The sequence below is a fragment of the Neopsephotus bourkii genome, unplaced genomic scaffold (assembly GCF_033783945.1).
Source record: "Neopsephotus bourkii isolate Nb327-2 ecotype Australia unplaced genomic scaffold, CSIRO-AGI_Nbou_v1 NB_1373, whole genome shotgun sequence".
NCBI classification, from domain to species: Eukaryota; Metazoa; Chordata; class Aves; order Psittaciformes; family Psittacidae; genus Neopsephotus; species Neopsephotus bourkii.
Genome location: NW_026901852.1, coordinates 4839309 through 4951999, shown reverse-complemented (window position 1 = coordinate 4951999; position 112691 = coordinate 4839309). Strand labels below are relative to the sequence as shown.

Here is a 112691-nt window from a genome sequence, read left to right as displayed (position 1 = left end):
GCCTGACCCTCACAGCTGTGGGTTCTGGTTAGATTTTGGGAGGAAGCATTGGTGCAAGGGACCAACACTCAGGCTTCAAAGCGTGATGCTACTTGCTGTGGTATTTCTCTACTCGTGTTGGTATGGACATCTTAAAGAGCTGTATCAGTAAGATTCTGAGAAGGAAATGAGGAAACCAGGGGCCATTGTGGATGCTCCAGACTATGAGGCTGCAATGAGTCTATTAAAAGAAGTCAGATCACATCCTTTCTCAGGATGTGCACACACCCTTGAATGCAAAGCAATCCTCTGGGGAATCATCTGGGCAATCTCTTCATTCATATGGCAATTCATTTTCCTGATGGACGGCAACGATCCATTCATTCTGAGAGGACGAGGGGACACTGAGGAAACGGGGATTGGAAGAAGGTGAGCAGAGGCTGGAAAGTGAGCAGGCTGCTACCTCCCACATTGGCTTGCTTTCATCTTTCAATGTTTATTTCCCAGGCATGCTGCCAGCTCCTGTGTTTGCTGCCAACAATGCAGCGCAGCACTGTTGGGCATGCCGTGCACAGGGCCCTCAGCCTGCCACTCTGGGGTGACACTGCCCGCTTGCTGTGCTATCAGCCACCGTGGTTGCTTCACCAGCCCTGAGCTGCCACACTAACTGCTTTTCCCAGCCCAGCTCTGCTGGATCATCGCTTGTCAGTATGTCCTTGACTGATCCCGGTTCTGCATGAAATACTGCCTGACCCTGGCAAGCTCTGCAGCTCTGACTTTATCCCACTTCCTTCTTCAGGGTTTATCCTCTCTGTAGCCTAGAGTAATTCCAAGAAAGCAAATGCAGGCATAGACCTTAAATAAAACCTCTTAACTCCAAATGGGACTCACAGAGTTTGACCAAGTTAGTCAAGGCATACCTTCTCCCCTCACTCCTAGCAGCAGTATCAGCCACATACCACACCTCAGTGTGTCAGAGCTGTAAAATCAAGTTGTAGTTCAGCAAAGCAAAATAGGGTCCTTTCAACTGTGGCTAGCAAAGCAAGCAGCCTTCTCTGCAGCCCCAGCATCCCTGCCCTGTGCCCACAAGTCTCTGTGAGAACCATGGTACAGCTGTAGTGGTAGGACTTCCCTGTGCTAGGGTGCTTCTTCCAGGCCATAGTGACACACAGTCAGAAGACTGCCCATTAAAGTCAGAGCAGTGTAATCATTTGATGCTATCTCCTTACTTCCAGGCTTTTTCCCTTCAGACTGGAACTAGATGAACACTCCTCTGTCCTTCAGCCAGGCAGAAGAGAAGCATTAGTGATGGAAAATCTAAGATAAAAGCAGGGCAAGAGAGCTGGAGTAAAACAATAACTGCTTTCATTATCCTGCTGATGAAATCTTGGTGTCTGTGGATAAATCCTGTCCACAAAGAACACCTTGGAGCAAAATGATGTTCAGCATGTACTAAATAAACCACAAGACTTGGGAAGACTGACTTACAATAGGGACAAAGTCCTCTGCAAAGCAAAAGTGTACAATCGTGGGGAAGGCAGAGCAAGCTCACACAAGTGGGGTCTTGCCTTGTGTCTAAGTCAACAGAAATAATCCCAACTCAGGCCAGATTTAGGATTAAGAACCCCATCAGCAGGCCAGCCAATTCCATGCAGCTGAGCACCTTGAGTTACCAAGTGCTACCTCGCTTTACCCTTACTGACCTCTGACAGTTTCACTTGCATGTAAGATCAGGCGCAGCATGGTGATTTGGATGTTTGCAAGCATACTCACTGTTGATTTTACAGGACAAAATGTTTCATGCTGCCCAAATGAACAGAAGGCAAATCTGCACTCCAAGATGTGAGAACCTCTGGTATCAGAAGAGAATGTATTTCTGAAATGCTGACCTGGATATCCAGCACATTTGCCCTGGCCAGGGACTTCTCTTTGAAGAAAGACAAGGTTGCAGTAACTGAAACCAAGCCAGGGAGACAAAGGTCCAAAGGTTTTTAATCTGGGCTAACTGAACATTACTACACGTAGAGGGGCATGAAATAAAGATACCCTGTGGTAGTCACTGTGGCAAAGGGAGAGCTCGGACTCAGTTAATTGCTTTCTCCTTTGCCCTCTACCTGCTCCAGTGCAGCTGAGCTGGGAGGAAAACCTAGAAGCCTTTCTGGATTTTTCTGATGCTGAGTCATTTGGGTGGATGAAATAAGGACATCTATGATGCTCCTTTCTCCATCACTGCACACCTTGAATGAGCATTGACAACAAGGCTGAAACATCAGCTTTCTGATTCACTTGCAGGTTCCCCACTTCACATAAGTGTTAATAGTGATTCCTCCTGCCAGGCAAAGGACAGCCAGGCTCCAGGACAGCTTCAGGCAGGCGCAGTGCATACAGTGACACTCAAAAGTACTCTGACATGTCCAAGCACCACCCAAGACTCTAGGATCTTGGTCTTGATCTTTCTTTTACTGAGTAATACAAAACAACTGCTAGAACCAGTCCCGAGCCTACCCTCTTTTGCTTACATGCTTGTTCATTAAGTAGCTTCCAATCATCTCGAGAGTCCAGAAGTCTTGCAGGTGGAAGGCTGGTAACATTTGAAAATGTTTTCCTTTGAAATGGATTTATTTGTGCTCCATTCTGGCGCTCCATTGCTGATTTGTGAATTGACATGCTTTTGTTACCAGTAAACAGCATCTAACGTGACCTTAAAATGACAGGACCTGAAGGGTTTAAGAGCAAGGCAGACGTTTTGCAGAAAGTCAATGCTTAGCATTTGCTGAAAACGAGGTCCCTCTTTAAGGTACTTCAAACTGAACACATAAAAGCAAAGAAACCCCATATCATGACTTACTTCTGAAAATTTTAGCCAGGGAACACTGTTTTAGTGCTGGTTGTGGAGTCATTAATTACCATTGCATAGAATGTAATAACAAACCAGAGCTCCCCAATGAGCAAACCACTTCTAGCTTTTCTTCTGTTTTCTTACAGCAATAATAAACCGTATTATTATTCACTTCCAACCATGAATGTTCTCCAGAGCAGCTTGATGCTAAAACCCAAATCATCTGACTGGATGGGTTTTTACAGATTGTTACAGCAGGGCAAGCCAGGAATGTTATTACAGTGGCCTGAGGCACAGTGTTACTCCATGGAAACTGAAAAACAGTTAAAAATTTAGTGTTCCAAAATTCATTTTCTCAAAGGGGATTTGTGGCACTGCTGAGATTAGAGCCATTCCTATTCAAGCAGCTATATTCTCGATGAGACCTTCATTTGTGCCTATTTTCTCTGAAGACCTGGTTTATTTCACCGTGGCAGAATACTAATGTGAGCTGGCGTTTCTGTTGTCTGGACTTGTTTCGCTTTACCTCCTTTCTTTAGCAGCAATGCATTTGCATAGTTTTTCAGGCTACAGCAACAGTAGGAAAAGATGAGGTTGAAACCCAGTTAAAGCCACCCAAATACATTCCAGGCTTGTATTTTTCAGTGCTCAGACCCTGTGACTGCGCTCTGTACTGCAAGATTGGCAGGCTGTACCTTTTGCAATGGAAGACAAGTTTTCAGCACTGGTAACAGCACTTTACATCTGCACAAGTCACAGTCAGTCAGAAAGGGACAAAGCAAAGTGATGTGCAACTCAGATGCCCAACACCAGCATGAACAGGGTTGTGCTATTTCGTCTTCCTGAGTTTTACGGTGAGATTTAGGTGCAAGCCTGTAAGGAATCAATGCAAGAGACACAGGCCAAGGTTTCTGAATACAGGTGTGAGCAACCTACAAAGTTGCTTTAAAATCTCTCTTTGTTCCCCAGGTCACTTGATTGTCAGGATAATGTGGGTATAAATTGAAGCAGCTGAACAGTTCCCAGCAATATCTATGCAGGCTGTATTCTACTGTGGGAGTGCCAACCAGGAGGTGGTTTGGGAGACATTTTAGTTGGTGGCATCACTCTGCTTGGAGATTCCCACACTTGCAACAAAGGTGTTTTGAACTTGCTCTGTGTTTTCAGAGCACTGTGGTGAGGCTCAGTGATGCAGGACTGAGGATTTAGATCTCCTGCTTTCATAAAAATCTGTTTATAATCAGTCTTAGTGGCTTATAATGTTCAGTCTTAGTGGCTACTAATGTGGTTTCTGAAGGCTGACAGCTCAACTTAAAGAATAGCAGAAGGCGTTGAAGGAGTTCATACCATGTCAAAATACCTCCAGGATTTACCTTAAATGATCTTATGTCTGAGCATGTGCATGTGTGTATACATAAATATGTATTAGTAACCAATAGCAAGGTAGTGAAGAAAGAGAGAACCTATCTCAGGTTTTCTTAACTCTTCATCAAGAAACATAGAAAATACACAGTGGTTTATTTAATTGTTTTGGATTTTGGGGGGGTTGTAGGTTTCTTGGTTGGTTGGTTTTGGGTTGCGTTGGGTTGGGGTTTTTTTCTGTTGTTGAGGGAGAATGCAAACTGGAAGATACAACTAAAGCCATAATTGAAGAGAGATGCACAAATAAATCTTACAGGCAAATGAGAGCGAAAGGGATAGAATACTAATAAGCATAGAATTCATGTGAATCCGGTGTCATCTACATAAGGGTAAACCAGGTTTATGTTAAGTTAGTGCTTATTTCCTATATCAGAGCTATATGGATTTACTATAGATTGTACATTAAAAGATGTTTTCCTTACAGTATCAAGACCTGAAGCTTTCTTTCCTTGAAGCAAATTCATAGAATCAAAGTGTCACGCAGTGGCTGGGGTTGCTTAAGCAGGGTCAGCTAGCACAGGTTGACCAGGCCTGCGTCCAGCTGCGTTTTGAGTATCTCCAAGGATGGAGACTCCACAACCTCTCTGGCTAACCTGTGCCAGTGTTCGATCACTCCTACAGTAAAAAAAGCATGTTCTTTTGTTCAGATGGAATTTCATGTGTTTCAGTTTGTGCCTACTGCCTCTTTTCCTGTCTCTGGGCACTACTGAGAAGAGCCAGCTTCCCTTTTCCTTATTCCCTCCCATCAGGTATTTGTACACATGGGTAAGATCACCCTGCACCTCCTTTTCTCTAGGGTGAACAGTCCCAGCTCTCCTGTACTAGAGAGTCCAGAACTGGACACAGCACTTCAGGTGTGGCCTCTCCAGGGCTGAGCAGAGGGGAAGGATCGCTTCCCTTGCCCAATGCTCCTCCTGATCCAGCCCAGGATGCTGTTGGCATGCTGTTTTCTGGGCGCAGTGCTGCATGCCTGCATTCCCATCTGCCTGGGAGGCCTGAGTCCACCAGATCACTTGAGCCCAGGAGCTGAGGCTATGCCAAGCAGGTGGCAACACTAAAGCCAGCATCAGTATGGTGATGCTGTTATATGTTTATATGTTTGTATGTTCAGCCAACTAAATAGTAGCTATTAATTTTCAAAACTAGTTTTCTAAGCTTTATCTCCTAGGTCAGAACAGGATGTAACACCTTACCACCCTGCCATTGACACAAGGGAGCAGAGGTGACTCGTTTAGATGGGATACCTCGTGCTCAGGTAATAGAGCTAGGTAAGAGTAAGACAACTCCCTGACCTCCTACCATACACACCCACACACACACAGACACAGTGGTTTGGCAATGTAATTAGCACTGAACCAAGCACATTTGTCAGACCCATACCTCTTCCCAAGCCTGCAGAGCTGGGCAGCGACACACTACTGCTGTGGCTGTACTTGCTCAAGGTAAGGCTAGGCACTGCTGCATTGACTTCGGTGTCAGCCTGTATGGTTGGGGTGACAGTGACAACAGTGACCTTTTGGACACTGTTGTTTCCCACGGGCATACCACACCGTTCAGGAAACTTTTGCAGCTGCTCTTCTGGGCTTCAAGTGGGTCAAGTCACTCAGGTTGCAAAATGGGCTGCCCAGCAAACTGCATGCCTCATCACACCTTCACCAGGGAGTATTTCCGTGAGCGCCATTCATTGCCAACTACACAGACCACTTTAGCATTTAGGATGGAGTCTGCTTTTAGGACATGTCTATCAAGGCCAACATCAACTCCAGGAATGTAGACACAGACATGTCTGAGAAAGCAAGCAGCAAGTTATGGTTGTTTTCAAGCCTCTTCTGAGGCAAGAGGAGGCCTCAGGGGCACGTCTCAAAGTGTAAAACAGTGACCAGATTAAAGGAGATTTAAAGCACAGATTAAAGGAGCCCTTATTAGAGTACACATTAGAAGAAGTAGGACAACTAGAACATTTTCTCAGGATGCGTTCAGAACCACACAGGAATCATTTCAAAGAGCAGTGGCTTATGACTAAAAGAGACAGTTTAAAGTGTTTTTGGACATCGTATGTCTCTCATCTTTACCACAGGTTTAGCCTTGCATGGGCAAACAGTCCAATTCCAGCACAAGGGGGATTTAATTTCTGATTAAACAATGCTATTTGAATGCTGGCAGTTTGAAGCAATGGCACAATGCTAGATTTTTATGCTCTGACTCTTTTTACCCCTCTTATCCACCCATTTTGTGTTGAAAGCCCACTGGGGCTAACCTGCTCATACTGGCTGGGTGGGAGCATGACATATGGTCAAATAATACTACTGGTTCCAGTGCTTATTTTTCTAAGCAATCCTGTTGTCTCCAGTTGGGCTATTTCCATTGATAAAGACCATTCTTGTAGTGCAGGAATGTACTATTAGACTTTTTTATGTGTAACTGACAAGTAGGTAGCCTTTTAGCTAGCGATATCCCTAAAGGGTTATGTAGCTGTATGACTAGGATAAGATTTACGTGAAGAAACTGACACATTCATGCTGATTTCGCCTTTAAACTTAAATGTCAGAGTTCCCTGTCTCTGAAATACCTAACTCCCACTGATTCCAGTGAAATAGATACTAATTACCCTTTGAGGATCTAAACCTGGAGCGTAACAGAAGGCAAAATATAACTCACCGAAACGCATAATAGAAAAATAATTATGGTATTATAAAAATAACCTGTAGTGCTGCTGTAGTGAATAATCTGCACTTAGATGTTTCCTTTAGAAGGATTTGCAAGATTTATAAATCTGGTTCTACAACGTTTTAGACTTCAAATCTGACATAGACCGTGTCCTTTAAATTGCAACAGCCACTCGAGTTTCGTTTAAATCGGTTCAACTTGCAGGAATAGGTATGATTTTTTCAAGAGGCTCTATTTTCTCCCCTATGTATTTGATAATGTAAGCTACAGAATCACGCAGTTGTTCCTATAAGGCTATCCTTCTGCAAAGTTCTAAACCCAGGCTCTCAAATCAGCTTCCTGCAATGTCTGTTCGAGACAACAGGCTACATGGTCTGTCACCAGGAGCAAGATACGTATCAAGCCTTGAAGTTAGCTACCATCTGTGGGAAACATCAAGAATAATTCACAATAGTCAGCATTTAACTCTATGACAGGAAATGCCAGCTATGAGGCTACTCCCAAAATCCAGCTGGGTTTGGCCCACTAAGTCAGATTGTCATTTGTAGGTACAAACAGCCAGTTTACACCTGCAGGCAGACATTGAACTATCCAATCACCTACATGACACATAACATCTTTTGTGTGCTTTTGAGTGAGATGCTTTTAGATGTACTGAACCCAGGTATCCTTACCTTGGGTTCAGTGGAGCGTAACAGGTTTTCAGGTGCCTTGTGGTCTCACTTTGTGAAATGAAAGCATTCAGGTAGCTTTCCACAGTGTTCATCACACATTTTGTATCACTTATCAACTTGCTCAAGGCTATATATTATAATCCGTGGAAAGATTGCTATGTCTCATATTCCTCAGAATCTCCTCAGGCCACCCAGGTAAAATTCAGATGGTAAATGGAGATTGGTCAGAGTCCCTATCTTCCTAGGTTTGGCCTACGCTTTAGGAGTGAAAATTACTACAGTGCCATCTAGTGCTACTCCGTGTCCCCTGTACAGCATTTCCAATGACATTGTTCTGGATTCATTACTTCCAGCTCTAAAATCTAAAATCTAAAACTCTGAAATCTTAAAAATGCAACTAATTTCCTTGGGAACATTTTTTTCCAGGCAAGTCATAGTATAGATTATATACACTTCTGTAACAGACTTCCCAGCAATGCAGTAACATTGGCTCCGAGCAGTGTGACTGTGAACTGGAGATTATCTTTCAAAGAGCATGTGTTGCCCTATCTTTAAAATGTGCAATAGGAATGCAGAAGTTGCCTAGAGAAGGCGCCTGATGCCTTCCAGTGTGGCCAGTCTGGGTGTGGGGCTAGAGAGCACCAGCAAGGCAGGGGAGGTATCCTTGCCTGCAAAGATGATTCTGAAGCATCAAGGCAAACGGTGAATAAACTTTTCCCCTGTATATACGGGGTGCTATCTCTGTTGAAAAATCCACAGGGATTAGCACACTCCAGGACATGGAAAAGACTTCCTATGCAATTCTGTTACTAAAATGTACCTGGTTCATGTAGCAATTGTCCCTGGGCTCCTGCGTTCCCAGACTAGGGGCTCTAGAGGATTTTGGTACAGACATGGGCCAGCTGCCCTAAAAGTAACTGTAGTTGAAAACCGGTTACCTAAGCAGCAGTGCATGTCTTTCTGCAGCCTGAAGCAAGGCAGTGTGCCTTGAGACACCTAATGTATTGAAGTACTTTTAAAGTATTACTACAAAGACAGTCCCAGTGAGAATCCAGTGGGAAACAGGCACTTGGGGGCTTGTGAAAAACCTGCTGGGTTCCTGCCTACATCTGCAGAAGCTTTTAAATCTGACCTCACCACCTTGTGGTCAAGTAAAGGTGCTTTGCTAAATGTGACACTGATGTTCTGTGCTGTCCTGCAATGTAATGTGTGATTACAAGGAGCTGCTGCGGCCAGGTGTTCCATGTGTCTCTCTAGGTGGCTTATGTGGAGTGCTGGCAGCACAACCAGTCCAGAACCCAGTGGGCCTAACAGCTATATGTTTTCTTGGAGAGCTATAATGGAGAAGCATTTACCTGAAGCAGTTTGAGGCCATGCCCATGATAACAACTTGGGGGTGAAAAAATTCAGGTATATAGCAGGTTCCACTTAGACCAGTGAACTCCATTCTATGATTTCTTTCATCTCACAATCATTGTAATTCAAGAACTATACTGGGCTTGCTCTTGAAAAGCCCTACTGACGGTCCCAGCGTTCCCATTTTCATCTCACCTTCAATGCTGATCTAAAATGACACTCTGTTCCTGAAACAAACACATTAATTTCAATACACAAGGCTGCAAATTCAACAATAAATTCTTCCCTTATATACTTAGTGTTGAATTAGCTTGAGGTAAGATAGGAAGATTTACTTTTTGACACAAACTTTCACACACTTGATATAAATGTCTAGACCTTATCTTGCTTGAGTGAATTCATGTCTGTTTAATATGCACAATGCTGCCAACAGCTTTATAGAAAGCCCCACATGTTTTTTTCCTCTGGAGTGTCTCCAAGCAAGTCACACTCTTAAAACAAAATATTTTTGGCCCTCATCCTGCATCATTCATACACAAAACTTGTGGATGTGTCAAGTTTCAGATGCTGTGAAGAGCCTCATTGAGTTACATGGAGCTGCTCACAGAATAAAACGTTAAGTATCTGTACAAGCTTCACCAGGTTTAGGACTTCCATTTGAAATCTGTTTACGTGTTATTAACCTTCACTTTGAAAGGACCCCTGCCCACTGCTCAGTCTGAGTGTGTCTAACACTTTCTGTAGCTGTTCCAGGATTACCCCAGCCTGAATTTGCTGGAACATCTTACGGGATCCTGCAAACTGTGCAGGAGGAAACTGCAGGTAGGACACCCCCCATATGTATCTTCTGCAGGTCAAGAGGGCAATACATGATCCTTTGGGCAGTATTAATAGTGACAGAAGAATTTGATCCAATAAGGTGCCTAAAATGCACTCAGCAGGAGTAAGGGTGTCCCCTGGGAGTGCCAATAACTTTAATTAGTTAAAGAGTTTCTAGGTGCTGCTCCAGACAAAACCAATCAATGCGGTTTGTGAGTGACAGAAGGGTGCCATCATCCTGAGCCTGCACAAGACCCTTCCAGAGTCTCCTCTGCTGCCCAACACCTTCTCAAATTGCAAAGGAGTGAAAAACCCTGATGTGAAAAGGCAATTTTCAGAACCTAATGTCTTCCTGAAGTCCTTGAGGTGACTGCCTAAGCTATTTCAGAGGTGTTCACTGCCTATCTTGGATAGTGCTCAAGCCAGAGAACTGAAAGCAATGATTTATAATTACCATCTGACTGCCACCCGTTTGGAACATATCACAGGAACTGTGGGAAAGGCTGATAGAGTTTAATTTAGGGATATTCTGACTGAGTTTTACTTTCCACTCTATGGTGGCTCTGATAAAGAGTCTCAATTTTAGAACTGTGCTAAATGTGTCTTAGCGGTAACATTTACCAAATGTGCAAGTGAACTGTCTGGATTTCACTCTCTTTCAGAGGTCAGGGTTACATTCCCATTGTATCTCAGAAACATTTAATGCATTTGTGAGTACAGTGTGTTAAATACGAGCTGATCGACAGTGTCGCAGCTACAGACAGTACACAACTGTCTCATTCTTCTGCATGTCAAATAGATGTTCTGCTCTGGTGCACTTCTACCTGGTTATGAGATTTAACAGGCATAGATCAGTTTTTCACTCTCAGGCAATGAATGTAACTTAAGAAACAATATAGAAATGGAAGGCTTTAAATATAAATATCTATGTAAGAGTTGCACAGAGGGTGTCAACACGTGACTTCTGAAGATTCAGTGACATTTGGCTTCACATTTTTACCACATGTGATGTGATATTTGGCATATAAAGTTCTCCTCTGTGATACTGTGCCTACTGCTAAACCTTTGACCTGGCCTGATGAGACTCTGGAGCAGTAGAATCTGGATGGATGGTGCTTACATATGGTATCAAGCAACAGAGTAGGGAACCAATCACTGCTCCAATGCAAGCCCTTTCCAAAGAACAGGTACCAGTGTGAATAAATCATATCTCTCCACTCAACCGGATGAATGAAGGTAACTAACCATTGACCTCTGTATTAACCATGTATTTCTGTAAGTAAGAGTCACATAATGGGGGTGTGTGCATGTGCATGAAGGGAGAGGTCAGAACATACTGTTACAGAAGATACTGGTGTTGGATGTCAGAAAGCGATGCGGGGAAGCCCTGAGGTTTAAGAAGGTGAAGAAAAGAAGGAGCAAGTGTGTAAGAAGGAGGCTGCAAAGAGGAGGGCAAGAGTGAAAATCAAGATGGGCAGGGAGAGTAAAGAGTGAGTGAAGAAACTGAAGGAGAAGCAGCAAACAGCAGCAATGGACCAGATAAGTGGAGGCTGAAATGTCCCCTGGACCACAGATTTTGAAGTTCAGAGCATGGCTGCATCCAGCAGGAGCAGGTACTTCCCAGCTGCTGCTCTGCAACGCTTTAGACAATGGGAGAAAGGAAGGTGTTTGAAGGCTATGGCTTTTACTCCCTTAAATTAGCCTTGAATGGCTGCTTTGAGGAAGAATGAGATTTTCAGCTGCAGAGAGAGAGAGAAAGGAACAACACAGGAGATAGGAGTGGAGCCTCAATGTCACTTGTGATTTTATTTCAGGCTGCCTGCCAACACCTATTGTATTTATTTTTCTGGTTACTGTTGGATAATATTAAGATATGTGTCAAGCTGTGACCTGTTAAAAGTGTTCAGACAGCTTTCAGTCCTAGGCAGAGAGAAGACTTTGCCACTCCCCAGTTTAAATACTCGATATGGCCACAGGCTGGCTGTGAGTGCAGTGGAGCATCTAGCTGGAGCAGAGTGGGGTGGAAATGGTCTCTCGTAAACACAGGTGAGAGCAAACTGAGCTGTGCAGAAGGCTGTAAGTGTGAATGTCATCTGCACATTGAAAGAAAATACATGTATAATGAACCCCTCCAGCCTTAAGACTTCAAACTCTCACCCCGGATGATTCTTCATCCCTTATCCCATCACCTGTAAGAGGTGAATGCTCACAGGATACTGTCACTAAGCTTCAGAGACTGCAAAGGTGCTGCAGCACCCATCTCCCTGAGGCATGGGGTCCTCTATCAGCTTTCACTACTACAGCAGCAGGGTCCCAGAGTCTGTGCTCTAAAGCAGCTCAGCTGGCCAGCCTGTGGGGCAAGGGAAGGATGGAGTGAGTTATTTTACCCATTCATTCTCTGCTCCCTGCTGTCAAGCAATAGTGCATGGGCAAGTTGGCTTTCATAACTGAATACAGATGATCAGATAGTTAATAAGAGTTTGCTTTGAAAAGAACTGACATGATTGCCAGCTCTGGAACCAGTCTCGTGAAGAGTATCCCATTTCTAACACACCCATCCCTCAGTGGCACCATTTCCTTTCCCCTCTATTTAATAGATTCATTTTCGTTCTTTATTACCGTTCCTTTAGCTTTACACAGTTCACTGCTGTAACTCCAAATAATCTCCATCTGGAATATCACTTTGTCTCTCTTTTTTTCATATTACTGGGAACTCATTTAGTTTTGTCAGAGTTTCAGTTTAACTCTGCCTTCAGGGTTTTATTTATTAAAAAAAAATAGATTTTGGTGGTTACTGGAAGGTTTCTGATTGCATTAGCTTCTCATTCTGATTTAAAGGTACCACATGCTAAAAGTTAGCAGGTCTGTGTTGTGTCACAGCAGATTTCACAGCCTTTTCAACAACCACCTTATAATATGCTTATAAGGAACTTTTCTGTCCTCCTAATGCTTGCAGAACACTTGTGATGGATACTATCAAGATTGTGAATTTAGATATGAACCTTCACAGCTGTTCAGTTGTGTTCCCAAACCTTTACCTTTACTTGTCTGTATTTTGGTTTCATTCTATTTTTTCCCTTTTAGCCCTACAAACATAAGAAGTGGATTAGAACAGACCTGCCTCTTCATGCGCAGCCAGCAGTGCCGTTCTCTCATTGTCAGGAAGATGCTCATTCCTATTAGTGTTTGAACTATGCTTTCAGAATGTATACAAAGACGGTCACATCTTTCTTCAGTATGCTCTGCACTTACATTGCTGATTAAGGGGGTTTACAAAGTACTGCAGGAATTCATTCCACTATGAATGAAGACAACTTCAATTTCCCTTCAAACTGAATGCGCTTGAAATCTCTGACTTTCTCAGCCATCCTTTCACACAGGATAGAGTTATGTTGCTATTGCAGCAGGTTAATACCTCCTGGTGCAGCAATATAGCTCTCTCTGATCTGAGGGATTATATGTAGATCTCTCTTAACATTTTTCACCTTCCTTGGGCCTAAAATTTGGCAGATTCATACTCTGCTCAGAGTGGTTTCTGTAATATGACCGAGATAGGTTTTATGATGAAGTGAGCCAAGAAAAGGCCTTAGAAATTATTCTTTTCTATCCACTTAGCACTGCTGCATGATTTGAGCTTGTCTCGCAGAAAAATAAATGCTTGGTTTGCTGACGTGCCTTCTGTGATCTGCAGTAAGCATTGTTAAAATGGAGATGTTTCAAGAGAAGTTTTCACTCTCCTCAGTTTTCAATGGTCTCCCCTTATCCAGCACTGGAGATCTCATTGTGGGCTTCTCCGTGTAACTTAAGGAAATTCTGCCCAAATACATGGAGCTTTCCTTCAGCAAGAGGGACTCCAAGGGAAACCTTCCTACTTTCATATGCTTCTGCAAGTCACTCACTTCACACAAGGAAGTTCCCTTCTTTTGGGAGGCAAGAGCTCTTGGACTTACCATAAGGGCTGCAAGGAAATTGGAGGGAGCTGGCTTGCAGACCTGTAGGCATTTGCAATTTCAAAACCCAGAATGGGTTTCTTTCTACTGGTAGTGGTGGGCTTGATTTGTGAAACCCACCTGCCTCTGCTATGTTAAGAGTAAGACAAGATGATCTGCGTTGACTCTTTCTGGCTGCAGGGCTTATAAATAAATGAAGAGATGAAGAGGCAGAGGGAAAGAGCCCACGTTCTTGGGGAGCTCTCTCACACATAACGAACAATAAATACATCGATGTACACAAGAACTTAGAGAGGCCTAAAAGACCTTCAAATTACCATTTCCCCAAATCCGTGAACTTTGCGTTCTACTCTTCTTTAAAGTAAAGGTGTTCCATGGAATTCACTGCAGTTTGAGCACATCTGACACCTCTGTTGCTACAGGTAGGAGATCTGGAAAGATCTAGTACTTTTGTGTAGTAATTGCCTTCTGCTCCTGACAGAGCAGTACTGACGCAGCACTGTATCAGCACTGACACTGTGGATGAGGGATTCCCATGTGTCATTCACTCTGTTGCAACACATTGTCCTACCTCTGAAATGCTCTTCAACTCTTGTTGACTGATCTCATCAATATGCTACCATAAAGAGACACTGAAAACCAGCTGCAGCTTCTGGTATGATACGTGGGCTTGCTAGAAACATTTACTCTGTGTGTGAGATATTTACTAATTAAAGTTGGTTTAGAAAACATGCGAGTTGTATTATTTCTGTTTAAAATTGCAATGATTTCAAGAAAGCATCCTTTTATAGCTTCTAGGCTCTTAAGGAACATAAGTTTTCCATAAAATAAGGCTTTATTTTCCAGAAAGAGTCGGTTTTCTTCCACATGCCAAAAGCTAAGACATTTGAGAATGAGAAAATCTTTCTGTATTTTCATTGGCAAAGAATTCCCATTTCTTATGATATATGGCTTTGCAGCTTTGTAAGGTGATCTGAGCCGCTATTATTGCTAACATTTATTTTGCTTCAGAGGAAAAATCAGCAGGGAAGAATACGGGGCTTTGCAAGAGACCAGAGAGCATTATAAGTACATTAATTATTCTGGCACTTTTCATATTCCTTCAGATAAATTTGCCTTAACTGTTACAGCTCCATTACAGTTAAATGCCAGTCAGCTTTCCAGTGTCCTAACATGATTTTTCAGGCTTTAGAATGGCATCATATGAAATTGTCTCTCAGCACACCGTATATTGTTGCAATAAAGCTCATTGTTAGAGCTTACCTGCTCTTAATCATTTCCCTTTCATTAAAAAAGACAAAAATCCAAACCATTATTTGATGCCTGTTTAACTGACATATACATTTAATAGTTCTTTTTAGATGTACAGACTCTTGAGAATGACTTGTTGCAATGTTTCAAGTGCACTGTTGTTGAATATGCCTGAAGCTCGCCTCCCATGTATTGTTCAATCCATTTCTGCAATGTGCTGATTCTGTGTGTGCTCCATCCCTCCTCTCCTTGCCTGTCCGCACAATAAACTGGAGGCTCTTGGCCATGCAGTAATAGGGGCACTGGGACAGTTTTTGCATACAGCCACATGAGCATCTGGCCTTTATGGTCATATAGAGCATATTCCACCTTGGACAGCTTAGGATCTAGGGCAAAGCTATGAATAAAATAGGAAGGTTCCATAAAAGAAATGAGCCTAGAGCCCAGCTCTCACCTCTTCCACATTTATTCTGTAGCTACCAGCAAAGTCAGTCTTTCATACCGATTCAAGAGGGGCCAAACCAAAGATCTGAGTCTGCAGAAGACTCCATATTCCTGAAGTAAACAATTCTGACTGTCTTCGGTTCTCTTCCCTGCTGTCCTGCCCTGCACAACCTGTTATCCCCCTACCCCTCCTGCTCCCACTCTGTTCTTTCAGTAGGTCCTGCAATTCTGCATAGGTCCTTCTCTCTCTAGGTTCTTCTCTTTTCCTGAAGGAGAGAAGGAGCTTTCTGTGACAAAAAGTGGATGCATGTGTTAAAAAAAGACAAGCCTGGTCATAAAGAAGCCATTCAATATCTTATGTGCATTCAATGTACAGAAATATATATGTATATGCAGTGTATTTCATTGCAAATTCAGAATCCAGTTAGTTTCAGTTAGAGGAGAACCCCACTAGCTGGATGTAACGCATGTGACTTGAGGCACAAGTAAACAAACCTGAGACTTGCTACTTCTGTCTTTGTTCCTTTATATATTGCTGTGTGAATCAGGGAATAAGGATGTGAAAGTCAGCTAAGTGACTTGCAGAGTGAGTTTCCAGAGGAATGAAGGATGCAGAATTAGCTGTTCCTGGATACATCCATGGCTTTGAAGCTTGATCTTAAACCCACTTTCAAGGTCAAAGTTGCTGTTTGCCCACAAGATGACCAGGCGCCACTACACACTCAGACTGACTTGCTTTGCACTACAAAATGCAGTTTTATCCACAATTCAAGGAACTGCATACTAGAAGTGTGTATGCCATATGCATCAATCTAGCAAAACCCTCAGCCTTCCCTGATACTGCTATTCCAGGCATGTCCACCCAGTGCAACCATACTTCTATCTGAGCACATCTAATGCCTCTTCTGGAAGGTAGAAAGAGAGCCTGGTTCCTCTGCTCTTGTTTCATCAGAGGGCACAGCCCATAACAGTGTTCCATCAGAGTGATTCTAAACACTGCATAGCAGTACATCTGTCCTTTCACTTCCATCCTGAAGGTCAGTTCTGGGTAAGATTTTTCAGCTCCTACATATGAAAAAGCCAGATATATTTTTTTTCTCAAGAGTTACATCCTCTTCTAGGACACGGCTTGTCACAGTGTGTACCATAGTTCAAAGAACATTTGAGACATCACAAGGCATGCAGTCTTGCTTAATTAATTCTTGGCTTTTTATTCCCCTAAGGCCAGCTGAGGTGGAAGGTTCTCAGTCTACAGAGGAAGAAAATCAGGCCAGATTGGGACCCCAGGGGGAAGGTGCTATAGCAAGTACCAGGTGTACCCAAATTAGGTATTCCCAAGACAGCATTTGTCAAATGTGACAATTCCCACCAAGCACAGAGGATGCTGTGTTACGCAGGACATGAGGCTCAATGGAAAGCACAGAAAAGGTTGTGAAAGAACTGACCAAACCTTTGGGTAATGGATGCTTCCTTGTGTCCATTTTTTCTAATCCATACAGCAGAGAACCAAGAACCAACTCCTGAACTTCGAATAGATCCCTTTTGGACCTAACTAATTTTTGCCAGCTATAATCATGTTGAGGGAACAACTTGTAATAAAGTATAGAAAAGATAACATGCAGCTACAATCTACCCTCTATAATACTTCTGTATTTATTATTTTCACTCAAGAACATTCAGATTGCGCACACCATCCACAATGCTATCCTAAATTCACTGAACACAAACACTTCCCAAGCAATCTGTGGGGTGATTGGGAATGCTACAGACCTCTGTGGTTATGGTAACAGGAGTTAAGGACGTTGCTCTGACCTCAGTTTCCTGATGACAGGAGTGGAAAACAATTACCATTTGTCCCAACTGAATTCTGAGTTTATTGTCTTGGGAACATTCCTTGCAGATGACAGAAAGGGAAGAGAGTATCCTACCAGATGTACTTTCAGCTCCTCCACTACTTCTCTCTCCTGCCAATTTGGAAGCCTGTTTATTTGGTTTATTCAATATTACAGCTTACTATTGAAAATACCATACAGCAGGACTGGAAGAGCTACACACTTCACTACTGTGTTCAGCTCTTATCCGACACAGTCATCATTTAAAGAGCATAGGCACATACAGCTTTCAAGACACAATATGGCAATAAACTTCTCTTTTTAGTATTGGCTGTAAAATCTGCAGGCTGACTGACAATTATAAACACCTTAGGAAGTGAGGTATGAGATCCCTTTTAATAATGGATTCTGATATCTATATTCTGTGTTGGAGGCATGGCCTCTCTAGCAGGGGATGTGTAAGCAAATAAATGGAACTATATGAAATGTTTCGTTCTTAAGGCTCCGTTGCATCTTCCTCTTACAAAAAGAACGCTCACCATTAGTAACACAAACACACACTTCTGTTTCTGCATCAGACAGAAAAAGATTGCTATTGTCTTTCAGATATCTGCTATTGTCTTTCAGATATCTGCTATTGTCTTTCAGATATGTGGGCAGCTGGAGAACTTTGTAAGCACTTTACAATAAAGTGTAAATCCTTCCCTGCGCTCCCTCCATGGCACAATTCAGTGAGGAATGTCCCACAGGACCTGACATTCTGTATTGGTCTGCACTTTAAAAATACATGTGATACAAACATTTAAATAGGTTCACTGCATTTAGTTTTTACTGGCTCTTCACTGACACCAGGGCACTACCTTGATTAACCCCCGTGTCACGCCATTATCTGTGTGTGATACGATACAGAGTACAGGTGCATGCTTCCAGATCAGCTCGGATTACCTTTGTTCTAATGGGAATGAGTGCAGCGATCCAGGATGGAAGTGAGAAATGCATGGAGGAAGGCAGCACAGTCCTCGTCCAAGACAAGTCCCAGGTTGGTAGTCAGCCACAATGGGGTTCCTGCCTCTACTGCAATTTGCACATCCAGAGGCAGCCAAGGAATGCAAGCTCTGGCGGGAGGGGGAAAGTAGGCATATCATTAAATTGATGGGAGAGGTCATATATATCTGTCACTGTGCCTGAGGCTTTCCTGAATTTTGATAGCATTAAGGGGACTTTAGAGATCTATAGCTGGAAGGGATTTCCTGCTATCATTCACACCATTCCCCAGCACCAGTACAGAATGGCGTATATCAAGCTATTCCTGACAGATGCTTGGTTTTTCACAGCTCCCAGTGAAGGTGATTCCACAATGACCGTGACCAGCATCCCGTCGTGCAACTGCACTGTCCTTCCTAATGAGGAATGTTTTTCTAATTGCTAATCCAAATCTCTCTTGATACAAATTAAGGTATCAGTTCTTAACTTTGTGCCTGCACTGGACATAGCCAACACTTGAATCAACTTCATGACAACCACAGACACACTGAGCAGACTGCTGTATTTCCCCTTCCCTCGGTTCCCTCTTTTTTGTTCAGCCTAACCTCCTCCTGTCCTTTCGCAGAGCTCAGGATTTCAGATCTGTCTCTCATCTTTATTGCTTTCCTCTCAGCTCTCTCAAATTTGGGGCCATGCAGACCCCCAAAATTACCCTCTTTGGCTTTACACATCCTTGTTACTAACACTTCCTAGAAAACCATTTGTGTTTTGCAGTTCTGCCACATAACTGACTCATGCTCAGCTTGTGACCCATGTAACCCTGATTTCTTCTCTGCAGCAAGGACTATGGTGAGCCCTGGGTAGGGGTCTTGAGCTGGTCGTGTTCTGACAGCTGTGAAGAAGGAGAGCCTCAGGGCCTGTATCCACCAGGCACAACCAGACAAGACACAGCTCAAGTAAAGCGCTGTCAATTAGTTTGCACAGAGCCCTTGGTGCAATACATCCCAAAGAAAGGTTTGACTCTGCCCCTGGCTTTGTGGTCTTTGCATTCATCAGATCATTTAAATCAATACAAATGGACTGAAACAAATGTAAATGGAGGCCACAGGCAGAGGGCAGTGGGGAGCAGATGCCAAGCCCATCTAGGTCAGTTTACATACATACAGAGCATGGGTCTCCAGACTGTCATGCCTATTACCTTTACCCTCAGTATGCGGAAGAAAGAACAGAGAAGGGAGTTCAAGCCACTAATGATGTGCTTTTTGTCAGATGTCTTCTTCTCACATTGCTTCTACCTCCAACTTAGTAGAGGATCATCTCACCTAACTGATCTAAAACTGGTGGTGTGTCTGAGCCCCTTTTGGTCCCCTCTGTAGTCTGGGAAAGGAAGAACTACCTTCTCAGCTCTGGATTCACCCCATTCCAACATAAATGCCAGAGAAACAAGGCATAAATAACCTCTGGAACATGCTGCCTCTCTCCCATGGCCAGCAAGGGACTGACCAGGGCAGCCTTAGATCAGGTGTCCAGGTCTTCAACATCCATGGAAAGGCAATCACAATTACTTCCTTAATGATGGGTCAGGATTTCTAGTCCTGCTGATTACTTTTCCAGGAAAGCACTCATAATCTGTCCCACACATAATCCAACTCAGTCTGTGTATGAGAATCCATAAGTTTAGTTTAAACACTGAATATCCCCTCTGTTGTCTGTCTTCCACACATCCCCTGCCTCTAGCTCTAGTTATCTACAGCAGATTGTCTTTTCCCAGCTACTGCTGGCAATATCTCAATAACAACCAGCTGGGTCACATTCACGGCATCACAAGAACAAGACAAAGCTATCAGGTCAAATGCTATCTCCTCTCCCTGCCTTTCATTCGGCCTGGCATAAACTGACAAAGGGACGTCATATTTTTTGCCTGACCACATTTCTCCTAGCATGTGGAAGGAAGCGTAATTTGCTATCACAGCGGTTTTTCCCTTTCACACTTGGCTAACCGCACTGCACATTTCACACAGATCTCTGCACTCAGCTGCTGCAAGAGGCGATCCCGAGGCACCACAAACTTTGCTGTCTCAGCTCTGTTAGAAGCCATAAAATCCTCTGCTAAAGCTATACGTGCTTTACTGATCGCATTAAAACAAACGCTGCGGTGGCAAACGCATGAAATGCAAACTGTTGACAGAAAAGCTTTGCTGGTGGGTTTCTGCGGAGTAGCACATGTAATTATACAGTACATGTAGCTGTAATTGTGGTTCTGCTTCTGCAGAACTTCATGCAAGAGCTGGAAGGCCAATATCTTGGCTAATCAGCAAGATAAAGAGGGCTAATCAGCAGCTAAATGTGGGAGGGCTGCTGGTATGGTTGGGTCAGAAGCTGGCACTAACCCAGAGCAGGAGCTGAAACTGATTTTCTCCATCCAAGCTGTGCTTGGATTTGTCTAACACCACACTTATTTCCATGAAAAGTACCGTACATTTGCCAGTAGTGAACGCACAGATGTCCACTTCCGACACTGAACCGATCTATTCATTCCAGTGTAGCATCATGGGAGAGACAAGGGAAAGGAAATCATGGGCATGGAACGTATTTCCATGTCCTGGTCTAGTTGTAGTTTGTACCTGGAAAAATGTAATTGTGTGAAATTAATTAGCTGATGGTCCAGAGCACCACTTTTATTATGGCTGAAACCTTCTGTAGTGATGTTTCATTCTCAGTGGTCTACATTTTCAGACACTAGATGGTGCCAAGGATCCACACATAAAGAAAAGCGGATCATAAACCAGTTTAATGGCCAGTACTGGCGTAGTCTGGTCTCTGTGTAGTTCTGTGAATGAATCCAAAATCTGCTCTTAAAGTATCTCATTACCCAGAAATCGACAGGAAAATAGTCTGTAGAAGCCAGCTGGAACCCAAGTGAAATAGCAGGGAATTTAGTGCTGGAGTCTACAGAGAGGACAGCAATTCAGAAATGAATGACGTTTCAGTACTGTGGCAAGCACATCGTCATTTGAGTCCTAGCCTCAGTTTTGGCCTGAGTACCCAAAACTTGAAGGTTGGCTTAAGCTGTAGCATATGAAGGGAAACTTTGCAGAAAGGCATTTCAAATAGAAACACTGGTTCTTCTTACTAGATATAAAAGAACAAACTGACCTGGTTTATAACTTAGGTATGGACACTGACTGCAAGGTTAAACAATGCAAATGGCTGCAAACTGTACCTACATAATAACAATGGTGATAAAAATCTTTAGCTTCCAGATTTAGTGCTTCCTTATTTCCTCATCTGATACTGGTCTCAGTATATGATCAGACTCGAGGGAATGAGACAAAATTACCTTAACTTTAAAGCAGAAATGCATGACATCCAATGTGCAGTGCTTTGCTTACGAAACAAACTCCATAACCTCCTGTGCAGTTCCCCTGCAGATTAGCAGAGTGCACTGTAGTTAGTTAGAGTCCATGAGTAGATCTGGTTCCTAGGATGGGGTCATTTTCAACCTTATTTTGACACAGTTGCACTTTGGAAGAGTTAGTTTAAATATTCTTAAAGAGAGGGCCAGTGACAGGAGGTGAATCTATTACCCAGTCATTAGGGACTTTGGTTAAAAACCCTGCTCTGAGAATCAGCCACCTCAAGGTTCAAGTCATGTCTGTCTGGGCAGCTAATTGCTGTGGCACCACTCCTGGGAATCCAAGGAAGTTAAGGGTAGGTAGGCAAGCACTGCTGACACTTGACTGCAGTGCATGTGATCTAGGGATGAGCACAAACTGAAGAGTAGTACCATGTCTGGGGGCCAAATGCAGCCTGGTTGCCCAGACGCTGAGCAGTCCTGCCTTAAGCATTCCTTAACAGGCAGAGTCTCACTTCCTAACATTGTAATTGTAGATCATCTGCTGAAGTCTAATTAGCTTTGAAAGGCTAACTTCAATTTCTTGGTGTCCTTACAAAACCACCTGTGCAGCACCGACTCAAGCCCAAAGCCAGGTATCTGCAAACTAAATGATACTGCTCCAATGCTCAGTAAGCAAATCTTCCCCACGAGCAGGCAAGACATCAGATAAATGGTTTTAATTTAACCCTTTTTGACTGGAGACAAGAGAAAAGGAAAAATGCCTGAATAGTACATAATGCACAAGTCAAACACATCACTCCCAGTATGAGGTTGGGAATAGACCCATCATAATTCTCCTCCAAAAGCTATCATGAACAGCTGAAATGAACAGCTACTTCTCACAGTTCGATGTTCAGGTGCGAAAGGGATGAACTGGTGGATGCACCAGCCTGTAAAAAGGATGCTTATTCTCTAAACTTGGCAAGCAGCTTGCAAAAATACAGCCATTTTGTGATACAGACCACACCAGTATTTTCAACCTACAATACAGAACTATTATAGAGCATTAAAATGGCCATGGGTGTCAGAACTTTCCTAACTTGCTTTCCCAACTTAAAACGAAACTTGTTATGGGATACAGATCATGCCAGAATTTTCACCACCAGACTAAGAACAGAACAAAGTGCGGGCTAAGGAATGATGAGATATTGAATCAGACCACAGCTCATCCACCAGTTTATAACCATTAACAAAGTTCATAAGTTAACCATATCTGATTTTTTTCATTGAAAAAAACCCAGCAAATCTTAGCATTTGCATGCTCCAAGAGTAAGTTACAAGGTTATCTATTATGAAATTATAAGGTCTAATCTCTTAAACTGCAAAGAGTGAGACGCCAGCCAGAAGATGTTAAGAACAAATAAGATTTATCTGAAAGTACAGCAAATGATCTGAACAAAAAACAGATTTGGGTAAATTAGTATGAGGAAAATATACACTGTTTCACTCTATTAAGATGAATGGCATTTTGCCTGGAGTATGAGTCATGGGGAACATTATATTCTGAGTGTAAGACACGGCTAGGCAAGAAGGAAAGGAGAACAGTAATCTGGAGGATAAACTGCAGGAAGAAATAAGTAAGAATACAGTGAATTGATAGCAACACTGCATGATGAACTACTTTAAGACTAAAAGCTGAATTGTATCTTATCACCTTGTAAGCCATTCAAGTTAAATGGCTCAAGGATTGTGCTAAGGGAATGAATCAGATCTCAAAGCCCAGCATACAGCGCATTTGAGTGTAGAACAAAGCATTCTCAATCTGAGAGACCTGGCTCTGGAAAGAATATTCAGTAGAGGTTAGATGAATCACAGTCTGAGCTCTCATGAGTCACTGCAAAACCTTCATTAACACCTGTAGACCCAAATAAACATTTACAACCCCAACTGAAACTCCCAGCTCTCCCACAGAGCAATGAGGGATTAGCAGAAACAGCCTGGTCCAAAACAAAGCTTTGAAGAAAGGGATATGTGAGAACAGCCAGAGACTCAAAATTGAAACGTTAATCACTGCTTCTATAAAGAATCCCCAGAATTAGTGATGCCATTTCCATTTCTGTGGTCACACGTAGACATTTTATTGGTACTTAAGGCATTCTGGCAATGTGACAGTAGCAGTGCTAGCATCCATCCCCACACAGAGCAGTTATCTCACTCAGCTTGTGGTGGCAGCAGTTCCCATTTGCTCTTTTTTTGGTGGACTAGGGTCACTCAGACCTCATCTGCCCTGGACCCATACAGTATTACTGTAATCACCACCAATAACTGTTCCAAAGTAAGGACACCAGAAACACAAAAGCATGTCAGGACTGAAATGGGGGAAGCTGCGGGCATATCTGAGTGACAGCAGGACAATGCAGACAAGCTGCCAGGGCACAATGACATTTTCTCTGTATTGTTTGACAAATGCAGTCCTATGCAGTGTCATTAAGGGAATCCAGCCTTAATAAATGTCATTTGTGTAGAGCATTTGCAGGCCCTGATTTGACACATCTCTTACTGACATTACCTAAGTCCTGCTTTCAGTCATTTTCTACTGGATGCGCTGATGCAGACTGCAGCCAGAGCTGCAGATACTACGTCCACAGGACTCTAGGAAAAATATTTCTTGCAGCAATAACCTGGTCAAAAGATGCACCTAGTATTTTTTTACACATTATATAGGCTTGATAATTTGAGTTTGATTTGCTGCTACATTTAAATCTACTCATTTATGCTTACAGCAACAACGCAATTCCCCCACACGCTCATTTCTATATGCTTTGCCTAGATTTTTGCATTGCTGTATCGCTGTGCACATGCCCTCTGAATTTTGGCTTAGCAAATGTATGAAGTTTATCACCTAGGAGCTCTATTGAGGCTATCAGTTTTATTCAGATTCCATTCAGATTTGACACTTACTGATTTATCCCTGGCAGCGTTCAAGGCCAGGCTGGATGGGGCTTGGAGCAACCTGTTCTAGTGGAAGGTGTCCCTAGCCATAGAACTGGATGAGCTTTAAGATCCCTTCCAACCCAGACTTTTCTATGATTCTATCTGGCTTGATGCAATGCCCAGTGAAGTCAACGGAAAGTTCCTATTGACCTAAAAGGAGGTTGATTGAGGCCCTTTTGTGTGCACGGTTATCTGACATTAAAGTCCTTTTCTTCCATTAGGTTTCCCATATTTAAAGTGGGTTAGGGACTGACACAAGGTACTGAACTGTTTCCTGAGTATTTGCCCCAGCTCCCATTGAAACCAGCAGAAGCCGTTTCATTTACTGTGGTGGAAGCTGAGCTAGAGCTGAACATCAGAACTGTATTTATTCCAGGATTTATTCCAGAAAGTGAAAATCTAATGTTAAAACCATATGGTTTTGCCCTTTCTGGGTCTTTATTGAGTTGGAGACAGGGTAATATACCAGTGCTGTTCACAACTGCATGAACTTCATGAAATGCAGTCATTGATTTAAGTTTCCAGAGTTCTGTGAAACTCTCAGCTTGCATCTTAAGAACAAAAAGAAAGAAGTTAAATGCTCTTAAGACTACAGAGAAAAGTGAAAAACCATAAATCTTAAGAGCTCAATAATAGGAAGGCCAAGTCCTTCCTCCCAGAATGATCTGTGGTAAAACGCTATGATTTTTAAATCAGCTTCATAGTTTGGAATCCTGATTCACTTTGAAATGCTTGGTATCGTTAATGTCCCTGTCTCACTGTGATGGATAATTACTCCCTGTGCCGTGACATTTCCCAAAGACTCTCAACAGTCAGCACTCCATCATGCCAGAGGCTGTCCAAAAAGCCAGAATTTAAAAAGGGGAAAAGTCATGTAGCGTGTCAGCAAAAGTAATTTTACCATAAGCTAACAGGCAAATGGATTAAAACATGATGTTCAAACTAGAACACCACAGTCTGCCACGATCCTTGTATAAAAACAAACTGGAGGGGATTTAGAAGACCTGCAAAAATATCTAATGCATCAGGTTATTTTTTTACTAGAGGGAAACCGGTGTCATATACAGAATACAATATATCTCCCAAACATTTATCTATGCAAACGCTTATACATGTATGAACAGCTATATGGAATTCCAAGGCTCTGTTACTGGTACAAAAATGATTACTGACAGCACCACCTAATTCTGTCTACTATCTGCTGCTCACCCACTGTAGTCGAATTTCTTCAAGACAGAAACTACTGCAAAAGCAACTACATAATATACTGCTCATAAAATGTCTTAAGTGCTTTACTGGCTCTGCATACCTAGTTATGCTATTCTGCTGTTCATAAACACACTGCTTGCTGCCTTAACAGGAATGAATTTGTGTTATCACCCGTGAATTTCCCATGCATCCTGATCCATAAGGGGCATGCAGACTCTCCCACCGAATCAGCGGAATACAGATGAAATTTCAAGAACCTTCTTGTGTGTTACTTATTATTCTGTATCTGTCTGATTAACACCCAGTCTACAAGTTATAATACAGTACTTTAGGTTCATCTTTGCTGGAAAACCTTGATACAGCACTAGTAGGAACATGAACTTTCATTTATGGCATGTAGCCTGTTTTGTGATAAGGGGATTTTCATTAGTATTTTCAGCTCAGAAGTTCAGAAGAAGTAACAGTCAACATGTTAGAAATCCACTCCAGCTGGTTTCACTGGCTGACAGGATGATACATGGACAAAGTATGGCTGTACTATCTAAATATCCATCCATCACTTACTTTCATTTTCTGCACATCTCTCCCTACCACCTAGACTCTAAAAGTCATCTGGTTTTATTTCTCAAGCTAAGCAGGGAATGAGAAGGGAACGTGAGCTAAATTCACAGAGAGCATATAAAAGTTCAGTTTGAATGTTCCACTGAAACCCCAAGAACAGCTAGCCATGAGTCACGACGGATTGCTCTTCCCCTTGTGGGTTGGTAGGTCCTCCCCATCTGTCTTTCAAACTGCTCTGCTCTAAGCACTTTCTTATGTTCTTCTTCGTAAGGTGAAGCAGGAAGCTGTTTGGGTGTTGGGAAGGGGTCCTCCCGTAGGACTGAGTGTGCTTATGGTTACTTGGTTAGGGTTTTGGGGTTGCTTTTTATGGAGCTGGTGGAACTTCCCCACTGTGGAGTAGTAACACTATTGTTTTGTAAGTTTTAAGAGACAGGAAAATTCTTTGTACTTAGCTTTAATCCTGTGTGGGTGGATCCAGGGTTGGAGGGGAACTTTGGGAGAATGAGAACAGTTTTGTTTTCCAGAGTATGCCAACCAGTTAGAACAAGAGCTTTGTGAAACCACTGTTAAAAGGATTATATGGAGTAAATGATAAAGCATCATGTGCCAAAGAATAAGAAGGCATCCAGATTAAGGTATAACACAGCAAAGAGCATATCTACATAAATTCATACAAGAAAACATATACAAATAAACCTAACTACAACTCTTACTGAGATAACAATCCTAGGTATGTTTACCGTCTTTTCCAGTGTATTACTTGTCATGACATCAATGATCTGCAGCACTGATTTTTTGACTACTCTCTAGACAATGATGCAGACAGATACACTACATAGGACATCGTTATTTCAGACACTGCACAAACACAACGGTGACATACCCTACCTCAAAGAGTTTTCTGTCTAAAAGATGTACTAGAATTACTGGAACGTAAGACTTCAGGAGCCAGAAAGGACTTCAGGACATACTATCATGCAATGCCATGCATTAAAGCCAGCTGAAGTCTGTGCAGATAAAAACCACAAAGGTACTGGTCTATTTTCTTGAAAAGCTGCAGTGAAGGCAGTGAAGCAACCCTATACTATTTATTTTAGCACTCCATACAACCTAATGCTGAGAACAAATGAGCCTAATTTGCTGCAAGGAATATATATGCTTAACGTATGAAATATGTTACTGTTGTAAAGATGAAGAACAGCTGAGCACTACATAACATCCATCCATGCATTGGAAAACTGCTAAAATCTCTGCCTATTGCTAAAATCTTTCTTTTTTCCATAAGAACAAATTCCCTAAGCTTTGCTTTAAATTGTGCTTTCTGAAATCCACCATCAGGATAAAGTTTTCCAACTAAGTCTTTGAAAGGATCAAGTAGATATAATTACTTCCCTTGTTTAAAATACGAGTCCTATTTATTAATCCCTGAATGATGCTGTTTAGTTGACTCATCTGTACTTTGTAAAATGCTTCTGTTCCAACATGCTTTTCTGCTGTACTGCTACATAGGTGCTTATTTTCTTTATATACATCTACAGTGTCTCCATTCCTTGCTAGGATAGTTGTCCTCTTAAAGAAGAAAACCACACTTGTTCATCTAATGACAGATTGGGTGGGTGGACATTTATCTGTGCCTTATCTCAGCTCTTACATACTCATTCTTTGGTGTTTTATGCCAAAACTCTCCAGGCTGATAAGCCTGTAATTTCTGACTTCACGTCGGAGCTGCATGCAGACCACTTCTATTTTCTGGACTTTGTAGATATGTACAAGATGATTGCCAATGGTTCAGGGATTCGTTTCAGCTAATTGCTCAAGTAAAAGGAAAATCAATAATGCCACATTTCAGATGGATGTCACTATCAGACAGCAACTGCCAATTAGGTACTGCTTGATCCAGATCAGCCCCTGCTACACCTAAAAAAGTTGACTCAAGTTAATAGATAGGAACAGATTGTATCTTGTTCTGACTTGGCCTGTACACAGATGTGGAACCCTCTTCCCTGCACACCAAGCCAGGAAGCCTGCCTTGTGCTTACTGCTGTGCGCACAGCTCATGCTGCTGCTGGCAGCACAAGACTGATTTTGTAATAGCACGGGTTAAAGTGCAAATTGTCATTAGGGAGGTGACAATCTGGATGGTTGGAGTGGCGAGACACATGAATAAAGACTTGGGAGAAATAGGCTTTTTAGGATTGCTCAAAGGCAGCCTCAGGTGAGTGTGGGATGCAGGGAGGACTGGACCAGGGAAGCATGGGGCCTGTGGGTGCCAGGCAATGTGCACCAAGGCAAGAGGCAGGCTGCTGTGCCATGCCACACTGAGCTGAGCTGTGCTGGGCCACAACGCCCCAGCTCATGCCAGACTGGACTGTGCCATGTGATGCTGTGCTGGCATGTCCTGTACCATGATAGGCCATACCCAGCTGTGACAGATCATGGCATGCTGGCTCCTTCTATGCTATATGGGGTTGACAGCTGGGGGGTGACTGGAAGAGGCAGGGATATCCCAGTAATGTCATGCAAAGGCATCTATGGGGTAGCATCACCCTTCCTCAGCAGCTGGCGAGCCTGTCCAGCTGGCACCATGTGTTCTCACCTCCACTGCTTTTTGCTCTCCCATTGGTGACTGAGCATTCCTCCTCTAGAGTTCCCTCTTCCTAATTTCTCCATCCTAGACAGTACTAGAAGAAAGTGCTACCTGTAATGGGAAATAAGTTGCTGACATCAAGAGTGTTTGGATTCTCCTGTCTGAAAGTGCTGCAGATAAATAGAGCCAGGTTTCACTCAGTCAGGTCTGTACCACCTAATGAAAAGTTTTGAGAGAGCTCCCTTGCTAGTCAAACTGCTGTAAACAGAGGTCTTTTTCCCTGTGAGAAGGTCCTAAACATTAAGGACATCCTGTTCTAGCAGGGCTGCAGAGAAGGTTTCTCTCATGAGTTGTTTTTACTGTCAGATGCAAATTGGACTGATACATCTGGGGCTGCTGCTGCCATCATCTTGGCAATGCTCTAGGGCTCAGCAGGACATTCAGACCAGCTATAGCCCCATCATGCAATGGAGTAGGAAGGCCCCTGAGCAGTCACTGTCATCTCCTAGCTATCAACCTCTTCAGGACCTGCCTCCCACAGCACATGAAATGTGCCCTACAGGTCTGAGCTGCAAGATCTTAGCACATGCCTCCCAAGGCCAGGAAAACCAGCCATTCCTGACACCAAGGATGCAGCCAGAGGCTGGCTGGTTTCCTCTTTCCCGAACAGCACTGTATTCCTACTTCTTGGGAAACCGTTTTTACTTAATGAGATATCCTCTTGCTACAAAGGCCTGTTTGAACTCATGGGTCTGGCATGTCAGATGCATAAAGAATGTTTCTGATGGGAAAAAAAAGATGCTTCTTTTTCTAACTGCCTGAAGGTTTTTTCCCTTCCTCCTTTGTTAATAACATGGATGATAAACAATCTGAACTTTACTCCCACGGATTACATTTTGATGCTTTAAAAATGTTTATTTTCCTTTGGAAATCCACTGCAAACGAGTTCTACTGTTGCTATTGTTATTTTAAGTTCTGGATATTCACATAGCAGTAGGTTAGAAAGTCCTAGCATTTCTTTTGTTGAAGGTATGTCAAGGATAAGCCCTTTAGTAGGGACCTTTCACGAGTCAGTGTTTAAAGACCTATTAAAACAGCTACCTTCATGCAAAGAGAAAAATCAGCAGGTAGGTACAAAGGTATTTGTCATAAATGAAATGAAAATAACAAACACCAACATACACAATTTTATCTTCCCTTCTGAGAACCTATTCCAGACCAACCTTTTAATACACCTCCCCTGCAATTAAGCATGGTAAGTTGATACTAAACCCAAAGGCCAGACCTTGAGAGCGTTTACATACATGTATTATCTCTGCTCACATGGAACCTGCCTGGTCTGACATGATTAAAATGATGCTGATGCCAAGGTGTTCACTGAACAGGGGGATGCCTGAAGGAGTCTGGGACCCCATAGGAAGCCTGTGCTTGAGAGGGTTTGCTGGCAGAAGCTGAGACCCCACGGGGGACCCACACTGGAGCAGTCTGTGAAGATCTGCAGTCTATGCAAAGGACCTACATTGGAGATGTTCATGGAGGATTGTCTCCTGTGGGAGGGACCCCACAACGGAGCAGGGGAAGAGTGTGAGGAGTCCTCCCCTGAGGAGGAAGAAGCAGCAGAGGCAACACTGACCACAACCCCCATTCCCCATGCCCCTGTGCTGCTAAAGGGGAGGAAACTGGAAGTAAAGTGGAGTCCAGGAAGAAGACAAGGGTGAAGGGAAGGTGTTCTTTAGATTTGGTTTGATTTCTCACTACCCTACTCTCATTGGTAATAAATTAAACTCCCCAAGTTGAGTCTGTTTTGCCCGTGATGGCAACTGCTGAGTTATCCCTTCCCGTCCTTGTCTTGTCCCCTGAGCTTTTGCATTACATTCCCTGTGCAGCTGAGGAGGGGCAGTGATAGAGCAGCTTTGGTGTCCAGTGAGCAGCTGGTCAACCCACCACAGCAATCAGTCAAGCAAACAGTTAAACAAACCTAGCTAAATCCTAGAAATACATCCCGCTGACTGGGACTGAAATTGGTCAGAACTCAAAACTCAGGGAAATCTCAGCAACATTCAGACCCAGGCAAACAGTTCAAAACAGGAAATACACCTGAGTCATGGATACGAACCTGGAGCAGAATCATAGAATAGTTAGGGTTGGAAAGGACCTTAACTTCATCAAGTTCCAACCCCCCTGCCATGGGCAGGGACACCCCCACTAAACCATGTCACCCAAGGCTCTGTTCAACCTAGCCTTGAACACCGCCAGGGATGGAGCATTCACAACCTCCCTGGGCAACCTATTCCACCTCACCACCCTAACAGGAAAGAATTTCCTCCTTATATCCAATCTAATCCTCACTTTCTTGAATGGATGGAAAAAGTAAAAGGCAGGTCTGGATGCAAACCCCCACTTCCCCTTAGAACTACTTTAGAGTAACCCCACAGGTTAATACAGCTTACTTCATTAAAGCCATTTTTCAAGGGTTGGAGTGTAAATCTGCATTTCCCATTTGGCAAACTTCTCTTTGGCTCTTTGGGCTGTACGGCTCATTTGTTGCATTACAACCATAAAGCCCTTTAGGGCAGTTTTCTGCTGTAAAGTCAGGTATTTCCAGTAAAAACTCATCTCTGTTTTTTTAAGCACACTCAGTGATGCTGTCTTGATGAGTCATGATGAGATAATGACCATCAAGGATATTGATACGTTCTCCCTTTATAAGCACCACTTATTACTTTTCTAAGCTAGCGATTCTCCAGCTGTTTCATGGAAAAGACCTGCTTTTCAGTCTTGGGTGTTGTGTTGAAAAAGATGAAATAAAACAGGAGACTATAGTAAGGAGAAATAAAGGAGGAAAAAATGCTGTGAGTTCTTAATGCCCACTAAGGTAAACCAGAATAGCAAATACTCATTCTTAAAGGGGTATGTAAACCAGTAGCTTTTTAAGAAGGTAGCTTGAGAAGCATGCAATGTGAAAGTAGTTGTATACGTGGCATAAAACAGTCCAGAGCTGGTCATTCTAGATACTCACCAAAAGTGACAGTTACATTTACTTCTGTAGCTAGCTGATAGCCTAGTAAAGGGTAAAGCTGCTGCTTAACTTTAGGGATTCCTCATTCCCACTGAAGTAACTGTAGCAGGAGTATTGCTCATGGGAAACTATGGAAGCTACACCAAGGAAGTATTTGTATGCAAAGTCAGACAATCTTAATCCAAATTTTACATGCACTGTCTTTATCTTGGGATCCTTCCACAACTGCATGTATTTACTACAATGACATTTAAACAAACCAGATGATTTTTAGTTCTCTCCAGTAGAACTTCCTTTTCTTTCCCTCAGCCGTACACTTTGTCATACGCTTAGCTAATAAACATGCTGCTTAGCTAAGGCTGTTTCTGTTTCCGGCCCCAGTACTTACTCCATGTGAATTCTTGCAGCCTGAATCACTTGGAATGTGCAAAACCATACCTGCCTCTTTTCCTCTTTACCAAAAAGTCCTGCTTGTGATCCAGACATGCATAAACTGTGCCTCAAAGACCAGGGATTAATAACCTGAATCACTACTGGTTTAATCATGATTTAATTTGGCAAATGGATATTCCTGACTTGAACAGCTTATCATTTTCCATTCCAGTGTTTTTGTCACTTCCCAAAAAAGTCGGATTCTCATTGATTAGTAATCTAGTGCTCATTTGCAACAGAATGTACCCTCTACATTAAATTGCTGCTTCTTTTTCCTAATCAGTGAGACACGTTCTCTGTGTACACAAGTGCTTATTTAATGACATATATTTATTCAGATTTCTAATGTTTATATTTTATGATGCTAGAAAAAGATAGCTGATATTACTTAAGAGTTGATTTCTTTCTGATTCCTGATTAGTGTTAAGCTATGTTTAGGTGCAAATTGAAGTTCAAATATAATATAAACATTCAGAACATTAGTGTTTTACTAGCTGAATAAAATCAGGTTAATTCCTAGCTAGAGGAATGAAAAGGCTTTTCAAAACAAAATTTCCATTTAAATTGTCATGAACTGAATGGTTATTCCTGGGCATTCTATCCTGCACGATGTTAAAGGTAATTTTATTCTGAAACTGGTGGAAACTGGGTTTCTCAGGTGTAAAGCACCTGTAGAGATTCATTGTTTACCTCTGCAACTACCATGCATTGTGTGTCTGACTTACTGATGACCTTTTCAGACTTGCAGATACAGTACTGAATTTCCTATTGGCATTAATGGGAAGACATGCAGGCTTGAAGACCACAGCTCAAAAGCTCAGTGCTTATGATTTCCTATTTGCATTTATACTGCTGTGACCATGGGCAGTCCCATAGACTTGGCACAGAAATCCGCTTCAGTCCTTACTTTTAGACTTCATCTTTCCTTCTAGGATCACTCCTACAAGTCATTCAGTACTTGCACCCTTTCTGTTTGCAAGTATGCACAAGTACTTAGGAAGAAAGTGGTTACACCACACAGCTTTGCAAGGTAACTGGATGTATACAGCAACCAAACTGTGGAATACTATAGTTAGTTAAGGTGCAAGAGGCAAGTCTTGCTTTCAGAACTGACACTGTGTGGTTGTGAACCATTCAAAGAGCCAGATTCACAGCTAAGACAGAAGCGTTGATACTGTGGTTGTGTCTTCTTTGAACCATGGAAAAACTGGCAGATGGCTCTGCAGTGTCTCCCAACCTGAAGAAGTGGAAAGACCGCAAGGGAGTAGCTGCAGGGTACACAGGTGAAACTCCATCTCCATCCCATGTTCTGGGAATACCTTACCTTCATGTTGGAGTTAAGAGTCTTCTACAGACAACAGGAACAGTGCCAATGACAGATTGGCTGTGGTTTGTTTATGCCAGTAACAAAGATTATGACAGTGATCTCAAAATAATACTTTTTTTGGTAGGAAATCAGGGTTTACATAATATGATTTTATTATAGTTTATATATATTATACATACAGTTGCAGCTATTATAGTTTATATATAGCCATTTTATAGTTCTGCTTTTCCATGGCAGGACTGTTTCATGCCACAAAAATGCTATGTTTCTGACAGCATTTCCCAATCACACTTCTTGAAAGCTTGCACACTAAACATATGCCATCATGTACAAGCAGAAAGAGACTGGCAAGAGTGTGCTCTCTGTGAGAGGTACTTAGTCGAGGAGTTGGCACCTCACCCTGAACTGAAATAGCCTCATGGGCATGCTGCAAGTATTTTCCTATTGCCCAGACTTCTCAGTGGGGAGGGAGGGACTTGGCAAGGCACTAAGGTCTGTCTGTATGAAGGGTAGATTCTGCTGTTTAGTTAAGATCCAACCACTAAGCATACGCATTTCACTGTCAGCTGCTGACAGTCCTGCTGGTCATCTGCTAGGTTTGCCAGATTAGTTGTGTAAGGAAAACAGGGATACCTGTAACTTTCAGACTGGTGCCTCTTTCTGGATAGAAAAACAGGTTTCTCACAAGAGAGGAGCTCTCGTTCCTGTTGAAAGGGCTGAGGCTATCAAACAATAGGCATACTCCTACACTCGAGAAAATGGTCCACATACCAAAGAGCCAAAAATAGTACGAATACTTGCCAGTGACCCTTCTATATTCCTACTGTACTTTGAACTGCAATGAATGGACTGTGATATTGCAAGATACTTTCTAATTGTGATAGCAAGGCTAATAATGCACTGGGAATAGATCACTGGTAAAATACAATCTCTTTGTCTTGGCTGACAGACATCTCACAGAAAAAGCAGAGGTTTTCTTACACTGACCTTAGCAGGTTCTAACTACATTTATAAACAACATGGATTAAAATAAGTGGGTGCTGGTGTTACTCTGTCCTGACAAAGACTGGGCTGGAGGGGGGGAACAAATGGGTTCACCATCAACAAATGGCTGAACCACAGAATGTGAGGCATGTGCTCCACTGGCTCATGCTAGTATGACTGGGAGACCTCAGTGCCTTCTCTGAATGCCCCCCGGAACTGCCATAACAGCCACATAATTTGCACTGCAGTAGCAGAGAGAATTCGACACAGATAATACTGTAATGGTAACTAGTATTAAGATACTATATGTAGGCCTGGATGTCTGTCTAATATTTTAATCAGATTACATGTGGTGGTGTACAATAATTTATATTCACTAATAGTCAGGATAAAAGCTTTTTAAATACTCAGTTTTAATGCTGCCAGCCCAGTACTCCTCATTAGCACTACACATACTGGCTTTCCAAAGCATTCAAGAACACCTTTAGCACAAGAGCTCACTTAATTACTGGGTGTTAGAATTCAATGGCTGTACCTAGAGCACAGTAGGACTATCTCAATGTTACTTCACAAGTACTGGCAGTAACAGCAGGGTTTGCAAGATCCTACTTTTCCTTCTCTAGCTTAAGAGCAGTTTACAGAACAGATTGCTCTTCAGTCGCTGAAGGTCTGAAACTTGCTGAGGTGCCCACAGTTCAAGAAGGAAAAGAATTCCTCGTGTTTAATCATAGTGCCGCCTATTAAAAACTCAGGAACATCTACACAGTCCCCATTTATCACTGTCATCCCCTTCTGAGAGATTTTAGGGGAGGCTTTGAACAGCTCCCAAAGCTGATTTTGTAACGACCCAGATGCCACGACCTTGGTAAAGTCATTTGTAGCTAGCTCAAAAGGGACATCAATCTTCATTGTCAGGCCAACTCACATGCAATGGGATCCTCAGCCTTGAGACGGGCACTGCAGCTTTCCTGCACAAAAGCCTGTGTGTTGTTGGGAGCTGAAAGATAAGGCCCTTAAAATGGAGCAATCTCAGTGAGAAGCTACTCAAGCTGTGTTAAGGTCTTAACGCTTAAAGGTTGCTAGGTATCAGATTCCCAAGATGAAAAAGGACATGTCTTTGTCAGCCTTTCACCATGAGCTCCATTTTGGAGATAAAAGACTTACCATTCTTACAGGAAAGAGGAATACACAGTGGGCGATATATGGGTTTTCTGATTAACTCGAGCATTTTTGAATACTGATTACTGATAAACAGCAGTTCACAAGGGGTAACAGGTTAAAACTTAAACAGGGGAAGTTTAGATTGGATGTAAGGAAGAAGTTCTTTCCTGTTAGGGTGGTGAGGCACTGGAATGGGATGCCCAGGGAAGTTGTGAATGCTCCATCCCAGGCAGTGTTCAAGGCCACATTGAACAGAGGCTTGGGTGAGATGGTTTAGTGTGAGATGTCCCTGCCCACGGCAGGGGGGTTGGAACTGGATGATTTTAAGGTCCTTTCCAACCCTAACTATTCTATGATTCTAAGTTATTAATGATACTCACGTGAACTTTTATCCAGACTTAAAATATTTCAGAATATTAAACCAAGTTTGAACATTTAACAGTTCACTTTGTGGACACATAATGAGCATGGTACTGATCGGTGTTGACAAACAGCAGGAAAGTCACCAGCATCATTCCTGCAGTCTTGCAAGAAGATCCAAAATCCAAGGAAGAACTTTCTCATGCTGATCAAGAATGAAATGGAAACAGATCCCAAATCACAATTTGCCAGCACTAAGAGCAAAAACAATCACCAGACGCTGATTACCATATGTGGTATGTTTGTGTTATGCTTCCAGAATCTGTACAAGAGAAACAGCTATTTCACAGCTTCGTTCTCACTTCTCATTAGCACCATGCAGTCGCTTAAAATTCTTGCTTAAGGATAATGGTATTTAATTCATAGCTACCCAACAAAAAACAGACAAGATGTTCTCTCACTGCAGCAATAATGGCACTGTAACATAGAACCACAGAATCATAGAATAGTTAGGGTTGGAAAGGACCTTAAGATCATAAAGTTCCAACCCCCCTGCCATGGGCAGGGACACCTCACACTAAACCAAGGCTTTGTCCAGCCTGGCCTTGAACACCACCAGGGATGGAGCATTCAGAGCTTCCCTGGGCTGGAATCTAAAATGAACTACTCATCCCCACACAAGAAACCCAAACCAAACCAATTTGATCCAACTATCAACAAAGCTTAGACAAGACAAACTTAACTACATATTTCTAAAGGCACTCAAGCATTACTCACATCTCAGTAAGAGCAGAATGGACACCCTTGAGGATCCAGGCCCCTAATCCTTGATGCTGAGGATTCTGTCCCATTTCAAAGGATTCTGTGGGTTATTTTCCAAAAGATGCTTTCATCATGACACCCAAAAAAGAAAACCCCAACAAACAATCCCACCAGAAAAACATGTCTCCCCAGCCAGCACTGCCCCTATGAACAGCCAGAAGATCCAAGATTGGTGTAATCCAATACACTGTCCTCTATCCTTTCTGTCTGTCAGAATTAGGGTATAAGCTAAAATTCCTAGCTGGCATGCAAGACAAGCATGCCACAGTGCTTTAGAAACCGTTGTCCAGTAAGCTGCCCTTTGGAATTCATAGCCCACTGGAAACAGCAATGCAATTATGTGCCCATTCCTAAAAGTCACTAGCAGAAAGTGGTTAAGTGGACTACAGTGAAATATGGATATGTGGCTGCAGAGAGCCATTCTCTTCCAGAAATGCCCTTTCCCTCTGCACGGATGCTTCTACATCATGAAATCAAGATTCTTAAATACACAGAAATGTTAAAGGGCCTTCTGCAGGATTCAAAGAAGACAAAGCTGTAGCTGTAGCCCTCAAAAAGTATTTTTAATCCTTTTCCTTAACCTCAAGCAATTTCCTATGACAGACTGGAAAAGGGCTCAGTGATACACAGTATCATGCAATGATAAACTGTGCCATGTATATATATAACAGCAAGTCAGTATTGCACTATGAACCTGTTTCAATATATGGAAAATGATCAATTGTCCGTTAACCCATTCCTCCTGTGAAGGCAATTTATTTATCACTGGTTTGAAATCTCAGCTCAGAAGCCCTGATTGCTGTTTTTTGAATACAGAACTAACAAGGTAACACAGAACAACAAGGTTTCTTAAGCTCTGTGGGGTCAAACAATCTGCCCAGACTCCCAATATGCACAGGGAAAAGACCAGCTGCTATTGTATCGCTATTTACCTGCTAGTGGCAAGCTGAATTTTTATTAAAGCTTTATTGGAAATAACAGTAAAGCATAGTGATGGTATATAAAAATTGCCCCTTGTTCTAATATGCCACATTTTGTACTTTATTCATACTGTGCAGTACCTTACTCCACAACTTGATGTGAACACCCATTCTCAATGAAACTGATTCAATGGGAATTAGGTCCCCGACTACCTTTAAATATTTGCACCTCTGAACCAAACTAGGAGCAACACTTGAAGATGCTATTCTACATCCAGAAGAGTGGCAAAATCTGACTGTAAACCTAAATCTGAATTAAAAGTTTCTCTTCTGTATATATGTTTTCTAACAGATTGTTGATTTAATACCTGCTCTTTCTTCAGCATTCTTGCTTTTACCAATTCTATAAACATTTTTCACATGCAAATGTAGTTTGAGATATAGTTATCTGTTCCTCCATGCACTGTAATCCTGCTGATCCATCTTCCTGAGAAGATGGACATGCCTTAATTTGTAGAACTGGGGCAATATCATAACCCACAGGTGTCCAAATGAGAACAAGTCAAGCTGACAGTTTATGTACAAAATGTTCAATAAATATTACAGTTCCTTCCCAACTTAAATCAACACTGAAAGATGAACAATGATCCAGAGAAAGTGCTTACATAAATAAGACAGCTGTGTGGCTCAGAGTATTAAGTACTGATTGGGAAGCTTATATACACACACACATGCACAGACGTAAAATGTTAATGGAAAACTGAATGGACCTCAAAGAGAAAAAAACCCATACGAAAAATATGCTCTAATTGTTTTCCAGACTAATTCCTTAAAGGAAGTAATTCATTAATGGTTTTTTTTTTTGCTACAAACGCTTGTCTTAGTCTGCCCTGGTAATACAAGTATCAAAAGTATCACATAGACAACAGACACACACAGACAAGCCATCTCCTAGCAATCTACCTATGCCAATCCCAACCTGAGACCATTTCCCCAGCAGCCTTGGACAGCTCAGCTGAATGGTTCTTATTTATCTACTTTGTGTGGCACAGTGAAGGAAAACTAACGCTGAATGCTCAATGACAGAAGCGTGTGCTTGCACTCCACACGCTTTTACTGTTGCTAGTACTATAATTTCCTCCCTCGGTCTAAGCACTGATTTTGCATTACAAATATAAAGGCAGGAATAGAGCCACAGCATATGGCACTTAACAGCAGAGCAGCCTTTATAAAATTGCATTTCACAGCTAGCATGTGACAGATGCACTTGCCAAAATCTGGCTAACCCATATATTCACCTCCAGAATCTTCATGACCTTGCCATAGAGAGTCTTATGTTGAAAGGACTTGAAACTTTATTTACTTAAATAAATTCAGCTTTTAAACTTGTCCCTGGTCCCCAGCTGCTTCTGAAAACCCAAACCAAATCCAGCCTTCAGAAATCTTTTATAGAAGAAGACTTGGTGATTGCAAACTGGGTTAAATCCTTAGTATCTGCATGAGCATTTGTTTTTAATTTAGCTAAGGTGAACAACTTTAAAAGTTTCATCTTTTATAGTGAACATATGTGAGTCTTTAAAAACTGTTGGCGTTTTTTTCTTCATATACCATAATACCTAGTTGCCTATTTTTATCTCAAGTGCTGCAGTTAATGTACAGCAATAACATATGCTTCTGTATCAGCCAAGTGCAGAGGGGTAGTTATAAGAAGTAGATAAAACAAAGAAATGGGGGTATTATCAGCAAAGTCTTCAGAAATCATTTGCTTTCAGTGTTCTTTATAGGATTTTCCTTGCACAGGTCACTATTTGTAATGGTTTAGAACCTGTGGCAGACATTAAATTGGAAAACTGACTCCTAAAGCCTGAGTTCTGCTCCCTCGCTAGCAGACACTTACTTTCTTAGCTACTGCCAAGACAGGCACACAGAGCTTCTCTGTCTAGAGCCTCCACAACAGCACTGCAGGATGCTGCAAGGAGTTAGCACACAGTGCCCCCTTCTTCCTCTTCACTGCAGCCCTACCAAACCTATGTAAACCCATACTGATCTACTTACCTGTCCACTATCCCTAACCTAGGCTCAGAAATGTGCTGGTTCCATGAGTTTCTGAATTTAGATTTCACATGTTCTGATGAGAAGGGCCGCAATCAATGTTACTAGTATCTTGTTATTCAAACAAGGATCTATTTTAAGCTTAAAGCAACTAATCTCGCAGTTCACTGCTTCAGGTTCTCTTCATATCCAGGCTGACATGACTGCATACACAAAATGCCTGACCTTTGACAGATTTCTGTGAAACCCTCATCATTAGGGACTACCTGAAAACAAGCAAAGTATCAAATCTGGAAATCAGTAGAGTAACTCTTCCTTTAAATCGCTTTTGCTTACTTCCCATCCTTTAGGAAACACTGATTTTGGAAGCCATAAAAGGAAGCTATTCATCACTGAAATGTCATGCCATCACTCCTTCAAGCGCCTTCAATAGAAAGGCAGAGATTTAAGATGTCAAAGTCTTTGCTTAATCCAATTAGCATTTAAACACTGTAATCAATAAAAGATGACAGCTGGACTGGGGTAGATGCCAGCTCCCTGAGAGACGTGCCTTTCAACAGAGTCTCAGTCGCACTGACGTGTTACTGAAAAGCACTAAAAATATCAGAGTCACAGAATCAAACAAGTTGGAAAGGACCTTTAAGATCATCAAGCCCAACTGCTCCCCAGCACCGCCAAGGCCACCACTGACCCATGTCACTGAGGGCCTTGAACATGTCACTACCTGGGAGCTGTATAAACTTCAAATCTTTACTTTCTGTGGCAGCAAAAGTAGTAACAGAAAATTAACAGCAAGGAATGTTTCCTGAAGACTGGAATGATAGCGATATACTTCAGATGCCTGTGATGAGGTTTATTAGCCACTAGAAAATGACAACTGTGAGTTCTGTAAGTTTGCGTGTCATCTGAAACAGTGAACAATACCGATACTTAATCATCAGAACCATGATGAGGCAGAAAAAATATAACAACAACAAAATAAAACCTCAATATTTGTTTTCTCAGCACCATTTGGCAAACAAGTATATAGTAAGTGCATTTGCTGGAAGTGCTTGTGCTTAATGAATCACTGACATTGCAAAGTTCAGCCCATATCTTTCTATGCAGACACAGACAGGGAGAAACAGTAATTTCTTTAGGCCATCAATTCTGTGGTGCCTGAAAAATCTACCTGCAATTTATCACAAATGAATGGCAGCAAGGCAAAAAGAAAACCAGTAAGCAACAGAAGTGTCCTTGTGAACCATTAAGAAAGGAATCTTTACCAGCAATACCCACATGCAGAACGCTCCACTCTGCTCTTCTTTCAGCTTCTTGGCAAGATTTCAAACAAGTTCCAGGTTCCTTCAACACATCTGCTCCTGTTGCCCTTAGTGGGCTCCTTATCAATAGAGAGCTCGTGTTTTCTGCAGGCACTAGTCAAGACATGATGAACACATGTATACCTCATGCAAGTCCTGCAAAGTGAACTATACCCCCCCCAAAGTTGATGAAAAATCAGTTTCTGATTAATTTCAGATGATAACTTCTGCCATAAAAGCACAAGTGTGGGAGGAAGATAAGCAGCTCAAAACCAACCAGTCTTCACATGAGGCACATTTATAATCCTCAGTAGAAGAAACATTTGGCTTTGTCATTAGTAATCTGATGATTGGGAGAACAAACATTTTTGCTTAATAGCAAACCTCAGCTGCAATGCAGCAATGTATTCATTCTCTCATGATATTCAGGGAGAGATTTCCTATCACCAGTATTCCATTTTGCACCCCAATCTGGTAAGATACTGTAAGCAAAAGCTGTATCTGCACTGAGCAGATAGTCAAGCAACTGGTAAGGCAGAGACTGGGCAGCAACACTGCCAGAAACACTCATGGATTCTCCAACATCCAAAGCAAAGGATAGAGGGCCCCATCTTTAGGCCATATATACTTACAGGAGACCAGGAAGCCCAGCTTGAATCCAGGGAAAACAATTTCTTGTCTGAAGGGTTTTTAAAGACTTTATTAGCCCCAGAATCTTTCTCTCACTGTAGAGGCCCTGTCATTAAGTTTTGCCATAGCAGATGTAAAGAGCCACAGCTCCAGCTCTTGGCTTACTGCCTTTTAATGAATAATGAATCTCTCATGCTGGGGATTCTTCCTGCAGCTGGGAAACTTCCAGCTCTGTATTAGAAAATTGTATCAACATGGCTCATTGCACCACTTCAAGCAGCCCTTCACTTCAGTCTGTTGTTTTCTCATGTTTTGCACATAGCTCTTATGTCCACTGACAACACAAAGGCACAAAGTCATTCTTGCCAAGAATTTGTCAAGCAGATTTGCACAGGTCTAAGTGTCTCTGGGTAGAGTGATGCTCAGCCGATACAGAACTGGAATATCTGTGCAGTCTGAGGCACTGTGAAGAGATGAGCTGATGACAGGAGTGATGCCAGAACAAGCATGTAGGTGCGACAGACTTACCATCTGAAATCTCTAGATCTTTTATTTTGCTAAATAAGATATTTTGGTGCGAGTCTGGGACATTCTCAAGAAAAACTGAATGCAAAGTTGTCAGTGACATCCCTGTGCATGACAAAGTTTTTCTTGCTATCCTTCTGATAATGAGCAGAGTAAACCTAAGAGGGGAAAAATCCTGCCCTATTTCTACACACGAACAATCAAAGTAGTCCTAATGCCTTGGAAGAGTATTGCTGTATGACTGTCCTGGATGGTCCTTCCTCCAGCTTCCAGCACAAGGTTTAACAAAAACAAACCAACCAACCAACCAAAACCAACCAAACAAAAAACACCTAACAAAATAAAAACGACATGAGTAGGAGAACACCCTGACACAAGGACTCTTCAATAGCCCCTGTTCAGGTTTCATATGACCAGCTACTACAGGCACAGTAACATTTTTATAGTTAATCTGTTCTTTTCTCTCTATAATCTGCCTCAAAATATTGCTTATACTTAGCTCAGTAATAGGTCTGGCCAATGAACATGCAAAAACAGCAAGTACAGTATAGGAACTCAGCACTACTGAGGAAAATTCTAATTCTACTCAATTTGGCAGCACAAATGTCTTATGTAACCTGTAATTTAGAGGACAGTCTGGTCATCTGTCTCATCTGGGAACATTAATGTGTTCTTTTCAGTACATTAAACAAAAATGGCAACTTTCCATTGCAGATTTTGTTTTTCACTGCACAATGTCTCAGGAAAGGCATCCCATTCAAACAAAACAATTTTAGTTATCAACAAAAATGACTTTATATGACAATTCAATATATTGAAGGAGTATCCAAGTTTAAAAGCTCACTTTAAGTGCTTCTTTACCAAGACTGCCTTGAACTGTGGTGCATCTCAAAGGAGCAGGAGAGGGCTTGTGATCCAAATCTAAAGCAAATGTGTCTCCAAAGCAATGCTTGCGAAATAGGCTTTTCTGAAATGTGACTGTTGCATCAGCAAATTTTACAGCTCTCAGGAGCTGAACCTCTCATAAAGCTAAGAAGGTTTGAGAGCTACAGATGGAAGATCCCAAGCACGTACAAACCACTTGAACAACAAACCACTGTTTATATGCACTATTAAACAAAACAAACCCCAAAAGTGTCCTTTTCCAACAGAAATACATTCTAACATGCAAGAGCAGCTGCCCATTAACAGGATACAGGTGCATACAAGCTCTAGTCACAAACTATTTCTGAATAAAGACTGTATTATTTAAATCCCCGTTGCTCTTAAATCACTTACAAAATGAGGTAAGAGTTCGTTCAGTGCCAATATTTACAGAGTGCATTAAACATTCAATTCATGCCACATATTCAAGGTTACAAAGTCATGCAGTTGAAATACAGATACTGGCAAGTTTTAGGAAGCCAAGAAGTTTCAGAGAATAGCAAAAATCAATCCATCTTATAGAACACACCCACAAAAGGGTGAAGAGTTCAGAAAACATGGGAGAATCTGCCGCCTGACACTGCTGAGATATTGCTGCAAAACAAAAAAGTCAGTTATAGACATTTTCTTCTCATTCATACAAAGGATGTGCCACAGAGATGTACACTAATAGTAGAATTCCTTAATGTGCTTGGAAACGAGTATCCAGCACCACACGGAAGTAACATTGTAGGCTACCAGCTAGCTAATCCACATACCTCCAATCGTTAAGGTACGTGAAGCCTTTAAAATAAAAAGCAGCAGCATTCCTGTCTTCTTGGGAACCTAGCTCATTCCATTACCCTGACACAGCTTCTTAGTAAATACCAACTGCTGAAAAGAATTACCATTTTAGCAACTGCAGGATGTCAAGATGTCAACACATTCAGCACAAGAAACTTTGGTGACAAATGCTCAATAATGGATAGTTAAGGGTGACAGGAAATGTCAGGCAACCCTTTAGAGGGCTACTTACAGCATAATCACAGCATGGCAGGAGCTAAAAGAGTAACTATATGCTCTGCATTCTTTATTCTTCCACTTACAGAAAGAACAGTGATTTTTCAGACTCCCATTAGTCATGCAGTTCTCTCAGTAACAGATTTGAGAATAAAAGGAAACCTAAACCAGAGTATCTATTAACAGGGAAATTCCCATTAACAGTTTTTTTGTTACAGTTGAAAGAAAGTTGCAGAAACACAATAGATTGTGGAGAGGAGATTGCTGGGAGGAGACACACTTAAATAGGTCTATGAATTATGAGTACCATTCTTTTCCCTTAAAATGCATGCACAGTCAACACTTGCTACTCTGCGTAACAGAAACTGCTTTCTTATGCAGAAGCTAACAAAGAATAAAAGAAATGCAGAGTCACACTGAATCCCTCATGCTCAGAAGCTCACTTCAAGTCTTACATCAAACCAGTGCTGAAGAGATCTTGACCTTTCAGATCTGACATGCATGCAGGCAATTACATCATAAAATTCAAGAGCCAGTTTCAAACCAAGTATTTAAAAGCCAGATGAACCTAGGAAATGATGAGACTGAAAGCTGGCATTAGAAATTGATGCTCATTATTTTACTGCCTTGGGCCAACAGATGCTGTACGTAAAGCCTCCTTAGAGGCTATTCCTTAGAATAGCTCCTTAGAAGCTATACCTTGTAGGGAACAGCTGATCAGTCTTACTGCCAAAGTAAGAACTGGCAGAGTAGCACATTAGACTTCAGTAGTTTAGCAATTTGTGATCTAACCAGCCCTACTGGAGGGTGGAAAAAAGGGAAAAAATCAACAGGACGACTGCATTCATTTAAAGGGGAGGATGCAATAGTTTGGGATGAGAGGAATTATAAATATCTATAAGCATAGAAGTAAATGAAGATACTACTTCAATGAGGTGATACAAGCATGTATTTTATATACATCTATAAAATATTAATATCAGACAAGCAAAGACTCAAGATACATCCAAAGAATAAAACTGTAAATCTTCAAGATCTGTGTCACGATAGTTTCAACCTATTCACAAGGATCTTCTCCTTCAGTTTGAACTGTACCAGTTGCTGAAAACCATTACCTTTAAATACCAGTTAACATTAGTGCTAAAACAAGAAAAAAAACCCAAACCAAATATTATGTACATTTCTAGGCCACCAGGCTGTGTTTACCTCTCATCTCATTCCAAGTAACTGCATTACCTTCCAGAAAGTAACATTCACAAATGATTTCAGAGAAAAAATACTGTACAAAGACACAGAAGTTGAAGTCTATAAAAAGACTGGTCAAAACAATTAAACAGAAGTTTGCTTGTAGTTCTTCGTATCCAAGACCTTCTTGCCACACATTGAGCAGATGCCTACAAGCACACAAAAGGTGTATAAATTACTTTAAAATCATTCAAGTTTTCCTTCCAAACTATAGTTGCCATTATTTTGTAAAGATGTTTTAAAAACTTATTTATATGAGCTCTCATTGACAACCTCTGTATTTTCTCACCAGATATTGCAAATTCAGAAGTAATAATATGACTTTTCATACAAATTAGTGTTTACAGCATATGCATAATACCATCACTTAAAAATAGTCCATTATTTAACTTTGCAAGTCCTGGAGTCAAACCGAGGCCTGAGACGGACAGAAAGTAGCGAGGCTATGAAAATACAGTTACCACCAAACTGCCTGCTAGATTCAAGATTAAGAAGTGGGGAGCTTCAGACAATTGAGAAAGTTGAGAAGAAAACAGTTTTGTAAACTTAAGCCGTTTTTAGAGTACCAAAAGTGACAATGGACACTAAGAACACTCAAGAGCTGACTGCTGATGTCTCAGAGGGCTTTGACCTAAACCCAAGGAGTGGCAAGTCAGAAGAATAAAGCAGCAAAAAGTACACAAGTTCAGCAGGGGCAGAGAGGTGGGTTGCCTCTTCTTCTGAAGCACCTAAAGAAAGGTGCTGAATCTTTTGCCTGGTAGGGTCACTTCGCATTTTACAAGACCATTCATCAGCAAACAAAACAAGATGTCAAGTGTTAACTTTCTCCAAATCATATGCTTTCATATATTGACATCATGTGACCCACTAAAAGCCCATTAGGAAAGAGAACAGGGAACATGCCCTGTGATTTACTTCAGAGAGCAAAATCGAGCCCACAGGCTGGTCACTTCAGTTCTAAATTGAGACGTAATTAAGTTTAGATTGCCTCTCAGTTTTGGAGATGCAACAGATGACGCATTAAGCCATATGACTGCATTTGCTCCAAAAACCATGCCATAACCATATCACTGATGGTCATGACGAGAGCCTCAAGCACTTGGGAGTTCTGAATTTTATGAAGAAACCAGATTCAAGCTGGAAGGATACACAAGCAAAGACAAAATGCCGAAGCCCACCCACACCAGACATAAGTTTAAGAAACATAACAAGGTTCTACCACATGGGATTCAAGCAGCCATCTGGTGAGCAGCTAGAAAAGGCAACCCTCCTACAGCAGGCTGCTAAACCACTGACTTAGTGACACAGTACACATTTATTGAACAATTAAAGTAATTTCATAAACAAAACTTACTACTCGTTAGCTGTAGCTCTACGTCTAACAACTGGTTCACCCCCTGCCAGTGTGCTGTGTAGATTCCTTGGTATTAATAATGTGACTGAGTTTATGTTGCTTTTTCCCTCACTCCAGAAATTACAAGTTTGAGCCCTTTTGCTTACCTTCTCAAAAAAAAAAATCACAAAATTAGTAAAACTTCTACATCTTTAAGGTTCTCCCATCAAATTTGCTTGAAACTGACTTTTTTTTTTTCCTCAGGAATTTTAAAAGTTTTTTAACAATACTAAAGATTTATAATTAATATGGGAGACAGAAAGCTTCCAAGCATAAGCAGAATTTCAGGGAAGTCATTCACACATAACTCACATGTACAGAAAAATTTTATATATTATGTACTGCAGGGTTCAATGTCTTGCTTTATAGGAATCATGAGTATTATTATTATTATTACTCTTGATTTTTCAGTTTCACCTTAAGCCAAGCTTGACTTACAATGCATCAAGCATGTTCGCAACTGGACCATGGACCAGACTCCTTTTAGAGAAATAAAACTTTCAATGGCTTATGTTAAGCCACTGAACGTTCAATACAACACGCAGGCACAAACCCATGAGCATGATTTGCCTTCAGAGACACTTTCTTATCTGCTTTTTTAACTTAGTTTATTCTTTATCTTTGCCATTTATTCCCTACGTATTCTACTTTTCTCAAGCTAGCCTACTGCTTTACCAATACCAGAAGCTGGCTTTGTGATTGGTTTGTGGTTTGGGATTTTTGGGGGGGGGGGTGTGGATCTAGGGTGTTTGGCTGAGGAATTTTTGGTTTATGAGACCACTATTTAGAGGTTTAAATATAGCTATTGCAAAAATGAGAGAGGGGAAAAAGAGAGCAGAAAAGGGACAGCAACAAGTAACTGAGTTTTACATAATCTTGCTATTTTTTTTAAACTAAGGAGAATCTTATTTGCTAGATAACAGTTTTCTATGCAATTGCTGAGATTAGGCTTACAGTTATTCTTCTAATTCTACTGATTTAGATAGGAGAAACATTCCAAAAGAAACAGAACTACAGAATGACTTAGGTTGGAAAAGATCTCCATCAGTCTCTACTCTTGCCCTTGCCTCACTCAAAACACAACCAACTTGGATAAGGCTGGCTCAGGGCTTTTCAAGTCAAGCTCTGGGTATCTCATGTAAAGATTCCACAGCCTCTGAGGGTCACTGGGATTACAATATTTGACCACACTCCCAGTGAAAACTGCTTTCCTTATAATTAATTAGGATTTTCCACATTCTAACCTGCGTACGCTGTCTCTTACTCTATTCTGTGCACCTCAGAAGAGTCTGACTCCATCTTCTCTAAGCCTTCCTATTAGTAGTTGAAGACAGCAACTGAATCTCATCTTAGCCTTTTCTTTGCGAGGCAAAACCAATTCAAGAGTTTTCTACTAGCTCCCCAATTTCAAATCAAACTGGGGTAATTTGGTACTCTGTGAAACTTACCTTTTTTATAGGCACATCCTTGACAATAGTGAGACCCTGGCTGATGCACAGAACTCTTACAAATCCGACAGATTGCAAATTTGTTCTTTCCATAAGGATCAAACCTGGGAAAAAGGACAAGTAGTTTATATACACATCTTGAAATAAAGTATGTCTTCCTCCTCATCCTCAAAAGCCTAAGCCAGAGGGCACAGACAGAAACTCCAACAAGGATTACTTTTAATGTGCCTTTCAATTAAGATACTCTTTTGAACTTGAACATCTTCAAGCACCTTGCCCCCTTACATAACAGAACACCCTCCGGACATCAAGAAAATGCTCAAGAGGTTGCACCAGCTGCCTTAGCACAGAAAATAGACCTTCTTGGCTCCAATGCTAACAAAAGCATCAAACCATAGCAATGTCAGTAAGAACTGCAGCAAAACAGTTGTCCATGTTCTATAATTCAGAAGAAAGTATCGATGAAATACACATGGGCATACTTTTGCCAAGTGATCAAATGTCATAATTCCTACTTCCCCCCCCCCCCCTTTTTTTTTTAAAAAGGTGGATTTTGGACAAGTTTTGAGGAGTTGCCAAAAAATGCAGGGAACAGGCCTCAGTTACAGAAAACTGTCTTTTTAGCCAAGAACAGTATTAAATACTAACCTTGCCTTCTTTGATGTCAATGCCTTGTTTTCATTTAACTTGCGGCCACCGCTTTCTACAGACAGAATAAAGCCATAAAGCAGTAAATTCCCCTATTCCAAGCATACTTTAAAAAGCATACAGTTTACAGCTTTTACATCTCTACAAATAATGCCACAAGAAGAGATAAAGCATCCAGCACAGTGTTAAAGCACAGAACAACAAAATAGTTTACTACATTGCACCTGCATATCATTATTCCATACAAGGAGAAAACCATGCAAATTCACCACTGAAGAGCTCAGAATAAATAAGTTCCCAACGAACAGAACACAGAATTGTTTGGGTTGGAGGAAACCTCAAGGATCATCCAGTTCCAGCCCTTTGCTTTGGGCAGGGACTAAATCAGAACGGAAGGAAAACTACGGAAGTTAGACGTTAACCCAATTACTTCATATTTTACCCTTACGATCATAAGACAACTCAAGATGCCCACCTAGCTTTAAAATACCTGAAAAACAAGCGTTAAACCTCCCCAAAGTTACCTGTCGTGTTTCTCGCACCATCTTTCCACGTATCAGGAGTGATTACAGTACCCAGCTTCTTCTCACCTATATAGGGAAGGATTACAAGGAAAACAATAGAGCTATATGGCATTAACACCCGCACCAAATGCTGCCTATAGGAGAACGACAGCTCCAGACACCCCTAGAACCGCCACCTAAAGCCCACCCTATATAGCCCGGGATCCATGGCTGTCCAGCCCGAGCCGAACCCGAGCCGAACCCGAGCCCACCTCGGGCTCAGCGGACCCCCGCTGACGGCCCGCCCGCACTCACACTTCTCGCACACCATGACGGCCTCCCCACCACAACAGCAACACCGCAACCCACTTCCGGGTCCTCCCCGGAACTGACGTTTCTATAGCGCCGGTTTCCGGCGCCGGGCGGCCCCGCGGCGGCGGCAGCGCTGTGGTAAGAGGAGGCCCGGTACCTCCCCTTTTTTGCCCCTCGCCTCCCGGAGCAGGTGCTGCGGAGCGGGGCTTGTCAGCGGGCAGCACCGCCGCCTCCCGCCCTGTAGAGGGAGCGGCCCGGCCGCTGAGGCGGTTCCCCTTGTGTAGGGCAGGGGGGTGACTAGTGCCGGGGCAGGCCGCCTACTCTGTGCGGTGTCAGTGGGGTTTTTAAACCAATAACACTCTTCTGCCCTAAAGTAATCAGTTTGATCCCCAAACTAAGCTGAGAGTTCTGCCTTGTCTATGGCGACAAAGCAAAACCTTACCGTGTGGTGCCTGTGCTGCGTTTGAGTACCAGGACGCGCTTGCTGTCTTGCAGGGGGCTGGCTAACCGGTACCACGATGAAAGAAGTAGAAATAAGGAGGCTCTTTGCTGCCAATCTCCTCTGCGTGTTCTCGGTTATTCTGACAGCGGTTGTTCCGGCTTTCCTCTGGGACGGATTCACGGTCTTGGGAACACACCTCGCGTGGCTGTGTATTTGTTCTGTTTGCGTTGGTACCGTTAATGTAATCTTGCACTTAGTCCTTAAGCCAAATCGTTCTCCTAAGAGAAGTTCGCTTGCTCACAAGGTAAGATTTTTAATGTTAAATTCCTACCAGATGGTATGGAGGGAAAGCAAATGCTGTCACTGTAATAATCAAATCAGAAAGAAAGGACAATTTTGCTGGTGAATTCTTGTTTTCCATGAATGAGCTGAGTGTAGCACCTTATGAAATGAGTTCTCCAATGTTTTCAGGATGCTGCATTTTCTCTACCTGTAAATAACCTGTTCAAGCAAGCGTTTCTATGCCTTTCCCTTTTCTTGTCAATATATTGTTTGTAGTCCCAGCCATTGATCTTACAACAGTTTATATGGTGGCAAAACCTGGCATAAGTGAATGGGTGCAGAACTCATTTCAGAGCCTAGGCCTGACCTTCAGCCTGATGAAGAAGTGCTTTTCTTATGTGTAGTTTTAAGTTGGTCATAATTTTACAGGCAGAGTAGTTTTTAGAATTTGAGACCCCAAAAAGAGGCCGGCTTATTACAATTTAAACAAAGTTGGTACGTTTTTAAAAGCTATTTGGAAAAGTATAAAAATTTCCTGGCATGATGAAACTTGCATGCAGAAGAATCTAAATCTGGGATAAACTCTTCTAGTTACAGTTTGTAATGGGAGCATTAGAAGTATGAATTAGAAGTATGAATCCTGATGAAATGGGTTTGATCAGGGTGAATTTGCAGCAGCACACAACTTGTTCAGGAGTCGGGGAATACACCTGCATTTTGTAATCAGGGCAGCCTTGCACTCCCAGCTTTCTGAATCGGACACGATTTAGTGCTCCGAGGGGGTGAGTCTTCAACATTTAAGCAAACACCCCTGAAAACAGCATCTTTGTAGGCAGAGCCTCTGTTTGGCTGACTGGGGGTGATGTGAAATACACAAAATCACCATGGAAAACAAGTATTTTAACCATCTGCAATTTACAAAGGAAGCAGGTTTTGTGTTCTAGGTGAGCTTTCACCCTGCCTAACATAAGGAATAAATATTTGTTAAAAAGTGTTTAAGGGAAATCGTGGGTTTCCACTGGTGACCTGATCAGAACAGATCTAACTAGAACTGTTTGCCAAGTGGGTATGCTTCAAGATGATATAGTGAAACTATATCTAGATGATATAGTGAAACTATGGTTTAAATTCATCGAAAATTAAATGTCTTTTGCAGATTTATAGAAAATCATGGACATTTCTCAAATTGATTTAGAATTTAAGAAACCAAGCTCAAAATGTAGTTTTTATTTGGTGTAATTTTTAAGTATTAGATTTGATTCCGAATGTGGTTGGATTTTTTCAGTGTTACATATTTTCTTTCTTTTAAACATTGTTTTCACTTTCTGTGGAAGATGTCTTTGAATGAATGGACTTAACACTCGGATGTAAAAGTGTAAAAATACCCAATAAAACTATCTCTGTTTATCTTGTCATCTCTAGTTACACTTTGTTATGTTTATAATAATAGGGTACGTCAAAAAAATTTAAATGGAGTGTAATCATTTTTAATTGATTATTTGAAGTATCAGACATTGGGAAAACCGTTTCAACACAGGCCATGCTATTATCATGCTTCGCTGTGGCTGAAGTTAAAGAAGTGGGTAGAGTACAGTGCTGTTGATAAGATATAGACCGTGTACATTACTTATGTTCTCTTTTCTTTTGCAACATTATTCTGATACCTTATTGCTCTTTTTTAGATATCCAGATTTCTAAAATGCTGTATATACTTTTTCATGTCTTGCATAGTATTTCATGCCATTATTGTTCTCTATGGAGCACCTCTCCTAGGGTAAGTCAGAAAACCCTATTTTTCTCTAAACATTTTAAGGGGCAGTTTTCCTTGCAGATATTGGTAGCAGTACTTTTATATTCCTGGTACGTTGAAGGTTAAAGGATCAGCTCCTGGCTGGGGGAAGAAGGGTAGCTGGTTTAGTTTGGAGGTGGGGTTGCTGATTGGGGGTCTTTTGGGGGTTGTGTTTTGTTTGGGGTTTGGTTTTGTTTGTTGGGGTTTTTATTTATAGAAGCTGGCTTTTACAATTTCTGTGTATTTGGAGATGTGTTGTTCAAGACAGTTATATGGAACTGCTTTTACTTTAATATTACCCATTAAGCATACAGGTGCAGCCATTTTTCCAAGTTTCATTTAGTCATTTTCCCAGAAGACTCTAAAACACGCATCTTGCATATCTTTCATTCTTTGGTATTAGTGTTTTATTCTGAAGGAGGTGCTAAGTTACTAACAATGGCATCACATAGTTTGGTTTCATGGCTGCTTCTGCAATGTGAAACTAGAAAAACAAATGGAATAATGAAGTAAATATCCATGTGTACTTCAGAACTAATGTTCTGCATGAGGTACACCCATGGGATTTTTAGGTATTTAAAATAGTTGCTTCATCTCAGTCTTGGTTGAGATAACAAACGGATACCAGAATTCCTCCCATCTTTCTTTACTGTTCTGCAGAGTAATAAAGTCATTTATTCGTCTACATGAGCCTTAAGAAATCATGCATATTTTCACAAGTTGACTTTTAGGGAAAAACAAAAGCCAGTCCTTTACTTTGGAATTCTCAGAAAATTAGTAAGTACCTCACTTAATTTTGTAATATTCCTTCTTCGTAGGTCAGTGACTGAGACGTTTTTGTTTTCAGTTCTCCTCTCTACCTTTACGACTTTACAATGCTTGTGTATGCTGGGACCAAACATCCAAGCGTGGATACGGGTATTTAGTAAAAATGGGTAAGTTCTATTCTAAAGTTTCTGATCTTACCCAAAAAAGAAATGGACAGAATTGAGGTAAACAATAGATCATGGAATTTTATGTTTTTTTAAAGAAAGGAAAATTTCTTGAATTTATGAGTGGTTCTCATATTTGTAATTACAGGCTTAGGAAAGCTTTTCTGACAAGGAAAAGGGCAGGGGGTTGGAACTGGATGATCTTTAAGGTCCCTTCCAACCCAAACCATTCTAGGTTTCTGTATGTGTTTGAAGAAAGTAAAGTTTCAAACACACGTTTTCTGGTATAAAACTGTTCTGGAGTCAGTATGATGGTTCTCACTTAAAGAGGAGACCTGAGGCTGAGCTGTACAGGGAGAATCTTGCAGATGATCCAATAGTACCTTTATAAATGCAACAAGGGAAATAGAAGCTACAGAGAGGGTTATCGGCACTGAGGGAAGCAGGTGTCTATTCTTATATGGCTTTTCAGTAACTATTGGCTGAAATAGCCTCATGCATAAGAGCCTGTTAAGAAATAAGCTTTCAATTGTTGATTTTTATTGTTCCTTTTGAAGACTGTTTATTTCAAATCACTGAGTAATTTCATTGAATTTTATGATATGATAGCAATTATAAGATGTCACCTGGGTAGGAAATACGTTTTATTTGGAGTTTGCCTGAAAATAGTGTAATCCCATAACTTCAGGGCTCCATCTACTTGTCTTTTCACCTATTCTATCACTTGTTTGTGAACTGCATACTCATACTTGAAAATGTCTTTTGTAAAGTTAGGCAGCATCAAATACTAAGTCCTCCTTAGTATTTGAGTCCTGATGCAGTCCAAATTTCCAGGTCTTCTCTATCCGGGAGCTGTTTTAATAAATTCTTTTAGCTAACCTCTTAATTCAAACATTATTTAAACAGTACTTAATGTATTGTATTGTTTAAAGGGGTTAAATAATTACTTTAGACTTTAAAAGGCCTTTGTGGTGCTAGTGAACGTTTCTTATCTTAAATACTACTAGTTTTGCCTGCAGAATGGTCTTAGTTGTAGTTTATTCAGTTAAATAAATAAACCTATAAAATTCAGTTTATAAATGTTGCTGCAGTTATTAGCCTCATGCAAATGAGGCATTTATGTGATGACTTAATGGGTTAAAGACAACCTATAAAAATCCCAATAGCTGACATTCCATGAAGAAAAGAGTAATCAAAACATTGTTCCTTGGGGATAATGTTGGAGGACAAGTCAAGTTGTATTTGAGTAGCCAGTTCCATGCTGCAGAGTGGTTGGATTAGCAGTGCAAATAGCTGCCAAACCACCAATGGCTGCTCTTCACTTGGGCACTGTGCCTTGCATGTTCTGTTGTTTTGCTTTTGGACTCAGTCTGATATCTCCATATGGTGCAGCAGTATGTGTGTAGGTTTACCAGATAAGATGTCTTGTGGGGTGTAAATCTACCTCAGTCAGTCCTCAGTATATTCTGCTGGCTCTTTCACTGCTTTAAGGCTGTAGGGGATGTTCTCTTGACCATGCTGCCTGGCAGCTCTCCACTTGGTTATTCAGCTTCTGAAAATAATCAACAAAAGTTTTCAATGTGCAGATTCCTGAACAGTTTTGAGTTAAATCAGGACCTTTCCCTTTGGGAGGGGGGAAGAATCTCAAACTGGTCGTATTGTGAATTGAAATGGAGTAGTTTAAGTTAAAAGGGATGGGGTTATTGTAGAAGAAACAGTTCTGCTCAAAATGTCAATGTTACACCACAAATATTATAATCTGTATGACCTTTATTTAGCAAACAGTGAAAAATGTTTGCTTTACACTTGTGAGCCCTTTGGTCAGTAGGAAATGTAGCCATGAGGTAGGTGTACTCAGAAGCAGTCAGAAGTTTTAGTCTTCAAAACAAGGTGTAGGGTTAAAGCTTTCATGCCATACAACCTAAGCAGTGCATGTGCAATTCAGAGTTTACTATCCAACTAGTCTTCTAGTCATAAACCCACTATTTTTTTACTTCTGTTAGCTAAAGCTAAATGTACATTTACAGTCTGAGATGTAGCAAACTTAAGATTCAGACCTCTTAACTTCCATATCTGAAGCAGGGATTTCAACCCAATTCTCCTGTCTCAGAACTGTCCCCTGTTTTGTTCTCAACTTCTGCTGTTGTTTCTTAATTGGTACCAAGTACTCAAATGTCCATGGTTTGAGAAAAGCAGAGCAATCACTTGGAAGACTATGACAGGCAATAAGTGTTTATCTATTAAACAGAAACCCACCTTTTCCTAAACTTTTGGAGTCAGTAGTAGTAGTAGGCTGTATTGAGAACTGAAGTCGCTAACATCTCTTATGATAGAAGTCATGATTGGCAGTGCAAGAGTTCTTTGGGGTGCAGTAATGTGTGGTATACAAAGATTGTGTTTATAGCTAAAATACACAACTGACATTGTATGTAGTTTGTATCTTTTAGGAGGAACCTGAATGCTGTTTATGAAATATACGGATTTTTATATCTGTAGTCTGAAAAGTCTTGGGAGAAATCAGATCTGCTGCTGCTGTTGAAACCTTGTAACTCACTGTTTTTACAGAGCTATGTCCATCTGGGAAAGCAGTTTGCAAATTACTACTGTGTGCAGTATACTTGGAGCTTGGTTTGGAGCATTTCCTATTCCTCTTGATTGGGATCGGCCTTGGCAGGTTAGTATGTACACCTTTATCATAAATACAACAATGTTAATGTTCTGGATATGCATGCTACACTATTGCTCTGAAACTGTACAGGTATATGGACTTGATCGTAAGCTGGGTTATGCCAAATGTTTTATGTCATTGGAGGCATCTGTGCTTGCAGTGTTAGGATGTAAGGATGTAAAACGCAAAATCTGTAACTCCATTTCCATAGGTTCTTTGTTATAGATTTATGAGTGTCTGTTGCATGCAAATTTTAGCATGAAATAAAGCTGGCAAGTATTTTGATAAGAAGAAACTAGACAAGCAGGAGAACTGTGACATGATGAAGATGGCTCCAACTTAGCCTTCAGTCTGGCAGCTTTTATCGTTTATGGGTAGAGAAGGAAAGATGCTTTCTTAGTGTTTTAGTTCCACTCTGTCTTCCATCAAAGCACTTAACAGAATGCATTTTAAATGGATTTGGATTGATTTGTGGAAACGGTGTGGCCAAAGCACTGTACTAAACACTTCTGATTTCAAAGGCAGGCAAACGTCAGCTTTGTAGCTGTGCAATAAAAAATGTGAAGTTGGCATTGCAGATCCTCTCTTTATAAATCCAAATGTCTGTGCTCTTAGTATTTTTGTTGGCATGAAGAAATTATTCCATTAAACATAACTGAAGTCTGCAATTGCCATAAAATGATGACACTAGTAACACTTCTTCCTAAATGTCCTCAGAGGATATTCCTCAGGTTACCAAACTCCTACACTCTCAGCTGAGTAGCATCTACCAGACCTTAAGCAGATGCTTTCAAAGATTCTTTAAGAAATCAGCACAACAGGCAACACACTTTTCTGTCTGTATTGGAGAGACATTGTGGCTTACAGCTGCAGTGGAAATATGTTTTCCATGAGTAGCAAACGTTTATGCCATCAGCCTTCTTTACAACAGTGTAATAAGATAGTAAAATTTTATTTAAAAGAATAATAAACTAGGTTGATACTTTAAATAAAGAAATCAAGTTTTCTTCCCTAAAAACACTTGGTTTTACTCTTTACAAGAGTATACATCTTTACGTTTCACCATCAATCTGACATAGGTGTGTGTTGACAGTAGTTAATTGCTGATGAACATGAATGTAACCCAAAAATCAAGGGATTCATTGAAATGCAATCTCATATCTTGCGAAGTCTTGCATACTTTCCTGGTCCAGTGAGGCAAACACTTTTTCCTTGCTCAGTTAGGATTTTAAAGGCTCATGTCACATCTGGCAAGTTTTACTTTATTCCCAAAATAAGCCTCGCTAATAATGCTGGGTATAAAAATCTCACCTTTTATGCACCAATGATATAAGGAAAACTGAATTACTATGTCAGTAGGCTCGGATTAACAAAACAAGGTCACTAATAGGTTAAGACAGAGACTTTTAAGTACAGTTAAGTTTTTGCTTTATTTGTCCATTCCTCTATATTCCCACAGTAGGAGACACAAATCTGGTGATGGCCTGGCAGCTGTTTCAGTCTGAAAACTCTTCCAAGTCAATAAAAGCCAAACATGACTGATGAAAGTTAAGCTCCATAATCTGTATTTAGACATCTAAAAAGAGATTATCTGACTCTTCAGAACAGGAAAGCATCTGCAGAAACCTCAGATACCATAACTTGTCACTAGCTGTTTTTGGGCCTGAATGTTCCCTGAGTTCAGGCAGCAGGAGAAACTGTATGTCTGCATTTCCCGTTCCCTTCATCATTTCCACTCCCATTTCTGATATACTCCTATACCAAAGTTGGCAGAGGAGAGTTTCTAGCACTTCCTGTATCAAAGCAGTTTTCCTGTGCCTACATCCAGAGCGTTTCCTGTTGTGTTCTTTCCATTAAGTTCCTCTTATTTTTCCTTATCTCCACTTCTCTAATTTTTACCTTGTAGGTTTTAAACCAGTGGGGTGTGGGAAGAAATCCCATTTTCCATTTTGGATCTGAACTGCTTGATCATTACTTTAATCATCACATGAGCAATTCAAGAGCAGCCATAGAGAAGTTTCAGTCCTGCAGGCTCCAACAGTCTTTGAAAGCTGCAGTTTTAAGTGCTCATTTTTGAAGATCTGCTGTATAAGGGGAAATGAAAGAAGTTCTTGATAAAACATAATGTAGTTTTTTAAGTAAAATTATGTCAGCAAAGCAACACAGTGAAGCATCATAATGGTAACACGTCTTCAAGGCAGAAGTGAACCTCTTGTTAAGCAGCTTGTTAGAGATCCTGTTCACAACTGTCTGAAGTTTTCAGTAACCTGTTGGTAATTTAATACTTTTGTGAAGGTGATCTCTTAAATATTGGTCACAGGACACAGGAGAAGGAGTTAAAAAAGATGTCCTGGTCATGCGTTCTCAATAGATGCCCAGGATGCACTGCTTTGCAGTTCAGCCAAGCTGAGAGATACATGAATCAGGTTCTCTGGAAACACTGAACTGCAACAGTTGACGTGAGTCTTTTGTCTTTCTCTCCCCATTCAGTAGTATAGATTCAACAGCACTGGTACTGAGTTGCACATAATAGCTTTGCATTGGTGTCTGAAATCTTCAGAGGCAAGAGAAATTTCTGTTGCTCTTTGGAAGTTCACTGGGCATTAGCAGTGCAACCCTTTCTTATGGGAGTATTCCTTTTGGAATGATTAGAAACTCATAGTAGATTCTTTGACTGTAGCAATGAAAGAGGAGAGGAGCCTTCTGTGTTGTCTTTAGGCTAAGACGGGAAAGAAGAATGGCCCTCAAAGAATTCTGCTTTTGTCACAAATTTGCTTAGTTTGTTAAGGAAGTATTTAGGGCAGGTTGCTTATCTGCTGACTGATGTACTGAAGATAAAAATACCTGTAAGTAATGCATATACAGGAGGAGGTTCTCTATTAAAATACATATATATCTAAAAGTTCCCCCAGAAGACACGATTGTTCTGTGTTTTGTATAGACCCCAATCCAGCTGCTATGCTTACAGTAACACCTACAGATTAAATCCCAAGTAAGGTGGACTTGAAAGTAATCAGAACTCAGTCAAAATCAAATTATTTCTAGGCATCTGCATGAATAAAGTATTAAGCTGTCATGCTTCTGACATCAGCTGTGCCTCATTTTAGCCTAAAAGCAGAGAGCTTGAGGTTTATAGGTTTGGATCTACCCTTCTCAGATCCAGAAAGGCACTCAAAAGGAATAGCTTGGTCTTTGGATTCAGGACCAGCTTTTGCGATAAGAACAGGTTTCATTTGTGGTTGTTTTTCTTTTCTTATTTCAGACTTTCTGTTGTACACAAATTTTATTATTTTTTTCTTTAATCTGTAGTGGAAATGAAAATGTGGTTTAAATCTTATATGGGCAAGACTAAAGTGGTATTATCATACCAGAGAGCAGCATTAAGGCCTTTATGCCCACTTGTTGCAAAATCTGGTTGCGCTGTTTCTGTTGGTTATAGTTAGTGTTTGTAGTGCAACAATGTATTGTGGAAACACAACTACATTTTTACCTTTAGCTTCAGACAATTCATTATTTAAGGAGTGTTGCAGGCAAGGCAAAATTACTACTGTAAGAATTGGATGGGTCAACAGTAGTGGAGAAATACCATGTAATAAAGCAAACCAAAGGGTTGCTGCTGCTGCCCTTGTGTTGGTAGCCCTGAAATGTCAAAAGTTGGCAAAAGCATCTGACATCCAGCAGATACAGAAATGCCCCAAGTTTGGAGTGAAAAATGCAAGTGATTAGACGCTGTTAGAACAATCTAATATCACCTAAGGTTTGCACAAACATTTAAGCACTGACTTGTATTTTTTTTCTTGATCAGGATTTAGCACTTCATCAAATCTAGTGTCTACCCTTTGAACTGCAGGCAATGTCAGTGTCTACAGTCTACTTTTAAATTGACTACAGTCCAGTGCATAGGGTGGAGAGAGTAAAGCCACTTCTGTGATGAGATCAGTCTTGCTCACAGAAATGGCTTCGAATTAAAATGGCCTCTAGTCACACACCTGAAGCAAACAAGAGGTTAAAGGAAAGAAAGAGTAGCAAGGATGCTGGAGTTCCAGTAGAGTATTGAATAAAGCTGCTTGCACTTTTCTGTAAGGCACCTGTTGTCTGAATCACCACACTGGCAGTAGGAATTGCCACCTACGGCAGTTCTTATGGTGTCACTTGGTTGCTGCTCTGTGGCTGTAAAAGAAGCAGCAATTGAGGGCAACATTGAGTTCATTTTTTCCCAATCTGTCTCCCAGCCCTTAGCTGCGTGTACTGGGACCAGCATTTTTTCCTGCAGTCTTAATAGAAGAATTGAAAAATTGTATTGTAGTGATGTCAGCATGTCTTGTATATCTTCCACTGTAATTTGTTTTTACTTCAAATTACTCCAGACTCTTGCAGAGTAAACTTGGTATGACATTCTCCATCAGGAGCTCCAAGTCATGTTCTAATGGCTAAAACCAAAATGCTGTTTCATTCTGAGTTACTCATAAACCACAGAGGACAGATTGGTTCCTTACACGTACCTCGTGTCACATGCAACAAAACTGTGATAAATACAGGTGTCTCAAAAAATCTTCACTTTATTTTCCATGTTTATGTTTGAAAAATAACTGTGTACAGGGGATATTCAGATTCACCAAGTGGGCCTGTCTACACTTAAAAATAATGGTGTAAAATGCATTTACTTTTTAATCATATAACATTTATGCTAGGTAAATACTAATATTGGAATACTTTTTCAGAATAAAATTACATTAAATATGTGAATAATGTTGCAGAATGAAAAATACATAGAGCATTTCTGTTAAAAGTATAAAATATATTGCTGAAAGTCAGTTGGTATCCTGATGATTCCCTCTTTTTCATTAGTAGTGTTGTTCTTAAAGTACCTTTTTAACACAATTCAGCCATGCCTCTTGCCCCTCTGCTGTTTTATTTTGTACCCGTGCAAAACAGTTGGTCAGGGAGGCCTATTCTGTCTGCTCCTGGTTATAGGTCTGCAGAACTGTAACCTGCACCTATCTCAGACAAGGTAGAGATGGGCGCCTTAGGGCCAAACAAAAAAGAACACCCCAAACTTTTCAAGACTTCCTGTGTGAGACGGGTTTCAGTTTACTACAAGAGACTGGTAGGATAATTTTGTCAAAGTTTTGAGATTAAAACTGTTTTAAGAATTAGATAGCAAAACCAGTTTACAACACTTAGTTATGATCACTTAAATAAGGCTATTCTAGATGATGTTCAAAAGGTTTAAGAGTTGTACATCCATCGCTAGTTCCCTTTAGCCCTCTGATGTACAGTGGTGATGTAAGGGTTATAGTCAGGACAGTTCTAGTAAAGAAACAGAAAATAACTTCCTTTGTTACAGTTACTCAGTTTTTTCAGATTGCTTATTTCAAGTTGATGGTGTTCTTTTAATAACCACATGTGATTAGGATCCTGGCTTCATGTGTCATCTGAGAAGTGGCACCTTAAAGCACACCACCACTGAAACAGAACAGCATCATTTAGGTGTTTCTTGATATCTCACGACACATCCTTTCTCTGCTCAGCCCAAGGTAATTTAGTTGCAAAACAAGGTGGTATAATTAAAGATCAAAACCTTATCAGCACACTTTATGTGCAGTGTATTGCAGACATCCCATTTGTTACTGCCAGCTGGATTTTGGAAACCGTGAAGTTTCTGGGTTCATTGACTGTTTTGATAACAAACTTTAAAACCAGGTTCCTGGGTTTACTGTGTGCCTGCCCACCCATCCTTCTGTCTTTTTGCAGCATAACTGTGATCTGTAGTAACTGATACGATAAACAGTGACTTTGAAGTCTACAGTGTTTTTATATTCATTAGGTGAAAGGGAAATTGATTTATTCCCTCTTTGTACTGGAAACATAGTAGGTAGTGCTGATGTAACTCAAATGAGTAGATTGACTGCCACGTAATTGAGCCCATATGGATGTAAGTATTAGCCTAGATACCTCTCAGACACTTGTAACCTGAAAAATCATCTGGAGAATCCTGGGTACAGTTCTTGGTTCTTACTGAAACAGGACTGTAAACTTTCATATTAGTGTGTTACTGTTAACACAGCTCATAGAGTTTCCTTCTTTTATTTGCTTCTGGAGCTACCACCTACAGTGAATTTTTTGTTGTAAAAGAAGTTTGCTTTATATGAGTAGAAGCGATAATATCCAGTGTTTGATTTCAGTTTCTTTTTAACACAGGTAGAAGCTTGTCCCGCTTTCATGTGGTTATCATTGTTTATTTAATGATACGTTTTCTTGATGTAAACCTTAAGGATGAAATCAAAGGCAGTTACACTTGCTGTAATCCACAAAATCACCTTCTAGTTACAAATGCCAGCCTGCAAAAAACCCCCTCACACTTTCTAATCCTCAGCATGGGCTTGTCAACACACACATTCTGTACAATGCGATAAGACATTTTTAGTTAACATGTGCATGCAACCAGAATAGATTGAAGGCATGTACTGAAGTTTTTAAAGACAGTACAGACTTAAACAATCAGGAATTTAAGGCATGTTAGAAACAGGGAGGGAAAGTCATTGTGCTCATTTATTCAGTTTTAAAATGAAACAGAAAATACAACATAGCTTTCTAGTTGACAGTCAGAAATGGATCTTTTGAAATAGTAAGCATACAAAAAAGAATGGTGTTTAGGAATATGAGAAAAACACTCATCTGAAGAATGGGACCAGGTTACTAAAACCACAAAATATATAGTATTTGCATTTGTATAATTAAAGTTCCAGCAGTCAGCTGCTTACTTTGTAGGATCTTCTAAAACTTCATTAGGGTGTTGCTGCTCTGGCTCCTAAGAATCTGGCCTGTAATGTTCTTATCAATGTCTATGTAATTCCCATTGCATGGGATGCAATTTACAGACTTGTAATAGATGACAGCGCTGTCATGCAGTCAGAATTCTGATTTAACTAGCTACATGCATAATACAGCAGAGCTAGATAACCTTGTTGGGATCCTGCAACATGCTCTGCTTTCCATGCAGTATGTTAAGCATTCTCACATCAGTTCACGGGTGTTCTAAAGAGCACTGAGGAAACATACGTGTACTGAAAGTTGGCAATTTGTATTTTGAGTCCTTATTCTTAAAATCAATTCTGATATACACTAGAAACCTTGCAGTTCTGCACTATTTAGCAAGCCTAAGGAAACCTCTGTTAAGTTCTATTACTGCTGCCAGATGAAATGACCAAACAGAAACTAAACAAATAGCAGAAGTCAGGATCGTTTTACATAAACCCCTGGCCATGCTCTGTCCCTTAAAATGCAATTTTAGTTCTTGTTAAGCATACAGATGGAGATCTGTTGCACTTCAGACTCCTAGTAATCATATGCAGGTTGGTAAAATTGCCCTTTTCCACATGCATCTGATACGTAAACTGAGTCATATTAGGCTGTGAGGATGGGAGCTGATGCTTCTGAGCTGCTGGGACAGACAAAGCATTTCATGACAGTTTCCTAAAGAACATTCTGTCCTGTCTCCTGCACTCCCCACACTTTTCTCTCCAGATCAGTCTTCTTCCCTCCCTGCTTTCTCCCCCCTCAAAGTGTGCAGTTAGGCAGTGTTGCCTAACATTGTATTCCCCTGTTGCTGACCCAGCCTAGACATGACATCAGTACTGGGATGGGATATGGCAGCTTCCTCATGGCAGAAGGGAGCATAAACTAGGAGAAACTGAGCTGAAGAGTTCTCAGGGGATGAAAGGGGTGTATTACAAGTTGCATACTTTGAATAAGCAGAATGGAATCCCTTAGAACAGGCAGCTGTGTATTAGATGCTTAGGCTTTTATCACTTAGAAGCAGTTCATTCCAAGTCAGAGAAGCTAAACCAAGTTTAAGAGATAACATGAAAGGCAGGGCAAAAGCAGACCGATCAAGCAAGTCAAATTAACTTAAAAAGGTCCAGCAGGAAGTGACTTGGTCTCAGAAAAATGAGGCCAGCAGCTAATGCAGAATAAAACAAACCGCTTTCATAGACAAAAAGCATATCCAAGGGCTGTTATTTTAGTGCAGCTGATGTGCTTAAGAGCCACATCTTAATCTGTCTTTGACAACTTGCAGCTTTATATCACATGGCTATATGTAGCCTAAAGGCCATCAGTCAAAAATAAAAGGTGCAGAACTAGTATCATTATGTGTTAGGAGTTTTTTGCCCTGCCTTATGGGTTAGCAAACATAGCATTAGGATAGCAGTGTTCTGAAGTCCTGGCTTTTAACCCCTGTGCTTAGGGAGTTTTCAAAAGGCCAATCATACTGCTGTTGGAACTACTTTAAGCCATCTGACCAGCATAATGAGTACCTGGCCTAGTACCCTTCTGTTCTGCAACACTAGAAGAGATGAGATGGTGTTTCTTTTCTGTCTCGTTCACAGACAGCGAGATGGAGTGGTTTATGGTTTCCTCCCTTTGCCCCCTATCTTTGCCAGCTGCCCTTGCTGAGGTTTGTATTTCAGAGATTCAGGTGTTAAATGAAACAGCCTGAAACTTCTGTAAGGTAACACTGATTTTTAAAAAGCAAAAAGTGAACGTTTTGGAAGACAGAGAGAGGCATAATTAGTATTGAAAGTTACATAACTATTGAAAAACCATGTTCCAGGTTGCAGTTCAGTCAGGTAAGAGAAGCTACAACAATCATCAGAGATCCTTTTAATCGTACCAACAATCGTCCACTATACACAATATAGCAAAACATTCAGGGCCAACAGATCATCAGGGATATTGACTCTAGTTAACATGAAAAATTCAGAGTCCCACACCTACCTATACTTCTGAAAAGCAAACAGGCAACTACAGATTCACCTAATGTAGGTAAGATTTAATGCAGGATCATTGATCACTCAGAGATTTTGATGTTAAAAGACCACTGAGTTATGAAGCCTCTGTCTATAGTTCTGTGGCTATTAGAGTGGTATTTGATTTCATCAGCAGAGAAAAAAGTACGACTCCTGTTCCAGCTGAACGGTAGTGAGTGAGCAGTTGGGGTTGCACGGACATCTTTTCTTGTTTTGTCCTTTAGACGTGTGTAATACACAAAATGCTGGAAATAACTTAATTACATTTCATTTAAAAGTTGAAAAGATCCACCTGAAATGTAAGTTTAGCCAAGGCCACAAATTCACATGAGTTTTAGATATATATAATATCTTACCATGCCAAAGCATCTCGAGACTTTTAATAGAAGATCTACAATATCACTGTTAATGAAAACAAGCAAGTCTTTGGTTTGAGAGGCAACAGCCAAAATATTCAGCAACAAAAGCAAGTAGCACAGACAGAATGTCCAGAAATAAGGATGAAACAAGGTCAATAAAGAGTACCTAAGGCACCTTGTTTATAGTCATCTTTGCTACACTCCTTAAGACCCCCAAATAACGTATAAAACTGCAAATGGTAAGGAATGTGAAGATGAAACAGCTGAGGACAAAATAAGTTAACTCTTATTCCTAGTTAAAATTGCCACGATCAGAGGATGTGAATAAATGCATTTTCCTACAATAGTGAAGAGAGGAATCAGAGCTAGGAAAATGGAGGAACCAGTACCATTAAGAGTAAATTCATTTGATATTCATGAATTGCAGTCTTGGCTGGACACCAAGATGTGGATATTTTCTTTAACATCTAGTTCATGTCTCAGTCTCAAGTACTATAGAAGGTGGAAATACCACCCTTTATTCAAAATTAAAACAGGGGAGTGCAGTTTGCACTTGCTTCAGGAATATGCACTGTACAGCAGGCAGTGCAAAACTGTCCTTGCAAAAACAACATGCAAAGGAGAATTTTGAAGAGGGTGGGAATTTACTTTATTCGACAGTAAATCTTTTTTAATTGCTTAGCTGAGATTTCCATCAAATGCAGTCTGTAGGTGACAGGTAATATAAGCTACATCTAAGGACAGACAGGGTAAGTCTTGTTTTGGCCACTCCTCCCTGCAAATCAATACCAGTTAAAAAAAGGGAGGGTAGGGGAAAAAAAACCCATTACTTTGCACTAGATGGTTTGTGAAATTGAGACAGCTGTATTAAGAACAGCTCCCTGTTCTTATGCTAGGAAGAGAGCTTTAATTCTAAGCTCTAGAACATAAGTGGCTCACTACATGTTTGCTGAAGTGGGTGCAAGATGTTGAGTTTCCAAATTTGTGTTCCCTCCCTGCTGCTAGCCAGGGGGAGATTCAGCCCTTTGCCTACTCTTCAAGACAGAAAACATAAAGAAAACCCCTCTATCCATCTCAGTCTCTGGCCTGTCTGAATATCAGTTCATCCACACACACCTCTGACGGTTTCAGAACACCATGAGAGATTGGAAGGAGAAATCACCAGGACATCTGGGTTTCCAGATGTGCACAGCAGAACAGGAAGTTGGGTTAGCTGAACACTTCAGGGGGGATATAAAGACTTCTACATTTTTTCACATAGTTTGGGAATATCAAACTAAACTCTGCAATAGCCAGAAGCCAGGTTACGTTTTAATGCATATTAGTTAAAAACTGTACAACAGCATTTAGTGTTCATGAAGATGATTGTTACCCTTTTGGCATTTTTAGGAAAGCACACCAAGCTTTAGAGTAAGACTCTACTGTCTTTCAGTACCTAGGGTTTGTGCTCACCAAGTACAAAAAAACCACAGACATTTTCCTCACTGTCTGCTTTTACCTTGTGTTCTCCCCTCAGGTATGGCCCATTTCCTGTTCCTTCGGAGCTACCTTTGGCTATGTGGCTGGTCTGATTATTGCACCTCTGTGGATACACTGGAACCGGAAGCAGCTTACATACAAAAGCAGATAACTGGAGCAAAGAGAGACAAGGTATTTCTTTGTGCAGATCCCATACAGACTGTGCAAAAATTGGGGGGGGGTTTATAAGATATATATATTTATGTATAGTCAAAGCAGAAGACTGTCCAAATGCATTTAGAGTATTTCAGGCCAAGCATCTCCACTCGATAAAATCACATGGATGCCGTTTCAGCGTGGTGCAGTTTTTGCTTCCTCTAGACTATGTAACCCTGAGAGATTGTACCTTCCAGTCTGAATAAAATACTTGTAACAGATACGGTGTCTTCTTATTACAAGTTTGTTGAGTCTGATTTTATTCTTCTGGATTTCACTGGTTGTAGAAGGCAGAACAATAGTTTTAGCTTTCAAACCTGTAACAACTTTGCCGTATACTTAATGCATTGTGTTTAAATTCAGTAGAATTTCACAGTAAGCCTGGCCATTGTCAAATGTGTTTCACGTGATCAAACAGCAGTTTATGCATCTTGAACCTATTCTCTTCTTCACTGTGTGTTTCTTTGGAGTTAGAATGGCTATAATAGCTTCATCAAAAACGGTCTTCAGTCCTTTCTGCGTTAAAGCTGAACACTCCACGTAGCAGTAGGCTCCTATCTGTCAAGAAAATAAGTTAATTCAACCACAGTGTATTTCAGCTGTTCAGTTTTAAGTGTGCACTTCTGCGTATCTCTTGTTCTCTAGTGGCATCACAATGTTTGGCTGTGATCTAGAAAAGCTACCTGCATGTGCATCCCCCTGTAGAGAAAAGATTTGTCTTTTGGTCAAAGATCCAGAATGCATTTAAGTTGGGTTTCTTTACAAAGGAAGCGTATTAAATAAGCTCTTTGGCCTGGCACTGGAGTCCTAAGGTGTTTTTGATAACTACACAGCAAAAAAGAATTACAGACTTATGACCATTTTATGGTTCAAAACTAAGACTGTGTCTTTATGTGCATTATCCACACAGTGTGTTAAAATGGTAGTACAGCACTCTCAAATAATTGCTTAAAGATGATTTCAACATTTTGCTAGAGGAGGAGAGGTCCCTTCCAACCTCAACAACACTGTGATTTTAATTCACTCTTCACCAATGCTTGCGTAGTTTTCACAAGCGTCTACAAAGAAACCTAGAACCACTACTACCACGGAAGTGCTATTACACAGGTCTGCTTGTTAGCTGTGTTCAACAGTGTAAGTAAATATTGTTAACTGGTAACCTGTCAGAAGGTTTTCATACATTGAAGTAGTAAAGAAAAAGGCAATTGGTAATAGGTTTTTTTGCTTCTTTGCTACTTGCTTTCAACTAGGAGTTTACCTCTTTAGCTAGTTTCTGTCCTTGCTCCACAGATATGGGCTTCTCTTTCATGTCATTCAGTCTTGCCAGAGTTTTTGGGTCATCACGAAGATCAATCTAGCAAGGAAGATAGCAGTCATGTTAGAATACTTTTCCTAAACAAAAGTCAGCAGGCTATATAATACCCTCTTTCAGAAGCAAAAGCATTTATTTAATGGAGTATTATGTGTATACAAATGGAGTCATGCATGATTCAGATCATGGACTCTTCCTGATCCAAAAAGTCCTGGAAGTTTAAGCTGTGAACTACCACCTTTAATCCAGAAGGAAGAAACGTATATTCTGTAATTCAGCTCTTCAGTTAGATGTGATCATCTTGGAATGCCAGAAGGTACATCCAGCAGTGGCAGAAGGTTTAACCCAAAGATAATACCAACATGTGGATCACTTTGTAATTGACACCCAGTCCACTGGTCACAAGAAGCAGGGGGGAATTGTCTCACTTCTTCCTTTGCTCCTTTGCTTCAGCAAATATTGTATATGACCAACAACTGTAGACCCATGTACATGGGTATACATAGACATATATATATAAATATTCCTTAAATCCTCTGACTTTCTAGAAAGTCCCAAGGAGAGATGGAGCCAATTTTGCCACTCTGTTTACACTGAATGTATTTTAACAAAATGCAGGTAGCCCATTAGAGAACACCACAAATCTAGGGTTTTCTGCCACTTGCTAGGGTCGTTCTTCCAAAGCCAGAAGCCTGTTGGGCCTGAATTTCCAGCTCTAAGAAAAGGCACCATACAATGATCCAAATTGTTTAAATGAAGTATAACAGAACCAGATATACCTGTGTTCCTACTAGTAAAAAGGGAACATTAGGTGCATATTCCTTCAACTCCGGCACCCACTCTTCCTTCACATTTTGAAATGAAGCAGGGTTTACCACTGAGAAGCAGATAAGGAAGACATCGGTCATAGGATAAGATAAAGGTCTCAGACGATCATAGTCTTCCTAGGAAAGAAAAAGTCTGTTATCTGCAATATTAAATGGTATTTTGTTAATTTAAACAGTAAGGTAGAGAAACTCTATTCATATTTCAGAAATGTTGAGGCAAACTTTCTGAATGCTTGCAACTCTTCTAGGTTAATCAGCGTGGTTGTTAAAGGAAAATGACATAAATATATTGAAAAGCGGTGTGAATATTAACTTACTTCTGTACCAGAATATACAGGCTACCCCTTCAAAAGTTTTAAGTCAAAAAAAAGACTTATGGTTCAAGCATATTCAAAGGTTAGTACTTCTTTGACCAAAGAGGAATAAGCAGATGTGACTGCTATAAAGCCATGCAGATAATACAAAGCTAGACTAGATTAAGGCTAATTAATGCAGTTGAGTCTTCTCCTTTGGCTCATACGTACAGGTGGTATTTAAAGCCCTGTTAAGAATTTTCTTTCTGTCCCTTAGAAACTTTGCTGTCCTGCTGCTAGTGACTGGGCAAAGTGAGGATCAGAGGGACTTTTTTGTTATCCAGACTGCTTTCTGTGAGCAACACCAGCAAAAAGTGGGAAGGAACACTATTAGGGAACACTCAGGATCAAGAACACCATCAGGGGAATATTAATGCCCTTTGGTGGGGGGAAGTTAGTGTGAAAAGATTCTTATTTGGGTCATTTAGAGCCGTAACTTCTCAAGGCACCAGTCTTACAGCCAGGGCATACAGTACAATACCTAGGAGCATTGTTCCATTGTAAACCACTTCTCTATAGCAAGAAAGAAAGTGAATTGCCAGTCAACCAATGCTTTACCATTCCTGCCTTTGGCTTTTTTGCTTGGTTGTTTTTTAACACAGATAAGACTGAGCTGGTTTTATGCCATCTCTCCCTCCTCCCCATGTAAGCTCCTCATCCTAATTAAATCTCACAAGTATTGGAACAATTTGTTCATTAAAGGTAGAGACAGAAACAGAATTCAACTCCATGGTTGAATCAAGCCAGAAAATCAGATTTTCCGTTCCTTGGCAACAGTCACATTACCAGGTTATTAACCTATAGTGGCACCCTCAAAACAGCCCTTCATTGATAGGTTTTTAAAGATGGTGTCACTAGCATTTCAGAAGACACATGAAAACTTCCTCAGAACAGTTTCTGCTAGGCCCATCTTTTCATCAGCTATGGCAAGAGGGCTGTCATCCTCATCATGAAATGGAGGAACGACAAGCACTGGAGGAGATTCTGCACTAGCAGGGGGGTGACCATTGGCCAGTACTCTTTTAGTGTCAATCTATATGATACTCATATTTGGAATCAGTATTCTCATGTGCCATTTTGGTTAGACACTCTCCTGCCAGTCTTGTATGCTTTCCAGTTTTGTCAGTAAGCTAGAGCATACTTGGCTGTAGGCATGGGCTCCCAGTTTCACAACCACAGTAACTGACACTACTGGGAAACCACAGCATTTGACTGGCCTATCTGGAGATCAGTTGTTCCCCTGCTAGTGTCAGCCTCCTATCCTGATTCAGAAGAAAAAACCCAGGAACCTTGTCTTTTCCACATCTGTGGACATTCATCATAGATGGCAGAAATAACTTTAAGAGCATCACAACAGCAACGTGAAACTATTCAACATTCAGTTCTCTTTTTAGGCATGTATTTTATGCTTCACTTCTACTCCTGAATATAGTTAGGTACTGATCAGGGTTGCCACTCTGTTTTCTGGGTGGAGACTGAAATCCTAAAAGCAGCTTCCCAACTGCAAATTACACTGGTCCCTGGAGTACAAAATCTGCATGCAGGCACACAGAGGCAGATCCGTCAGCTACTCTTGAATTCAGCTCTGCTAAATCACACACAGGGTATTACTGAATAGGTTTTCTTTAAAGAAAAGATTTAGTTTAAAGTCATAATTCATTCCTGCTACTAAAGAGCTGCCTTTACTACATTCAATGTTTTCTGAAGTCCTCACATCTGGGCTACAGTAACAAGAATACTGTCTGCATTAAATGCTGGAATGGAGAAATCACTTCATTGTCACCAGAAATTACTCTTAGTCCATTGGCCTTAAAGTACCTCTTCAGTTAATCCATTTGAAATTGCAGATGGACCATTTATTCATGGCAAATACTAATCCGTTTCTGATCTCAAAGCTTGGTTTACTTCATTTTACTTTACGTTTGCATGGTTTACTTCAAAACTTTTGTATTTATCTTTTTTAATCCCATTGGATATAAATCCTCGTCCATTTAGCCTGGTCCTGCTCCTTACTTCCCATGTATTCCTCAGCAGTCATCTGGGAGTGAGCACTGTTACTGCTTTTTAAGGCGCGTGCGTTGCTGAACTCCTTTCCTGCCCCTGCAGCTATTTATATATCTGGCTTTTGCTTTACACCCTGTCCCATCTGCACTGGGCAAGCTGTGGGTCTGTCCTCTGTAATTAAGAAGTTCAACTGCAGGCAAGTACAGTGTGATTGGATACATCATGTGCCACGGCCAAAGAAGTATGTGGTATTCACTACGATGACTTCACACTTACTTAAATTAACAGAGAATTTGGCTGTCCCCCACCAATCCTGCTGCTTGAAACAAGCCAGTGCTGCCAGGCTCGCCTTTAAACCTTTGTCTGTGCTATGAAAATTAGGTGCATATTGATGCTAATAATGGCAGGTAATTCTAATAAAGCCTCCCACCACATCATTAGACTGGTCCTGGGTCTTCTTAAGAAAGACCCTGGCTTAACTGTTACCAGCATCTAGCAGGCCATCTGTGCTTAAAGACTCCTCCTGCTTCCCATCAGCCCCTCAGAAACAACAATCAAACCTAAAACTTCCTGTGATGTGCTGGGCCTAAATAACTGCTGCATGGATAGAAGATTGAAAAAACAAATGCATTCAGACCGAATGTTAGAGAAGCCTGGAAATATCAGATTGCTTCAACTGTCTTTTCTGACTCTAGTGTGAGGGAAATGAATGTGGCTAATTCTCAAATGCAGTGGCAAACCCTAATTATACTAGCCAGTCAACAGAAATCCGGGTTTGGGTGCCTGTATGCACCACCCTGTGCAGCAATTAAGACCTCCAGCCTAATTGGGGGAGGCACTGCCTTTATATTTAGGCATTAAAGATATCTAAAGAATTTTACTGGACTATTTTAAGAACGTGAACAAGATGGGCAAGAGGACCACAAAGGATCAAAATGTGCATTACAAGTGTCAAAACCTCCAGGCTATAATGGAGAAATGGCTCAATTCTCCAATATGCTGTGGACTATAAAACACTCTGTTCACTATTTACTGAAGCAAACAAATACTGATAGAAAAACATGTTGAAAATACAAAAGCTGTAATAACTTTAAACCAGCTGCATGCGAGTATGTTGGCTTAATTAATGCTATATAGAGTTGTGATTCCATTGTGGCAGGACCATCCATCATTCACCTACTATCTCTCTGGTAAGCCAGCGCAGCTGCCAATACAGAACAGACATAGGCAAGGAGATGAGATGGAGGAACTACTGACTTGGCTTGGCTTCTCAACTACAAACTGGGAAGGACCCCTTGGGGTTATTTTTTGGTTTCACTTTGAAAAGAGCAGAACTGAAACTGATACTTTTACATTTTCCTTTTCTTGTAAATATGAGGGCTCGCATCTTTAAGCAAATAGGAGAAAGACAAATGCTGGTGTGTCATTAATGCTGTGCAGGGGCCCTGAGCAAGGTGTGTCATGCTCATCTGTAGGTACTTTTAATATATATTATTTATAATGTAATGTAACATAACATTATAGCATAATGTTTCATTCTGATGGAACAAAGGAGTTAATGATTTTATGTGGTTTGCAGCTTAGGAACGGGATTTCAATGATAGTCCTCCAGTTACATCATAGTGGCATACTCTTATAAACAAAAGGAGAAGCATATTTCTGTTCTGATAAGCTACAAAGTGGATGGCAGCGTACAAAGCTTGTTCCACTGGAAGAAAACTGGAGCTCAACAACTCCAGTTTGTGATCTCTGTGTTAGCAACCATCTGTTGCTTTCACAGCTTACAACAGCAATCGTAAGAGGAGGTTCTCACTCCCAACCATCTGTTTTTAGAGGGGAAGCCAAAAATAGACATCAGGCAGAGTTGCTAGAGGAATCCAACCTTCACGCAGTGAAGGGTAATCCCTGCTGCTGCTCAGAGGGTCTTGGTGAGGCTCACACGTGCAACTAGCTGGTTTCTGCAGAGCAAAACCCCAGCTGTAAGTCCAAGTTTTAACGCATTTCATAGCAGGGCATGGTAACCACAATCAAAAGTCCTCTCTCAATACGAATTGCCATGCTTTCATTTTTGAAGTGCATTTCAAAGCTATCCTTCATGACTGCATTTTTCATAGTTTTTTTTCCTCCCTGAAAAAGGATTTCCATTTCTGAAGGCCCCTGGAATATTTTGGACAATGTGAGAAGGGAGCCATAACAATGACTGCTGTATCTGACACTTGCCCCAGGGACTACCAGCTCCCAGTTACCCCAGTGGCCACATCCTCCCACCTCTCCCACATTATTTGGCATTAAAGGCTGATGTGCAGCTTTGCCATAAGCACCAGGGAGAGCCTTTGAGCACAACAGCCCATTCCAGCAGCACACCTGGAAGCAGCCTTCATTCACCAAGCTGACTCACCCTGTGGTTTCTGATTCTACAAGATGCTTGGTGGGGGAGCAGAGAGAGGGAAGTGGTCTGTCCTGCCCCATGCCAAGCACAAATTGCTTCCTTGGCTAAAAACCTCTCCAAATGACTTCAGCCTGGTCTGTGTAACACTGCAACCCTTTGCAAGGACGGAGGTTGGAGCATCCCAAGGCTGCTGGCTTCCTGGTGCTGCTTCTCACACAGCACCACTAATGCCAGGACCATTTGGCAAGCTGCAATTCAGACTGACACAGCATCGCCATAAAACATCTGCTTGTCCAGTTGTGCAGCCCAAGCCCTACTTGTTACTGTTTGTAGCTTCTGAACACACAAACCAAGATGTGCTGATTACTCCCAGGGGTAAAGTGCACTACAGACCCTCCGTCTCTTCACAGGCTTCTGGGGATGCAGCTTGCTTTGCTGAAGGCAGCAGTACTATCCTGTTGTGGCTCAATCACACGGGTTTCCCAGGGAGCACAGAAAGCTGCTGATTTGGGCCCAGCATCCATCTTTAATTTATAGAAAAGGCTGCAAGAATGCAGGGTGAGTGCTCATCCTTTGTATTCTAAAAATGAAGTAAGCTGTTCTAAACCCATCTCTAAATCCCTGCGAGGAGCACTGTTCAGAGGAGGTATGAATTATACATTGGAAAAGCCCAGGGTTTATGAATTACCTTTTCTTTTGACAAAACTTTCCTTCTGGGATCTTTGAGGACTGCAGCTGCTTACACTCCTGAAAAGCTTTTCTGTATGGAGAGAAATAGCTAGCTGGAAGATGGAGCCTGGTAAGATGGATTTTAGAGAGTAGAGACAAGAAGGACAGAGTATCTCTTCAGTTATACACAAAATTGCCTTTGAGTGATCAGAACTGATCCCTGTCTTAATGTGGAATTAAATACTTCCCAAATCCTACATCATGCCCTGCGGTGATGCTAAACTTTTCCTGGGCAGCCTCAACAGAACACTCCCTCTCTCCTTCACCACAGGAACTTCAACTTGCTGGCTTCCTTGTGCTTTCCTGAAAGTGGAAGTCCCTGACTTTCCTGTGTAAGGCTTTTTAGTGTCTGCAACAACAGAACATGGATTCAACTGGCTGCAAGCAGTATCGGCAAGCACCGCTGCACATCAACACTTTATACCAGTTGTTCATCCACTATGGAGCCCCTAGAGTAATAGCCATGGGCAGGCCCTTTCACTCCTTACCTATGACGCTCCTCCATAGCCTTAACATACCTATGAGGAATCACAAGGCTACAGAGCGTACAGAGAGTTTTCATTCTGTCCAATATGGGCAATGAAAGGAAAAACTTTAAACTTATCCTGGCACAGGCGTCTGATGGGACCCTCTGCAGATCCTGCTCTTTGGAAAGATGGGTTCTTTCACTTTATTTTTACAGAAGAACATGACCATCAATAAATCTGTTCTCACAGGGAAAACAGACTATGGAATACAGATGGTTGAATATAGTTACCCATAGATCATACATGACTTTTCATTTACTAGCTATATAAATCCTGCCCAGACAAGAAAGACTGATCAGTTAGGTGACCCATTCCCTTTCACTGCTTACAAATAAGCCCCAAAAGCACATTCTTCAGTGCAGTGCTGAGCAGCAGCTTTGTAAAACAGAAGACTAAGCCTTCACCCTGACTCCTCAGGTTTAATTCCCATCACTCAGCTTCTCAGGCGACGAAGTGCCGTAACACCAGTGCCATCATGTGCAAACTGAATAAACACATCACAGTGAAAGAGTTCCTGGAATTAAAGGAGTTCCTAAGAGTCTTCTGCACCTCATTTTATGCCAAGTCCTGATTTGTTAGGGGTAACAGTTTCCATTCAAGAATATGGTAAAACACTCCAGGATTTCACTGCAGCAGATGTTAAGGCAGTTGAAAAACTGCCTGTGTTTTTTCTTCCTCAAGTAAGGAATATGTAATCCAGCTCACTTCCCCTCACTGGGCTATCTCTTGGTCATAACTACAGATGCATCCCAGATCACACCTGGCATACATCCCTTATTGACTCCGCCACTGCATCCCAACCGGATACCAGACCAAGAAGGAACTAGCATTAAGTCCTACAGATGATCTTTTAGCATTCATGGTCATACCTAATTTAGAGCGTGAGCTGCCTGAGGCACTTTCAGCCTGTGTTTTATTCATCCGAAGCAATGCGCTCACTTAGGATGCTCACAGATGTTCCTTTGCTCTGGAGAATAACGCAGCCACCTGCATTTTCATACGCGCACCAGGAGCACTAGCCATCACAAAGGGCTGCTGCATGTGCCACAACATGGATGCAGCACAGAGCAGGGTAAAACCAGGCTGAGGACAGTGGCCACTAACGTGTCAAATGACACACAACCCCTTCAGAACGGCTGGAAGTGTCATGTGGCCTTCAGACACATCTGTCTTAACACAAATCATCCAGTCACCGGTCCAAACCAAAGGGCTGCTTATAAAAGCACAGACCAGAGCAGTAAGAAGATACTGTTCCCCTCCTCTCTGCCCTCATTTTGCATTGTTTCTAATGAGAAGAGGGGCAGTTTTGTTAGAAATGTAACTGCTAAGTTGGAAGTCATAAAGCTCTGTCCCAGAGCATCCATTTTAGTAATGGTGGAGTTTACAGTTCACAGTAAAACTGCAGTATTTGGAATCAGTGTGCTTTATATTGCTTCCTAAAGCCCAGGTTCCTGGAGAAAAAACTGCATCCTTTTTACCTTTAAATGAAAGAGAAATTTCTGGTACCCCACAGATACACACAAAACTTGAACACATGAAGCACAAAGGCTTAAAGAAAACACACATCCAGAAAAAGGCTCGAACCATTCAGGTTCTTAGGTGGTGGTGTCTGCGGATAGGAAAAGCTGACTCATCACTTTGAAAGCCAGGCACTGGCAAAACCTCGGTACTGCTCAAGTTTTATGTCTACTTTGTCCATGTGTTCTCAATCAAGGAACTGGAATGAAGCTTACTGAAATCAGCCATCGGGCGCCTGCTAACACAGAGCTTTGGATCAGACTCTAACGCACACTGTCAGCCCTCTGGATCGTGGGTCTGCACTTTTTAGGCAGTACTCTAAATGTGATTTAGTTTGCTTTAAGAGGTAGTTTGGAGGCTGAATCAAGAGTTAAGCTATCCATGAAAAGATGCATTTTTTCATACTTTTCTTATTTACCAACATATAAAGAGCTTTTGGCAAAGGAAGTGGATTTCAGTCAGGAAGTCTGACTGCGGACCTGCCAAGAATTCCCAGGGTCTCACACGCTCTGTCAGAAGCTAACTGTACAGCTCATGCCACCTTACCTGCCCATCCCATTCTATCACTCCTGCCTCCAGCAGGACAGCTGTGGGTTGTATGGTACTCAAATGCGTGCAGGTGCACACACCGCCTTAAAATGAAGTCAGGAAGTAAGAGGATGTGCAGTAACATTGTGCTAATTGTTTTTATTGAGTATTGCCTTTTTAGCTGCTGCTGTTTGGATAGCATTGAAAGATGTCACTGTACCTCAAAGAAATGATAGTAAGATACAGAGAGAACTTGGTCACAAACTAAAGGATATCTGCTGACTCTTAACCCAGGAAAAGGGATTCTTGTTGGACCATATAACATAATACCAATGTTTAGCATAACCAATGCATAACTAATGTTTAGCAAGAGTCTGTGTCAGTAGTCTTCATGAAAATGTGCTTTTAACATATCAAAACCTGAAGTTTCAGAGAACCTCTCAAGCTTTGGGTTCTTTACTTTGGCCTGCCATTAACTTACTGATAATTCCATACAGACACACTGGATCTACAGTTTGAAACACATTCCTTGCATTTGATTTTACTGTAACACAGTGATGCTATTCAGAAGTGCTAGGGGGCTTTCGACACTGAAAATGAAACACAACTGTCCTGAGTTCCCAACGTGCATTTCATGGATGCAGCACCTGCCACCCCGAGGCTCCTCACCTGGTGACAGCAATGCTTACCTGCCTTTCTAGGAAAGCAGTGATGCTTTCAGAGTGTGAGTCACAGCTCACAGCAAAGGGAGATGTGTGTGAATGGGAGCTCTGCACTGGGGTTAGTGTTGCTGGAAGGCCATTTTTAGAAGCAAACCTGAAGTAGTGAGTCCCTTTCCATCTAAAGGGAAAGCCCACCTTTGCTTCAACACTTTGGCAAGTGGTGCCAAATGGAAGCCCATCCAAGACCACACCTGTCTCAGCATAAGAGACTGCAAGCTCAGGGACTTCACCTCTGTCTTTTGCACTGAAGAACTTAAATTTCAGAGAGAGAAAACAGGCACGACTTTGTTTTATCTGCTCACATCCACTTGTGGCTGCGGAGTGCTAGTTCTACGTGGCTGGCACCATCCTGAAGCAGAGAGAGGCTGAGCTATTCATAGGCCAGCACGGCGGCTGGAGCTGGACTGGAGCACTCATGAGCTCACAGCTCCCCAGTGCCAGCTCGGCTGGGACAGTATGAAGGGAGTGAGGGAAAATGCATGTGGGAGAAGGGAGGCATGGCATGGGCAGAAAGGGGACAGGATGTCAGTTCCTAACATTTCATTTTCAGATCTGCCAAGATCACGTTAGAGGTTTTGGTGCAGGACACAGAAGTGGTACCTGTTAGTTCAGGGTTACCGACCAAAGCTGGGGCAAACAGCCAGCAAGGAGCACAAATATTCCCTCTATTCCTTATTTACAGCAACCACAGCAAGCCTGGTGACCATCCATCCTAATAACCACACCTCCACCACCTCTTTCCTGTTAGCACATTCAGTTAACAACCATTTGTTTTGACACCTTGCCGTAACACAGGCACTGATGTGGCTAATGCTGGAGTCAGCTTCACACACCTCAGCAGCCTGACCACCTTGAATATAAAACTGCTTCCAACACCAGGGCCTCCACTGCAACCAAAACATCAGCGTATCTGAGTTAAATTGCTGCTGCTGCAACCACAGTAGCCATTGGTATGTGAGCTGAGAGGAGCCAAGAGCCTTGTTCTGCTCTTGTGCTTAGCGTGTTCTATGGCTACTGTTTTGGTGACGGTTGAGAAGGCACTGCGAGCTTTATTGTACCAGACCTACAGCTTGTCCTGCTCATATCAAGGTGTTTAAGGCAGAGAAATAGAAGTGGAAAGCCAAGGAACGCAGTTTACCTCAGCATTGTCCAACCAGGCCAGGCCAGTATCACAACAGTGAGTGATGCTGATGGATAACAATGTTATTATGAGGCACTGCACCACAGCAAGATTCACTCTGCTCCTTCTGTACCCTGCTCTGCACTACTCAGACACTGGCTTGATGCCAAACCTGCACCAAACAGCCACGCTATGCCTCAGCATCTCTCTTCCCAGGGCAGCTGGAGCAGCACAGGCTCTGCTCCTGCATCCCCTGCATCCTACCTGACAGTTCTTCACAGCAAAGACACGGAGCAGAGCAAGGCTTCCACGTGTACGTGGTCAGCACTCATGGGAGAAAAGGGATATCATCCATGAAGCCCCGCAGAGTGAGAGGAGGAAGGACTCCAACTGACATTTTAAGCAGCAGCCTTCAGTACAGAGTGAAATCCCCAAGAGGTAACTCCTGTGGGCCCTCCCACTTACCCCTATCATTTGGGACGTGGCAAGGGGACATGCAGCACACCTCTTCGTTAGTGCTTACAGACACTGCTCCATTGGGAGAGCTGGCAGCATTACTTTGGGTGTTACAGAAGATCAGAATGATCATCACTTGTCACCAGCTCAAAAGCCCTCTAACACAGTGCAGTTAACAGACCCCGATGAAGGCACCAGTCTCTTCCCAGGCTGACCAACGAAGAGCAGCAGTGACACACAGTTAGGTCTCCGAGAGCAAGAGGCTACTGTGAAACCAAAGGCATCCAAGCACCAGTATCACAACCACCTGGCATTCAACCTGCAGCGCATTGATGCTCCCAGCTCCAGGTGATGTACATAAGAACCACGGTGCACTCCAAGCCCAGCCAGTCTCAGCCCAAGGCTCTGTGCAGCAGCAAGGCCAGAAGGAGCTGCTGGCTCCACCTCTGGGAGGAATTGCTGGAGGAATGTCCTCTTGGACACCACAGGCACTGGATTCCCACCCATCTCCCAGGCACAGGAGCTGCTTCCACAGCTGCACACCCAAATGGGCCCCAGGTGCCTCCCCTGCCCAGCAGCTGTACCGGCTGTTTGAACCAGGGCCACAGTACTTCCAACCAGGGGAAGCCTGCCTGAGCTCACACACACACACACCCCCAAAGGGGAAGGTCTGTCTGCATAGAAACTGAAGTTTGTGGCCTGCTAGTGGCATTCTTCCTGCTATATATAACCTGGGGTGGGGGGGGAATGGGACTTTATAGATTTATTCTCAACCTACTTTAAACTCACAAGGATATGATGCATTATGTCATCAGCTGCTACATGTGATGCTGTGTGTGTTGTGAAGAAGCGAGCTAGAAATGAGTACTGGATGCTATGAACCCGAAAGCTCGCAACTCCTCTGCCAAACAGAAGTCTGTCACAAGTTGCTAAACACATAACCACGCACGTTACAGAGACCCACAGGCTGATGAAGTCAGTGTTTCAGGGCAGTGAGCCTGCTCTATACCAGTATAAACCAACAGGTCTTTAATCCTTGTTCTGCTATGGGCTTCCCGCATGGATTTGGAGTAGGTCACTGCTTACCCTCCATTTACCCTCTAACTCCTCTCCCCCCGAAATGAGATCTGTAGATTGTACCTATGCTTTGGGAGTATAAACACACTCAAGACTGTGAACTGCTTAGATACCACAGTGCTCACACGCTGCCAAGTTGTGATAAAATGATACTATCAGGCCAGTATTTTACAGTACAACTATTTGGGGGGGGAACAGAATTAGAGATGAAAGCACTGATGTGTGCTGGCACAGAAATCCCGACTCTGAATCCGAGCCATACAGAAGTCTGTGCAAGCAGCAGGCATGCACCAAATGCAGCACAGTTTCCTCGACACAGAGAAGGCATCATCCACTCATGTCTTTTCTGCTCTTTACTACACGTACTGAAGCTTTAAAGAGAGCTTTCTGTTATGACACAGCTCCGGGAAGCCCGGCTTGTCAGCACGCTCCCTGACAAAGCAGCTTTTAGCTGAATGCAATTGCTGGACTGGCACCTTCACACAGACTCCCGCCTTGGTTGTGCTGGATGTTGGGATGGGGCTCCCATGGGCAGATGTCCCCCAGTCCCCCGAACATGCTGGAGTGGGATGGGGATAATGGTAGAGATTTTATCAGTACCACGGGTCTGACTGAAACAGGAGCTTTGCCAAGGGCAGGTATATTTGTACCGGTAGCCTCATTAAAACACCCAACATGAGCTGAGGCTCCTCGGAATTAGGCCAGCAGGATCTGGTCCTGGGCACATCAGGAACTGCTCTGTGATTCAAACTTAAAGATTCCAGCTTCTCGGAATTTGGGGAAAGAAAGAAAGAAGAAAAAAGGGAAGAAAAAGCTTAGCCCAACATTTTACACATCTGGATATACAATTTCACACTGAAAAGACTTTCTTAGCATAACAGGCAGGAATACCTTCACTTGCTGTTTGTTTTAAACGGGCCAGTTCAACCTGCTGCCTTTTGAGGAGGCCAAAAGTCACCCGGTTTTGTACTCAGCACACTCAGGAAAAGGGGGGATACCACAAAACCACCTGAGTTACAGTTACACAGCGCTAACAACACGCGCTCCCATTAACACCAACAAGCCAGCACAGGCAGTTTGAGACGGCACCCACCACCAAGCCATGCACGTGTGCAGTAGTGCTGGGGTGGCTTTCACATGTTCTCTATATGAAAAAAGAGATTAAAAGAGTTGCATATTAACCAAATACTTTCTATGCCTGGGCACTCGGTCCTCATTCTGTAACCTACTTAAGCAGTGTTTGACACGCTGTGTTTTGAAGCAGTTACTACTGACAAACAGGGCTATGACAACAGTAAGAAATGCACTTGGCATAACTTTGACCAGTTTGTGTTTATGTTAGGGAGATGACAACCACGAAGCCAGAGTGTTTGGGAAGTCTCAGCCTGGAAATCGGGCTGTTTGCTGTAATTCTCATGGAATTAACTTTATTGCTGATTCCAGGCCTAACCAAGATATCAAGGGCTGGTTAAACGTTTCTTCCCTTACTCCAGGCTGTTTACAGACCTAAAAAGCCTCACTCACTTAGGCAGCAGCTGTTTAATTAAGCACAGGAGTAACATGGTTTAAAGAAATGGCTCCAGCCTACGCGAGTCCGGTGCCATCACGTTACCAGCGGCTCTATACAAGAAGGAAGCGCCTCTGGAGGTCATGTGAGAGCAGAACACATGCTCACGCTGCAAGGAGAAGTTTAAACACAAGGGATACACAACTTTACCCAAACCCATGCAGTGTTTCTGCCCGAGCCCTGCACCTCCCAGGCACAAACTACTTCGTTTCCAACGAGGCAACCTTTAGAAACCACTACACCAGCGACCCCCCCGAACACCAAGCAGTTTATCAGTCACTGAAGTTACTTACGATACATGCAGACATAGCATCTTTCAAAACAGGCTGTAATAATCTCAACCTGAATCACTCCCACTGTCTGGCACACCAAAAGAAACCCGGGTTACCCCAACGGCGGTGGCTGACAATTACATGTTATGATTTTCTGCCTCCTAAGCTGAACAACTCTCTCCGGCCATTGAAGAGCTGGGAAGTGCCCGCAAGGCGAGCAGCAGCACTCGGGGCTCTGCCCGGCCTGACGCGTTGGAGCAGCAAGTTCCCTCCGCGCTAACGGAGGCTCAGCTCCCTCCTCCCAACGCCGGCACCGAGGCCGGGGGATGATGGCGGTCCCGGGCCGGGCGCTGCCCTGGCCGCAGCCCCCCCCCCCCGCCTGGAGCCGAGCACCCACCGCTAACAACGGGCTGGATCGATGGGTTCGTTCTAAACCCGGTTTGCATCAATCGCCAACATCACACACACACACCGGGCACCTCCGCCTGAATCACCCAGCCCGGACCGCAGCCCTGCCAGTAACTTCAGCGGGGGATGGCGGCGGGGCCGGGGGTCCGCGGCAGCGCTCGGCACTCACCTGGCCGGCGGTGTCGTACAGCCCCAGCAGGTACTGCTTGCCCCCGACGGTAACGCTGACTGCGAGGGGGGAGAAACACAGCGGGTGAGGGGGGCAAACCCCGGCCGAGCCCCCCCCATCATCGCCTCCCGGCAGGGGAAGGCCGGAGACGGAGGAAAGGAGAGAGGGCGGCAGAGCCGCCGGCCCCCCCAGCCGCTTCACCTGCGTAGTGGTCGAAGACGGTGGGCACGTACTCCTCGGGGAAGGCGTCGTTGGCGTAGCTCATCAGCAGGCACGTCTTGCCCACGGCGCCGTCCCCCACCACCACGCACTTGAGCATGACCGCCGCGCTGCCATGGGCCATGGCCGGACACCGCCCTCATGGCCCCGCGGGCGCGCCCCGCCGCGCAGGGCCCCCCGGCATCGGCACCGCCGCCGCCGCCGCCGCTGCTCAGCGGGCGCCCCCGCCGGCCCCCGCCGGGCGCGGCCCCCCCGCCATCCGCCGCCGCGCTGGGCCCGGCGGGAGCCGCCTTCCCCGGGCCGCGCAGGGAGAGCGGGGCCGGCCGGAGGCGGGGAGCGGCCCCGAGCTCTGTGCGCGCGGGCGGCGGGGCCGCGCTGAGCCCGCTGCCCGCAGCCGCACGGAGCAGGAGCGCTCCGCGGGTGCCCTGCGCGCTGTGCGCAGCTCCTGCCCCGCCGGGGCAGCGGGAGGAGGGTTGATGCCGGGCTCGGCACCCTCCCGTCCCGTCCCGTCCTGGCCGCCCTGTACGTACAAAGGAAACTTCGGTCGCATCCTCCGGCGGTACCGAGTCCGTGAGTATGGAAACAGCCAGCGCGGAGAGGAAGGATATGGCATTTCTGAGCTCAGCTTACCGTATCTGGGTCTGAAATTCAGGAGGGGGCGGATGTTTAAGTGGTTTAAAGACTCTTCAGCACTCATTTGAAAGGCAGAAGGACTAGAGGACGAGATCTAAAGCATAAGTACTGCCTGAAAACCGGCTGACATCGTGCTCCCACTAATGTCAGTGGCAAACCCCCCCCCCACCATTCCGTGCAGGGGTTTCCAGCCTCACATTGTCAAATGGTGTGGAGCCTGTCAGATAGAACACAGTTGCCTTTCCTAGCCTGTATTTTGTGTGTGTTTATGCTACAAATCACAACAAAAGGCAGCACGCAGCAGCGTGAACCACGAGGAGACCTTGTTGTGGGGTTTGTGTTTCTGTTCGACCTGACGTGATGGAGGGGGAAAGTAAATGCAAACCCCACACTGCACAAAGCTTACCCGACTATCCCGTAAAACACGTTTTCGGATCAGGACAGAATAGAAAAGTTATGACTTTGCCAGTTTTTCAGCTTCAGTCAACCAGACTTCCATGCCTTCAGACCGCAGAGGGGGAAAGAGGGACATCCAAAACTGTTCTGCTGTGATTTCCTACTGATTCATCCCGAGAGCATGCACCCAGACCCATGCGCAGACAGAGGCTGCTCCAGGAGGTATTTCCTCAGCCCTTTGGAAGGCACCAGCTCTAGAAGAAATCTGATTTACCAAGAAATCTTCTGGCAGCCAGCACAGGGCTTGGTGCACAGGTCTCCCAGAGAGCAGCTTCTCATGAGCAGGTCTGTGCTGCATGAGAAGCTATTTCAGGAAGGGGAGTTTGGGACTAGATAAGGGAGAACTGCTTTACAGCAACCTTACTGATGCTGCCTGATGTTAGAAGTATCCCAGAAGTTCCCTTACTGATGCTACTTGAAGTTAGAACTCCCTGAGGGAGTTGAAAGCATGCAAATGTTCACTGGCCCAGGTTATCCACTCACCTTTCATAGAATCCCAGACTGGTTTGGGTTGAAGGGACCTTAAAGCTGATCTAGTTCCAACCCCCTAGGATGGGCAGGGGAACCGTCCACTAGAGCAGGTTGCTCCAAGCCCTGTCCTACCTGGCTTTGAACACTGCCAGGGATGGGGCAGCCACAGATTTTTTTGGCAACCCACCAATTACACATTGAGGAGCACCCAACACCTGCATCCCTGGAGAGCAGCATCCCAGGCCAACGCCTGCACAGTCAATGGGAAGCACTTCCTCCGCTCTACTGCTTGCTTAATTGCTAGTGTTGCTTCTCCAATCCTGTAATCATCATTTTGAACTTGCACAATCTCAGCCAAATGCTTCTCATCCAGTCTCTCTCAGACAATAGATGGCCAATTAGTCTGCAGTAAGTATTTAGACTGAATGAAGGTAGGGAACTGGTAAACTGAAACATTCTCCTGGCTGATTGCACGGTCACAGGGAATCAGGTAGCTGTGGGATCTCACAGAGCCTCACAAAAGCCCCACAGCTCCATGGAATCACCCACAGGGGCTCAGCACTGTTAAGTCACAGTGTATTTCTTACAGCCTGTTTTCACCCTTTGCAGATGCCGTTTTCCAGCAGGCACCCCCAGCAGTGTGATAAGGAGTGATGTAAGGAGTGATACGGTCACCGGGTGCTCCTGGAAACTGATTTCTTCTCTTGAACTCTTCTGCATTTCTGCAGCTCCCTACGAATGTGTTAGAGCCTCTACTGGCATCAACTGACATGGCTCAGCGGAGGAAATCAACTCAGCTGTGTCTTGGCACAACCAATACCTTACCAGGAATCACATCTATCTTTCAGGTAGATGAACAATCTGTTCTGTGTAATACACTTCCATTTGTCGGCAGGGCAAACGTAAAAAGTGTTAAAATAATTACCTACCTATGACAAATATAATTGTAAATATCTTTATTAAAGACACTAAATTGAACCATTTTTCTCCAACTTCTTCCATAGGGTAATAAAATAAATCCAGTATGAAATGTTAAAAGGAAACTTTTCAGCTTAGTGATGTTTAAAATGTATTTTTAGTTCCCATTGCTTGCTATAAAGTTGTTACAAAATGAAAACCAGCTTAATCTAATTTACACACAAAACTAATTCCTAAGAGCAGTCTGTGACTAGTTCTAGCTTATGCACTGAACAGTGCCTTTAGTATCACATACGAGTGCTAAACCATCCTTTTTTCTTAGGATGTTCTTCCCTGCGAGGGTGCTTAGATGCTGGAACAGGTTGTGGACCGGGCTTGGAGCAACCTGCTCTAGTGGAAGGTGCCCCTGCCAATGGCAGAGGGCTGGAACTGAATGATCTTTAAAGACCCTTCCAACCCAAGCCATTCTGTGGTTCTCTGATAGGAAGCTCCTCACTCACAGTAATGCAGCTGTATTGCCCTTAGAAATAAGGTCTGTTCCAAATAATTGAGGTCAGTAATGGAGCAAAGCATGTCTAATAAACAATGGGCACAAGTAGGACACAAATGGAGTGAAACCCCACAGATGACCATGCATCTAGACAACAGAAGATAAACATTTCTGGGAATCAGTATCTGGGGTAGACAGGCTTCTGAAAGTGAGAGCAGGACCATGAAGTAGAATCCCAGTCCTTTATCTGACTTACCAGCCATGGGAAAATAGAAAGGAAAATGATGGAGCCAGGCTTCAGTAAGCACCAAAAGAGCTGTTTGATCTATGGAACCAGGGAATAAGTGTTGTTAATCATCTAAATTCAGCACATTTTGAGAAGATAAATCTGTCCATGTCAGTTACTAACATGTCTCTACCTCTGAGGTTAAGTTTACACAGTATGGTTATTTTCATCAGGTGTGCTGCTGTTTGTTGTGACTACACTCCAGTGTAGTCTTGATCACCTACCAGATAAGCTGGTCACTTTGTCACCGGACTGACGTGCACTGCTAGAGAGTGGCCATGCGTCTAACTACAGAGGTGGATGTCTTCCCATGTTGGGTGAAACAGCTTCATGGCAGTAGCCAGTATTTGGAGAAACACCCCTAAAAATGCCGTGTCCCAGGCAAAGGTCAAAGCGATGAGTGAAAAACACTCAAATTAGTCCCCAAAAGTCCATCAGAGGATTCATTTTTTACACATCCATGTTTGTGGAAGATTGTAGCCATGGCTTATGATTCTCTGAAACAACTTTTAGACTTGGGAGGCATGTTGAGTCTTTAGGAAAGTCAGTGGGAAGGGCAATGTCATCTGAATGCCCTGTTTGCAGCATATTGTCTTTCAGACCAATCAATCTCTTGTGAGTACAAGAGCGGAGCTGTCCCCAAGCAGCAGAAGGTAACACTCGAGTGGACACAATGGAAGCCTGCTTTCAGTCAGAATGATTTACTGTTGTCACAAATGGTGAGGACACCATTTTTACAACCAAGGAATCTGATGGGTACAGTTTTGCTTCTCTGGCCGAGATTATATAAGGCAGAGAATGTTTCTGTATCCCAGCTAATGTAAAGGAAACCAATCACACATTTCTAATGTGCCAGAAATGGATAGGCAATTCAATAGCTGCAGATCCAATTCCTTCTGATTGTCAGTTTCTGCTCTCTCCCCAGATTTTGTTTAATCGTTTAAAAGAGCACTGGTACCAATTTCCTCCCAGTTTAAAGGGTCCTGGCTGCGTGCTCGCTTCCTCCATAATGCATTTCACGAGCACAGTGATGTCTCCAAGCAAAGGCAAGCAGTGTATGAAATCAGAATAAACCAGGATGACCCATTTTAGGTCATCTGCTGTAGTGTTCTGATTGCAAGGACAATTACTGTACCTGTAGTGGGCCTTTTCTTGGAATGGGGCTGAACGTCGTGAGCAGGGGGAACATCACTTGTTCTCTTCAGGGAGCAACCTAGTATGGTCTGCTATACACGAAGCTCCTGCACAGGTCTCTTGAACTGCCTCATCTTACTCTGTTACGCTATTACAGCTTGTGGCCCTTTATTAACCACCCTAAACAATCTCCTTCCTTTTCGCATGGATGTAACTTGAGGTGGGAGTGTTTTGTTGGCCGAAGCAAAACCATGGCACCAGGACCAAAACTGGAGCCCATTGCTGAGAATGAGGGACAGTGTTTTAAAAACAAGGCTGGCACTAGCCACTGGGAAGTGTCACAATCACTTCTCTGGGTGCGTCTTCTTTAATACCTGCAGTGCAGGAGCGTTAAAGATGGTCACAGAAAACACACCAGTGGGTCCATTGGCTCTGAAAAGACAGCTCCTGTGGGGTGCATACTTTTTGAATTCATGTGAATTCCATGAAAATGTTTTCAAAAAAGCAAAAAACCCAAAAGTTCTGGCAGCTTCAAAGCATCCAGGGGTTTTATATTTTTAGAGTAAAACGTGTTAATTTCTAAATCACTCTGGTTTCGCTTTAAGTTCGCATAATGTTAGAGTACAGGGTTGCATAAACTAAAAGGTGGTCGCCCCAGACATTTCAATTCACTTCATTTTTCTTTTAGAATTGTTTTGTCTGGTTGATATTTTTTAAGGGATTTCAAAGTGTTCAGGTTGCATTCCTGATCAGAAATCCCTAAAATGGTCATGAAGGTGAATTGTTACCCTCTGCACAGCTGATGCACTCCCTCATGCTCATGGCATGCTGAAGTGCATTAAGAGAGCATGTTCCCTTCTTACTCAGAGTACCTTTTTTAACTTGAAATCTCTTTGTCAGTGTTTTCATTAATGAAGTGCCCAGTTTTCAACATCATGGTCCAAGTATAACCAAGTGCTCAACACGGAGCTGATTCATTTAGAATACATCAGATTTTGCAATGATGCTGTATTGCCACACTATCATTAATAGTTATTCTAGTGTATCACAATAGAGTCTCGTGTCCTTAATTGTTTGATTTGAATAGGAACTGCTCAGTTATAGAGTGTAAAACAGTTTCTCTTCTGTGAATGAGTACAAAGGAGAGCGAATGAGTGAAGTCAGGGTTAAAACTGACAGGGTCAGGCCGATACAAGCCATGGGTACATGCTGTGCTTTGCAGGTTTCTCTGCCCTAAGGAACAGCAGTGAGTTTGATTGGTTTTTCCAAAATCCATTTCTTAAGATCTTACCTAATCTTTTTCTTGATTTCTCCAGGTTTGTCCGTCTCATGCTGACGCCTGTAATACCTCTCAAGTTAGTATTTGCTGATGTATTTGTGAGCATGCTGTTTAGCAGCTCCTCTTCGGAAAGTAAGGAAGAAATCAAATATAACACTGTTGCACTACAGCTGGAAAAGAAGATTCCTTAGGGAGACAGGAAGGGAAAAAGAAAAGGAAAGCCAAAGCAGGGAGAAGGATGCTGCACAAAATGGAAGGAGACAGAAGAATGAGAAAACTGCCTTTGATGAAGGTTGGGTTTGGGTTTGAATTTTCATGTAGTCTGGACTTCTTTCATCAGCTTCTTTGAAGCTGATTCTTGATCTGCTTGATGGAGAGAAGCAAACCCCTAAACTAGTTAATCTTTGGTCATTTGTAAAGCCAAATGCTGAAAGAAACTTCTTTCTTGATATGAGGACATTCCACTCAGGGAAATGGAGCCATTTTTAAACCCATGTCGGTAATCAGCTTCCTGGTGAAGTAAAAGTCTAGTGTTATGTGGAGGGAAGGAATGGTGATGGATGGGATACTGGGAAATGCAGGTGGACAGCAGAGAACAGAAGTGAATGTGGGGAACCCTGCAGCACCACCACCCCCCAGGCTCACTCCTGCTGTAGGACCTGAACCCACCCTCCACTAGGAGGAAAAGGATAAGTCCTTGTTTGGCTGTCCTCTTCAGTACCTTGTCCTGTAATCTGGGATGTGGGGAACGCTGGAAGGGGTTCAAAACCAGACCTGAGGATAGAAATCCAGACTTGGGGAATCTAGCATATGCAGGGGAGGATGGGCTGTAAGCAGCTTGCTGTGAAGCATGAGAAACTCCTTAAGTGCTAATAGCTTCTAAAAAACTAATGGCTTCACAGGGCTGGAAGAGAAGAGCGTGCTTGAAATTTTCTCAGGCAGGGTTATGCATCTCCTGATGGGGAGTGAAGAGGAGGGAGAAGAGCACAGAGCCATCGTTTTGTTCTCAGGCAGTTCTGTAATCTACATAGAACCATAATTTCTGAGGATTCTCTCATCTCACTCTTGATAACTTCATCTTCCAGATGCTTCAGTGAGGGGTGACAACCCCCTTCCACGAAACAATGGACAACACAGGGCTTCAGAGTCACAGGGCTCCCTTTACCTCATTTCCGTAGTGCTGTTGTTGCAGTAGTAACTACAAGCACTTAAGGACCTTCTAAGATCTACAGAAAAGAAGTCCCTATTGAAAACATTACTTTGCTGAAAAGATTTGCTAACATATGGTTAAGATTGCTCACTTGCTTCCTGAAAGTTGAGCTCAGCATAATTCAAACCACTGAGAAACCAGGAAATACAGGGGAGAATGAAGCAATATTAACTCCAACCTTTATAGCAATGCCTCTGTATGTCTGTAATGGAAATAATTCACCTTTTCAGTGTCTTTCAGAGAATATAGTATGGGACCACTACAGCACAGGCACATACTCTCTTTGGAAAAGTGGGCTGTATTTACAGTGACGCTTCCTTTACATGCATACTCTGACCCAATTTCCTAGAAACAATTCCATAATAAGTAAACTGTATCTTTCCCATTACTCACCAATATTTAGTCATATATATATATTATTAAGACCACTGAATATTTTCCCTACTTCACTTTACACAAGTGCCAGTGGCTAAAACATGTCTGCCAGCACTGATTCAATGCACAGAATGCCGTGATGAAAAGAGGTATGCAGCTATCTCAGAGTATATGAATACAAATACATCTATGTGTCTATACTGGGGGCTGTGGGGCTGAGGTCCCACCTGAGAGGTATGGCCTCCCATCTCCCTTACGATCATAGTTTACTGAAGTCTTGTACCATTTGACAGAGCAATACTCAGAACTGCAGTTCCCTCTTCCTATTACCAGCTCCCCGGAGGTTGCCTGAATGTTGCCACTCTACTTCCTGGCTTCTGAAAGTCTGAATTTTGCTGAAGCTGGTATTTTATAAGGGCTCAGCCACTGCGAGGAAATCCTCAGTCTGCATTAATTAAGGGGTTTTGTTAGTCAGTAACAAAGAAAGATGCTTTAAGGACCTGAAATTCACTCTTTCCTCAATCGTCAAAATATGGCTTGAGAAAGCATCTTTGCTATGTGTTGGTTCAGGGTGAGTTAAAAACCCTGAAGTTAGTGGAGCCCTAAAGTTTCTAGGAAGGACCAGATGCATGAGGGAATGGCAGGTGCTTTTTTTTGCTGGGGGTGTGTGGGGTGGTTTGGGTTTGAACATTTTCCTGCTGGCTGGCTCCATGGATTCACCGCTGGTTTGCTGTTTTCTTTATTGCTTTCTCAGGTTCTGTTTTTAATGCCATTCGGGAAGCACTGAGCCAAGGATGAGCAGGCTGCTTAAGCAGGTATATATAAAGAAACCAGCTGTTTAAAATGTGTATATAACTGTTGGAAGCTGCAGACACTGCACCAGTTTTAAACAGACCTCAGCTTCTATTGTTTTGGGGGAAAAAAAAGGTAGTTATCCCAAAATACTCAGTGGATCTCACTGGCACATTTTACAACTGGGTTTTCAGGGGTACTCGAGTGGGCTCTTTGTGTGGTACATGACCACCTTTTAAAACTCTGATCCCAGCTGCATATGCATGAAAGACAGAGTGAAGCTGAAGTTTTGACCTAGGATTACAGGCAATCTAACCCTTTAGTCCACGATCTGCCAAAACTCAGCCATGACTTGCTCAGCCATCACTTGCTTTTTCAACTCTACATCTCTAAAATAGGATGGAAATGCTGTGAACGTCAGTAATGTTGACAGGATAACAGGGGTGAAGGATCAGTGGTGTCAGTGGAAATAGGGGGATGCACACCTCACCTCCATCACCTGTATACCACAGCTCTCTTAAAGGTGGCTGCAACCTTCCTGACCTTCCAGTTCCGTACCCTGAAAACCCTCCTCCTAGGATGGCTGGGAAAAGCTGTGGTAATGAGGGCAAAGAAAAGATATTTTTAAGGTCAATTCAAGCAATAAAAGTTTTAAAGAATAACATGAAGAAAGGGTTTCAATTGGAAAACTGGTATCATGCCAACTTCGGAATGACACATCACCTCCGCAGTTCACCTATTCATGAATATGGATGGAGTGCACTGCTACCAAATTCACTGCTCCTTACACCCATTAAACCATTGTCAGAAAGTGACAGTTGATGCTGCACCATAGCAAGAGCTCAAGGAGATAAAACGGATGTAGGCTTTACCTTATAGTAATAGGCTTTGACAAGAATTCAGTGGGAGCATGAGTCAGCCCGTCGCATCAGCTTCTGTGATGTCTGAATTTGGTCAGTGGGTAAATCCAAACAAAGCAGGCCTTGCTTTAGAGATAAATCTGACATGGCCTTTGTGCTGTTGAGCAGTGCGAGAGAGGAACAAAAGGATTTCAGGCACAGACAACTCCAGCACTCCCCTGAGGAAGATTTCTGTGGCAACCAGTGATTAAGTGTGATTGGAAGCAGGCAAAATGCTTTCAGGGTGCTGTTTCTTCCCGTGTCAAAATGGGCTTAGTTTTTGAATTCACAATTCCTTAAAGGCAATTGGACTTCTTCTCACGTGTCCCAGTTTGTGCCCCTTCCTTTCCCGGGAATACGTAATATGATCATTCATTCACTGGAATGACTGCCAAAATGCTGGGAGTAATGGTTGTAAATCTGTTCAGTTTCAGGCGTGATGAGTTGTTCTAGATTGGTCTGTTGGCTTCAGACAAATCCCAGTTCCCGTGCTGGTCATCCTGATTCACATTATCCGAAAAGCCAATGGAAAATTCTGCTTAAGGTTTTCAGACAGGGGACTGCACTCCGTGTTGTCCTCTAGCTGCAAAAGATGGAGAAGTCGCTGCTTCCTGTGTGTGGATCTCTAGTTTCTTACTGACCATGAGAAACCCAAAGAGACAGACAGGAACTCAGAACATATGCATTGGCAGAAATAACAGTGCATAGTAAAGACACCAGAGGAGAGTAATGTAGGCCACCTTCCCCTAAGATAGTAACTCTGCATAGTTACGAATGACCTTACAGAGTACTCCAAAAGCATAGATAACTTTGACCGAGTTAATAACCTCAAGTCCTTTCCTGGCAGTAGAGCTCGATGTAACATAAGTTAGGTGGAAGTCAGTTTTGTGTGTCCACGTGCATTGGCATTGCATTAACACAAGGACTGCAAAATGATATCTTCACTAATTTATTTCTCTTGTTGATACAGTGATTCGGTAGCTTGCTACGTTGTGCGCTTCTCAAATGGTGATCTGCAGTAACCAAAACCCTGCAATCTTTCACATCACCTGTACAACCCCCAGACAGCTCTGCTCCCAGGTTAGGGGCCTGATGCAGCCATCCTTTCAAAGGAGGATGGAAAAGAGTTAAGTGCAAAAAGCACTAGCAGAACCACAAGAGGAGTGCTTATGCTAATGGAAGCTTTTATGCAAGTGCCCTGCCACCTGTCTGACTGACTGCGGGATGCCAGCCTTTGTGCTCTGCTGGGGTATGCCTAGGAACGTTTTAATGAGAAGTGGCCTGGTTTTTAAAGAGCCCTCATAATGAGGGAATATTCTGTTTAAAAACAACACAAATGCGAGCAGAATATCCATGCAAAGTGAACAAAGCATTTCCAGATGTGACTCTGTATGTGTGTATTTTCATAGCAAGCTCTTTTTTTCAAGAATCATGTTTTTCTACCATACTGTTTCTATTAAGAACCTGGAGAGGTTTATTCCTCCTCTAAATCCATGCTCCGGAGTCGTAAGTGCTAACTTAGTCTGGTTACGTTCAAATTTTCACCTTCCTGATTGTGAAGGAAAGGTGAACTGTAAAGTTTTAAACACTAGAGGCATTTTCAGCAGGTATAGGGTTGGAATTCTGGGGTCTGACTCTCAGTTGCTGATTGTTGGGGTTAGCAGTACTACTAGCCTTAAGAGTAGAAGGCTTAAAAACATTGGCCTAATGCTCATATAAGGGTTTGAGCAGCATAGTTTCTTCTATTCTTCCTTCCCCATTCCCTAGACTAGTACCAAATTACATATACTGCTTCAGATTTACCAACATTTCCCAATCTGGATTAATTTACATTTGGAGAGAGGGTGTGAATTAAACTGTTATAAAAGGCTTAGATGCAGTGCCAACTTGTTACTATGCTCTTTCAAGCATCAAATGCTGTTTCTATTAAGGAAGCTCTCACAGAATTTCTCACATCTGGAAATCTCTCTCATTGCACAGCTTATTTATCAGAAGCAAAAGAAAATATCCACAAAGACACTCATAATAGTACAACTCTTGGAGACCTTGCTGCAGATTATGGCCTACAGTAAGATGCTGCCTTCTTCGAGGAGGTTTCAGTGTAAGACAAATCTATCTGCCACAGGGATGCAGAATGCAAAAGGAGAGTAAGAACCAACAAGGAGAAAAGCAAAGGACAGAAGAGTGCCCACCAAACTTAGAGCTGATGCAGTCAGAACTCACAGCCTGCAGCCTGAATTGCGCTTAACAGTCCGAAGTGACAAGATGATGGGCCTGACACCACTTCTTAATCCATTAAATACTAGCTTCCATGCTATGTTTTACATGACACCTAGTACACAGCTATACCTAGGAGAGAATATGAAGCCCTTCCTTGTTTTCTGCTGGGTTTCTCCTTGGATTTTCTCATATATCAAGTGTCTACAGACATATGATTCCATTTTTGGCCACGGGCTATGATGTAATTGTTGGTTGCAAACCTCACATTCAAACACATTCTAATTAAAATAATAAAGCAGTGGATGAGGCCAATTCAAATTTGGCTATGTAGAGGATGGTCTCATTCTTGCTGTTACTGATACTTGTATCAGAGCCATGTCAGTCGCTAAGGATTCTGCTAGCAAGTCGTGTTCAAGGCCCCTTTTTAAGTTCTTCCTGCCAGCATTCACAGAAATCTATCCCTTATATATTATCTTAATAAGACTCTGCCGATTTCTGTAGGCTCGGTAAAAATTGCTCAGTGATCACAAATTTCCCAGTGATTGCAATTTCTGTCCTGGAGCATTATTGGCCAACACATCCTGGCACTTCAGTATATTCATCTGCTTGGGATCTTTAGCCTGTCCTAACCTTCAGCTCACTGCCACCAGGATAAGCACACTCCTCCAAGCTAGAGGATACAGGAAGGAGCTTAGAGGCACGATCTTTGGTTTCTCTCCAATGGGCCTGCAGAAGCAGAAGGGACTCAGAACTTTGAGGGCAATTGTTGGTGATTTATTTTTCTCCTTTGTTCACCCTTCCCAGTAAACAGCTACAAGAGCCTTGAAAGTTCTGCATTCCTCCTTTACCACATTTCTTCTGTCATTCTCTCTTTACCAGATTTCTTATGTCCTTCAGGGCTCCATGATTGGTATTGTGGGGTAGCTACAGAGTACGAGCCATCTTCCACATCACCAATACCAGTGTCAGGGAGCCTAATGCTGTCAGCAAAGATCCTAGTCTTTCTTCCCACCAGTTCAATAGCTTCCCTACTTTTCTCTCCGACTCTCTGCTGTGCGGCGAGAGTCACGTATATGCATCAGCTTATAACTCATCAGATGTGACTGTTTTATGGTGCTTAATGCATGAGATAAACGTGAACTGATGTGAACTGAAATGTAAGGAAATCACCAAGCAGCAGGTTTTAAACAAGCAGAAAACAATTGCTTTAATATGGTGCTTAATACTGTTGTGGGATTCAGTTGTTGTGGCAGCAAAAACGGGCTTAAAAAAGACTGGGAAGATTTGTGGAGGATGATTCCATCCTTACCTATTAAATGTGATGATCCAAATGCATCCTCTGACTCAGGAAACCGCACAGCTTTGCCAAAAGGTGCCTCTGTGTTCTAGGAGAAGGAACACTCTTCAGAGAGGAACATTCCATGGGCACCGGCCTTGGCCCCTGTTGTTGGTAAGATGTTGAGCTAGCTGACCTTTGGTACGGAATGAACGCTCTTATATTTTTCCTTAAAGGTCTGCATTTAGCTAATAAAACTTTTATAGTGAGTAATCGTGTGCATACAGGGCTCATCTATAAGCAGTTCTGCTGAATTTACTACTTGCAACCAATAGGATATTGCTGAACCATATGCAATTAAATATATATATGGTTCTAATAGTTGGGGGGTTACCTAGCATACAGACAGTACCCATTCTTCTCTGCCATGGATCACCAAATAAAAATAGAAGCTCATAAACAATGGGAATCTGTACACACTGTGCTTGCAATGCTTCTGAGTCTGCAGTACGGAATGCAGGCTACAGAGAGAGAGAAAACACTGGTGTGCTGCTGCACCTCCTGACGTAACTGGCACCAGAACTGGCTATTCTCATATCCATAAAACAGTCACTGAGAAACAAAACCCTACTTTATCCGGTGATCGCATATCCTATGCAGCCACACTGCAGCTGAGGTGAGGCTCATGCAGTTGGTTTGGAAAGAGAGTCTCAAACACCAGCTCCTCTGAGCAAGAGACTGCGTTCACTCCTGCTCAGCCTGGCACGCTCAGAGCAATCCTGGAATACAGAGGTTAAATCTCCCACTCCAAACAGTCCCATCCATGAGACTGCCCTGAAGCTTTTGACAGGGAAAGGATTTGATTAGAATGTGATGTCTGTGTGACATTGCAATATTCGGTGTAGCAGACGACCCCCACAATGTATGCTTTGTAATTCATGATCCAGGTTTGCTTAGTCAACTTTTCAGGTGCTCCCTAAGTACAGGAAGGGTGAAGGCACCAGAGGCAGAGGAGAGGCTTTGCTGAGCAGGTTTGAATGTCATAAATGCACAGTTATGGCTTAGTAATTGTATCGCAGTTGACAGATGCTGCAGCAGTCACATGATTAGAACATAACCTCATCTTTCGGCTTTCTCCCCTCCTCCCCCTGCGATGAGGGCAGTGCTGGCACTAAATAAGCAGAAGGCATTTCCAGAAGGCTAGTTTGTAAGTTACTTAAAGGAGAAGCCTCATGATGTACTTTGCACCAACAAGCGGCAGTGAAGCAAAACTCTCTTTTTCCACATGGGAAGCACACTACAGTTGCTATTAGGGTAAAAATACTGAACCCCAAGTCATACGGGCTCAGATCATCCCTTCCCAAGGAAAAACCTGCAGGAGGGAAGACATGCCTCCGTGACCCATTCACAGCATTACCCTGCAGACAACGGGGCTGCTGCGAGCTCAGATGTCCTCCAGGGGTCTGGGAGAGGATGCTGCAGCAATGAGGTCTTCTCTGCCCTGCCACTGCCCCAGAAGCGATTCTGGATGCTCTGGCAGGGTGATTTCACAGGAGGATGGAACAGCCTGCAATGATACATAATTTCCTGGAGATTTTCCAGGGGTACTGAGTGTCCTCCGAAGCCTGTCCACTCCTTTATGAATAGGTTTTGGATCGTGCAAGTCCCAGGAGGGTCCCGGGAGGAAGGCACGGGATGATGCTCTCTCAACAGCTGAACACCTTTTTGGCCTGCAGGGGACCCCCACATTGGAAATATATAAAGGTGCAATGAGCCCCATGGGGATCATTTCCTATCACAGCACTGTTACACAGGGACCAAAGCTGAGGCTGGCTGAGAGTTAAAAGCCCTGAATTAAGATCCCAGCTTTGGCACTGACCCCCACGGCAAGTTATGCCATGCATGAAATGACAATAGCAGCTACTTGCTGAGTTATGCTAATGGAAAGTGTTCTGAAGGTGCAGAGGGTTTTGTATTATGTAGTTTTCTCAGTAATGCATCTGCAATTTGCAGCTATTCATAGACTACAGACCTGAAACTTATCAATACAGCTTCAGTGCTGTTCAAAAGATAAGAATTTTCTGTACATCTCTAGATCTTTTGTCTGATGTTGTTTATCTCCTCTTTGGGTTGAAATGTGGCACAGTTATTCTAATCTACCAATTGCAGTGGTAATGCTTTGGAGCGGTAAGATCCCAGTTACCCTTGTGAATGCTGACAGCGTATCAGAACAGGATGGGATTTCTCTGCTTCTGATACACACGGGTTGCAGTCGTGTTTGGGTTTCAGCACCAGGAAAGCCCTTGCTTGAAAAGCTCTGACTGGTTACAGCATCCATTGCTCTGATTATCCCAAAAGAGCATTCCCCTAAAAGCCAGCAGCTCAGCGGCCTGCTGCCTGTGCCCTGCTTTGTCAGTGACTTTGCTAAAGACATTCATAAGATCATTTAGTTTCTCGAATGAAATAAAATGAAAACTGAAAACTGGGGACAAGAAGAGCTCTGTACGCATGACTTAGGTGTTTACTCGACCATAAGCAAGGGTCTTCTAGTCCTTTGGTCCATGGCTGCCTGGCTGCATCCCCAGCAAGCACGGTGCCTCTCCTCCATGGCGCTTGAGACCAGTCTGTGGGGCTCAGGCTCTGCACATCACCGCAGCGTTTTGGCTTTGCTTCCTTTGTCCTTTCCCCTTTCCTAAACTTCTAAGGAAGAAAACCAGCTTGTTTCTTGCTGTGTTCTGTGCAGGGTCCGTGACTGACAGATGCTGCTGGAGAGGCGCTGGGCACGAGGGCAGGTGGGAGCCTGCGTTTGGCCTTGGGTTCTGTCTAAGACCTGAAAAGCAGCTGCAGTCACTGAATGTGTGCACCCCAAGGAGCTGCCCTGTGGCGGGGCACACACAACCCGCACCACAGCCATGGCGCTGCCAGAGACCCAGGCTTTCACATCCGAGGCTCTCTCAGCCTGGAACAAGCCCAGAGGAGGCCACGAGGATGATCAGGGGACTGGAGCACCTCCTGTATGAAGATAAGCTGAGAAAGTTGGGGCTGTTCAGCCTGGAGAAGAGAAGGATGCGTGGAGACCTCATAGCAGCCTTCCAGTATCTGAAGGGGGGCTATAGGGATGCTGGGGATGGACACTTCATTAGGGACTGTAGTGACAGGACAAGGAGTGATGGGTTAAAACTTAAACAGGGGAAGTTTAGATTGGATATAAAGAAGAAGTTCTTTACTGTGAGGGTGGTGAGGCACTGGAATGGGTTGCCCAAGGAAGCTGTGAATGCTCCATCCCTGGCGGTGTTCAAGGCCAGGCTGAACAGAGCCTTGGGTGATATGGTTTAGTGTGAGGTGTCCCTGCCCATGGCAGGAGGGTTGAAACTAGATGGTCTTAAGGCCCTTTCCAACCCTAACTTTTCTATGGTTCTATGCTACTGAGGACTTTTTGCAACCTGCTGTCCTGTATCACTGAATGAAAAGCTTCAGAAACACTGATCAGAATATCTGCTAGGCTTCCACAGGTTTATGTCGTACACTGGAGTGCCCATAAACATTTGAAATTCCAGCTTTTAGTGTTTCACTCATTTTTTTTCTCTTAATTTTCTCAGCACTGGTAAATTATGTAGTTATCAAATTATTGTTATTTAGTAAATTGCTGTTAGGGCGAAAGGCTCAAACAATCTAGCACCTACTCTCTTGCATTCACTTGACACTTTTAAAAGTAGTTAAAAATCACTTTTAGGAGGCTCTGTGTGAGCCCACAAAAGCCATGATCATTTGGGAGTGAAGAAAGCTCATTTTTGTAGGTTTCCAGTAAGCCTACATGGCTTGAGTGCAAACTATCCATGGTTTTGTATGACTTATACACCAGCCACCCCCCACAGCCAGTCTAGGTGAGGAGCTTAATTTATTGCTGAAGGGCTTCATAATATGCCCCCTTACAAATGTTATGTGTCACTGTAAGTGAAATCATATTCTGGGGGTAGATTAAATGACAGAATCGTAGACAGTTTGTCTAGGGCTTAACAATTTTCTCTTTTGAGAACTGGGAATTAAATTAAGCTTCTAAACTCTGCTTTTCTGTTCACAATCTGCTTAATCAAAGCAGGAGATCCTCCTGAACATGTCAATGCCCAAGTTGCTGGTAGGAGTCCCTGATAGATTTCTCTTTTAAATTTAGCTCAACCCAGAATAGTAACTCTTACATAACATATACACAGCAAATATGGGACTTGCTATAATTTCAGTGAGAGACTGCAGATTTCCTGCCTTGCAGGATAACTAAAGCAGGCAGCATTAGAGTCGTGCCTCGTGCAAAAACACTTGAGCAAATAAGCTTATTCTTACAAAGCAAAGGATAATGTTTCCCTTAGGTTTCAGAATATAGTTGACAACTAAATGGACTGTGATGGATCCTAGCTCCTCTCACGTCTCTGTGAGTGGCATTGCGGCCTGTTTACCCCCAAGCATACAGGTGTGCTAGGCTCCATGCTCCTGAGGATAAAGAGGGACAGCAAGGCAAGAATTTGCATTCCATCGAGGACAGGCCATTGGTGCTACTCCGGAAGAGGAGTTCTTAGACAAATGCGATCTCTGCTTATCCACAGCTATCAGTAGAGTATATACTCCTCCATGCAGCCTGTGCCACTGATCTGAGACCTTCAAGGAGTAAAGAACAGGAATTAGACTTTTCTGGCATAGTATGTTTGCCAAGGGATCTGGCAGAAGGAATGAAATAGATCTTTAATCCATTTTCACACACACACTTTCTGTTTTCCCACCTTCTGTTTTCCATAGCTCGATGCTTCTCATAATAGTGAACTGCAGAGCAATTGCAAAGCCCCACGTTATATTTGTGTGTCACAACTTGGAGCTCAATCCCTGCCATGTTCCAGGAGTGAATCCATGATGTATTGTGTCCTCTGAGTGCTCTCTCTTTCAGGCTGACAGCCTTTGAGGGCTGTAACTTACTGAGCTGGGTAGGAGTCAACTGTTCTGGTAGGCAGGACGCCAGGGTACTGCAGCCTCCCAGAGTCACTGTTATAGCAGAGGAAGCAGAAAGGACCTTCACTGTGCCCAGTCAGATGGTAGCAGGCATGTGGACTCCTGGACAGGATTTCATTTCACCGGGGTCCACAGATGCAGTGTCTCAGAACTGCTGGCACCTTGCACACAGAGTACAGGCTGGAGAGTAGCTGTTCCTGTGTCATTTGATGAGATTATTTATGCAGAGGGATGGCGGAAACAAAAAGACATCAAACAAGCAATTACCCCCACACTCAGAGGCTGATGGAGATCAATAGTACTGACCTACAGTCCTTGCCATTTTCTGCATTGGGAGATCAATCATACTGACCTACAGTCCCTGCCATTTTCTGCATTGCTTTAAAAATGAGAAACCTACCAGGAAAAGCTTTAAGGCATTATTAGATTAGCTTTGATTTTGCAGTCGCCCTGGGAATTTTTGATATGATAAGAAGCATCCCCTCTGCTGGCTTGGTAACGTACCCTTTTCTTGTAGGTGTAAATGATGATGCAGACAAGGCAGTGGGGTCTCAAAACTGGTTCATTACACAGAGGGAAAGTATCAGTTTCATTAGGGGGATGATATTGTACCAGTTTAACTGTGTGGCCCTTTAAACCTTGCTTATCCTGGTGATTTCTCCCAGCCTAGTACAAAGTATGTACATACACACACAGTTTCACTGGTTGAACTTAAGCAGTGTGATGGGCCATATTTTTAGCTAAATCATTAAAAGCCCTCAAAAAGTATTTACATGTGGCATTTATCTGTCCCTTAGACCCACAGCAATGCACTGACCCTGCTTTCTTATCTCTGTTAGGAACTAATTTGTGACTATTTTCTGGTTTGATATGAAAGTTTGGGGATTGAACATGGTATGGTGTCTTTCTTCCTGCTTGCTTCCCAACAGGCCCTGGGTTTTCTAGACCCACAGAAATAGGGGCAGTAGTAACTGGAAAGGTAGCTTGAATGCCAGGCATTGCTATTCATAGACATGAAGGTACTCTTCCTGCTCCCACAGAATCCCAGGAGTCACAGCCATCCACAGCTCCTAGATTCTCTGCATTTATTCAGTGTCATGATTCAGAGGAGCTTGCCTTTTTGTAGGCAATAGACTGGCAATAAATCCCAGAGTAAGAGGCAGAGGAAGACTCCAAAAATGAAGACTCCAAAAATGAGAAGTGAGATATCTAGCCTATTATGGGTGTATGAAGGTCATGATGCTGCTGTAGCTGCATGTTTTTAAGGATATTTGGGTATTGGGTGTACTGAATTCCCAGTCATTCATAGCCTCTATGATGAAAAAAGATGCATTACTAGAAGTGTGACTCCTCTTCAAATAACAGCAATGGGCTTTAAATAGGAATTCCTGGATTACATTATTTGGTCAGCCCTTTGGAAGAAGTCAGACTGGAGGATCGTAGTTGATATAGCTCAATTTAAACTCCCTGAGACACAGATTTTGTTTTGCTAATAACAACAGGTAACAGTGCTATTGACCTTACTGGGAGCTTAACCTGTCTGTGTCCAGAGAAGACTGCTGTACATCTGTTGGTGTCCAGGCTCCAGCGAAAACTCCAGCACACCAGGCTTCTGCAGTCTGGGTCATATTCTAGAAGACTGTAGAAGGCCAGTAATTTAGGATATAAATCAGCAATAAACTGTATAATCCCAATATAGAAGTTTAATTTATAATAGAGAGAACTTGATTAAAAGGGTTAGATTAGAAGCAAGATTTATAAATAGTCATGTGGAGGCCATTTAAATAATACAAATACCTTTTATGATACAGCATCAGATTCAATAAATATTTAAATAAAATACTTGGATTGAGAGTTTTGCCAAATAACCCTTGGAGAAATCTTGGAGAGTTTAATCAGGTTCTTTCTGGTGCTATAAATCTGCCCTTAGAAACACTTTCAGTTCTCTTACATGTCTTGACAGGGGCCAGATAAACACCTTGGAGTACCGCTGCTGGGTTAAGGTCACCTTTAAGCAGCAAGACATCACAGTGCTCTACTTAGCAGCATCAGAACAGGACTTAAATGATGCATAAATCTTGTGCTCTCCAGGAGTTATTTTCACCCTCTCTGTATAAGACGAAAAACAAGTAGTTCCTTTAATCCTCTGTGGCTTCTGTATTAAAATAAGCCTTGATACTAATCCCTGGCTATCTGGATTTAAACTGACATATATCCTACAGCTTCAAATACCAGAACATCTGAGTAACCAATGTGCCCTTAAACCCAGAGTGTTTATGTGCTTAATCACACCAAAGGACAGAAAAGTCATTATCTTCCCAGTGTTTCCTTAATACTGCAGTGGGTTCCTTCAAAACCCTTAGCAGTTTTCCTCACCTTATTTCCTTTTGCTGCAGTGTTTGTGCTGTTCCCCATTCTGACTTGAAAGAACATGATGAGCAAGGTAAATGTCATGGAGCAACACATCAAGGCTGATAGCAACTTGCATAACTTCAGTTATACAACTGAGAAACTGGAGTTTGCACTTGAATGTCACAAAAGGTAGGTGGCTTCACTTGTGTGTGAGCAGATTTTCTCCCCAATGGAAATACACAGATTCCTAGGCTCTGTTCCTAATACGGTTGTCAAGCTTGACCAAAAAGAAGTATCAGCAAATGATAAAGCATCCATGTTTCTGGTTTATAAATATTTATGTGATGGTAATGTGTCAGAACAATGCTCTGTAGTGGTAACTTTAGCGATGAGTTTTCCTGTATGTACTGTGTACATTAAATCACATAAATAAGCCCCCAGCTTGTATCTCGTAGTGTCCCTGAAAGTGCAGAGGAACTGCATAAGATGCTGCTGCTCTGTTTGACTGTAAATGACCAAACTAAACTTTGCCTTCTATGCTGTACAGGGCAACAGGGTGAATGCTAAAAAAAGCCAGAGCCACTACTACACTGTGACTTGAAGTTACTGTGGCTGCCAAAAACTGGTGCTGCCAGATGCATTCATTACATGAAGTCCGTGCTTTATAGGCTGCACAAATGAACTTCACTGAAATCAACCAGTGAGGAACAGAACAGAGCTGAGGCTGCTGAAAGGATGACCAAAGGTCAAGGACTAGTATCCATAAAGAACAGAAGTGGTACCAAGACCATTACTTAAGTGCTCCTTGTCAAGGACCAGGAGTTCCTCAGCCAGGCAGTGCTTAAAGTATTTATCAGCTCCTTTTTTAGGCACCACAGGAGGCTTCAGCTGTGCATTCTTTAGTTACAGGAAAACATATATTAACTATGTGGGAGATGATGCATTGTCATAAGAGGAAGAAGATGATCCTGGAATTTCAAAAGCTGTTGCAATTATTCTTAGACCGAGGTGAAAATACTTTCTTGAAAAGAAAGATGCACATTGCTTTCAAAGCTTCATTGGAAACTTCTATTTTTTCTGTTTTCAATTCGAGGGATTTTGCTTTTGGAATACTGGAAACCTTTACAGGGTTCAAAACAAAGCATGTTTAGAGAAAACATTCTTGTCAGGAGGGAGAGGTTTTTACCAGAAGATGTTTCTCCTCATCTAATTCTTACACTAGTGGCTGGCAGCTATTGAGAGCCACAAAATAGCCAAATTTCTGTCCTTGCCAAAATTTTAGCAAGTAACTCTGCATTTGAGAAGGTAGAACTCTGCTTGCCAGGAAAAAAAGTACAGGAAAACCAAAGAAAATCTGTTATTGTATCAATTCTAAGAGTGTCTATTTCTCGGGACACCTTAGCTGATGATGTGTTCAGTGAATATCTAGATATAAGATGAAGAGTGACTGATCTCTAAGATTACACTTCTAGACCTCAGGAATTTCTGGTTAGACACTCCTATGAGATTTACTTCTGTTTATTATTAACTGATTATTTGATCCAGTTGCCTGGCAATAAATTTATCAACACCAGATATTTCGTATGTAAATGGTCTCTGCACTACTGCATTTTTATGGTGTTTGCAGGGAAGGGTGAAAGCAGATGGATCATTCTCTCTTTCAGGTTTTCTTCTCTAAGTTTTCTCTAAAAAAGTAAGTGTTTCAACTGCAGTATTTGACCAATTGGCTCTTCAGCATCTCCTGAAATCATCCCAAACTTACAGCCTTCTGATCCAGCATTGTCACTATTTAAGCCCTTCTCATCAGTTATTACTAAGAAAAGAACCAAACTTGTGTTTCTAAGTATAATGCAGAGTTAGAGAGAAAACACTGGCTTTAACCATAATGTGTGCCTTTGGGAGTAGCAGTCTGTTTGCCAACATTTGTAGAATTGCTCCAGTTTCATCTTGGTCAAAAATTACAGCCCAGTGAGCACTTCTTTTGATAGTGAAGAGATGTGTGTGTCTTACCCTAAAGTTTGAAGCCAGTTGAGGTAAAGAGCACAAGTTTTAGGAGTTATATGCAGTTTGTGAATGTACCCACAAAGGGAAACTGGGTATTTTTGGCCAACTATGACTCAAGATTTAATAAACCACCTTATTTCATGCAAAAGTGATCACCTCTCTGTTACGATTCTGAGGCTCTGCAGTGCTGCAGAGGTAGAAGGACAGAAGAAGGGAACCAGGCAAAAAATAAGCCATAAAGAATATCTATTAAACTGCAAGCATAGACTTTCTAAACATCTATTCTTTCATTGACAAACTCTCATACAAAGGTAGGATTTCAGGCTTAGTGCCTCCCTGAGAAAGTTGCAACCTGCACAGTGAGAACTGCTATTGTTATCACCCATTCCACAATATTCAGCTCTAAAAAGGGCAGCTGCCATAAAAACCAGTGCACATTTTTTCTTACTTATTCCTCTCCTTTATGCAGGATGATACTCAAAGAACAGTGTATGCACCAAAACTGTGTCCAGGACTGCATGCACAACATTTTTAGTGCTACAAAAGCAGTTGTTTCCCCACCTTCACTAAGCCCAAGTATTCAAAAATCACAACTCAGTTTTCAAAATCACAACGGGCTTAAAACGCATGAAATTTTCCCTTTTAAGTAAATAATAGCCTTAGAACTCTTTAAGTTGTCACCTGGTCTCAAGAGCCTTAGGGCTCTTCAAACCATCATCTGGTTCCTGGGCTTCATGTCTTGTTCTGCAGCTTTCAGAATGATGAGAGCTGGAAGCTTCAAAATAAAGCCTTTGTTATGCAATCACATGGCTAGTGGCTGTGACTTGCAATAAAATCTTTTAGAGCCAGCAGTACCGCTTTTGATGTGCACATCCAGATTTCACAGTGAAAAAGACTGAAAGAAACCGGGCTTCTGTAGTCTGATGCTGAAAAGGGAGATAACGAATTTTATGCTCAGTTACCCAGGTCCTGGCACTTCAGACTGGAGGGGAATGACTGCAGCCAGAGAAGCAGTATTAGCTGGAGTTAGCTTTGGATTCATGCTCGGGAGTCCTGCAGGGGACGCAACAACTCTAATTGTGAGCCAGAGCCTCCCCAGGGCCAGTGTAATTTGTGCTGTGCCTCTTGAGGTCCTATGAAACAGAGACTACGGTTTGCGCCTACCAGCTGTGCTCCTGATCCTCCCTGTATGCTGCAGCTGGGAGAAAAGCCAATGCGAAGCTCCTAAACTAGTTCTTCAGAGCGCAGGGGAGCGCCTGGAGCAGAGGGTACTCTCAGCAGATCACTTATCTCAGCGTGATGATGCCAGAACAGATTTCAAGGCAGGAAATACCCAAACAAAATTTGCAGTGTTAGACAAGCTGGTTGAAATGTGCCAATTCTGCATTTTCTTTTTTTATATATAATTATTTTTTTCCTAATGCAAGTTTTATTTTGAAATGGAAACAGGAAAAAAAAAGGCTTCCTGAAAGCCAGAAAATTGTGAGAAAAGTGATTATCGTAATAATATGATTATAAGTGATAAAATAATGATAAAAAAGTTATGATAAAATTATGATAAAAGAAAACCATGATAAAACATCGCTGAAAAAAAACATTTTATTTTCAATTATGCACAAAAGAGCTCAAATTTTGTAGCCCATAATATACACATCTCACATACGGACAAAATCTATAGTGAAAGTGACTTTATCTTTTGTTTAAAAAATAGTAATGAATCCAAAACATACTGATATTTTACTGTATTTTGAGATAAATGAGCTTTGAATCAGGGTCTGTTTCAGAAATGAACAGATTTGGACAGCACATTTAAATGACCTGATGAAGGTTTATAGAAGGAGCCTGTGGTGCTTTTAAGAGTGAATCCTCAGAGCCCTTTCTTACACTGCAGGCAGTCTTCACCATTTGCTGCTGCTGTGAGGCAACTGCAGAAAAACACCCCACCTTTGGACTCCACACAAGGTTTGGGTTTGCTGCTGTAAAGCAACAGGAGGTGCTGAGTCATTCTGGCCCGGTGTCAGAGCAGTGATGCAGGGCAGCAGCAACTAAGGCACAGAGTAGCCCCCCCAGACTTTTGAGGGTTCCTGGAAGAGCATGTGTTTCCCCTGGGAAGGTGTTAATGTCTTGCCATCCAGGTAGGGGTGCCATTAATAGTGGCATGTGATAAAAGAGTTTCAGCAAAATAATTACTTTAATGGTGATGGCTAATTTTAGGCTTTCTGATCTTTATCCTGGTACATGTTCTCTGCTTTATACATATGCTTTCTGATACAAAAGCATGCCATTGAATAATGCCACCAAGCTCTCCCACAGCACAAGTATGAGCTCTCTGCAAGCATCACAGCTCTGCTTAGACAAAACTGAATTTCAGCTTGTGGCTCTGCATCAAAGGTCACAGGGGGGTATGTGAGCACTACTGACAGTGCAATACTGTGTTAGGATAACAACTTTGAAACTTTGGCTTAGATAATTTGTCTGTGGACAAATATAGGAGCCAGTGGAATAAGCAAAATCCAAGCTCAGGTACTGTAGTTCTGAGGTCTGTCTACTACCCACCTGAACAAATTTGACATCCAGTAGTTATGACAGGGAGTAAATAGAAAGGTTGAGGTGATGTATGTCAGTTCTCTTTTTAAACCTCATTTTAAGGTCAGAAGAAGGCTATACTGTATTAATCAAGCATATTTTAGGACCTTAAAAAGACCATAGATTCTAAATTGCTCAAATGCATCAGTTATTCATTGCTTGCTAATATCCTTTCACAGACTAAAAGGTATGTGCCGAGTCATGATTATGCTTACTGGCATCTTCAATCCCTAATGAGTAAGTTCCGTACACACACACACATACACAAGTAACTTTATCTCTTTTTATCCAAGAGTGAGATCAGGCTCTTTGTTTTCCTGGTAATACATAGATCTCCTATGCAATGTTAATAAAAACTACAAATCTTTCTTTTATTCACTTTGTAGGCATTGCCTTCAACGCTCACTCCAATGTCCACAATGAAAAACCCACACTGATGATCCATGTTTGAGTAAGAGGATCCCTGTCACTAACTTAAGCCATAATGATGCACATAGCACCCCTCAATTTTGTTTTGTAGTCAACAAGTCTCTCTATTTGCTCAGCAAACTGATCCTCCTCTGCTTTATTATAACCACACAGGCTCAGTGATTCAATTTGTGTTCATTCTTATTATCCGATTGGATAGCTACAGTAACTTAGCATCACTCATGGGGATTGCTTAAGAGTTGCCTAAACCAGTGGCTGTAAATGAAGCTAATGATCTAACTTTCCCTTTTAAACTATTTAAATATAAATTGCTTTGAGAACTCTAACAAACACATAAAAACTGAATTCTGGAGGTCACTTAAGACGGTATGGTCTGAGTTTCCAGAATTACTTGGTGTAGGAAATTTTGTGACACTGTATTAACAGCCAATGTCAAGGCCAGACCTTACAGGAGGGGAAGCTGATTTTGTTGTAAAATCAAATCCTGAATCAGATGGCACTCATTCACATAGGTACCCTCACAACCATGTACAAGCACTAGGATGCGTGCATCCAAGCAACCTGCTAAGCAGTCAGGCACTGGGAGGTCTGTGCAAGATTTAAAGCGGTCTGTCTAGCACACTGGCACCAAAACGTGTGTCCAGGCAGTCTCCCAGCATTGATGCAGAGGACAAGGACATCAGCTCCTGAATCCTCACATCTGTGGCCTTTGCAGGCTGGTGACCATGTGCTGGTTTTGCAAGTGCCTTTTTGTATTCTCTTGGAGCTGAATGTGATCAGTCTGTCCATCCTGTCCCACCTCTGTGAGTAATCAGGATTTACTGTCCTTTCACTCTCAATAAGAAGTTGCACATGTATTTGTGCTAAGTCCTGATGATTTGCTAATCTAGGTACCATCAACACAGGGCAGTCCTATCGTCCTTTTCTGACCTTGTGTCCCTTTCAGTACTTCCACACCTGACAATTCCCATTCATACCACTCTTAGCATTTCTGCTACAGTTCTCTCCAACAGCACTGCAACTGAAAAGGAATAATTTTCTCATGCCATTAGAATTTCTGAAGATTGAAGGTATTTCCCCATTTCACATCAGATGAAACCGTTCCAGAAACAAAGGTTTCTTTCTTTCTTTTTTTTCAGATCAGCATGCTTAAACTTCCCAGACATCTGAATTTGACCCAGACAATCAACGTTTTGGGTCGTGTAACTGGGTCAGAGGCAGAAGAGACTGCTAAAGACGATGCAGGTACAGATGAACTGAGTTCTCCCTTGCAATATTAATGGGACAGAATAAGTATGTTCCAGATAGATCTGGTAAATCTAAGCATGGTAGCAAAAGTACTCCCCTGGCTTTTACAAGAAAGCCTTGTTCAAGATTACATCCTGAGGCCAGAAAGTCAGAGGCTCAAACACAAGTCTCAGAAACCCTAGAAGACCACCCTCACCAGCTATCTTGCTTTTCTTTTCTCTATGTCATATCTACTTTTTGATTCAAAACAGAAGTGTCTGCGTAAGGAGAAGCTCCCATTGTAGAATCACCTATTGCCTATGGATTAGGACACTCACCTAAGAGATGGAAGACACAGCTTGTCCCTTCTCTAAATCAGGCTGTTTATTCATCTCAAATTAGGTCCCTGTTATAAGACTACAGGCTTCCTGCTGATTTGTAAGGAGGCATAGCTTGGCATTGTCTTGTGAGACTTCATGGCTAAATAACCTGTAGAGAGAAACACAACTTCTTAATGTCTTTTAAGGAGCTTCTCTTTTCCTGTGCTTCCTGTCACCTACTTTCAGCTAAGTCATGAGACTTTAAACGTATCTTCAAGCATGTAGCATGTTAACTCCAATTTCTGCCTTCATAAAATATTTACATTTCATAACTGAAAAGAGAAAGCACCAAATCTCCCCATTCAGAGAGTCGGAGTGAGTCAATGGTTCTGGACTAACTGATGTCATCAAGAGACAGTTAATTGTCACCAGTTAACTCTTGCCTATCTTAAGTCACAGTTTAACATGACCCTCACATGTCTGAAAGCATTATGGGATCATTTAGAACATGTGGATTCCATTTTTATGTCTGTCCTTATTGGCAAATGCACCTTATTTCTGCAGACACCTAGAGACCTTATTGCTCTTACACGAGAAATGCTTAGACATAAAAACCTAAACCGCTAACTTTCTGACCAGTTAAAAAGCACAATTTGCACCTGTGATTAAATGAGCTTTAATTTACATTTATGAGCAATTTTATTTGGTGGCCCACGGTTTCTCTTAAAATCTAATGCCTGGCCTGGAGATAATGAAAAAGCAAGTGCAGCTGCACCACTTTTTGTTTTGTGTTCCCTGCTCCCCACCCAGCACTTACTCTGCTGTCTGTAGGGAAAGGCAGACAGAGTAGGTGGTTATTCACAGACACGTTGTGATAACTGTAGCATATCCCTAATGTCACACTGCTTGGAGAGTACATTGCAAGTGGGGATGTTAGCCAAGACTGGGTAGTTTAGAACAGTCATCCTAATACAGGAGACTGCAGGCACAGAGAACTGGAAAGCAGAAGGAAGTAAGCTCTTGAAATTAAAGCAACGAACCAAAGATCCACAATTTTTCAGGTTTCTTTGGATTTTTACTGGTAACTTCAATTCTACTGTTAAGGGACACATGCCTTTCAGTTTCTCTGGAAAGATTTCACTGCAGACATTCAGAGTTCTTCCATTTTCTCTGTGAAAGCCATATTCCTATGCCACATCTATTTCACACCCACTTCCTTTGTGACATGGAGAATCTGCTTAGCTTCATGTTTTCATCTCCTGCCCCTTTCCCTCCCAAGAGTAAGTCTGCCACAGACTGCATATGCTTCAAAACTATCTCCTCCTCCCAGACCAAGTTACCTTTTCCTTCTCCCAACACAATGGCCAAAAGACTTCCCTTGGTCGAAGTGTGATCCTTTTAGACTCCTGAATTTTTCACATCCGTGTTTTCAAAAGCTGCTTCCTGCTCTTTGTCCCTTCTCTTTTGCTGGGCTTTTTCCATGACACACCCCCAGCTCTTGCAAGGGCAAGAGCATGGTGCAAGGGCAGCCATACCTTTCTTCTAAGACAGTCCTACTTAAATGGAAGACTATTAATGTCAGTGACTCAGATAGTTTTCCCTTTTCAGGGAGCTCTATGACACTAGCTGTTGTAGCAGATAGCTGATTCACTGTAACGTTAACCTTTCCAGGATGCAGCAATTTTATAACCTTATCCAGCATTCATCAATCCCAAATAAACAGCTTTTCCTACCTGCCGTTCTTAGTTATTTAAGACAAACTTTGGCTTCATATGAGCTTATGGAATTGTTCGATGGAGGCCTAAATACAAACATGACTACTGCCTAGAAATATGGGGAAATCATACTGTATGTGCCAAAATGTAAAGCTTAGAATATGTGAGAAAGAACACAATATACGATGCTGCAGTGCTCTGCATTTGGCATCATTTTATAAAGGTCCAGGGAGGAGGTTTACCCAATCATTTCACACCGTGGTTGCTAGCAATGGTGGAAATGACTCAACATTAGTGGTACAGAGTCCAGCCCAGAATTTTTTACTGCCATATGTGCTGTGTCAACATGATGAATGACTCACAGAAAGGGAAAATGATAACAAAGAAAATACATGTTAATGTCTGCTGCAGAAAACACATTGCTTAAAGCCTTTCCCTTTCCCCTCCCTCCTGCCCAATTTCTTCTATTTAATTTCCCAGGTAAAGGATTGACATGTGGAGATTCATTTGTAGAAACATAAATAGGTAGTATAAAAAATTATGAGGTGAAGCTGTCCAGTAACTCATATGTAATAAAACTGCATGTAAACCGATGCTATTCTATGGGAATTCTTTTCCCTATGGGAAGTTGACAGCTCTTTGTGACTCAAGAGGCTCTCATACCTCAGGAGACTAAACTATTGTTTTCCATTGAGAAAAACTGACAAATGAATTCCCTTGTAAGAACCTTGTAGCAAATCAATGAAAGAACTAGGATAAACTCCTAAGGTTTACCCAGCATCATGGAAGAAGGCCTGGTTCAGCTTGCTACTAAGTGAAGGTATCAGAAGTGCTAAAAGGTTGAGGTGTTGGGGCTCTGCTGGACTCTTCTATTGCTTAAGGGAAGAAACTGGGTATTTAAGGAAGAGAAAAATGACCTGTGGGGGAAGAATGAAGACAACAGAGAACCCATTATATATAGATGTATTATTTGCTGTATAAAAATGTTTCCAACCCAAAACTCAGATACAAAATGGGAGAGTGATGGTTCCCAGGTGAGAATATCTGTAAGTGTCTTGGGTCTCCAGAGACCACAGGGTTGGGGTGTGGAACAGAAAGGATTGTGCATCTTTTTCCTTGCTGCAGATGAGCATTCTGAGAGCTGAGCTTTGTTACCAGGTCTGTGCTGACATAGGTAGACCAGCACTTTGCCTTTGATAAATTAAAAGCCTATCACTGAGTTTTACCAGTTTTATTTCCTGGACCAAGTTTACAACAGGAAAGTTCTGCTTTTTCACTGGACTGTCTGCATTCACAGTCTTGTGCTGAGAGCATGGACAAACAGCTGTGACGTATGGGACAGTGAGTGAGGACTGGCGGAAATTAATAGGCTTTTTCATTCTGCTGCTGGCTGAATGTAAATGAAGGCTTGCATTCACTGTGGTTAGGAGATAACGTAGGGTTACTGTGGTTTTCTTTCAGTTCTGCCACTTATCCACATCATCCATTTTTCAGTCACCCTCTTCTTTCACTCAGAGGGAGGAATCTTGATTATTGTGATGTCCTCAGTGAAATATAGCAC

General features: G+C 42.4%; 3 protein-coding genes and 2 long non-coding RNA genes across 9 annotated transcripts; 3 read left to right on the top strand and 2 right to left on the bottom strand.

The window, feature by feature from the left end:
- Positions 1–45271: 45271 nt before the first annotated feature.
- On the bottom strand, positions 45272–49967 carry CRIPT (CXXC repeat containing interactor of PDZ3 domain). The gene is made up of 5 exons (XM_061367211.1): positions 49914–49967; positions 49620–49685; positions 49096–49150; positions 48448–48551; positions 45272–45755 (listed from the first exon to the last, which is right to left on the bottom strand). The coding sequence occupies exons 1-5, from the start codon at positions 49927–49929 to the stop codon at positions 45691–45693; spliced, it is 306 nt and encodes a 101-aa protein (XP_061223195.1). The 5' UTR covers positions 49930–49967; the 3' UTR covers positions 45272–45690.
- Positions 49935–68516, top strand: PIGF (phosphatidylinositol glycan anchor biosynthesis class F). Of its 4 annotated transcripts, XR_009727490.1 has the most exons (8): positions 49935–50048; positions 50406–50656; positions 52317–52408; positions 53242–53358; positions 55921–56029; positions 66709–66842; positions 67512–67678; positions 68157–68516. XR_009727490.1 is itself a non-coding variant. In XM_061367208.1 (7 exons), exons 2-6 carry the CDS (start codon positions 50429–50431, stop codon positions 66820–66822), a joined length of 660 nt encoding a protein of 219 aa, XP_061223192.1. In that variant the 5' UTR covers positions 49935–50048; positions 50406–50428; the 3' UTR covers positions 66823–66842; positions 68157–68516. The 4 variants fall into 4 exon arrangements, 3 of the variants coding, with proteins under 3 accessions (XP_061223192.1, XP_061223190.1, XP_061223191.1); XM_061367208.1 differs by lacking the exon at positions 67512–67678; XM_061367206.1 differs by lacking the exons at positions 67512–67678; positions 68157–68516 and having other exon boundaries at positions 66709–67087.
- Positions 67097–83210, bottom strand: RHOQ (ras homolog family member Q). Of its 2 annotated transcripts, none has more exons than XM_061367210.1 (5): positions 83046–83210; positions 82845–82903; positions 68958–69122; positions 68125–68220; positions 67097–67424 (listed from the first exon to the last, which is right to left on the bottom strand). In XM_061367210.1, the coding sequence occupies exons 1-5, from the start codon at positions 83185–83187 to the stop codon at positions 67269–67271; spliced, it is 618 nt and encodes a 205-aa protein (XP_061223194.1). In that variant the 5' UTR covers positions 83188–83210; the 3' UTR covers positions 67097–67268. The 2 variants fall into 2 exon arrangements, with proteins under 2 accessions (XP_061223194.1, XP_061223193.1); XM_061367209.1 differs by having other exon boundaries at positions 68958–69118.
- Positions 83211–83633: 423 nt separating this feature from the next.
- LOC133219705 (uncharacterized) lies at positions 83634–85597 on the top strand. Its single transcript, XR_009727489.1, has 2 exons — positions 83634–83801; positions 85250–85597. It is a non-coding gene; the product is annotated as an uncharacterized LOC133219705 (long non-coding RNA).
- A 21508-nt stretch (positions 85598–107105) lies between these two features.
- Positions 107106–108035, top strand: LOC133219743 (uncharacterized). The gene is made up of 2 exons (XR_009727508.1): positions 107106–107255; positions 107826–108035. It is a non-coding gene; the product is annotated as an uncharacterized LOC133219743 (long non-coding RNA).
- The last annotated feature ends 4656 nt before the right edge of the window (positions 108036–112691 follow it).

Excerpts from the sequence above, each read along its gene's own strand:
- CRIPT (XM_061367211.1), bottom strand. Across the intron at positions 49,151-49,619 it reads TGGTGCGAGAAACACGACAG|AAAGCGGTGGCCGCAAGTTA; the intron begins GTAACTTTGGGG and ends TTCTGTCTGTAG. Across the intron at positions 48,552-49,095 it reads TTGACATCAAAGAAGGCAAG|GTTTGATCCTTATGGAAAGA; the intron begins GTTAGTATTTAA and ends CCTTTTTCCCAG.
- PIGF (XM_061367208.1), top strand. The coding sequence starts at position 50,429 with ATGAAAGAAGTAGAAATAAGGAGGCTCTTTGCTGCCAATCTCCTCTGC. Across the intron at positions 50,657-52,316 it reads GAAGTTCGCTTGCTCACAAG|ATATCCAGATTTCTAAAATG; the intron begins GTAAGATTTTTA and ends GCTCTTTTTTAG. Across the intron at positions 56,030-66,708 it reads ATTGGGATCGGCCTTGGCAG|GTATGGCCCATTTCCTGTTC; the intron begins GTTAGTATGTAC and ends TTCTCCCCTCAG.
- RHOQ (XM_061367209.1), bottom strand. The coding sequence starts at position 83,206 with ATGAGGGCGGTGTCCGGCCATGGCCCATGGCAGCGCGGCGGTCATGCT. Across the intron at positions 69,119-82,844 it reads TGTACGACACCGCCGGCCAG|ACTATGATCGTCTGAGACCT; the intron begins GTGAGTGCCGAG and ends TTTCCTAGGAAG. Across the intron at positions 68,221-68,957 it reads TTTTACTAGTAGGAACACAG|ATTGATCTTCGTGATGACCC; the intron begins GTATATCTGGTT and ends CTTCCTTGCTAG.